Source organism: Herpailurus yagouaroundi, unplaced genomic scaffold, assembly GCF_014898765.1.
Source record: "Herpailurus yagouaroundi ecotype Mexico unplaced genomic scaffold, PumYag 28, whole genome shotgun sequence".
NCBI classification, from domain to species: domain Eukaryota; kingdom Metazoa; phylum Chordata; class Mammalia; order Carnivora; family Felidae; genus Herpailurus; species Herpailurus yagouaroundi.
In genome coordinates, this window is record NW_024412376.1 from 75,113,168 (window position 1) to 75,257,346 (window position 144,179).

The 144,179-nt window shown below is 39.0% G+C and overlaps 1 protein-coding gene and 2 long non-coding RNA genes across 3 annotated transcripts; 1 reads left to right on the forward strand and 2 right to left on the reverse strand.

The window, feature by feature from the left end:
* Positions 1 to 10,644: 10,644 nt before the first annotated feature.
* Positions 10,645 to 100,215, reverse strand: ENPEP (glutamyl aminopeptidase). Its single transcript, XM_040476061.1, has 20 exons — positions 99,319 to 100,215; positions 87,270 to 87,411; positions 84,852 to 84,983; positions 71,250 to 71,370; positions 68,662 to 68,816; positions 67,863 to 67,976; positions 64,383 to 64,517; positions 62,536 to 62,601; positions 56,972 to 57,037; positions 56,686 to 56,837; positions 40,763 to 40,842; positions 30,243 to 30,379; positions 30,057 to 30,112; positions 22,803 to 22,953; positions 21,728 to 21,801; positions 21,517 to 21,621; positions 21,258 to 21,428; positions 19,476 to 19,616; positions 14,207 to 14,285; positions 10,645 to 12,572 (listed from the first exon to the last, which is right to left on the reverse strand). The coding sequence occupies exons 1-20, from the start codon at positions 99,945 to 99,947 to the stop codon at positions 12,420 to 12,422; spliced, it is 2,859 nt and encodes a 952-aa protein (XP_040331995.1). The 5' UTR covers positions 99,948 to 100,215; the 3' UTR covers positions 10,645 to 12,419.
* Positions 44,070 to 45,718, reverse strand: LOC121031000 (uncharacterized). The gene is made up of 2 exons (XR_005790506.1): positions 44,279 to 45,718; positions 44,070 to 44,233 (listed from the first exon to the last, which is right to left on the reverse strand). It is a non-coding gene; the product is annotated as an uncharacterized LOC121031000 (long non-coding RNA).
* Positions 100,216 to 104,102: 3,887 nt separating the features above from the next.
* Positions 104,103 to 105,167, forward strand: LOC121028789 (uncharacterized). The gene is made up of 2 exons (XR_005789446.1): positions 104,103 to 104,340; positions 104,934 to 105,167. It is a non-coding gene; the product is annotated as an uncharacterized LOC121028789 (long non-coding RNA).
* The last annotated feature ends 39,012 nt before the right edge of the window (positions 105,168 to 144,179 follow it).

Here is a 144,179-nt window from a genome sequence, read left to right on the forward strand (position 1 = left end):
GAGTCCCTGTCTGGGTCTTTTCCATGAATCTCTTTGAAGATAAAGCATTTTTGCTGGAACCCTTTTGCAAAAACATCAGAGTAAAACAATAACTGTATGTAAATGACAAAAGACTTAAATAGCCGTGGTTAAAGATATGGTGAGGGTTCACATACACATACACACAAAAAATGATGCAGTTGATAAGTAAATTTGGTTATTTTTGTGATATACAATATTTTAAGATGATTAGAATTATGACTGATAACATTTACCAAGACATATCAAATTTTTAAGAATTTCATGTAATTTCAGGGCGCCTGGGTGGCTCAGTCGGTTAAGCGTCCGACTTTGGCTCAGGTCACGATCTTGCGGTCCATGAGTTCGAGCCCCGCGTCAGGCTCTGGGCTGATGGCTCAGAGCCTGGAGCCTGCTTCCGGTTCTGTGTCTTCCTCTCTCTCTGCCCCTCCCCCATTCATGCTCTGTCTCTCTCTGTCCCCAAAATAAATAAACGTTAAAAAAATAAATAAATAAATAAAAAGAATTTCATGTAATTTCTAAAACATTTATATTAATGATATATACTTATGTTACTATAACCCACGAAAGTTAAACATTACTTTTTATTTGACAGTGTTTCCCATTCAATTTAACACATCAAATACACCTAAATAAACATTTCTGTTTCTACTTCATTCAGAATTTGATTTGGGGAAGTTAAAAACGTCAAAAGATTAAAAACACTTAGTCAAATAGGATATAAACAGGTCATCATGAAACAATACTAAGTAATCCATTCAACCAAAGTGACAATAAAAGATTTCAAAGGTAAGTGTAGAAAGCTACATAGTTGTAGAAAAGCATAGTTCTTTTAATAGAGAAGAATCAGTTATTTTTTTAAGTGATCACAGACTTGATAAAAACAATGTGAAGCACAGGAAATATTTTCATAAGACACAGAATCTTTGTTTCCTAGGCAGATTATATTAAAGGTAAAGAATTTCTTATTAACAGCAGACCAATAATCTAAAAGAACCTGTGATTTTAACAGAGAGAACACCAAATTCTAATTTTGCCCTAGTGTACTTTTAATATTAAAACTCTCCTTTTTTTTTTTTTAATTTTTTTTTTCAACGTTTATTCATTTTTGGGACAGAGAGAGACAGAGCATGAACAGGGGAGGGGCAGAGAGAGAGGGAGACACAGAATCGGAAACAGGCTCCAGGCTCTGAGCCATCAGCCCAGAGCCCGACGCGGGGCTCAAACTCACGGACTGCGAGATCGTGACCTGGCTGAAGTCGGACGCTTAACCAACTGCGCCACCCAGGCGCCCCAAAACTCTCCTTTTTAAAAAAAACTTAAATCTATTACAATTTTATTTAGCTTGACTACACATAAAGTTCCTTTTTCACAAACCATCTGCAAATTACTATGTCCATTCAGGTTTTGTCCTTTTTCTTTCTTCTTCTGGAACAACCATTTTACCTTTACCAAAACAAAAACAAACACAAAAACACCTGGAACAAAAAACTATGTCCTTCATACCTTTACTTATCCGAAAACACATTCTATTTTCCTGACCCATGTCTTTTATTCAGTTATTTTCTTTCACCCTTATTATTTTTGGTAGCTTTAATTACATTTATTAATTAGAATTTTTAACCCTTAGAATCCTTAATTCCTAATGAAAACTAAAAAATAAGAAACTGCAAACTGACAAATATATAAACATTTTATAATTTCTAAAAGTATACTCTTCCTCATAGTACATTTTCCAGTGTAGTACAAAACATGTTTAGTTATAGACCCAAATATCTTTTGTTTCTCTGAAAAAATTAAAAAGTCAGAAGTAGATAAACTTATGTTTAGCAATTAATGTTTATCTCATTTGGAAATGATTTAGTTATGCAATGAATATCCATTATTCAAAATCTTTATTTTATTTACATTTATTTAAATTACTTGTAGGGCACATGGGTGGCTCAGTGGGTTGAGCATCCCACTTCTGTTGGGGTCATAATCTCACAGTTGGTGGATTCAAGCCCCATGTAGTGCTCTGTGCTGACAGCTAGGAGCCTGGAGCCTGCTTCGGATTCTGTGTCTCTCTCTCTGCCCCTCTCCCACTCATGCTCAGTCTCTCTCTCAAAAATAAATAAACATTAGAAAACTTAAATTACTTGCTTTTAGCAATTATTCTTGGATTAGACATTAAACAGCTAATCATTATCTTAAATTATTTTTCTTGTTGACAAATTTTGAAGGTATAGAGACAGGATGAGCTTATTTGATTAGTAAACCTAGGTAGAAAAAGTTGTATGTGTGCATTACATTTTAATATTGACAACTTTAAACACATTCCTGTTCTTATTAAACCAACAAACTTATACTAGCTTTTATTTATCAAAGATTATCCCAGATCATGTAAACTTGAAAAACATTTGGGTTAGTTTCTATGTTTCTGAGACTATACTTGATTTATGTAAACGCTTAACTTTTCTTTAAGCCAATTAAGTAGAGCTCTTTACAAATTAATTTTGGCAATACTATTCAGAAGTAGAAAAATATCACATATCTGTAACATACATACATAGACATACATAAACATATAGACAAACAGAGATCTTATAGCTTTTGTTTTAAAAATTTCTAGCCATGTCTCAAGTACAAAACTCAAAAGAATAGTTGGATCCAAATTGTGTTTCTGGTGGATGGACTAAATAAGGTTATGCTCAGATGGCCAAAGAGTTTTTACTAAAGATTTTTTATTTGCATGCTGTAAGGATCCTTTTAGAGATGTTTTTTGAAATCATTTTGTTTTTTAGAAGCTTCTGCATACCAAAGAATGCATTCCATTGTCTCTGAGATGTTTGGTATCCTCTCTTTTAAGGGTGCCCTTTAAGGTGGACTTACCTAAGTTAAAGATTCCCCATAGCGGCCACTACAATTCCAAAAGTTCACCCATTTTCCAAAAAGGCCCAAGATCCTGGTCCATAGACCAGGTAGAATCCAACTTTGCCTTCAGATTCCCTAAGACCTTTTAACTATGAGTGGCTCTGTTTACCAACAACTGTTCTAAAACACATAGAATCACACGTTTTCCCCTCTTTTGAACAAAATAGGGGGACTTACCAAGAAGCTTCAACAAACAAAACATAGGCATGCATAATAAAGTTGGAATGCTCAAAATGCAGAGAGAACAGAGCTCAGATCCAAGAGAGATCCTCAGATTCCAGAGTCAGCGAGAAAGTAGTGAGAGTTCAGCAGCTCTGTGGGTACCAGCACTCTTTGCTCACTGGGCTTGGAGTCATTTGGGGTCTTCTTTGTATCTCACTTCTGATGCCATGAAATGTCCAAAATTCATAAGTAGCAGAAATAAAACCAATGAATTACTGAAGTAGCAATTAGTAAAAGTTTATTGTGCACACATCAATAAGACAATTTGTAAACCGGGAGCACTCAAATCAAAACATAGAATGAGACTTGGGTACAGTATTATAAAGCAGCTTACATAGAAAGCAGTAACTGTTTATTCTGCACAGTGATTAATTATAATATTAGAATTTTCTTAAGTGATAGGCAATTGGTCAATGGTTACCTCATATCAACTTTGGGAAGCAATTTAAATTTTACTTTTCATGATTTTCAGAGGCATAGGCAAGAAATGACCCAGGTCAAGTTAGTCTGGCAAAATAAGCTTTGTCTGACTAAATTGGTTTTGTCTGTTCACCGAATTTTCAAGGCTGGTCTTTGTTTTTTTTTTTTTTTTAATTTTTTAAAAATTTTAATAGTTTCGTTTATTACTGTTGTAATTTTTACTATTTCCTTTCCTCTAGTGGCTTTAGTTTACTCTCTTTTTCTAGTTTTTCAAAGTGGAAGCTTGAGTTATTGATTTGAGAGCTTTCTTGTTTTTAATATACATGTTCATAGTTATGAATTTCTCTCTGAAAACCTCCTATACTGCATCCCGTAAGTTTTAGTGTGTTGTGTTTTTGCTTTCATTCACCTCAAGGTATCTTTTAATTTCTTTTGTGATTTCTCTTTTGATCTATGTTATTTAGGACGTGTGCTGTATAATTTCCGCATACTTCTGAATTCCCCAAATTTCCTTTTGTTTTTGATTTCCAAGATAATTTCATTGTGATTGGAGAACACACTTTCTGTGATTTCAGTTCTTCTAGATTTATTGAAGCTTGTTTTATGTCCTCACATGTGGTCAGTCCTCGAGAATGTTGCCTATGCACTTATGAAGAATGTATATTAAACAGTAGTTGGGTGCAATGTTCTATCCATGTCTGCTAGGCGCATTCGTTTTTAATAACTACTGTTTTTGTTGTAGGACAGGAAGCTTTAGACTTTGAAAAATAAAGACAGCAGCTCTTTGGTTGAGAGGAACACTGACTATATTAAGTTACATGTATAGAAAATAAGAAAAGCATTATGAGTTACTCTCAAAAAAAATATGTTGCCTTCATTTCCATTTCTGGGCTTTATCCCTTCTTAGGGTATAGGATCACATTCTTTTAATTAGACAAGTAGGCAAGGATTCAAAGATACAGAACGACGCTTTGCAGTTGACAACTCTTTTCCTTCTTATGGAAAAATAACACACTATAAAATTAAAAAAATTAAATTGATATCTGTCATAAAAATTAAAATTCTCCCTAGGCATTTGAAAACATATAATATGAGGGGCACCTGGGTAGCTCAGTCGGTTAAATGCCCGACTTCAGTTCAGGTCATGATCTCACAGTTCCTGAGGTCAAGCCCCACTTCCAGCTTTGTGCTGACAGCTCAGAGCCTGGGACCTGTTTCAGATTCTGTCTCCGTGTCTCTCTGATGCTCCCCAGCTTGCGTGCACTCTCTCTCTCTCTCTCTCTCTCTCTCTCTCTCTCTCTCTTTCTCAAAAAATAAACATTAAAAAAATATTAAAAAAATAAAACACGTAACATGACACATGCTTGAATTAACAAACAAGTATCTTATAAGCTGTAGGCTTTATCCTGCTTCATTAAACAGTTTTTTTTTCCTTCTTCATGTATTTTTTTAGCTTTTTCCCTCAGTTTCTCCTTTCAGTTTATTTGCAGGAAGGGGAAGTGGTTATTTTACTTGTTTTTCTCATGACCTTGGAAGTTCAATGATTGATTGCTTTTGTTTTCATGATAATAAGTATAATATTGGTCTTAGTTAATAGGGCTGTTATTTAATTTTTCTAACTCTGAGTTTTCAAGTGGAGAAAAAAATCGTTATGGGAATATCAGAAAACAAATTAGAGACTTTCTTCCATTTACATGCTGATATGTGATGATAATTTATGACAGTTTTCTTACTTTCCCTTCCTTTTCAATTAAAGTGCTTCCTTCCTCTCTCTATATCTCCCTTCTTCCCTTAATTTTGCCTCCCTCCTTCCCTTCCTTCTTTCCTTGCTTTCTTCCATCCGGTAACAATTGTTGACCCTTTCTATTCGGCTTAACAGTGTTTATTTCCTTAACATTCTCTTGTAGCTATATAACTTTTCTTGAGAGAATGTGAGGGAACTCTTTTCATTGAAAGTAAGAGAAACTCAATTTAAACTAGTTCAAATGTAGGGAAAATTTATAGGTTAATTTTTTCTTCAAAGAACTAGGGGATGCCTAAATACAGACAGATTCAGAGGCTCAAATAATGTAGGCAGGATTCTGTCTCTTTCCTCTCCTGCTCTGCTATTTCTGCTTGGCTTCTCTCCATGTGGTAGCAAGATGGCCAAGAATGGCCAGGAATCTTCTGGCTTGGAAACCCCAGCAGAAAGAGGACCTCTCTGATATTCATGTATCATAACTCCAGAATATGTTAATCTGCTCTGCTTTGGTCAAGTGGCCACTCCTGAGCTTACCATTGATCATTGGGATGGGGCACCAAGGTGGGAAGGGTGGGAGGTGGGGGAAATGAGGCACTGTGATTTTTAGTTCTGTCAAGATCACATGGAATCCTGATGATGAAAAATGCAACTTAAGAACCAGCTTCATCTTTGAATGAAAATATAAGGATCTTTTGGAATTAATGATGCAAATTCTTGAATCTGGAAATAGAAGCAATTTTAAGGAGACAAAAGCACTTGGTGGAATGAGCATTGTCAGTATCCATTGCAGAGAATATAGGACTTTCTCATGAGCCAGTACTACTGTTTAGTGAGTTTACTGAAGCTCCAAAAAGGGAAGACAACTTTTTTGGTAAAGCATTATTGAGATATAATTCATATATCATAAAATTCAACCTTGTAAATAGTATTACAATTCAGTGGTTTTCAGTATATTCACAGACTTGGGCATCCATCACTTTATCTAATTCTATTTATTTTAAATTTTTAAGTAGGTTCCACACCCTACGTGGGACTTGACCCTGAGACTGAGTCCCATGCTCTGTCGATGAGCTAGCCAGGTGCCCCACCATTATCTAATTTTGGAACATCCTCATCATCTCAAAACAAACAAACAAACAACAACAACAGAAAACCATTACCAATCACTTCCCATGTCCTCCTCCTGAGCCCCTGGCAACTACTTATCTACTTTCTGTCTCTACAGATTTACCTATTTAGGACATTTCATAAAAATAGAATTATACAACATGTGGCATTTTGTGACTAGCTTCTCTCATTTAGCATAAAGTTTTCAAGTTTCATCCTTGTTAAGGTATATATCATAATACTTCATCCCTCCTTGTGGTATAGTCACACCACCTTTTGTTTATCCATTCGTTATGAATGATTCTGTGAATATTCACATATCAGTTTTTGTGTGGACATACATCGTCAATGCTCTTGGGGATGTTATTAGTAGTGGAATTGTTGGAACATTTGGTAACTCTGTTTAACATTTGAGGAACTGGGGAGGTCAAGTTTGATGCTTTCTCAGTGATGCATTCTAATATGCCTATGTATCCCAACACAAAAGGAAAATACACTGCTCCAATTTTTCCCCCTTTATTACAGATATGAATCTGTTTCAAATACTGCCTATCATGATTTTTTCCATGTTCTAAAACTCATCAAGGCTAGAGTGGTCTCTTACAGGGTCAATCCAGTCCACTAGTCTGTGTCAAACAAAGGACCCAGCTTGGAGCTTTTTATATATGAAGGACAGTGGGCAGAAAAAAGAACACTGGGTAAAATGGAAATACAAACCAAAACAAAATCTGTAGTCCACTTGTATCACTCAGGGCTCAGTTCAGAAAGCAGAAAAAGATTGAATACAAAGAATTAGACACTCATACATCACTAAAAGGGCAGGAGGAATAGAAGTTAGAGGGTCAGTGCTAGGCTTCTGGTTTCAGGGTTGCATATCACCACCTCTCTGACCCAGAGATCAGAAACTGCTAGTATCACCCAGAAGTGAGAAAACTATGAATGTCTCATCAGTGCTTCCCTGCATCACAGCGATGGTAAATACACAGGGACATGGAGTTCAGAAGCTGCCAACTCACATCTACCCCAGAAACTTCTTTCCCCTGCACTCTCTTGGAAACAGCCTCTTCTCTCTTTTCCTTCCAAGTCTCATAGAAGTGTATATCACTGGCAGAACGTAAATCATGCAGAAGCCAGGGAAGTACAATTTTTGGCATCCCAGCTTGGTAATAGAGGGGGATGAGGACGGAAAAGATGATAGAAATGAAGGCACAGTGACAATAGACAATGTCTTTTTCTTCCAGTTGTCTTCTAAATCCATTCCTGAACCTACGACAACCAGTACCTAAAACAAGGCTTCTCATACAATAGATATTTTATAATTAGTTATTTTTTTTTAATTTTTTTTCAACGTTTATTTATTTTTGGGACAGAGAGAGACAGAGCACGAACGGGGGAGGGGCAGAGAGAGAGGGAGACACAGAATAGGAAACAGGCTCCAGGCTCTGAGCCATCAGCCCAGAGCCTGACGCGGGGCTCGAACTCACGGACCGCGAGATCGTGACCTGGCTGAAGTCGGACGCTTAACCGACTGCGCCACCCAGGCGCCCCTAATTAGTTATTTTTTAAATGTTTTTATTTATTTTTGAGAGAGAGAAACAGAGTATGAGTGGGGGAGGGGCAGAGAGAGAGAGAGGGAGACACAGAATTGGAAGCAAGCTTCAGGCTCCCAGCTGTCAGCACAGAGCCTGACGTGGGGCTTGAACCCATGAACTGCGAGATCATGACCAGAATCGAAGCTTGATGCTTAACCAACTGAGCCACCCAGGCGCCCCTAAATATTAGTTATTTGAATGAATATATGAATGAATGAATACTTTATTCAGCCTTCTCTTCATCATCAAGCTTTTCCTCTTAACGGTCTTTGAATGTCTGTAGTCTCCTTACCTGTCATTTAAGGTGGCTAAATAATGCCCATAGCATTTATTCGCAAGTTTAATGTTGGGCAGTAATTGTCAACTGGGGAGATCTGGCCTCCTACAGGACATTTGGTCATGTCTAGAGACATGTGGGCTTGGGGGATACACTACTGGCAACTAGAGGCTAAAGGCCAGGGATGCTGCTAAACATTTCACGGAGTACAGATCGCCCTCTGCAACAAAGTATTAACAGGCTCAAAAAGGCAATAGTGCTAGTGTTGAGAAACACTGGGTTGGAGTACAGAATAGAGGGGAGAAAGGGGGAAAATAATTGAATGCAAAAGGAGGGAAGAACTAAATATAAGATTAGGGGCCAGCAAACTTTTTTGGTAAGGGACACAGAGGTAACTATTTTAGGCTTTTTGTGGGCCATAAGATCTCTGGTGGCAACCACTCAGCACTGCGGTTGCAACAGGAAAGCAGCCATACTCAATATGTAAATGAATGCCTGAACTTGTGTTTCAATAAAACTTTAAGGGCACTGACATTTAAACTTCATACAATGTTCACATACCACAAACTATTATTTGTATTTTTCCCAACCATTTAAAAATGTAAAAACCATTTTTAACTGTAAGTCTTACAAAGATGAAAAGGCAGAAGTTTTCTAACCCCTGATAGAGGAAGGACAAGGTGAGAGAACTGGAACAAAAATAACTATGGGAGAGTATCACATTAGTTTAGTGTTCATACTAGACAGATTAGGCTGGCTTATGCTGAGGTACAGACAACCTCAAAATCTTAATGGTTTACAATAACAAAGGGCATTTCTCACTCACAATGCAGGTGCACTGTGTGCTGGCTACATTCTGCTCCGTGTTGTTTTCATTCTGGAATTCAGACTAATAGAGGTGCCTTTATCTGGGACATCACTGGATCTGGTGGCAGAAGAGAAATGGAGGAGGTGGGAAACCATGTGCCAGCTTTGGACATTTTTGACTAAAATCAACATCGTTCTTACTCATATTTCAGCCAAAGTAGGTCACACACCCATGCTGGACCATGCTAGAGATAATGAGATCCTCTTTAGGGAGGGGCAGTGACTGTGAACGACAGCATAGTTTGACACACTGCGTCTCCTTAGTGCCTTCAGTTGCTTAGGTTTGGTTATTTTTGAACCCAAGTTGACTGTGTTATGCAAACTAGTGTCTTAAGTGGGGACTAGGAGATACCAAAATAATGACAATAAAAGTGTCTAGTGTTTGTTTATCCAGTGATTATTTCCCATACGTTCATCCTTTACATGCATTTTTGCATTTAATCCTCACAATAACCCGTTGAGATAGTCATTATTTTTATCCCTTTATAGATGAGGAAACTGAGCAATAGAGAGATTGAAGGTACTTGACTACCAAGTAGCTGAAATTCAAATCCAGAGCACTCCAGTTATAAAGCACATGTTGCTTTTCTAACACTGGGGTTGAGGACAAAGGTTCTGATGATAAATTGGCAAGATTCAAATTCTGGCTGGTGCCAGACACTACTTTAATGACTTGAGCAAGTTCTCCAACTTCTCTTAGTGTTTCCGTCTATAACATAGGACATTAACAGTATCTACCTCATGGGGTTTTTATAAATTTAAATATAGAAATTAATATATGTGGAGTGCCAGTATTTAAAACAGTGCTTGGTTAAAAGAAAAACTTTGCTACTGTTATTAGTAATGTTTTGAAAAGCTCCACTGGTCATTCTATTCCCCTACTTCTGTTCCCTCCTTATTCTCAATTTCCTTTGAGAATTGTGGCACTGAATTTTTGTTGCCACCTTATGTTTATTTTTCTACTTACACTTTACCAACATGGAGGGTAAACTATAGGAATACCATTGCCATCAACCTAGCTGTATACCTCTGCTTCCCAGACCTTCTCCATCTATCACTTTTATGTTTATTATTTGAATTCCTAGTTTATATTCACGTGGGTACATAGCAGTGATCTGGGATACAGTAGACTGCCTAGGTCAAAGGTACTAATACCGGCCCTGCTCCTTGCTACATGACCTTGCCGATCACTTCTTCCAGTTAATTTTTTTAAAGTTGATGGTTTACTGTGTTTTAATTTTGGAAACATACTAATTTTCCTCCCTTGTGAAAATCATGACAAACCAAGCAAGCAGAGTAGTAAATTGTTCTTGGCATAGGTCTATCGGTCGTCAGCCTTTTAAAAACCAGATGCTTATTGGAAGGGCCCAAAGGGCTAGTGGAGTTATTATGACGGAGGTGTACACATTTCTTTTTCACGTGGGGTAAAGAAAGCTAAGCAATTGATTCTCCATTGTGGTGCATAAAGTGGAAGGACACAGAATAACTTCTAGGCAAGTTGGAATTTATTTACCATCGCCCTCAAACTTACATTTTTCTTTAAAAAATTATTTATTACATAAAGCAGGAGGATAAACCATTCCACTCCTTATTTGTCCACTTGAAACAATACATAGACTTGAACTGCTGGTTTTGATTATGATTAATCTGAAGTTAGGGTGTTAAGCCTCATGAGGAGAGTGGGACTTTCCTGATGATTTATGGTGTTAATGTGTCTTTTCTTCTTTTCTTCTTCTTTAAGTATTTTTAAAGTTCTGGTCTGGAAATTTCTTTTTTTTTTTTTTTAATCTTTTTTCCCCCAGTCCACATTTGAATTTGCCAGTTTAGCTGCGTAGATTGAGAAGCAATAATTATGAAAGAGCAGTAGGAAAGTTTACAAAATTTGGGAGTATTAATGGAGGCACATTATTATTATGTAAGTAAAGTCAAAGCTAAGATTTTCATTGTTCTTATATGCTTGAATTATCATCAGACCAATCTTAAATTATTTTATACTTCTGAAGGACCCAAATAAATTTAGATTTTCTAGATATAGCAGACTGGAACATAGTCATTTACCTTCTTTTCTGCCTATTGGACTTACATTGTGGGTCCACTAGGCACCAAGTGCCATATTAAACATATTCTTGCCACCGGCTTCTACAAAATCGATGTCTTTAATCAAGTCACGAACATAAATTTGATCGGTGCTATTCTGTATGGATTAGGATCTAAGGGCTTATACATAAAAGTTGTAAGAAGAAATATCCTCAGATATGCAGAGTCATGCTGGAGACATACATGGGTTTCCTCATTTTCACACTTAGATTGCTAGGTTAGATCAAAGCTAAATTCTAATTCCATTTAGTTTTATGGAATAATCAGCCTTCTCTCTTTCCTGACCAGTTTCCAATTATTTAGCCTTTTTCCTCTAAAATCCATGGAGCAAAGTTAAGCACTATCTTCCCTCTAATTTCATAGCATATTTGAAGGAGCTTTGTAGGGAATGGAACAGGATGACAGAGTACCAAGCATGAAAAAGGCTAGGTTCTTGAATCATATTTGCCTCATGCTAAATTATTTGGGGAACGCTACAGTCATTATTATTCGAGAGTAAAGTGACACTGGAAAACAATATATTTTTTCAAGTTAATCATTCAGATTTATTTTAGAAAGGCAAAGAGAGTTCACTTGTTGATTTTATAGTGAAGGCAAAAGCCATTTATTTGGCTAATTCATGCAATCCTTGAGTAAAATTTAAACCTGGGTTACTTTTTAGGATTTAAAGGAGTAGGACACATGTGAATATGATATTAGATATGTGTAATTCTGAATAATAAAATAAAGATTAAGATGGTAATTTTGGTCCCTCAAGTACTGGTATTTAAACTTTAAAAATCAATCAAGAGAGAAGATTAAGTGGTGTTTCTTTGGTACTAAAAATGTAAAGCTAAGACCAAATTGTTCTATTTTCACAGATTTAAGATATAAAGAATGATATTTAAAGACATTAAAATGGCTATTAAATTCTCTTCAGTTTGCAAAGAATCTCCTATGAAGTACACTTAGAAGAAATCCCTGAGTACATTAACTACCTATTAGTATCTTCCTTCATAAACAAAGGAGGACAATTTAAAAGTTTTGCAAGACATATAAACACACTACTTAGCAAAAGCAGTATCTGGGTATAAGACTCCCTCCATGGTGCTTCTAAATTAGGCCACCAAATGTTTAACAGGAAAAACAACAGATTCACAAAATTAAAACATGATATTTGAACACATTAACCATTCTTAGGTAAATCCAAAAACCATTGTCTTATGGTGTTTCTATTTTGTTTTAACCACTCAATATTGTTCTTCACTGTTTCCAGCACTTGCTGCCTAGGTTTTTCTCCTGCTCCAGCTTCTGGATATTTTTTGAAAAAGCTTTCCATCTAGAAAAGAAAGGGAAATAATGAAGAAAGTCATTTTAAGCCCAACTAGTCTTCAAGACTTTTACTTACAAACTGGATTGGTTTCTTTCTTCCCTGGAAATTCATTCTCATTGTACAACACCAAGGTACAGTCTTGGTGCATCGTTTAGATTAAGCCCATCTCTTACATTAGCAGTCATTACTGGACTTTTGGCACCATGTCAGCTCAAAGGAGGCTCTGCCATATTGGAGAAGGAGAAGCACACTAAATTGCTGGCATGGCCTGCTGTGCTTCTGGGGCTTTCTCTGCTTCCTATGCATTCCCCAGGCATTCCCTGGAAAACCTGGTCTGTGGAATGACGGCTTTCCTTATTAGCCTTTCACTTCAGGAGTCTGGAATATGTTAATACACTCTCAATTCACTTATTAAGGACTTCCAATAACATCTCTTTTATTAAAATTTTTTTTCAACGTTTTTATTTATTTTTGGGACAGAGAGAGACAGAGCATGAACGGGGGAGCGGCAGAGAGAGAGGGAGACACAGAATCCGAAACAGGCTCCAGGCTCTGAGCCATCAGCCCAGAGCCCGACGCGGGGCTCGAACTCACGGTCCGCGAGATCGTGACCTGGCTGAAGCCGGACGCTTAACCGACTGCGCCACCCAGGCGCCCCAATAACATCTCTTTTAACCTTCGTTCTATTTTCCCTCTTCCTTCCAAAGTCTTTCCCCAAATTCAATTATAGTGTTGTTTGCTACTTACAAAAATGAGAATTCTTTTGTTTCTTTCTAAATTAATTAATTAATTAATTAATTAGTTTTTGAGGTGGGGAAGGTGCAGAGAGAGAGGGAGCAGGCTCTGCACTGGTCCATGAACCATGAGATCATGACCTAAGCTGAAATCAAGAGCTGGACACCCAACTGACTAAGCCATCCAGGTGCCTGAATTTTGTTTCTTAATACACAGAATATTATCATTCCAACATATAATATGCAGATACTGAAAATTCATACAATCTCTATCTGTCCAACATTAATAAATGTCTTTCCTTCTGGGAACTGAGATAATTTGAAACCTAAAAAGTCTTTAAACTCCAAAACTATAAAGGGGTGCCTGGGTGGCTCAGTCAGTTAAGTGTTGGACTTCAGCTCAGGTCATGATCTCATGGCTTGTGGCTTCAAGCCCCACGTTGGGCTCTGTGCTGACAGCCTGGAGCCTGCTTCAGGTTCTGTGTCTCCCTCTCTCTCTGGCCCTGCCCCACTCACACACATTCTCTCCCTCTCTAAAAAATAAATAAACATTTAAAAAAGTTTAATTCCAAAACTGTGAATTTTAAGAGGAATCAAATCTTGACCATCTTATTCCAGGCTACATTTACTAGGGGACACATACTATCCAAGCTTTGGTAAGCCAAAAGGTAGCCTTCTAAGCCTCCCAAGGTCTCAGCTTTCTCCACTTTTAAACTTTGTTTCTTGATTATTTGAATGCTTTTCAGTTTAGAAAAAAATAGGGTACACATTTAATTAGATATAAGAATTATTTCTTTCTCCCTGTCTTCTGAGACCCGAATAGAGAAAATGCCATTTCTGTTTGCAACAAAGAAAACAGTTAAATTCTTTATTCCTGGACAAGTCCAAAGGGATTTATGTTCATACCTGCCAGAGCTGCAGTTCGGTGTTGAATGGTTCTGCTATGGTGACAATTCTGCCAAGGTTTCTGTCATTGAGTGTGTATCTAAAGAGAAGTTTAAGGAAGTAAAAGGGAATATAAGTGCCTAGAACTTGAAATCATTTCTCTGGATGGAGACATCTGCTTTTGATTTGTGTGTGTGTGTGTGTGTGTGTGTGTGTGTGTGTGCGCGCGCACGCGCGCGTGCGTGTGTGTTAAAGTAATTTGCAGAGTAAGTAAAACATAGAAACACATTTAATTTAATATTTCTATTCAGGAAACATTCTTAGTAAATCCTTCACTTTTTTTTTGTAGACAGACCCACAACACTATCCCGGATGTGGGAGACTGCTTGCTGTATTCCCCAAATCTGTTCTTCTTTCCTGCACTGTGAGAACCCGGATAGAGATTACATTTGTCAGCCTCCCTCATAGCGAGGTGCGGATGGGTGGCTCAGTTCGTTATCAGTGGAACACGAGCAGAAGCGGTATGTTCAACCACTGCCTCCTTGCTTCGGTAAAGGAAAATCGCTTGCCTCGGACTTCTTTTTCTCCCCTCCCTCCCACCTTCAACCACACCAATCAGATAAGGTCCTATGTCTCACAGAGTAGAACTACTTCAACAACTTAGAATGCTCACTTCAGCAGACTAACGTGAGAAGTAATTACGCATATCCTTTAAGCTGCTGCATGTCTGTATTTTCGATACAGCAGGGTAGCCCTAGTCACCCTTATTCTGACAAATACTCCGTGCATCTTCCCGCAGGTGCAGAAATTTGAATATAAGCTATTTCTTCTTTCAAAAAGCTCTATTAGCTACTTGCATACCATATTGGTCTATATTAGCCTATATGATCTATATTAGACTAAGCAAAGACACTTACAGCTAAGTGCAAAGATGGGATTTTAGAGATGATACTCGATTCCTTTCCCTTTTGCACTTTTTCTCTTAAAGAGCAAGGATCAGAAATTTCCTTACAGACCGTAATATGAATAATTATGATACAGGTAAAAATCTCATCACAACTAGTCACAGTGTAAGAAAAACAACCACAAGAATTATGTATTAACTTTGAACCACTGGAATGCCAGAGAAGAATAAAAGAAGATATATCACTATATAGAGAGGTAAACAAATGGTAAGAGAAATTCTACACTTAAAAATTATCACATAACAGAAGCAGAAACCATGGAGATAAAAACTAAGATTGTTGCACACATCTTAAAAATTGTTTATACTAAAATTCAACCTCATAAAATTAAGTCAAAATTTGTTGTTTTGATGTGAAAAGAGCAAATATTTTCACTATGTAAATATTTCACTATACAGTTCTTCACTATACAAATACATTTCACTATATAAATTGGTAAAAGGGAGAAATATACCAACGTGAAATTATCAAGGAAATGAATCCACAGTTTGCAGAAGAAACATAAAGACAAAATATGCCAATGGGAAAAAACATGAAATGTTCTAATAACTAACCATTGTCAGTGTACCAGGTCCAGTGCCACCAGACCATCAGATCTTCCTTTTCCTTGCACTTATTTTCTTATATAGTTTTGATTCCTTGGTCTACCATTTTCAACAACATTTGTTTTCCTAAGCCCTAAACTCCCTTATAGTTTAATAATTTATTTCCAGCAGAAATCCAGCTTTGGAGAAAATCAACTGCCCATTTCCTCTGTGTTTGCACCAGGTGGCTAATCTGTCAAGGACGGTCACCCAACTTTCTTCATAATGTTTCACTAAAAATTCATGAATATCAATCTTAAATGGACCCTCCACATTGACAGTCCTCCTACATTACCCTGGTCAATTCATTCTCTTTATCCTTGAATTACTTTTTTCAAGTGTTGTCACTGTCTTCCAACCTCCAGACATTCTCCTGCTTTCCTCCCTCTCCAACAAAGATGACCTTGTCTTCTAATCCACAGAGAAAATGTATAGTAACTCCTACATCTTTTAGTTTGCAAATGTACAAAGATACCTAGTTTTCTTCTATCATCTGTGCATTGGCTCCGACTTCTCTCTACTTAAAAACTTTATTTTTGAAAGAATCTTTTCTGGGGGCGCAGAATCAGAAACAGGCTCCAGGCTCTGAGCCATCAGCCCAGAGCCTGACGCGGGGCTCGAACTCACGGACCGCAAGATCGTGACCTGGCTGAAGTCGGACGCTTAACTGACTGCGCCACCCAGGTGCCCCAATAAGGGTTATTTCTAAATGGTAGAATTATGAGTGATTTTTGCATCCTTATTTTTGCTTATCTGTATTTTGTGCAATAAAATACATACTCATTTTATAATAAGAAAATGGGGATTTAAAAAAGGAAAATCACACAAAAAATAAAAATGATAAAAATAAAAAAGGAGAATCGCACTAAGTTGCTGTAATGATATTCTATAGATTCAAAGAAAGTCTGTTAATTAGAGATAAGAACACAATTTTTCTCAGTGACTTTCTATAACTCCTATAATATTCCTCTTCTGCTTTGTTCCTAGTGACTATAAATTAAAGAATATTTTGGGGAACTAGCAATGGAGAGATTGAGTAAAGACTGAAACTACTTGTATAAATACTAAAAATGTCAGAACAAAATATGTTTATCCCAATAAACCAACATCACATAGCCTGTAGCATTTAAAGGGAAATATGCTGTATATTTATCCTATTAATTACTTTTAAAACTAAAATAAAGATTTATCTTAAATATTTTAAAAATAATATTATGTAACAATCCTCTTCTTGGATTTAATATTTACATAAGTTTTACCATATAATTCAAAAGAAATTATTTCATGTTCATAAAACTTTTAATTAAATTCTAATTATTTTTTTTTGTTTGAGGCAGTCTTTAAATAGTTACAATCATGTCTCTACTGACTTAATTTTCATCCATAGTCATAAATTAAAATCAAACTCTAACACACCACACTACTGACTTACTAAGTTCATTCCCCTTCACAGTTTCATCTAAGACCGTACTGGGATAAACAAAACCAAAGAATAATTGCTCAAGTATCCTTGGAACTTTTTGGTTAAGTCTCAAACTAGAAAGGGCATTAGTGATGTGGCCATCAGTTGTCATAAAAGTCATATGACAAACCCTTTATAAAAAAGCAGCTTATTTATTTTAGGATGACAATAAATTGTTCAGGATCTTAGGCAGGAAAACCACTCATTCGAATTCTGGAAAATATTCAAGTTTGAACATATTTGTATATAGCTTGCTCATTTTTGTTTAATTTATCCTATCCAATTTTAGTGGGAAAATTCTATTTATTCAAACTAACCATAATTAATATTGGGTGTTATTTTTGTATTCACCATGTGATTGTAATATAATTTTATGTTTGAGTCTATGTGAAATAATGCCTCATGAGAATTAGATCATTAGACTATGAAGAAATATTAAAAGCCCTGGGCAAGGGTTTTGGAAGTAGCACTGGAAATAGTTTATCATTTTTTTTTTAATTTCAGGATTAGGTCTAATTTACTTTAGGACCAGATGGTTATGACTTTTATGACAAAGTAACACCTGTTTTTTCTAGTTCTTAATTATTAAGAGGAATGACAATGAACTAATTTTTTAAATGAAATATGCATTATTTGAAATCAATCACACTAGAACTATTCAAATAGGCCTTGAGAAGTATTATATTTAATAAACAATAAGGGAATGGCCACTGTATTATGCAAAATGGAACATTATTTACTTATTTTTTTATAATAATTCAAAAGTAAGCACTCTTTATCTGCATAGGTTTCTTGCAGCAAATGCCAAAAAAAATGATTTATGGTCTTTTTGATTAAAACAAAAAACTCAGTACACGTCACTAGGCATATAGTAAGCAAATGGAAGGTACTAGCTTGCATAATATGAAGTGTTATCTCCAGATAACAACATGTTCAACATGTTCCCAATACGTAGATTTATTAATTCCATCATGCCTTTCATTGAAATGGTTATACACAGATGGACAGGCATCACACACACATACACACGCACACGCACATGCACACGCATCAGTCAAACTTCATAGAGATGGAGCAGTTTCATTCAATAATTACAAGAACAGAAAGGGGAAAAATTCATCACAAATAGGCAAAAGCAATGTAGGGTATTGGGGCTGAAACATACAGATACAATCTGGATCTCAGAAGGATAAGAAATGTGAAGGAACCTAATGGCAGTCTGATGAATGATGGGGTAAAAAAGAGAACAGAAAATTTTCTTCATAGTTAGTATCTCTGATAAGTCATTGTCAACTAGGTAGTGCTGATGGGAAAACAGGAGAGATTAGGAGAGGATAACAGCCCATTTCCCACCGTGGGGACTGCACACAGTAAAGGTCTTTTGGTCAATGTTTGCACATTTATTTGGGATCTAGTTTTTAATGGGAGTAAGCATTAAATTTAGAAGATTAGCACCAAGAATGGCAACATTTCTTCTACATGGGGCTGAAGAAAGAAATTTGGGAAAGCATCCCTTTAGTTTGACTTGTTCTCTTGTCCTTTCTATTTCCCATCTTAAGATTGCTATTGCCTGGGAAATATAGGTCCCTTTTTTTTTTTTTCAACGTTTATTTATTTTTGGGACAGGGAGAGACAGAGCATGAACGGGGGAGGGTCAGAGAGAGAGGGAGGCAGAGAATCGGAAACAGGCTCCAGGCTCTGAGCCATCAGCCCAGAGCCTGACGCGGGGCTCAAACTCACGGACCGCAAGATCGTGACCTGGCTGAAGTCGGACGCTTAACCGACTGCGCCACCCAGGCGCCCCAATATAGGTCCCTTTTTAAGAAGTTTTCAAAATACCTAAAGTTTAATTATCTGGTCATCCATATAAGCTCAGTAAGATATAGAGCTACAATGTGAACCTAGGTCCAGAAGTTCTCATTTCGTTTTCATTAAATATTAATCGAGAATAAATATGTGTCTGCAATTATACTAAGTGCTAACACAACAGGGAGATTTATATTAACTTATTTTAACCAAACTAAAAATAATACAATTTAGGCATCTCTCCAGATTTCAGAACTCTGTAGATCAGTTAAAACAATAACTTCCAGAAAAGGAATTAGGCCTAAAATTAACTAGTATATTGCTTCCTTAGGAGGAAACTACCATGATTCTTTACTTCTAATAATATGCCATTCCAGATAGTGTATAGATGTCAGAGAAAGCACAGCAAAAAGAAACAATATGTAGATGATATCAAACAAAGAGAACAACAGACCATTAGCTGATTATCCCACCTGTTGACTAGATAGTCCCAGTTGAGTTGAATCCAATTCCAGGCCATGGTCTTCCCATAGCTGTTATATGAGATATATCGGATGACTGTAAACACATCCTGAGTTTTAATAAGATTTGGGTCCTTGAGAAAATCCAAATATCTAAGAAAATCCAAAGAGAAAAACAATTCAAATTTTAGCTATTAACTTTTAAAAATTAACTGCATTTATTGAATAAAAGCACTTCACCCACTTTTTATCCCACTGGGGGAAAAAAAAGGGAGCCAGTAAATTAAGGGAAAGTATTTATACTTTTATTTTCTAGAGGATAATAGTCACATCTTATTTGTTCTTCCTTAGATTGTAGGAAACAACCTTTTAACGTAACCTATATGGTTAGATTAATTACCTATAATTATAGTATAATGCAAATAAGTCCAAGATAAATTAAGTGACCAAATCAATAGATTTTTTATTAACTTTATGCCATGGCTGTACCTAGAGGGCATACCTTGACATACTCTAGACCAGTGAACTTCCAGAAACTGCACTTTAGTGGTGGTCCTGAATTTTTGTGTAACTTATCTTTTATCCTCTAATTCATAAGAGTCTTAGTAAGGCATGTAAGCACTTGCTAATTTTCTCATCAGATAGAACAATGCCATCAAAATAATGGATCAATATCATGTTTTATGGACTGGCAAAACGATCAAGTTCTTGATAGACTATTTTAGGGCAGCGAGAAGGAGAATTGGCATCTACTTTGAGATAAGATGGTGAAAAAGTATTATTGGCTCTGCCAGGTGGATACAAGGCGTTGCCAATAGTCCTTACAAATTGGGTATTGCATTGTAATTTCCCATTTATACTGTGCCTCTCTCATGAGCTATAAGCTTCTCAAGGATATATATCACATCTTATTCATTTTTATTCCCACAGTTTATAGACCTATATATAGAAAGGACATCCTCAGTGTTGGTTAAATGAATGAAGTAAATAACTCAGAAACCATAACTATACAACAAATGAATGAAGACAGATGTTAGTTGATTTGGAGGCATAGGTGTAGTGGGAGAAGATTCATAGATGGTCTTCAAGCAGTCTTTCTGAGTGGAATATAAACGTATTTGTGTGTGTGTGTGTGTGTGTGTGTGTGTGTGTGTGTGCGCGCGCATATTGTGGCAGATACTCCTCTGCTGACAGAAACAATTTTGTTCTGAGCTTGGATCAAGGTATCCTTGATCCTAGGGAAGTAGGTAGGCTCCTACCCCAGCCTCAGAGTATGACGATGGCCCAAATCAGTCAAAGGAATTCAAGTTCTTCCTAGTCAGCAAATGATCAAGTGGTAGACCTAGAGTATAACCCAGAATGATCAAGTGTGATCCAGTTCTAGTTATGAGGGGAAGTGGAGATAATTCAACTTTAGCATAAAAGAAACTTGTGAGGAGAAACTCTTTGCTCTTGTTCTGCTTTCACTTAACATATTTGTGTGAAGACAAAATACTTGGAGCTCTAGACGTTATGAGACATCCAATATGTTGAGGATGGCAGAATAGAAAGAGAAACACCCCAGGTCCTGGATGAAAATATTGAACCACTGCTCACAACTAGAAACTGCCTACTTCCAGCATGTTTTCATGTGAGGTTACACTTGTTTATTCCACTCTCACATGGATATTTTGTTTCTTGCTGGGAAAATATGTTTTAATAGATGTTCTCGGAAATGTATCTTACTTTAATTAGCATCTTAAAGTGACACATAAGCCATCAAATGCCATTCATATAAGTGAAGAAAAAAGTTACCTGGACAGAAGAGTAACATTCTTCACTGATGCTAATCCATACAGTAGTTTTTCTTTTTCCTGAGCTAATGAAGTTTTCTGGTATTGATCAAGAGTATAGTTCCATGAAGTCTCATTACCAGAGTTCTGCATTCCATACCGATATACCAGAAGCCTGAGGTTTACAGGAAGCCTAGAAGAAGAAACAGTGTTTCAGAGGTTTAAAGTCTTCATTTCTAAGTTTGAAGGCCTCTAGAAATGAACACATGCTGGACAGTCACCTTACAGTCCCACTCAGCCACTGCTGAAATAATTGGGTAGCATTGTCCAAAGCTTCTCGATCTCCCATCTTGCACGCAAGCCCTAATACGGAAGCACGTAGTAACCTTAAAAAACAAACACACACAAAGCTGGGGCCTTGAGCACTTTTTAACATGTTTTAACATACACTGACAAATAATTAAGTGAAAATTTAAAAATGTAAGAAATAACTTTGTAAGGTGGTCTCCGATATCATTCCATCCCAGGAAATCTGCAATGGGCTTCACTTGACTCTGGAAGTATTCCTGAAATAAAAGCACCATGTACAGTGAGTAAGAATTTACTGTTTATCAAGTTTCTTAATAATTATAATATAAAGCCCCTGTTGTAATCTTCTTTCATACTAGTCCAGAGAACTTTGGGTCTCTCCTTAGGGAAGGGACATATTCAGTTCTATCACATTGCAAATTTGCTTCAGTCCTGAAGATAAGAACATCCTGGGTGATTCTCTAATGTTTTGTAAAACGTTGGGTAAGCCCCTTTTAAGCTCTACTTTTTAGTAAACATTTGTGATAAGTAGAGTAACACCTGACCTACCTACTGCACTAAGAAGATTAATCAAGTACTGATGACATTAAAATAGTGATAACTAATGTATGTATATTGCTTTTGGATTTACAAAGGGTTTTTATTTCATATGGTCTGCACTATCCCATTGCCATGGACAGTGAAGTGCTGACATTCCTATTGGATGAAGGAAATGAAGATTCATAAATATTAAAACATTTGTCCAAGTTATTGCATTTAGTAAGTAGAAGAGCTACAGATTTGAATCCAGAATTTCCTTAAAATCACACGTGACCTAGCAAAGTGTGTCAGAAATCACAAAACAAAGTAATCAGAATGACTAGCCCATCATAAACTCTCAACGTGGAAATAACAGCAGTAAGAATAAGGAAATATAATGTTATATTTTGGTAAGAATAAATTCATTTTAACATTGACAAGTCCATTAAAAATAAGATCTAGTTAGTATCGTGTCTATTTTAACTAAAATATTAATTCTTGTATTCTTTCCAACACTAAAATATATCATTATGTGGTATACTGAACCAGCAATACGGACATACTTCAAGTTGGAAAAAAACAGAGATAGCATCTCTTTGGTTTGACTAGTCATGTCATTGTACTTTCCTTTCATTTCACTTGGCAGGTCGATGTGCTTTGGAAGCTCCTTCTCTCAGAAATCTCCCTACTCTTCTAATTGCTACACATTTACTTTCATAAGATCTAGCATTAACATCACCTCAATCACAGGGTAAAGCTCTTTATCATCTTCAAACATGCTAATGATATAGGTTACGGCTGAAATTGCTCTCTGCCATGGTAAAAAATCTTCTTCCATTCTGAGATACTTGGTCAAGTTTAGAGCCATCTTATAATCTAGAAGTTGAGCTCTAAGGAAGAGAAAAAAAAACAGTTAATTTAAAACCATAGACTAGTACTCATTTGACTGAAAGTACTCATATGGAAATCACAGAATTCAACATTAATGAGAATCCTTCTATTAAACAATTAAGAAAATGGATTTATTTGGGGGGGGGCAAGTCAAAAAGGTTTGTTCACATGATGCATTAGTGCTTTCATACTTTCAGTAGTAAAGTGGAAGACAGAATATTGAAAAGTACATTTGAAAAATTGCTGAGGTAAAATTTTGGATAAAAGCCATTTAGCTATGGCTAATATTGATGGATAGACATAAGCTGATTGTAATATACATATGTACCGTGATAAATATATCTTATGGAAATTACATTTGATGTGAAGAAGCATGAATGACAACACTCATGAATTATGAATACTTAAAACATTCCAATTTAACTTATATTGCCCATTAAAACATCTTTTTCATATACTTCCAAGTAACACTAATAAATATAGATTTTGTTCTTCCACAAAATCTGAAGTTTCTATTGACATTTCAAAGTTTAAAGAATCCAATTTCTTCCTCCTTAAAAGGGATTCTAGAGCCTTTTGAAATACTGTTCTCAGAAATCTGTTATGCCTCACATTTTAGACTAGGTTTTAAAAAAGAACCTTAGATGGGAATCCTGTCTTTTCAAATTACATTTTGAAAGTTTAAGTTAAATAATAAATGTTAAATTATTGAATTAGTAATGTTGATGTGTTGGCAATTATTTTGTGAATGAATAAGACAGTAAATATATCTTGATTTCTTCCCAAGAGTTTGATTACAGGATGTACTAATATTGGACAGATAGAGAAGAATACAAATCTTTGATATCATTTGATTTACATAATGAGATATGATACACAGCTTGTTTTCAGTTCAGAGAGTTGATTTCCCCTATTTTCTCAGTTCCTGATCTTATTTAGAAGGAATTATATTTTGAAGCTTTCAACCTCCCTTAATAATAGTATAAATAATATGGAGAAATGGTGTGTTTTATTCAGAATGTTGGTTAAGTAAAAAAAAAAAAAATGTAGAATTTTGTGTTGATACTTGAAACTTGAGAATTTTCTAATTTTAATGATTCTCTATTTTCCCTGGTGGATAGAGCAACAACCATGTCCAGTTGGTGATTTTTTAAGGTGGTTATGAAGAATAGTTGTTGCTCTGAGGATCAATTTAGCGAAGAGGACAATGAAAGTTTAGGAAGGATGACAGATTGTTTGGTCAGAAGCCAAGTGGTCTGTACATTTCAGATAGGTGAAGATTGGAAGGAATGAGTCTTGGTTACTAAGGCCAGAAGAATTGGCTAATTAGGTAGCATAAGTAGAAGTAAGAAGGGAATACTATGTATTCAAATGTTGAAAATCAATATCCTATCCCATTGCCTTATATTTTCCAACATGCTTGATAGCTACGCAACAGTTCCATTTTGGTATCACTTGTTTTCTTTAAGTCTGAGTCATATGGTCAGAACACTGGACTGGGAGTGAATTTTTGATTATTATAGGGATGACATTTTGAGAAATTAGCCGATGCACCTTTCTTTTTCCACAAATTATGTTACTCCACAGCTCCTACTGGTATTTGATAACTCCAGAGGAAGAGCAGCATCACTTAACGTTTATTTATTTTTGAGAGACAGACTGAGACAGAGTGTGAGCGGGGGTAGGGCAGAGGGGGACACAGAATCCGAAGCAGGCTCCAGGCTCTGAGCTGTCAGCACAGAGTCCGACACAGGGCTTGAACTCATGAACCCCGAGATCATGACCTCAGCTGAAGTCGGACTCTTAACCTAGGTGCCCTGAAGAGCAGTATCATTTAGAACTATGATTCTCAAATTTGAGCATACATCAGCAACACCTGGAAAGTTCATTCAATCACATTCTCCTGATTTAGCAGGGGTTCTGATTTGGCAGATTTGGAGTAGAGCCTAAGAATCTGAATTTCTCACAAGCTCCTAGGTAGTATTGATACTGCTGGGACCACATGTGAAGACCTGCTTTTGAGAACAAAGTCATCTCTAGTGCCCTTCTCACATCCCCTTACAGTCCTGTGTTGGCTCACAGCTGCCACCTTCTTCAGAGACTAGCCCTTGGCCAAATACAGCCATCCTACCTAAAAGGTTATGCAATCCCCGCCCCTGGCCATTGATTTTAGGATTCAGGAATAAAATAAGCCAACTTGTTTCCCTCAAGTTGGACCCACTCTTCAGCACAATTCATAGCTTTCTAGTGGAATCTAGCAAAGCTCGACTCCATCTGAGACCATATTATGGCTTAGCTTTTTATCCCTGTCCCATTCTATTTCTCATACTCCCTATCTCATGAGAGTTCTCTCTCAATAAACTACACATACATTAACCCACATTTCATACTCTATTTCTAGAAAGGGAACTCAACCTAGGATATCATTCTTATGCAACTTTGAGTCTCAAATTCCATTAGTTAAATCCATAGACATACAGCATTTCTGAAAGCCAGATGTGGTTAAGAATTTTCTTTATTCAAAAATCATCCAGGGGCACCTGGGTGACTCAGTCAGTTGAATGTTTGATTCTTGATTTCGGCTCAGGTCATGATCCATGATCTCAGGTTCATGAGATGGAGCCATGCGTTGGGATTTGCACTGAAAGTGTGGAGCCTGCTTGGGATTCTCTCTCTCTCCCTCTCCCTCTGCCCCTCCTCTGCTCACATTCTCTCTCTCTCTCAAAATCAATAAACATTAAAAAAAAAAAATCTTCCATCAATCTAGCAGAAGCCTAGCTTGATGGACTTAAACTGTCCTATAATCCAGAGAAGAGGGAAGCTAAAACTTAAAGTTTCCACCAAACTCAATGGCCAAGAGGACAAGCAGGTCTAATGAGAGAATTCTTGCTCTCCTATATTTGGCGAGGGCAGCCAGGAAGTTTGGGGAATCCTGTAACAAAGGGTTTGTTTTTGCTTCCCTGGATGTGACCTGGAAAGACAGCATAGTCCTCAGAGAAGCTGAGGTAAGCATAGTGTCTTGCCAAACATTACTCTTTACTGGGACATTAGAAACAGTTCAGAGAGGTGCCTGGGTGGAAGGAACTGACCTCATGTGCTGATGTTCCCCCGCAAAGCCTTGGGTGGTGTGGAGAATTTCAAAAGTTCCCATGTGTCTGATTTCTCAGGGTTCACTTGCCAATTAAATTCTAATTTCTGGCTTAAAACAGTCTCTTTGCAAACAAATAGATCCTTTTTGGAGTCTTAGTTGATTACTTCTCCTTCTTTAAAAGGGAGTCCGTGGGCGGTGTTGGGGTGGGGGGGAGATTGGGAGGGTGAGGTTGCTTATCCAGGTTTGTGTTGTGCTCTGGTCACCTCTCAAACACCTATAAAATGGTAAAACTAGTGACCTAGAGATCTGTAACCTGGCATAGCTGATGTTCACTGGCTGTCTTTATTTGCTAACCTGCTCCTCACTTCGGATGTCACAGGAGCCACTGCTCTGTGAAGCCTGGCTGAAATTCTGTCCACATCATTAGCTTAGGATGGCCCTTTAAGCCATCCTTTCTGCCCTTCTTCACCTAGAGACCCCTGCTCCCGCCCACTGGCTAGCTAGCCAGTACTCTCTGCTTTCCCTTATGTTACTCTTCACCCCTCTCCTGGCTGTAGCACAGAGTGGGCCACAGAGCACAATATAAGCTACTGAAAAGGAAAAACCTACGGTAACAGGTGGACAAAAAAAAAAAAAAAAAAAAAAAAAAAAAAAAGGATTCTTTCTGTCTCAGTTGTGGCAAGGCCCTTGCCTCACCCCCCCTTGGCCTAAATCCCAAAGTAAGATTCAGGCCCACCAAATTGGAACTAACATGGTCAGGATAGATTTTTGTGATTCTTAGCTGATAACCCACCACTAGCCTATTACAGGCATTGGAGAGGCTAGGGGGAGAGAGGCATTTTAAAAGAAGCCTTTAGGGGGCCACCTAGGTGGCTCAGTCGATTAAGCATCCAACTTCAGCTCAGGTCATGATCTCACGGTGTGTGGGTTTGAGCCCCATGTCCGGCTCTGTGCTGACAGCTCAGAGCCTGGAGCCTGCTTCGGATTCTGTGTCTCCCTCTGTCTCTGTCCCACCCCCACCCACACTCTGTCTCTTTCTCTCTCTCTCTCTCAAAAATAAATAAACATTAAAAAAATTTTTTTAATAAAAATAAAAGAGGGCTTTTGGGAGCGCTGTCAGTGTCCTGTGAATGCTCTCCTTCCACAGGGGAAAGAGGGATACAAGAGGCTTTTCCCCTTATGTCAAGCTTAGGAAAAGAGGCTTTAATGAGACCACTTGATGAGTTTTACCTGTGTAACCCGGAGTTTGGAGGCACAGTGGCCTGGCGTCTGATACCCCAAGAAATCTAAAGGATAAGAGACTATGGTTGACTACTGCTCTGGCCTCACAGTGAAGAGATAAGACTGCATGGGGTGGCCCATCCTTCCAGACTATGCTGGGAGAAAAGATATATGAATACTTCCTGTGGAGCAGAGGTGGTTCTGAGGTTTTCACTTGCTCACCTCAAGGAACTGCAGGAGAAAGACTCTTAGCAATAAAAATGGGTGTGGATGGCAAACACCCGAAGAAAACAGCACACAAGGAAGAGAGTCAGTATTCAACATCTACGAAGTTCAGACAGCACCAAATGTGGACAGTAGGTCAGGCTCTTTCTTCCCTTCACCTGCTCTCCCTTCTGGCTCTCCTTGCCTTAGGTCTGGAGGAGGCAGAGGCAGCCCAGTAAGGGGGGGGAGAAGTAGAAGTTCCATGCCCAACAATGGGGAGGACATCAAGCACCTTGTTCCTGCTGTAGGTAGCCAGCCTACAACCTGCCTGAGTTGGGGGCAGGAAGGAACTTTAAAGGAAGTTGGTAACTTTGATGGTTTTACTGGACTGGCCATCTACTCAAACTGAGCCTGTCTGGGGGACTTGAAGCGTTGCAAGAATTTTTATTCCTTGTCTTAGATAAATGTACCCATCTGGATATTCATCCAGGGCAGTAAGAGTACTGGCTCCTCAAATTTGGGGACAGGGGAATCAAGAATGCATTTATTTTTAGATGTGCTCTTTTAGTCCTGCTTATGAAACATGATAGTTACATTTCTCTTTGAACAACCGAGCGGAACTGCATGAATTCTTATCCTACCCTAGGCACTTACCTGTGTAACTCCTTTTCTCTCCCTAAAGCTTCAGAGTGATCTGAATGTGTTGTGTGTGAATGTGATGTGTTTCTCCTTTTTTCTCCCTAAATCTTCAGAGTGATCTGTACCTGGCTGCAGTCAACACTAGTGGACTCTGTTTCCCTGAGTCTTGTTTTCCTCATGTGTTACAGAAAGAAATTGGGTGATAGCTCAATAGCCCAGGTGGTAGCTCAGGTATTTTCCAGATGGGTTGCTGTGTGACTCTACATACTTTTTGGTTTTCAGATTTGTTTCACTTTCTTCCTTTCCTTATCTCTTCAAAATTTTACGGGGCTGTGGCCGAGGAGCTGAGCAAATGCGAGAAAGTCTTTCAATTCCATGAGTTATTTGCTTTATACACAGTTCCCCAGAGAGAGCTGTTCAAGAGGCTTTCACTTCTTAAAGCAAAAAGAACTGTCTGCATTGTGTTGTGATGGGAATTAAACCATAAAGAAAGATACTGCCATTCTGTGTAATTTCTAACAGCCAAGAAGATGCCAAGCTTTGGAAACGGTCATGATGCATTCAGAGGAGAGTTTCCCCCAAAAAGAATTCTTAATGGTTCTATTATGTTTTAAAATATTATCTTCCTTTACCACTTAATTTCCCAGGCCTGTGCAGTGTCTGGGACAGTCAAGCGGTACGCTTTAATTAAGTACTTGCTACAGGCCAGACATGTTTGGGGCGCTTTATGCACATTATTTCATTTATTTCTTACAAGTCTCACCAGGTCACCTCCATTCTACTCAAGAGTCAGAGAGAGGTTAAGAAATTTACTTAAGGTTATACAGAACCAAGATTTTAATCTGGTTCCCCAGCTCCTTTTTTAGCCCTACTCATTCCCTCCTTTAAAACTGTTGAGAAGGTTTTCTGACTTCCAGTGTATTATCGAGGAAGTCTGTGTAAAATAGTTCTCTCATTCCTTTAATGCTGGCATACTATCCCTCAGGTATGTATTCAGCTCATATTTAATGAGCTTCTGCCATGGGCCAGTCACAGGAGCTGGGAATAAAATACACTGGGAACATGATCTGGGCTCCTACCCTCACTAACTTACAGTTTGGTAGCTTGGTAGGTGAGATGGACAATTAATAAGAAATGACCATATCATATCGTGGTGAAATACAGAGTCCGCAAAAGGGACACCCAACCCAGACAAAGGGGCCAGTGAAGGCTTTTTTTATGTCTAGGATGAGGCCACTACAAAGCCACGAAACCAGTGGCTGTGTCCCTAGCTCCTACAAGTATCAGAAATTCAACAAATACCAGTTGAATTAGTGGTGTTAGACTACTTGAAAACAAAACAAAACAAAACAAAACAAAACAACCCTCAAAGGTACTGTGGTTACTACTCCTCCATTTCCCTAATATATGTTGATGATTTTTTTTTCTAAGCGTACGTTACGTTCAAGCCATGGGGAAAAAAAAAAGTCAAATTTCTTAAAAGGTACCTTAGTTCTGATCAATCCTAGAGCACCATGTTTCATTCTTTTTACCTTGATTACTTCAAGATTTGACAACTCTGGCCATAAAATGATACAATGGGCTTAGTTAGGCTCATAGAACTAAGTTAATGAAATACATTGTAATTTTATTAAATCAAATTATGCAAGTGCGCTTTTGAGCATTTGCAAATGTCACTCCTAATTAGCTCAAGGGCTCTGGTATAGTCAAACCCTACTCAAAGGTGAGTTTTTGTGGGTCTGATAAGAGCTAATATCAGTATTTGGGCTATGAGGCTTATATGGGTTTTTAAAAAGAGAGTTAAGGAAAACAATAATGTTATAAATAGTGGCTTTGGATATTTTAAGCTATAACTAATACTTGAACATTGTTGCAACTCATTAAGAAAAGAGATTTGGGATACAATCCATAGTATTTTAAATAGTCTAAACTCATTCCAAAATTCACCTTGCCAAGGCAAAAGCATCATCGATAAGACTTGCGCGGTCAGCAGAAGAAAACCCCTGGGAAGAAGAAGAAAATGAGGTAAGAAGCACAATTTCTAAAACAAAGAATGTTGAAAAAAATTAATATCATTCAAGCTGTTGTTCTTAGAACAAAAATAAAACAATTCACAACCATTGCTACTCTTACCTTGTGGTTGAGGGAAAGATTGGTAGCTATCCATTCCCAAGTTGGTACTTCATAATTTACACGATAAAACCCAATATGATCTGGGTTTATTTTGAGAAAAACATTTCCAGCAGGATTAGAAGACTTCAAAGTGATTCCTGTGGTAGTAAATAAACACTAATGAGAAACATGTTTGCATATACTGTAAACACAGAGAAATTAGGCCCAGAGGGTCAGAAGAAAAGAAAAGAAATATCAGCTCAAGGAGTCAAGTTTGATTTGGATCCAAAGCCCCAAAGCCTAATTCTTATTTAGTTGCCTAATTTTAGAATGTCACTGTAGTACGTGAGCTGAAAAAGAATAACTTATGTAAATAAGCGTCCTGTGATTTGTGACTTAAACTTCTTACTGGTAGTAGCTTGCCAAAGGAGTGAAATAATTCTGTGCTTGTCAATCCTTCAATAAAAGTAAACAATGCCCAAAGACAGAGTGGTTCGTGCTTCTGGGGGTAGTCTGCATATTTCTAATCGTGATGGATGAATTACACAAAGAATATGCACTGGGCAGCCTGGGGAGGCGATAAAAATGTAAACATTTCAAAGAATACTTTATTTATTAAAATCAACATTCAAATTGATGGAAATGGCTATTGCCTAGCAGAACAATGATTTGAGCATCAGTAATGCTTTTAAAATGTCAAGAAGGCTCGCAATAGAACTGAAATCCAAATACAACATTCTTGATTTTGTAATCCATTTCATACTTGCTCTTCCAATTTTATTTATCTTTGTAAAGTCTTCTGTTTCCTTATTTCAGTTGATCACATCAATGCTTTTCAGCAATGGATTTGCCAAATGAACTCTCTTTCTAAAGTAGCATCGAGTATTTACAGAGGGCTCTAGTATATAGATTTTAGAAGCTCAGCATTGAAGGAACAGAGACTTAAGTGTAAGATAAAAAAAAATTCACTTAAAATAATAGCTGTGGGGCGCCTGGGTGGCGCAGTCGGTTAAGCGTCCGACTTCAGCCAGGTCACGATCTCGCGGTCCGTGAGTTCGAGCCCCGCGTCAGGCTCTGGGCTGATGGCTCAGAGCCTGCAGCCTGTTTCTGATTCTGTGTCTCCCTCTCTCTCTGCCCCTCCCCCGTTCATGCTCTGTCTCTCTCTGTCCCCAAAAAAATAAATAAACGTTGAAAAATAACAGTTGTGCTCTGACACGACCAGTATTTATTTGTTAGTGTTACTCCTATACTCTTTAATTCATACACTCTCTCGTTTGCATGGACAATATGCAGTGTAAGTAATGGTGTGAGAATAGTTAGTATATTTGAAAATTTTCAATTTTAATGTAGTGAGGATGTAGGATGTGATATCGGAAAATAGAAGATGAAGCTGGAAATAAAGTCTGGCTCTTCAAAGTACAAGAGCCACATGCCATGTGAAGGACTCCGTCTTCTGAGAGACAGAGAAGATTTTTAAGCAGGGAAATACCATGCTCACGTCTGCTTCATAGAAAGATACCTTTGCTAGTGGTGTGAGAGAGATATTGGGAGGAGATTTAGAGTCTCCTGTAATAACGTAGGGCAAGGGGGAATAAGGGCTTACTCTAATGTGGAGGCAACGAAAAAAGAAAAGGAAGTGATGCATTCAAGAGACACATCACAGGTTAAAAGCAACAGTTGGTTTTCTTGATGTGGAAAGTCAGAGGAGAGGAAAGTGGCTTGCATGATTGGATAAATAATGATGTTGCCATTACGGAGTAGAGGAAGATGAGTTAGTCTGGGAGGAAAGATGATTTAAATTTTGGAAGTGTTCACGAGGGTTGGAAGATCTCCAGGACGCAGTAGTTTTTCATAATACATGAGTAAGCTCTTCAGCAAGACAATACTTTTTTTTAGGAGCGTTCAGAGGAGGTACTTGACAAATTATAAACCTTTACCTCACTCACGTAGTATTTATCTTTCTTTGTCATTCTCCCATGGACAGGTTGTTGAAAGGAAGCTAATCTTTTGGCAACCGTACACTTTGGATGTTTGGATCTGGAGGAGAGCCTCTTGCTAAGCACAGAGACATATGTTACAGGAGAAAGAGCATGAACTTTCGAGTCTGACAGATCTAGGATAAAACCCTTGCTCTGTGACTGACTAGCTGTGTGATCTTGGCCAAATCACTTGACCTCTCTGTGTCCCCAGTTCACCATAAGGGAAATAGGGATAAAAATCCCTCACAGGACTGTTGTGAAGATTAAATAAGATAACATCAGTAAAGCGTTGGTCACACACTGATTTGTCCAACAGATGGTAGCTATCCTCATTATTATGAAAGGGGATATGGCACAGTTCTATAAATAGCAAGGCAAATATAAATAACATTGAGAAGTTCCTGGCAATCCATCTAAATACTGCAGTATTTTAGTGTGCTTTATATATACCTAGTTAAGCCTGTCTCGGGTTACTGTGATTTTTCTCACTTTATAGATGAGGAAGCTGAGATCCAGGAAGTCAGTAGTTATGGACTTTCCAAGTTCATGCTACCTTCAGAACAGTTGTCAACAGCAAAAGACTGTTGGGTTGTTTAGTTGCATAGTGAAGTAAGTAGGACTAAAAATACTGGTGGCCATTCCCTGCGGCACATGGAAGTCAGGGCATATGTTTCCTTTCCTTTCTCCACTTACCATTATTATTATTTTTTTTTTCTGATTTTAACGGTTGTATGTGTTCCTTACAGTTCCAAATATGTATTTGGAAGATAACAAAAAAAAGCATAATGAAGAATATAAAAATTACCCACCACTAGTTAATGTAATACTTCTTTCTACTGCATGTGTGTTGTCTATATATGTGCATAAACACGCACACAGTACACATAATGGAACTTTGCTGTTTTTAGGATTTGTAATCCTTTTCATTTAAAAGTATATTTAGGGGGCGTTTGGGTGGCTCAGTCTGTTAAGAAACCGACTCTTGATTTGGGCTCAGGTCATGATCTCTTGGTTCAGTTCATGAGTTCGAGCCCCGCATCGGGCTCTGCGCTGACAGCATGGAACCTGCTTGGGAGATTCTCTCTCTTCCTCCATCCTCCCTCTCTCTTTCTCCCTCTTTCTTTGCCCCTCCCTCACTCTTGCTTTCTCACTCTTTCAAAATAAATAAACTTTAAAAACAATGTATATTGTAAACACCTTGAAATTTTGTTTTCTATGCAGAGATCCCCCACTATCAGGGGGAAAGTAATGCATTCCTGCGAAACCTTTCATAAGCTGAAATGACATAGAAGAGTATCTCCCACTTTCTAAAAGTCTGTATAATACCACTTTGTTTCTACAAAGGATCTACGTTAGTACCTGTTTTTGCTAACCGAAAGAAATCCAAAGAGCACGTTCATTTTTATAAAAAAGTCATTACCATACCAATATAGGTCTTGTTTTAACATGAAATGGCAGAATATGAACTTTCAGAAATCACGGAATACCTGTATGTGAAATGGAAATTTAATGGCCACATAACAACCTGTCATTCAATTTATAAATTGTCTTATTCTGTTTCTTGCTAGTTTTATGTATAAAAGTGTTGCATGAATTCTTTCTAGGTAGGAGTTCTCTCTAGAAAATTCCCTTTTTCTTTTATTTGTCTGGATGGTGGAGAAGACGGATAATTCCTTTTTCACAATTTCATCCAGGGGCTAATTAATTTCAATCCAGATAACTTCAGTAACAGAACTCATGTAACAGTTCTTTAATACAGGCATACCTCACTTTATTGAAATTTGCTTCATTGTGCTTTGCAGATACTTTTTTTCTTTCTTTTTTTTTTTTTTTTACAGATTGAAGGTTTGTGGCAACCCTCCATGGAGTGAGTCCATTGGCATCATTTTTCCAAGAGCACTTGCTCACCTGTGTCTCTGTGTCACATTTGGGTAATCCTTGCAACATTTTAAACTTTTTCATTATTACTGTATTTGTTATGGTGATCTGTGCTCAGTGATTATGACTCACTGAAAGCTCAGATAATGGTTAGTAAATGTAGCAATAAAGTATTGTTTTGATTAAGGTATATCCATTGTTTTTTAGATATAATGCTATTGCACACTTAACAGACTACAGTATAGCGTAAATGTAACTTTTATGTTATGTAGTAGGAAACCAAAAGATCTGTTTGACTTCCCTTACTGCTATATTCACTCTGTTGTGGTAGTCTAGAGCCAAACCCACAGTATCTCTGAGATGTGCAGGTATACCGTTTTATATAAATAGTTATAACAAACTTTAGACAACTAGACTATCAAGCTTGTGAGAGTTTGATAATTGTAGAGAAAGAAACATTTTTCTTTAGTGATGTAAATGCTTTGTTGCATTGAACTTTTTAAAAAAAAATTTTTTAACGTTTATTTATTTTTGAGACAGAGAGAGACAGAGCATGAACAGGGGAGGGGCAGAGAGAGAGGGAGACACAGAATCTGAAACAGGCTCCAGGCTCTGAGCAGTCAGCATAGAGCCTGACGCGGGGCTCGAACTCACGGACCGCGAGATCATGACCTGAGCCGAAGTCGGACGCTTAACCAACCGAGCCACCCAGGCGCCCCTGTTGCATTGAACTTTTAAGCAAATTCTTTTTCAGCGTAAAACGACAGTTTGTGCATCACTTAATAGTAAAACAGCTGAAAAATACAAAAGTAGTAATTTTTGCCTAATGACACACAATTTACACTTGGGGAGCTAAAAATTTCTAGTAGGATGCAGTCAGAATTTAGAGTCAAGGAAGAAAGCTTTACTCTCTTAAACTAAGATTAACATGATCTATTATAAAATTGGTTGGTTATACATTTGTGGTAAAATTGTCAACAAATCACTTATTTAAGAAAATATTAATGATTGTGCTAGTAACAATTATAGAATCCCTCCTAATCTCAGCAAGTGGCTTAAAGAATCTCCCTAAAAAGAAAGGTGTAGTTTTAATATGTAATATATAATAAACGGGAATCTAGAAAATGCAACCTGGCTACCATGATGAAGGATTATCACTGGTGATGGTTTTGTTGCTTGGAAAAAAATAATTGCAAAGAAGAGTTGGGTAGTAAAGATCTGTCAGTGTGTCTCAGTCTGCCTAGGGAAGCAGGTACACCGTTGAGCTGGTACATGTGTTTCATATCTTTAACAGATTGCCTCCTATAGAGAACAGTGTATGTGGCAGAGGTCTATTGGTGATTTACCACACTCCTCTCTTCCTCCTGGGTATACAGCTAGAGTACATTTATTAGCCTCCCTTGCAGTTAGGTAGCAACATGGGACTGACATCTGGACACAAATTGTGCGCAGAAGTAATAGATGCACTTCTAGACTTGGTCCTTCCATTATCTTCCCCTGTCTTCTGGTCGATGCAAAGACCTAGCAGAGGAGTCGAAAGTTCAGGGGGTTGGTGGAGCCATAAGAAGGAGAAAGACAGGATTTCTAAGTTATTATTTGGGAGTGAGCCACCTAGAAGAGACGGTAGGTGAGGAATACCTCCATCGGACTGTTGCATGAATAAGAAACTTTTATTGCATCAAAATAGCCTCTAAATACAATAATTAGACTCCCCTGGTTAATGCAATATATAAAGCTATCACAGCTTGATGAAATCTCTAAAATAATTGATCTACCTTAACTCTCTCTTTACTCTTATTAAGTAAACTTTCTTCCTGGAAAGAGATACCTACTTAGCTGGCATGAGTATTCTGGTTCACCTTGGCCAGTATATTTTTATTTGTATAAATTAACAAATTAGCATTCTTATATGTTTGCTTTGTGTGAATAAATCTTTCAAGATTTGGTTGACCAGGGCTGAATTGATGAAACTGAGCTTTTGAATCTGCAAAACTGAATTCATAATGACTGAATCAAAATTCAAACATTCCAAGAGGCTCAGCTTGAAAGAATGAAGTCTCTCCTTCTTTCTCTTTGTGATTAAATTTTAAAAAATATACACCCATAATTATTTTGATATGAAATATACTTAAATATAACTACCATAAAATTCTAGTAATATTCTATTTATATGTAGTCAAAATTTGGCTATCTAAACCATCCAGAATGTATTCTCAGACCTGAAAGATTTATGAAAACGGCTAACACAAAGTCATTACCATCTCTTATGGCCTAGGAGAAACTTAGGCCATTACAAACACCTATCTTATTTTTTTTTTTTTAACGTTTATTTATTTTTGAGACAGAGAGAGACAGAGCATGGACGGGGGAGGGTCAGAGAGAGGGAGACACAGAATCGGAAACAGGCTCCAGGCTCTGAGCCGTCAGCACAGGGGCCCGATGTGGGGCTCGAACTCATGGACCGCGAGATCGTGACCTGAGCCGAAGTCGGCGCTCAACCGACTGAGCCACCCAGGCGCCCCCAAACACCTATCTTAAAATATTATGTTTTAGTAGGATTAGTTATCTGGCATCATGTGATGACCTTCAAGTCTTCTAAATGTTAGAAAGCAGCAGATTAAAAAGAAAAAAGGGGGTATACTACTAAATGTAGGTGCACTGACAAAATAGTAGGCAGTACTAAGGATAGAGGCATAATTAAAGTATACACATAATTAAATATACATAACTAAATATACACACGTATCCTCTAAAAGCACAGCAGTCTGAAGGCAAACGAGCCTTCATGAAGCAAGGGCTTACTAAACTCTTAGTAAGTCTTTTTTTTTTTTTTTTTAAATTTTTTTTTCAACGTTTATTTATTTTTGGGACAGAGAGAGACAGAGCATGAACGGGGGAGGGGCAGAGAGAGAGGGAGACACAGAATCAGAAACAGGCTCCAGGCTCTGAGCCATCAGCCCAGAGCCTGACGCGGGGCTCGAACTCACGGACCGCGAGATCGTGACCTGGCTGAAGTCGGACGCTTAACCGACTGCGCCACCCAGGCGCCCCGAAACTCTTAGTAAGTCTTAAGTTGTGCACAGAACCTCATTGGGAATAGGGTGGTTTCCTGACCTGTCATCAAGGAGTTTGATGTATAGATTGTATCTTTAAGGAGTTTATAATTTACTTAAAAAAGAAAAGACAGAGCATATGGATGTTAAATAATGATATTTAAAATATAAAGCAATAATAGTAGGAATAAGGAAGGATTGGTTAAACTGATTGCACAAGACATACTATAAACAGTGAGAAGAGAGATTATGCAGGGCAGGTTAGAAGAGCCTGAGAAGAGTCTGTGATAGAGGTCCTCTATAAATTACATGTTAAATTTTTTTCATGTTTAAAATATCATGTGCAACACAAATGTAAATAGAAGGCCTTGGGGGAAGTCCCAACATTGCCTGGGAAATCTCTAACTGATGAATCATCAGAGAAACCAAGAGGAGGGTGGTAGGGCTGGTAACCTGAGCTGATTGTCCATTCAGTGCACTTGGGACGTGTTTGTCATCTGTGCTCTGAGTTGAGAACTGAAGATGTCCTTAAACAGGAAACAGGAACTTATTGCATAGCCTAAAAATGGAGCAGGCACTTTGAAGTAGGAAGAGATGTCTAGTTTGCTTCTGGCTAAAGGAGCAGTCATGATTCTGAAATTTCAGATAAAGACATGTTTGTCTTCAAAGCCCTGTAAACATTAGAGCCTCTCCATTCATTCTTTCACTTATTCATTCAATAAACAATTACTGGGTACCTGCTGAATATATAGAACAACCACAACACCAAAACCCAATAAGCTCTATTTCCTTAAGAAATATTCTATGGGGAGGGGAAAGACAGCTAAATCAATAGTTATAGCCACACACAAAAAAATGTGTTCAATGTAAAGACAGAGGGATACAGTTGCTGGGAGAGCCTTCTGCCCTCACTTTCCCACTAGCATTCTCTGTCCAGAGCACAGTTCTTGTCTACACTTGGTCAATCCTATCATCCATTTAAACACTACTTCTACCACCCCTAACTCTCAGCCTAGATGTCCTTTTCTTTAGTAAACTTTCCTGAACCTCCAAATCTGGACTGGTGCTTCCTTCAGTGAGCCCCTGTGGCCACACCAGACACTTAGGACACATATTTGCCTGCTGACTCGTCTGCACCTCCCCAGACAGTAAGCACGGAGAGGGTAAGGATTTTTTTCCCCCTCAGCATTATCTCCATGCCTACCACTGTGTCTGGCACATAAGTGAGCTCTCAGTAAATACTTGCTTGAAAGAACTAATTAATTAATAAGGATTAAATTTATTATTCATATATTTTGTCTACTAAGTACATAATTCATGTAAAAAATGTTTATGGTTAACTCTTCAAGTTTATTTTACAAAACACCTGAGTAAGCTTAGTTATCTGGAAAATTCACTTTTACAGAAACCTCATTCCATGAAAATGCTGTTAGCATAGACAAATTATTCATGCTTTTAAACCTGTTAACAGCAAATCAAGAAGCTGCCAAAGCATTCCTCTATCCCTCAGTTAACCAATGGTAACCAATGGCAAATATATGTAGTAATATGTTAAACCAAATTCACTGAGAACTTTCCAATAGAATGGTAGCCTCATTTTGTGCTTTATCAGTGGTATTGCACATTTTAAAGTGTCTCTTTTGTCTTCTCCATTTTCCATTGACACATGCTTATGAGTAAGAAAATGGTCAAAAGGCAGATCACAAAAGATAGAGTTCAGTATTCAAGTAAACATAATCATATAAAAAATAGTAAGACAAAATGGCATTGATCTGGGAAGTCTAGAGGAATTCAGGAGGAATGTTGACCGTAACAATCAAAGTAATTGTTAGTATAAATCATCAAGAGAAAGTTTTATAGCAAAAGCAACAGAAAGGGTGCTTACCTTGACAGTAACAAAGCTGGTAGAATTTATAGTAAAAATTAAACCCACACACACACAAATTTATAATAAAAGTAAAAAACCCCAAAGGTGAAAAAAACCTACTGCATTCACAGAAAAATTTGTACACAAATGTTTACAGCGGCATTAACAGCTAAAAAGTAGAAATAATCCAAATGCCCATCAACTGATAAATAGATAAATGAGAGGTCGTATGTCGATACGATGTGAATATAATTCATCAGTAAAAAAGAATGAAGTATTGATACATGCTATGACATGGATGAACCTTGAAAACATTATTCTAAATGTAAAAAGCTAGCCATGAAATGCTACGTATATCATTTCATTATAGGAAATGTCCAAATAGGCAAATCTATACAGACAGCAGATCCATGGTTACTTAGGGCTGGGGTATAGAAGGATAGAGGGATTGAGAGCTAAAGGGCATGGAATTTATTTTTGAGGTGATTAAAGTATTGTACACTGGACTGTGGTGGTGGTTACACATACCTGTGAATGTAATAAAAAACACTTTAAATGGGTGAATTGCATAATATGTGAATTTTATCTCAATGAGGTTGTTTTAAAAAATCAACCTCCTGGAAATTGGGTGAAAATTTACTTGTTAGGGGAAATCATAATTAATATTTTACACTATTTTGTAGGAGCAAATATGTAAATAAAGGATAGATTATTTACTTTTATCCCTAAGAAGTCACAGGGAGAGTCCATGCCAAATGCTTTTCTGAAACAAAACCTGCATGGGATGGGGTGAAGAAGAGTATCATTTGTCTTCTAAAAGAAATGATTTTGAAAGGTAAAACAAGTACAATGGTAAAAGTATAAAAAGTAGCAATCTTCTAGGATGCCCTATTATTTTTTCAGCCATCTGAAGGAGAGAACATGAGATAAGGTCTCCTTGTTTTTATACTACTAAATTTTTTCAAGAAAGGAAAAGACAAACCACAGGGGATAGACTATAGAAACATATTTCCAGTTGATTTAAGTTAGCATAGTAGCCACAGCTGGATTTTAACACAGGTACATACCAAGTAATTCATTTAGGGGGATGGATGGATGGATGGATGGATGGATGGATGGATGGACGGATGGATGGATGGATGGACGGACAGATGGTTGGAAGGGAGGGAGGGAGGGAGGGAGGGAGGAAGGAAGGAAGGAAGGAAGGAAGGAAGGAAGGAAGGAAATAGATACAGATAGTGCTTTGAGCTATTGGTGACAATTTACAACTTAGAAAAGAATTTGGAGTCATTAAAAATTCTAATATTATACTGAATTGGAAAAATGATAGGTCTAATTTAATGACAGCATTTTAAGAAACCAGGCTTGGTTTTAAGAAATTCCATGACTTACTTCTCTGTTCTAAAGGAAAAATAGTAAAGTTGAAAAAGAAGGAAGAAAGGAAAGGAAGGAAGAAATGAGGAAGGGGGGAAGAAAGAAAGAAAACTTATGCATTAATCATCCAATGACTGGGTGCGTGACACTTCTCCTTTGGGCATGGGTATTTGTTATTAAGTCATGGTAAATCATTAAAAAGAATATCACAAGGTGGAAAATTTCTCATTATAGATAAGAGCTTGAATTCATTGATAAATTACTTAAGAGTTCTGTTTTAGCTGAAATTTACATTATAAGCTCCAGATTTATTGTTGCTTCTTTACACTTACATTAGTTTAATGTGGTATATTAATGCAAAAAAGAAATAAATCAATTGATGAAATTTACCTCCTGTTTCTGACCTGTTGTAGAATGTAATACTTGATACATTATCTTCAGTCCATTTAACTGGAATATTCCATCTGTAACTAAAGTGTTTTAAAAAGGAAAATTTAACTTTTATTACTAAAAAATAAAAACATTTCCCAAATAAAAATTAAAAAGCAATAGACAAGCATATTTTCCTCATAAATGAATATCCAGTGTATAGGATACAATTAAAGCAATTAATATAACACTCTTTAGAGATGAAGATAGGCTATATAACTGCTTCCAATTTCTATAAATCTCTAAAATTTGGAACTTTGTATCAACAAATTAGCTAAGCATGATGATTATTTCAATAAAATGTGTTGAGGCTTTGGAATAAAGATATTGCATAAATGTAACTCATTATATAATAACATTGACCATTCACACACATACTTACACATACCCTAATATGGTTTGTTTCTGTCAAGGAACACAAAGCATTTTTCAAATTCAGAAGACAATCTTAAAATGCCACAAAGGAAATAACACATTTTAGAAATTATGTTGAAATTCAAATTGTAGCACCACCATCATCCCTTAAAGATTCTCATGCTCTTCAAATATCTCCTATTTTACATATGAATCAGGTGTGCTGCAAAGGAAAAATTATCAGACAAACATGTTTCAGGGTTTCTTGGTGTTCTCTTTAGTTAATATTTTCTTGTGGAGCAGGGTGAAGAGGTTATTTTTGTCCTTTGGTTCTATATATACTTAACGTTTTATTTTATTTAAAAAAAATTTTTTTAATTTATTTTTGAGAGACAAAGTGAGGCAGAGCACAAGCAGGGGAAGGCCAGAGAGAGAAGGAGACACAGAATCTGAAGCAGGCTCCAGGCTCTGAGGAAGCGGTCAGCACAGAGCCTGATGCGGGGCTCAAACCCACAAACCGTGAGACCATGACCTGAACCGAAGTCGGTCACTTAACCAACTGAGCCACCCAGGCGCCCCTATACATAACATTTTATTATTGAAATCTCATAAAAGAGGTCTTAAGGTTTTTTGATTGTTCTCATATCATGTACCATCAATCAGAAAATACAACAGATCTAGAAAGAAAATGAATGTGTTTGGATTTGGTTACCAACTCAAAGTTCACCTTGTTTTTCTACATCTGTGATCATTCAAGTCTCTAACAGAGAATGGGGAACGATACTTCTTTTCAATTTATAATAAAATTTATGTAATTCAGGGAGAACACATTTTGCCATCTCCATGAAAGAAGTAATCCTTTGTTTTATAACTGTTGAAATGTTTTATGGGATTGAGTTGTCACTAGCTTTCCTTGAGGATTTTATGGCTGTGGAATGTTTTGGGTTAGAAGTTCCATAGAACCCACGCATAAATTGTTTCTTGGGTCGTGTAGCAAAGATTGTCCCCTTGAATCCCTTTGTCATTTTTGTACACCCTAGATTCCAATGTGCTCTCCTAGCCAACAGCCAAGCACCTGGGGCTGTCTGTCAGAGAACTGCCCTCTAGCTGCCACAAGGTCTTTGAAATTTACATTTGTGGATGCAGCCCTTCGCCAATGATGGATGGCAGGAGAATCTTCTTCGCCCCATCTGTCAGGACCCCTCTATAACAGTATCGCCACAACTTCCCCATAGGGTAGCTATCCTCTACAGCACCTGCTTGATATTTCACTTTTGCTGCTAGACCTCTCACTGCCCACTCATTTCCCAGTCTTTCCTAGAAACACTTCCTGAGGAGTCACTTTCACTTGAATCATCACCTCAGCATCTGTTTTTAGGGAAGTCAACCTAAAAGTGATCCCTTGTAGCTTCTCAACAGATAGACAAAGAAGCATTTGGTAAAAATCACACTCTAGGGGCGCCTGGGTGGCGCAGTCGGTTGAGCGTCCGACTTCAGCCAGGTCACGATCTCGCGGTCCGTGAGTTCGAGCCCCGCGTCAGGCTCTGGGCTGATGGCTCAGAGCCTGGAGCCTGTTTCCGATTCTGTGTCTCCCTCTCTCTCTGCCCCTCCCCCGTTCATGCTCTGTCTCTCTCTGTCCCAAAAATAAATAAATGTTGAAAAAAAAAATTAAAAAAAAAATCACACTCTACCTACATGTTTCGCCCTTCCACCACTCTTCTGTTTTGGTGTTGCCACATAAACGAACATTTCTTTCCCTCCCTTTCCCCATTGCCGACCTGACTGAAAGAACAGAGTGCGCAAGTGTCTGGATGCCCTGTGTGCACAGTCAAGACTTCACATTTTGACTACCTCCTGTAAAACATGGTCTCTGAGATGACACTGTGCCCAAAAGTGGGCATAAAATACACTACTAAGTTATGTACAAACGTTGCTCTGAAGTCTGTAAGAGAATCATAAGACTAAAAGGATTGAGGGTTGAGGCTTTATGATTTTACAGTTTTAGAATCACCTACAGGATCTAATGCAATCTGAGTAAAATAACAGATTTGAGTACAAAATGTCAAGAAATGAAAATTACATAAACAGAATAATGGGAGTCTCCTACAGGACATCTAAAATTTAGGAGGATCAGATTTCATTTTGAAAGGTACAATTTACTTTTTTGTATCTAACAAGATCTGGTAGTATTAAATATGGCCAATCTAATTTTCACTAAAGAAACTGACTTTGCCCCCAAATAACACACCTACTCCCATCTTCCCCCTGTTTAACGCTGAGTGGACTGCCAGAGACATGTAAGCTTGCCTGATGCTTGAGGCCGTAGTGTTAAAACAATAACTCACACATGTGTGTAAGTTTATAAAGATTATAAAGTTTCTCATAAAAATTCCCTCATCGTGAAATATTTAAGCAGTGAGAAAAGGGAGAGGGCCATTCAGTTTATAGTACAGCTTATTCAACCACATTTTTTACTGGACAGGAATATATCTGAACATAGAGTAAGGTGAACACTAGGGTTGGAGAAAGAGCTAATTACCTTCTGGGGGGATGAGGGCATATGTTATGATCTAGTTTTTTAACCAAGTGAAAAATCATGAAGGATCACTTTTGATAGAATGTCATTTTCTCTCCTATTTGTTCAGGAGCTATTATAGATTTTTAACAAATGTTCTCAACAGCATAGCACATAAGGTTTTTCCTATGCATATATAACTTTTTTTATTTACAAAAATGGATCAAGTAGATTGACTTTATAATAAGCGATCACTAAAAATCATGCATCTGTGAATCTAAATAAAAAACAGTATCTGAAGGTAGAAATTAAATACTAGAGAAAAGTGTGAATGTTAATATAGTTCCATGTTCTAAATCTTGATGAATACAATTTAAAGATTTATTATAACTCAAAAAGTGAAGACTTGATAAAATATTCATTTCATTTACTTGCTAATAAATTTTTGTGTTTGTGTGGAGAGAAATCCATAACCAAGGAGTAGTTTAAAAAATGCAATCCCACCGTTTTAAAAAGAGTGTTGGGTATGTCTTTGGTTTAACAAATCAGTAGATACATATCTACTGATCAGTAGATACAGAAGAGTAGATCTACAAATCAGTAGATACAGAAGAGAACAAGTCCTATGAAGCTTTCCTAGTGGAAGTTTGTTTCTCCAGAAAGAAAAAAAATTTTTTTTAAATTTTAATATACAAAAGCTATTAAATAGCATATTAAATATGGCCCATCTAATTTGCTAGAATATAAAACAGTAACTATAAAATAAACAGTTTATAGTTAACAGAATGATCACAAGTCATTATGTTGATTTTTGTAACTGAATTATCACCTAAGTCAGATCTAGGTTTCAATTCATTCATATATTATGAAGAGGAAAGAGTGAAAACAAAGCTTTTCTAGCCTAATCTTTCCTTTCCAAAATAAAGAAAAGATAAAGAAGTTTATACTGACACTCTCTGACTGATCTCACTTGGTCTAGGAACTCAAATTTCCTTTGTTTTGGCATGAACTATTAATTTTCCGCATTTGCATACAGCAAGATACCCAGTCACTCTGAATTTCATTTATTGTGACTATCTGACTATCTGACATTTCCAGAAGCAGAGTCTGATAATGGGCCTCAACAAGGTGAGCACCACTGGCTTTCTTGATATTCTTCCAGTTCAGGTGCCAGCCAAGATCTTCAAAGTAGTTACTTTATTTTTTAATTTTTTTTTCAAAGTAGTTAGTTTAATAATACTGGGTGCTCTTCATTTTCTGATGCCTTGTACAGAAAGTCCAATTTGAATTTTGGCACTTTGAATTTCTGGAAACACCCGAGTGTGTTATTTATTAGTGTGACTTAATTTTCAAAGCCCTGAATCGGAAGCCAGAAAATAGGTTCTGTTACCTACCATATACAGTACGTGTCATAAGTGTGTCTCTACAGATCTTTCAGTTCTCTAGAAATTTGGTTAGACCACTGTAGAACAAGATGAGAACAGTATTCTAAAATGGGATTGTTACCTGTAAATTCATCCAATTCGGTTCCCTGCATAGTGTTTACTCTTTAATGAGAAATTGTAGCTCAACCCAATCTTTGGAACATTTGCCACACCCCTCCAGCCCATGCCCACTCTGCTAATGCAGACCCCATCTTCTGAATCATCTCCCACGTGAGTCACTTGCTACAATTATCATAGTAACTGGCCTTCCTGCTTCCACTCTTGCCCTGCTCTGATCTATTCTCTATAACGCAGCCAAAGGGGAATTTTGAAAAACGTAGAGGCCATCCTACCAATTCTCTCTCTCTGAGGTCCTTAAATTTGCACACTATTGTTCAAAATCTTCAGTGTGGTCTGCGTGCCTGGCCCCTGCTTCTCTCACCACTGTGCCCAGTGCCTGTCTGCTGTTCAGTTTCTTGGAGCCAGACTGCCCATGTTCAAACCAGAGTTCCATCACTTATACTCTTTGCACCCTTGAATAGGTTATCTAATAAGTTTCAGTCATTTGTCAATTTCCCCACCTGTTATAACAATAAAATACTCTAAAGTGCTTAAGGTAGTGCCAGCTACGAGGAAGGAGGGAAGATGGCGGCGTAGGAGGACACTGGGCTCACCGCGCGTCCTGCTGATCACTTAGATTCCACCTACACCTGCCTAAATAACCCAGAAAACCGCCAGAGGATTAGCAGAACGGAGTCGCCGGAGCCAAGCGCAGACGAGAGGCCCACGGAAGAGGGTAGGAAGGGCGGCGAGGCGGTGCGCGCTCCACGGACTGGCGGGAGGGAGCCGGGGCGGAGGGGCGGCTCGCCGGCCAAGCAGAGCCCCCGAGTCTGGCTTGCAAAAAGCGGAGGGGCCTGACGGACTGTGTTCCAACAGCAAGCGCGACTTAGCATCTGGGAGGTCATAAGTTAACAGCTCTGCTCAGAAAGCGGGAAGGCTGGAGGACAAAGGGAAGGAGAGCTGCTGAGCCCCCTGACGACAGAGCTCAGTTTGGTGGGGAACAAAGGTGCTCGCCAGCACCATCTCCCCCACCCATCCCCCAGCCAAAATCCCAAAGGGAACCAGTTCCTGCCAGGGAACTTGCTCGCTCCGCGCAAACGCCCAACTCTGTGCTTCTGCGGAGCAAAACCTCCGGCAGCGGATCTGACTCCCTCCTGCTGCCACAGGGCCCCTCCTGAAGTGGATCACCTAAGGAGAGGCGAGCTAAGCCTGCCCCTCCTGCCCCTGTGCACCTTGCCTACCCACCCCAGCTAATACGCCAGATCCCCAGCATCACAAGCCTGGCAGTGTGCAAGTAGCCCAGACGGGCCACGCCACCCCACAGTGAATCCCGCCCCTAGGAGAGGGGAAGAGAAGGCACACACCAGTCTGACTGTGGCCCCAGCAGTGGGCTGGGGGCAGACATCAGGTTGGACTGCGGCCCCGCCTACCAACTCCAGTTATACACCACAGCACAGGGGAAGTGCCCTGCAGGTCCTCACCATGCCAGGGACTATCCAAAATGACCAAGCGGAAGAATTCCCCTCAGAAGAATCTCCAGGAAATAACAACAGCTAATGAGCTGATCAAAAAGGATTTAAATAATATAACAGAAAGTGAATTTAGAATAATAGTCATAAAATTAATCGCTGGGCTTGAAAACAGTATAGCTGACAGCAGAGAATCTCTTGCTACAGAGATCAAGGGACTAAGGAACAGTCACGAGGAGCTGAAAAACGCTTTAAACTAAATGCATAACAAAATGGAAACCACCACAGCTCGGATTGAAGAGGCAGAGGAGAGAATAGGTGAACTAGAAGATAAAGTTATGGAAAAAGAGGAAGCTGAAAGAAAGAGAGATAAAAAAAATCCAGGAGTATGAGGGGAAAATTAGAGAACTAAGTGATACACTAAAAAGAAATAATATACGCATAATTGGTATCCCAGAGGAGGAAGAGAGAGGGAAAGGTGCTGAAGGGGTACTTGAAGAAATCATAGCTGAGAACTTCCCTGAACTGGGGAAGGAAAAAGGCATTGAAATCCAAGAGGCACAGAGAACTCCCTTCAGATGTAACTTGAATCGATCTTCTGCACGACATATCATAGTGAAACTGGCAAAATACAAGGATAAAGAGAAAATTCTGAAAGCAGCAAGGGGTAAACGTGCCCTCACATATAAAGGGAGACCTATAAGACTCGTGACTGATCTCTCTTTTGAAACTTGGCAGGCCAGAAAGAATTGGCACGAGATTTTCAGTGTGCTAGACAGAAAAAAATATGCAGCCGAGAATCCTTTATCCAGCAAGTCTGTCATTTAGAATAGAAGGAGAGATAAAGGTCTTCCCAAACAAACAAAAACGGAAGGAATTTGTCACCACTAAACCAGTGCTACAAGAGATCCTAAGGGGGACTCTGTGAGACAAAGTACCAGAGACATCACTACAAGCATAAAACATACAGACATCACAATGACTCTAAACCCATATCTTTCTATAATAACACTGAATGTAAATGGATTAAATGCGCCAACCAAAAGACATAGGGTATCAGAATGGATAAAAAAACAAGACCCATCTATTTGCTGTCTACAAGAGACTCATTTTAGACCTGAGGACACCTTTCGATTGAGAGTGAGGGGATGGAGAACTATTTATCATGCTACTGGAAGCCAAAAGAAAGCTGGAGTAGCCATACTTATATCAGACAAACTAGACTTTAAATTAAAGGCTGTAACAAGAGATGAAGAAGGACATTATATAATAGTTACAGGGTCTATCCATCAGGAAGAGCTAACAATTATAAATGTCTATGCACCGAATACCGGAGCGCCCAAATATATAAAACAATTACTCATAAACATAAGCAACCTTATTGAGAAGAATGTGGTAATTGCAGGGGACTTTAACACCCCACTTACAGAAATGGATAGATCATCTAGACACACGGTCAATAAAGAAACAAGGGCCCTGAATGAGACATTGGATCAGATGGACTTGACAGATCTATTTAGAACTATGCATCCCAAAGCAACAGAATATACTTTCTTCTCGAGTGCACATGGAACATTCTCCAAGATAGATCATATACTGGGTCACAAAACAGCCCTTCATAAGTTTACAAGAATTGAAATTATACCATGCATACTTTCAGACCACAATGCTATGAAGCTTGAAATCAACCACAGAAAAAGTCTGGAAAACCTCCAAAAACATGGAGGTTAAAGAACACCCTACTAACGAATGAGTGGGTCAACCAGGCAATTTGAGAAGAAATTAAAAAATATATGGAAACAAACGAAAATGAAAATACAACAATCCAAACGCTTTGGGATGCAGCGAAGGCAGTCCTGAGAGGAAAATACATTGCAATCCAGGCCTATCTCAAGAAACAAGAAAAATCCCAAATACAAAATCTAACAGCACACCTAAAGGAAATAGAAGCAGAACAGCAAAGGCAGCCTAAACCCAGCAGAAGAAGAGAAATAATAGAGATCAGAGCAGAAATAAACAATATAGAATCGAAAAAAACTGTAGAGCAGATCAATGAAACCAAGAGTTGGTTTTTTGAAAAAATAAACAAAATTGACAAACCTCTAGCCAGGCTTCTCAAAAAGAAAAGGGAGATGACCCAAATAGATAAAATCATGAATGAAAATGGAATTATTACAACCAATCCCTCAGAGATACAAACAATTATCAGGGAATACTATGAAAAATTATATGCCAACAAATTGGACAACCTGGAAGAAATGGACAAATTCCTGAACACCCACACTCTTCCAAAACTCAATCAGGAGGAAATAGAAAGCTTGAACAGACCCATAACCAGTGAAGAAATTGAATTGGTTATCAAAAATCTCCCAACAAATAAGAGTCCAGGACCAGATGGCTTCCCAGGGGAGTTCTACCAGACGTTTAAAGCAGAGATAATACCTATCCTTCTCAAGCTATTCCAAGAAATACAAAGGGAAGGAAAACTTCCAGACTCATTCTATGAAGCCAGTATTACTTTGATTCCTAAACCAGACAGAGACCCAGTAAAAAAAGAGGACTACAGGCCAATATCCCTGATGAATATGGATGGAAAAATTCTCAATAAGATACTAGCAAATCGAATTCAACGGCATATAAAAAGAATTATTCACCATGATCAAGTGGGATTCATTCCTGGGATGCAGGGCTGGTTCAACATTCGCAAATCAATCAACGTGATACATCACATTAACAACAAAAAAAAAAGAACCATATGATCCTGTCAATCGATGCAGAAAAGGCCTTTGACAAAATCTAGCACCCTTTCTTAATAAAAACCCTTGAGAAAGTCAGGATAGAAGGAACATACTTAAAGATCATAAAAGCCATTTATGAAAAGCCCACATCTAACATCATCCTCAACGGGGAAAAAGTGAGAGCTTTTTCCCTGAGATCAGGAACACGACAGGGATGCCCACTCTCACCGCTGTTGTTTAACATAGTGCTGGAAGTTCTAGCATCAGCAATCAGACAACAAAAGGAAATCAAAGGCATCAAAATTGGCAAAGATGAAGTCAAGCTTTTGCTTTTTGCAGATGACATGATATTATACATGGAAAATCCGACAGACTCCACCAAAAGTCTGCTAGAACTGATACATGAATTCAGCAAAGTTGCAGGATATAAAATCAAGGTACAGAAATCAGTTGCATTCTTATACACTAACAATGAAGCAACAGAAAGACAAATAAGGAAACTGATCCCATTCACAATTGCACCAAGAAGCATAAAATACCTAGGAATAAATCTAACCAAAGATGTAAAGGATCTGTATGCTGAAAACTATAGAAAGCTTATGAAGGAAATTGAAGAAGATTTAAAGAAATGGAAAGACATTCCCTGCTCATGGATTGGAAGAATAAATATTGTCAAAAATGTCAATACTATCCAAAGCTATCTACACATTCAATGCAATCCCAATCAAAATTGCACCAGCATGCTTCTCAAAACTAGAACAAGCATTCCTAAAATTCATATGGAACCACAAAAGGCCCCGAATAGCCAAAGTAATTTTGAAGAAGAAGACCAAAGCAGGAGGCATCACAATCCCAGACTTTAGCCTCTACTACAAAGCTGTCATCATCAAGACAGCATGGTATTGGCACAAAAACAGACACATAGACCAATGGAATAGAATAGAAACCCCAGAACGAGACCCACAAACGTATGGCCAACTCATCTTTGACAAAGCAGGAAAGAACATCCAATGGAAAAAAGACAGTCTCTTTAACAAATGGTGCTGGGAGAACTGGACAGCAACATGCAGAAGGTTGAAACTAGACCACTTTCTCACACCATTCACAAAAATAAACTCAAAATGGATCAAGGACCTGAATGTGAGACAGGAAACCATCAAAACCTTAGAGGAGAAAGCAGGAAAAGACCTCTCTGACCTCAGCCGAAGCAATCTCTTACTCGCCACATCCCCAAAGGCAAGGGCATTAAAAGCAAAAGTGAATTACTGGGACCTTATGAAGATAAAAAGCTTCTGCACAGCAAAGGAAACAACCAACAAAACTAAAAGGCAACCAACGGAATGGGAAAAGATATTTGCAAATGACATATCGGACAAAGGGCTAGTATCCAAAATCTCTAAAGAGCTCACCAAACTCCACGCCCGAAAAGCAAATAACCCAGTGAAGAAATGGGCAGAAAACATGAATAGACACTTCTCTAAAGAAGACATCCGGATGGCCAACAGGCACATGAAAAGATGTTCAGCGTCGCTCCTTATCAGGGAAATACAAATCAAAACCACACTCAGGTATCACCTCACGCCAGTCAGAGTGGCCAAAATGAACAAATCAGGAGACTATAGATGCTGGAGAGGATGTGGAGAAACGGGAACCCTCTTGCACTGTTGGTGGGAATGCAAATTGGTGCAGCCGCTCTGGAAAGCAGTGTGGAGGTTCCTCAGAAAATTAAAAATAGACCTACCCTATGACCCAGCAATAGCACTGCTAGGAATTTATCCAAGGGACACAGGAGTACTGATGCATAGGGGCACTTGTACCCCAATGTTCATAGCAGCACTCTCAACAATAGCCAAATTATGGAAAGAGCCTAAATGTCCATCAACTGATGAATGGATAAAGAAATTGTGGTTTATATACACAATGGAATACTACGTGGCGATGAGAAAAAATGAAATATGGCCTTTTGTAGCAACGTGGATGGAACTGGAGAGTGTGATGCTAAGTGAAATAAGCCATACAGAGAAAGACAGATACTATATGGTCACTCTTATGTGGATCCTGAGAAACTTAACAGGAACCCATGGGGGAGCGGAAGTTAAAAAAAAAAAAAAGAGGTTAGAGTGGGAGAGAGCCAAAGCATAACAGAATGTTAGAAACTGAGAACAAACTTAGGGTTGATGGGGGGGGGGGGTGAGAGGGAGGAGAGGGTGGGTGATGGGTATTGAGGTGGGCACCTTTTGGGATGAGCACTGGGTGTTGTATGGAAACCAATTTGACAATAAATTTCATATAAAAAAAATAAAAATGTTAAGCATGAAAAAAATAAATAAATAAATTAAAAAAAAAAAAAAAGTAGTGCCAGCTACTTAGTAAATACTTAGTAAGCATTGCGTATTATATGTGTAATGCTACTCCCCGCCCCCGCCCCCTCCCCGGCCCAGGGCCTTCCTACATGTTGTAGTTTCTCTTCCGAACATCCCCCATGGTCATCCCCTCATATCAATTTACTTAGCTTAAATATCACTTCTTCAAGAAAGTCTTCTGTGCCCTTGCCTATTCAAGCACACCTCCTGACCCATTAATTCAGGCTCAGTCTATCCATGGACACACATGACAGGAGACAGTAGTTACTCCCCAATGGAAGCTTGTTTCACAAGAGAGAAATATTTTTTTAAGTTTTCATATCTAAATAGTCTCTAGCAGTATTAAATGTGGCCAGTATAATTTATTAGAACATAAAACAGTAACTGTAAAAGAACCAGCTTGTAGTTATTCTGGGACACCTTTGTCACACCCTACAATTCTCCTTCCTCATGTTATCTTAATTGCTACTGAATAATTGCTCTTGTGATGATTTATATATAAGTAACTTTTTGTGTATAAGATCAATGAGACTATTAAAGAGGAGATAAAGAGGGCAAAGGGCCTTTTCGGTGGAAATTGGGCACTGAAGATTAGAGACCAGCTGAAAGTGACCGTGGGTGCAAAAGTCTCTCTACCCAAACCAAGTATTCAGAAGTTGAAAGATGGGACAATAAAAATTGGCAGGGGCGATGAACCTGTTGTGGTCATCGTTTCACAATACACATAAATCAAGCCATCATGTTGTACATCTTAAACTGATATATGACATCTGTCAATTGTTTGTCAATGATATTGGGGGAAAAACTGGCAAGGGTGACATTGGAATGATTTCCAGGGAACTAGTGCTACACAGTGTTGTTCCCATTTATCAGGATGCTGTCTAGGAGCAGGCTTTTCTGGGTAATGGGGGGCTGAGATGATATCCCCAAAGTGGTAAACCCAGGTTTTTGTGGCCAGCCCCATACCAGAGCTCCTGAGATCCTGATTCCACTCTCTTCTGTTGGGAGAGATTGGCATCCCAGAAATGTATACAAAAACAACCAAGTATACAGAAATGGACATAATATTAAGATTTTTTTATACAAGCTATATTCATATAAGTGTGGTAAGTGTGAAATATTTGGCTGTTTGCACATTTTGTCAGCTTGTACAATATTTGTAGAATCATTCCAATTTCACCCTTGCCAATTTCTAAAAGTCTGGCAAAGTGAAGAGAAATAACATATTGTATTTATAATTTTAACTGAAATTCTTAGGATACCTTAACTCAGTAGTCATGTTTAAACGTCTTGAAAACTCTGAGTTTGTAAAGTCAAAGGTTTGATTCTTAATATGTTGAAAATGCCCAATAAATTTGGTATACAGTATGAATTTTCATTACATTCATAAAAAAACATATAGGTATGTTTTTTAAATTTGATTTATAAATCTGTGTCTTTAGCTGTTTGTATTTTGAAATTATAAATGAGATTTAGTAAAATTTTAAGTAGTGATGTTCATAAGTTACTTATAAATGATATATGCAAGAGAATTTGATTGAGTTTATAATTGCTGTTTAAATATTCAGGAGAACTTCATTTGTGCAGTTTGTAAATAAAAAACATTCTTAGCAAAAACTGGAAGAACTGCTATTGGAACCCAGTCTCCTTTTCCACCCTTCCCACAGCCCAGCCCCTCTTGGAAACATCCCCTTTTAAAAATGCTTCTGGGGTCCCTGGGGGCTCAGTCGGTTGAGAGTCCGACTTCAGCTCAGGTCACGATCTCGCGGTCCGTGAGTTCGAGCCCCTCTGGGCTGATGGCTCAGAGCCTGGAGCCTGCTTCCGATTCTGTGTCTCCCTCTTTCTCTGCCCTCCCCCATTCATGCTCTGTCTCTCTCTGTCTCAAAAATAAATAAATGTTAAAAAAAGAATGTAAAAAAAAATGCTTCTGGGGTGCCTGGGTGGCTCAGTCAGTTAAGCGTCCAGCTCTTGATGTGGCTCAGGTCATAATCTCATGGTTCATGGGTTTGAGCTCCGCATCAGGCTCTGCACCGACAATGCAGGGCCTGCTTGGGATTCTCTCTCCCTCTCTCTCTGCCCCTCCTCTGCTCACGTTCTCCCTCTCTTTTTCTCTCTCTCAAACAAATAAATAAAACTTAAAACAAATTTAAAATGCTTCTGGATTTAATTCTTCTGACGTCTAATTCTATAACTCTAGCTTTTTAAATTTTTTTTCAGATAGTATTTATTAACTCATCCATGCGAGAGGGTGATTTAGTTTACTTATACTGCTTTCTCTTCCATTTGCCCTTTAACAGTCAAAATTTAGGGAAGTAAAATTATTAGACTTTCTCTAGGTTATAACTGTTCCTTTACAGTAGTGGAATCATGTTGCCATTTCCTGTTTCATAAATTTCAGTGTTGCTACTCTCTCCCAACTGTAAAATAGGAGCAAAATCTCCTACTTTACAATGAGGAGAAACTGTAGGATATCCTATGGAGTTCTGGTAAACAAACAACTGGCTCTTGGCGGACCGGGGGAGCAGAATGCAGTATTTGCTAGTTTCCATTAATTCAGTGATGGATTTTAAGCTACCAGCATAATGGTGCTGAGTTGGGATTCGAGTCAGCACCAGCCCACCACTGAATTACTATCCTGACACTTTCTGCCACCTTTCCTTCCTCTTCCACCTCATTTTCTCTGCCAGCCTTTTTTTTTTCTTGTTACAATGTTAAGACTGTTTATATTTACAATCTACTCTGCCACTGTAACACAAGTTTTACATGTTGTTCATTGTTGATTATAAAAGTTAAAAGCCAACAAGTAACATTTACGAAATTATACTGTTGTATACGTATGGTTGTCCAAGAGGTGGGTTGGAGTTACATTTCTTTCTCTATGGGCTGATATCTTGGCCCCCTGAGTCACTTAAATAAAAATTTACCCTAACAGCCTGACATAAGAGTCAAAAGGACTCCTTTTTATTGTATGGATTGTCAGTGGCATAAAATTATTCTACTGGTTTACATTCTTGGATCACAATTTTTACATACAGCCTTGATTTGGTTTCTCTAGTTTTCTTCTTTACAGTTGCCCAACTGATGGGCATTCACAAACTCCTAATCTCACCGTTTTCTCAACCATACTTGCTTTCTCATGGCAATCACCTACCTGAACCCAGCATCCTGCTCTTATGCATGGCACTGCGAGCCCCCTGGGTCGCTATTGGCCAGCATTTCCTTTCATGACTTTCCTCTGTTGGATACAATGTTTCCTGGATGTGTTTCTTCTCTTTCTGATTTTTCGTATTTTTTCTCTTCTTCCTCCCCTGGGATGTACGTAGCCTTAGTAACTTTCTAAAAAGTGCTGTGTAGAAAGCATTTTCCGGAGTTGCATGTCTGAAAATGTCTTTGCTGTTCATTTGCATTTGGTTTAGTTTGGGAAGAGAATTAGAAGTTGAAGATATTTTTTGCTGCAACCATTTTAGATGATTGTTCCATTTTCTTCTTGCATTCAAGGTTGCTGTGGACAGGTCTAATGTCACTCTAACTCATGTATCCTTGTTTTCTGGAATTTCATGAGAATGTAGCTAGGTTTTTTTTTTTTTTTCCTTTTTGTACTGTGACCTCAACGGGGCTTTGTAATCAGAATACTTGTGTCCTTTATTATTTGCCCCTCAAGTTTCTCTGTCTCCTTTTTTGAGAGACGTCTGTTAGTTGGGTGCTGGACATTCAATATTTGTCTTCTCTTTCATATTTGTCAGTTCTCTGCGTTTGCCCTATAGAGAATTCCCCAAATTTCTTGCCACTTGGTCTATTAATTCTTTGACAACCACAAATTTAATCTTTCAGAGCAATTCTATATTCCAAGTTTGTTTTTTCAAAGATACTCTGCTCTGAGCTAATGAGTGTTAATAGCTTCTTTGATCTCTGAATGTATTTCATAAATTTATTTTCTATTTCCTCAATTTTGTTCTTACAGTGACAGGTTTTTGTTTGTTCAACCTTTTATGCTTTTAGAATTTTTTATGTGTCTTGTGATCTTAATTGCCCTTTCATATTTCGGGAAGAAGGACTAAATTAATTATTCTTAGTGTCCTGTATGTAACCCCTCTGCTTTTGAGGGGGAAGGTATATTTTTGAAACAGCCTTTTCCTCTGGACAGAAGTCTGACTGGGAGCTCTGAGCATGTATGCAGGGAGCTGGCAGTTCCAGCCCACCCATCCTACAAATGCCATGAGAAGGAAAGCTGTATTCTGGGCATCCTAACCAAGTGGAAATCTTTAGTTCTCCTCCACTGTTTTAGTCCATTTATTTGCGGGGGTTGGGGGGGTGGGGAGGTGGGGCAGGGGGTAGAGTCTTTGGATTTTTGCCTTGGGTCATTGCCAGACTTTTGGCAGACTTCTAAGCGCTCCAAACAGAGGAAAGGTTGTTAGTAGATGACGGGAAAGTGGAGTGGGGGTGTGTCTGACTGGCACAATTGTCCTGAGTCTCGACTTCAAATTAATTGTCCTATTTTCAGCCTCACTTCTCACTCCTGTGCTCCACTCTTCATGCTGACAGTCAGCCCGGAGCCTGTCTAGGGATAGGGAAGATGTTTCCACCTCTACAGCAAGTCTCTTTTTATCTGGCTTCATCTTCTTCAGTTTGTTTGTTTTCTATCAATATTTCTCCTTCTGGCTTTCCTTCTAGAATCTATATAGCCCCTCCTCTTTCTTTCTCTTATGAGTTTATTTCTTTTAGCACTTCTTTATTCGGTGATTTCTGGGAAGAACAGGACTTGGAGGCATGTGTTCAGTCCACCATCTTGAACCTGGAGACCATGGACCTATGTTTGAATGCTTTTGGTTCCCTAAAGACATTGTGCTTTAATATTATCATCTATCAATCACGTACTGGAGACTAAGATCTAAGCAAGTGGCCAGTATTTCCATCAAATTTCTGCTTTTTTCTTCAAATGCCCTAAAGAAAATGATCCTTACCCAAGAGCTGAATGTGGCTCAGAAGAATTCGCTTTTGAGTCCAACAGAAAACGTTTCTGCGTGATGTTCCTCATATCTTTCACATTAAGTACAGGATAACCCATCTGTTTGGTCCATGTATCCATTACTTCTTTCACTGGTAAATTACTTGCCTGATATTAAAAAAAAAACAAAAACGAGGAATAATTAACAAATTAGGGAAAATAAAAGGATAGAATAATCAGATCAAGAACTGATTGATAAATCATATGTTAATCAAAGAAATACTTGGGGATAGTCTCCATACCTCTTCAAGTGCTCTCCAAAAATGCTCAGTTTTTGCATTCCCAAATTTGTGTTTTTTCAAGTAAATCTGTATGTGAAAGATAACAAGTATTTTAGAAATCAATGTATGCTTTTCTCATACTTCCACACATGAGCTGAATCCATCAACATATTTCACTCTAATGTATAATATGGCAAGTGTACCTGCAATAAAAATCAAATGACACACGGCATGCAAAACATTTTGTAACCTATAAGAACGTCAAATAATTTATTTGTAAAGCACAAGGAATATTTTTCCTTATTAATGATGTAGCTTGGTTTTTAAATTTTTTTTTCATTTTTTATTTTAGAGAAACATAGAGTGTGCAAGCAGAGGAGAGGGACAAAAGGAGAGGCAGAGAGAGAGAGAGACAGAGAGAGAGAGACAGAGGAAGAGGGAGAGGGAGAGGGTCTTAAGTAGGCTCAACGCTGAGTGTGGAGCCAGATGCAGGGCTTAATCCCATGACCCTGGGATCATGACCTGAGCCGAAATCAAAAGTCGGATGCTCACCCGACTGAGCCACCCAGGAACCCCTAGCTTGTTCTTTTTTAATAGTCTAATGGGCTTGTGCACAGGAAAGGAAAAGCTTAATTTTTTTTCAGGACAAGAAATATGAGATACTTAAGGGCAGTCAAGTGTTCAGTAAATAGTCAACAGTCCATAACATTTGTGATCCAGTATGAAGAAAGACCCATAATTCTATGATCTTAAGTTAGAGCTGTCAACCTGTCACCACTGGCTACATCCCTTACCTTCATTTATTAGTGATGTTTTCTCATCTCAGACACTAGATGACCCCACCACACATGAATGACTGAGGCAATATGCAAAATACGCAAAGATAAGACAGGTGAGCTTGTCTCTAAGCCAGGGCTCAGCAAAAAAAAAAAAAAAACTTTTTTTGTAAAAAGCTATATAGTAAAGATTTTAAGGTTTGTGGGCTCTATAATGCCTGTCACGACTACTCAACTCTGCCTCTGTAGCACAAAAGTATCCATAGATAATGTATAAATGAATAACCAATAAAACATTATTTATGCATTCTGATATTTGAATTTCATGTAACTTTCATGTGGCATAAAATATTGTTATTCTTGTGATTTTTCAACAGTTCAAAGTTGTAGAAATGATTTTGTTTGCAGACCTTAGCAAAATGAGTGGTGGGCCAGATTTGGCCTGCAAGTCGCTGTTGGTAGACTCCTGCTTTAAGGAAATGGATATACAACCTTTTGAACAGTAAGAATGATAATGATGATCCTGATCATGAATAAATTTGGGAAATTATTCGCTTTAAAGAATGTCTTTACTCTTCAAATGGCTTTAAAATATGAATTATTTTTAACTAGAACGCTCTCCCCTTTAACGATTTTGTTCACAGAATCTCTCTATACGTGAGTTTTCAGATCCAATGTGGTAGGTCCCTAAAGAAAATCCCCACTTTTCTCCTAGTCTCATAATTGGGTGCCACTTACGCCACTTCTCCTCTGTTGCTGTCAGGAATTGTCCCATGTAATAGGGACATCTTTGGGGCACCTGGGTGGCTCAGTCGGCTGAGCATCTGACTCTTGATTTCAGCTCAGGTCATGATCTCATGGCTGTGGGATGGAGACCTGCATTGGACTCTATGCTGGCTGTGCAGAGCCTGCTTGGGATTCTCTCTCTCCCTCTCCCTCTGCCCCCCCCCCCCCCCCGCTCACGTCACTCTCTTTCAAAAAATAAAATAAAATAAAATAACATCACTTTCTTAAGTGTTTCTTGAGCCTTCAAGGAATAACAAGTGGTTGACTTCGCACATGACATTTTCACTCAAAGGGACTATAATTTTCAGGAGGTACTGTGCCTAAGTCACATTATCTTCTAAATTCCTTTCTTTTCAGGCATAGACAGATAAAACAATATTAGCAGCCAGCTCCAGGAAGCCTGGACTAGGGTTGCGACCAGTTAGGAATGCTGCCTTTGTTTTTGTTCTTTCGATTAGTTCACTGCTCAGCACTACCACTGGAGGGCAGGCAAGGGAAGGGAGAAGAAACGAAAGGCACTCACTGGATATCAGTTTTAAGCATTTGTTCCAGAGCTTTGCACAAATCATTCATTCTAAATAAAATAAATGGATACTTGAGTATTAGTAATGAATTGTAACCATAGCTACCTGTTAATGAAAATTTCTAGTGAGTAGGAGCTTTTTAAAATTAATTTAGAGGCGTTTATTTGTATACTCACAATGCCTTGAGCTTAGAAACATGCCATCTTGGAATTAGAAGGGACTTTAAGTATTATTTAATACAACTCACATTTTGGGGGGTGAAGGAAACTGGTGCCTAGAGAGGCGATGAGATTTTTCTAAGGTAACTTTGAAGGAATTCTGAATCCTTCACCAGTCTGTGTGGTTTCTGTCAGTGGTGTCGTTATTGTTACTGCTTTTTAAACTGCAGTCTCTTGCTTCTTCCGAACTATAGGCTACATAGACATTTATATAAACAGTATATTAAAAGACATCAATTTTGAGGTGCCTGGGTGGCTCAGTCAGTTAAGTGTCCCACTCTTGATTTTAGCAGCTCAGGATCTCACCCTCGTGAGACGAAGCCCCAAGCTCCATGTAAAGCTCCGTGCTGAGTATGAAGCTTGCTTAAGATTTTCCCTCCCCCTCTTGTTCTCCCCTCCCCTGCTTGTGTGCACGCGCGCGCGCGCTCTCTCTCTTTCAAAAACGAAGACATCAATTTTATTTTGTCTAGGTTAGTGCATTTCTGAATACTCTATATTGAGAAATTTCTTTCTTCACCTTGAGTAGTCACAATGCAGTCGTTCCACTCAAAATTTCATGATGACCTACATCCCCCAATAATAGTCCCTCATTAGTTGGGTTTGGTGTGGTAAGCACAAAAGGAAAAGAAGACTCTTTCTGTTACTAGTATCCCAGGAAGGGAAAGGACAAGTTGCAGCTGAGCCATTGCTGTCCCATCAGGGCTATTTCTTATACTAGGAGAAAAAGAAAGGATGGATCTATTTCTCAGCTTGATTTCACGACCATATACTGTTACAAATCCCCCATTACCTGTTATCATTTCTTATGCACAAGCACAGCCTTAAAGATTTTCCAGGTGATGGCTTTGATCTTATTCCCCTTCACTACTACCTACTTTGAGGTCTGAGATAGGGTTTGGGGGAAGGTGATGAGCTTGAAAGAGAATAGACAAGCTGGCCATCCCCAGATTTAGTACCACACTTTGGTCAGCTAATGAAGAGTCACTTTGGTCAGAAAGTATTTGCTAGGGAAAGATCTTGAGCAATATCACAGATTGTGGAATTTAGGGGCAGCAAACATAGAGTGATGCTAATTCAGGTAAAGACACTATTCAGATACTTGAATGAAGTAAAAGAATGTTCCAATTGGCTTGAGAGCTTATTGAGTGTGGTCTATACTGATCATATGCTGTTTTCAGATATTAGCTAGTGTTTGAAGATTGTAGGGGAAAAGTGAGTGTTTTAGTGGCTAGTGGGTTGTGTGTGTGTGTGTGTGTGTGTGTGTGTGTGTGTGTGTTAATTTATTCCACAGCACTATGATGGCATGGAAAAATTAATATCTATTCATTCTAGTTTGGTTTCTAGCTCCATCTGTAGTCACAGGGTAGAGGAAGACATATTTCACTTGAGAAATATGAGTTTTAGATAGGACTAGATTTTTAATTAATTATACCGTAGATACCAGGCTAAAGGAAATATGAGAGTATTACTGAATTATTAGAATAGCTATTCCCTTTTAAAGGCTCCTGGTACATCTCTAGGAGTTGCTTTAAAAATCATTTAATTTGAAGTCAGCTTTGAAAATTCCAAGAATGTGTTACCCATCAGTTTCATTTAGAATGAAACTATGCAAATGGAATTTTAACTTAATTTTTAAAAAATGAATTGTCTTTGTTTTTTTCTCTGTGTTGTTTCTTACAGACCATTCATTCATTTAAGAAGTGCTGTTTGGATTGTCTATCATGTGTAATGCAGTCTACTAGGGACCGGAATATATACAAAGATACAGAAGACAGAGTTCCCCACTAAAGGTGCTCACAGCGAGAGAAGATACGATGAAATGTGACTTTGAAGCTGGTGGAAAAGTTACAAGGTGTTCTAATGTACACATAAGAACAGGCACATGGCTTCTCCCTTTCTTCCAGTGTCCACAGAGAGTATTTTATTAGTAGACAAGAGGAGTAAAATGCATTGATGTACCCCCTGAATATCTCCTAAGTCTTGGTCTTGCGTCTCACGTAAATAGTCACCTAGGAACTTTGCCGTTGGGCAAAGAGACTGTTTCTTTTTGGGGTGGCATAGAGACCGCTAGATGCCACATAAGAAGGCTCGGTGGTGGTAAGAGCTGAAGGAATAGTGAGAGGACATTGTCCTGGGGAATCACATCCAAAAGGAGTACTGGTACCCTTTGGGAAGGCTGGCAGGACGCTGCTCTGACCTGTTTTCTATGTTCTGGACCGGCAACCTCAGCACCACTGCTCTGCCTAACCACCCGGGGCCTCACAGTGGGGAGGATGGAGGAGAATGGGAAGAAGCAGGAAGACAGTTCCGACTCCAGGCTGCGATGGGCCAACCTACAGACAGGACAGTTACAGGGACAGAGTGTAGCCACGCTGATGCCATTAAAACCCTGAGAGATTTGGCTTAGGTTTTCTAGAAAAACAAAAAAGAAGCTGAAATACCCACTGGGGCAGTATGCCTAAGGGGGATGTGTGCAATGCTCTTGAAAATGTATTGCCATTTCTGCTTCCAAAAGGAAGCAGGCCCTCTTTATTCCTTGACTCTACACATTCCTTGAATGTGTGTATTTGCCACTTTGAAGTCCAATAATAAGGAAAAAGTCCTTGCACGAACTATAAAGGAAGACTTTTATAGATACACTTAGATCTTTATGTCATGTCACTATGGACTGAGTTGTGTTCCCCAAAATTCATACATTGAAGCTTCATCTCTAATGCGATTGTGTTGGCAGATGGGGTCTTTGGGAGGTATTTAGGTTTAGATGAAGTCATGAGGGTGGGACCCTCATGATGGGATCCATGCTTGATGATAATAAGAGGCACCAGAAAGCTCTCTCCCTCGGCTATGTGAGGACACGGGGAAAGGCAGCCATCTGCAAGCCAGGCACACAGCCCTCTCTAAAACAGGAATCTGCGGTGCCTTGGTCGAGACATCTCAGCCCCCAGAACGGTGAGAAAATAAATTTCTGTTGTTTAAACGACTCAGTCGATGTATTTATTATGGCAGCCTAAGCCAATACACATGTAAAGGATATCAAAAATAACTAAGGACTCCGTGTAACTTCTCCATGAAATTTCTGCTAAATGGTAATTAGAGGTAACAGTGTGGGCATTTCGCTGGATGTGAAGTCACCTTTCTGTATTTTGCTGTTTAATCTGTCCCTGCGTAAGGAGAGGAAAAAGTAAAAGAGGAGTAGTTCCTTGATTAATCACATACCGACATTCATCAGCCACGGACCGATGTGCCTCACGCGTAAAACTATTAAAAGTCATAAATCATACCTGACATCCTTTTTGAAACTTCTCTGGGGTTATCCAGTCTTCAAGCATCCTCAGAATGGAAACGCCCTATGGTGGAAAAGAATAGCAAATTGAACTAGTAAAGGATATCAGTGACCACTGTCGTGACTAGTATTTCATGATCATATGTGTGAGATTATCTCTTCAATATGACTCCACTAAATTACTTGGCTATAGCTCCATGGTTTTAAAATAAAAATAGCATTTGGCACACCTCCTGTATCTATGCTTCTAAAATAACAAAAGGTCAAGAGTAGTTGATAAAGGGGCCATCATTTCAGAGACTTGGGGGGTTAAATAATTATTGCACTTCATCAAATGAACCAGCAGATGGAGCTTTTCTGATGAAAGAGAACCGTTAGAAAGACTTAGAAAACTCTTATTTTTCAGTGAATAAGGAAAGTAATTCCATGATAAAATTCTGGCTACTTCTTAAATTTATTTCAATACTTTTCAAAATACTACATTTTGTGGAAAGAGTTGAGGAATTATCTGGTCAAATAGTTTAATATAGATATATCATTTAGGTATAAAATCCTTTTCAAAAGTAGTTCATCTCATTTGGTTTTATTTTGTCTGAAGAATCTAATGAATACTTCTGCTCTCTACTTTCTCTGCACATGTGATAAGATTAATACTAAAATGCACTATTGATAAATTTTTATATCCATTTTCAAGTAACTTGCCGGAAGAACATGTGCTTCTCCCCATCTGTTAGCAATTTTTACTGCAATTTATTAAGTATAAATTATTTTTGCACAGAGAAGACTAAAGGCTTAGAACATTTATTTCTGACCTAGTATCTTAAACCCATGGAATATCTAGGACTCGGAAAGAAACCGATTTAATAAAATATAAACATCTCCATGTGAGTAATTAGAATATCCTGTAAGTGGCCTAGAAATGTTCACTTTAACAGAAATATAAAAGAATCGTTAGCAATATGAAAGAAAAATGAGAACAGAAGCCTAAAAAGATGCTGTGGGAATGACAGGGAAAGCCAAAATTATGATGCTATAAATTTGAAGTAGCCATCTATGGAAGGCTTTTCTCACGTAAGCCATTTTATCTAGTATTCATTTTAGTAATTAAAATATTTTGTCTTAAACAAAACTAGGCATTATCCAGAATAACCAACTGTATTCATTTCCAGTGGCTTTTGAGCAACTTAGCATAGTGGGTAAGCCTTGAGCAGCAAAAGGGAAATAGCTACATCATGCTGCATGCAGGCATGAATACATTTGGAGGAGGAGCTGTAGGAAGGAAACACTGTGGGAGAAAATGGGTCGCTGCAGACCTTCAGTAGTTCTGCAAAAAAAAATTTCTTGGATAAAAATGCCCCATCTGCAACATGCTAATAACGTCATCTTTATGTCTTATATAAAAATGGATAAAAGGAATTCCTTCCAACTGAGTTGGGTTTCAGTTCTTCCTGGAAGCACTAAAGGATTCTATAGAAAAGATGTCCCCATATATGGCGTTTTCCAAAGACCACATAGCAGAAAAAGAAGATTCACTCTTTTAAAAAATCAGATAAAAGAATTTTAAATTTGAAGCTTAAGGTGTACATGTTCAGTTAGAATGAGAGAGGCTATAAACAAAAGTGAAGGGAGAAATCTTTCAAAGTCTGATTCAAAGTCTTGTGACAATGACCAGCATTGATCGTTTTGACCGAAAAGTCCCAACTACTGAATATTCAGCATCCAGAAATAAGTCCCACACTGTTTCCTAAAGCCCATGAGCATTGTCTAACCTTCTTACCGTTTTTAGGCATTTACTAAAAGTCACTAAACAGGAAGATGCTCACAACAATGTCCTATCTTCCCCACCTTGCTATAGGATATTCCATCGAAGACAGACGTTATTTCAGCAGGAGTTGTCACAGTGACAACAATTGGGTGCGAAGACGTCAAAGAATCGTCCTCTTGTACAGGTAACACGTCTTCAAGTAACATCTGATCTCTCTGAAACGACACAACGCACCAAAGAAATACAGCACTTCCTCTATAATGGTCCATATTTCAAAATATCAGTGATATAAAATTGGGGGAGAATAAATATAAATTGCTCAAATTACTTAAGACAAGCGTTAGGTGTCCAAATGAATCACATGTTGCACTGATTCATCTGCATGGATTCCATTCCCTTCTTCTAGTATAATTCCTTTGACTCCGCCCCTATGTGACAGGCCAAGAAGACACAAGCATCTGTGAATTCTGTCTCTGCCACTTCTGTGTGACTTTCGGACATGTGCCAAGCTTTTCAAGCCCTATTTCCGCACCTGTGCAATGGGCATGTTATCGCCTCACACCTTTGTTCTCCGAATTAAGTGAGGATACATGTTGATCTGCCAAAAACTAATGTTCGGGATTTCTTTTTTTCAGTCAACTAATCATTAGAATTTGGATGATTCATAATTAATCAAAGAAAATATTAGCTTTTGCCATAGTTCATCATCTTCTCATTCCAATACTATGTTTTCTTGGCAAAATACAGTGGTTGAGAGGTCTAGCCATCTAGTCAGACTTCCACAGCTCATAACTCAATTTTTGCCATTTCCTAGATACGTAGGTTTAAGCAAGCTCCCGCACCCATCAAATAGCGATAATAATGGCATCTACTTTTTGGAATTGTTAGAGAATTCAATGAGATAATGCATGGTAAGCATTTGGCATAGTCTCTGGTGGAGTGAAACCCAACACATTAGCTGCTATTATTATTTTGATTCATAATCAATTAGATTCTGAAATCTCATTCTGTTAAATCATTACTTAAAGAAAAATCAAAAGCCTTATTGGTCTTCTTTTATTAAAAATATTCCCCAAAGAGGAGCATACTATATTTACATTTTCCAATTTTGTGATTTCCATTTATAATAGACAAGGTACTATTGTCAAGTGATGACTGCCAATCAAGGTAATTTTGATCTGAATTTAAAACTTTGTGCACCTTTTATTTTATTTTTTTTCCAATATATGAAATTTATTGTCAAATTGGTTTCCATACAACACCCAGTGCTCATCCCAAAAGGTGCCCTCCTCAATACCCATCACCCACCCTCCCCTCCCTCCCACCCCCCAACAACCCTCAGTTTGTTCTCAGTTTTTAAGAGTCTCTTATGCTTTGGCTCTCTCCCACTCTAACCTCTTTTTTTTTTTTTCCTTCCCCTCCTCCATGGGTTTCTGTTAAGTTTCTCAGGATCCACATAAGAGTGAAAACATATGGTATCTGTCTTTCTCTGTATGGCTTATTTCACTTAGCATCACACTCTCCAGTTCCATCCACGTTGCTACAAAGGGCCGTATTTCGTTCTTTCTCATTGCCATGTAGTACTCCATTGCTTTGTACACCTTTTAGATGCAGAACGCATTCAGGTCTCAGGGTCAGGAAATTTGACTCTAGTCTTAGTTGTGCTACCAATTTTCTATGTGAGATTGGAAAGTTAGATTACCTCCTGGGCATCAGAGTTTTCACCTGTAAAGTGAAGCTCCACTATTATGGTACTTATCAGGCTCTCTTACAGTCTGTCTTTTTATTTATCTGTCCCCTCTACCCACCATACCCTTAACTGGGAGCTCCTTGAGGGCAAGAACTATGTTTTGTTCAGTTTTGGATACTCTGTAGTGTTCACTAAAGATAGAAGACTGAATGAGTGGATAAAGAATGAATGAATGGGGGCAACTTGGGTGGCTGAGTTGGTCAAGTGTCCTATTCTTGGTTTCGGCTCGGGTCAGGATCTCACAGATCGTGATTTTGAGCCCCACATCAGGCTCCATGCTGACAATGCGGAGCTTGCTTGGGATTCACTCTCTTTCCCTCTCTCTCTGCCCTTCCCCTGCTCATGCTCTCTCTCTCTCTCTCTCTCTCTCTCTCTCTCTCTCTCTCTCTCTCAAAATAAATAAATAAACTTAAAAAAAAAAGGAATGAATGAATGATGATGAATGGGTGAATAAATGAGTTGGACCATGTGATTAAATTTCACTTAAGAACTGCATACTAAATTCTTTTGAAATTTCATTGGTGTTTTGAAATACTGAATTGGAATATTAAAATGTTATATATATATATAAATAAAATATATATATATATATGACAACAATTTAAAATGTTATACTTTCTTGTGATACCTTGATATAAGTATGGCATCAGGATATTTTATACAAAATAAAGGACAACATATTTTTTCATTTATATAGTTTAGTTTCAATAAATTACAAAATCAACAATTTTCAACATATATGAGTGATTCCCAACTAGTGGAAAGTTTGTCCCCCAGGGAACATCTGGAAACATGTGGACACATTTTTGGTTTTACAACTGGGGAGGGAGGGTTACTTGTATCTCTATATGGGCCAGGGATGCTCTTAAATATCCTACAATACACAGGACAGCCTCCACCATTATCAAGCACTCCTGAATTATCTGGGCCAAATGTCAGTAGTTCCGTGGTTGGAAAACCCTGATGTAGATTAAAAGTTCTAAAGCAGGAATTGTTGCAAGTTAACTTCTTCATTTTTTAAGATAGCTTGTAGAATCGGCCAAAGGCTTCAAGTTTGTCTTTTTATTTTTTCCAGTAGAGGGCGGTAGTCTTATAGTACACAACTTTCTGTAATTCTCTACTTTTACACATCTACACATTTACACTTTCATATATACTAACAGACAGGCATACCTACACCATCTAAATAGAGATAAAGACAGATTTAGCTTTTCAGAAAAAAATCTTTAGGGTTCACAGACGCCTTTGTTCCAGGCCCCTCAGGGACATAAGGTAGGATAATGGTAGTTACATGTATTTTTAGGAGCTTTTAAGCTTACAAGAGAGAGAACAATGTTCTTCTTTTATAGAGGAGAGAACCAACTCAGGATACGTCACTTGCTCAAAGTCACATTCTCTGTAACACTAAGTTTATGCTCTTATTTCTTTACCACACTATTTCACCATAAGGTAAGTGGTTTGCAAAATGAGAGATTTTTCAAAGGACTAGCACTACAGACACTTAAATATAGAGCTGCATTGCCTAAGCTCACTATTTTTTTTTTCTTACTTTGACACATGTTATTAAGGGACTCTATCAAGGATATCCTCAGACTGGGCTGGTCAATTGCTCTCCGAGACCTCGGCACTCACCCTAAGCCAGATAGAGTTCAGTGGAGCTGACCGATTCTACTCCATACACACAATGGGCTTGGCCCCCCAGTTCACCATTGCACCAGGCCCCTGACTCGGGGACATTGTCATTGTGTACAGGTCTCAGTCACTTTCATGAGGAAAATAGACATTTGGAGCTTATGTGTTTAGGGCTCACCATTTGCCACTCTTTTTCTGCTTGGTCTACTCCCAGGAACTCAAAGAAGGAAGCAAAGCCTTCATTCAGCCACAAGTCTTCCCACCATTCCATGGTCACAATATTTCCAAACCACTGGAATTATAAGCAATAAAGAGATGGTTAAATTTTTATGCTTGTGGTAGAGAGGCCTAGACAATTTCAATACATTTATTTGTCCATGAAAATGTCACTTGACACAGAAGTGGCAGGCATTGTACTTAATTAGCATTTATTTCCTGCATTATTTCTCCTGATTTTTTTCCACTTCTCCTGATTTTTAAATGATCTTAAATTCTCTTTCGTTTATTGCCTTTATTTTAGTATCACCGGGACTATTTAAAGTCATAGCAAAGACTCCTGTATACTTACTACAAGCAAAACAATGTGTCTTAAAAGGTTTTTATGGTAAAATATTTAGTAGCACTAAGAAAGACTTTCAAGCAGGATTTTCTGGTTGGCCATTTTTTATTTGTCAAGTTATAATTAATTTCAGTTATTCCTATGGTCTTAAGCTACTTTAAAAAAACAAGTGAAAATTTGAGGGGCATCTGGGTGGCTCAGTCGGTCAAGGGTCTGACTCTTGATTTTGGCTCAGGTCAAGATATTGTAGTTCGTGGGTTTGAGACCCGCATCAGGCTCTGCACTGACAGAGCCTGTCTCCCCCTCCCCTGCTTGTGTGTGCACTCATGCTTTCCCTCTCTCTCTCTCTCTCTCTCAAAAAAAAAAAAAAAAGAAAAGAAAAGAAAAAAAAAGCTGATTTGATGCTAAGATTCTATACCTGATGCACAAGTTCATGGGCAACCACACTGGCCACCCTCTGCCGGTTTGATGAAGCTGATTCCTGAGGGTCATAAAGCAAATTTGTTTCTCTGTAAGTGATGAGTCCCCAGTTCTCCATAGCCCCGGTGCCAAAGTCTGGAATAGCGATTTCATCTATGGAAAAAGAAACAGTCCCATGAAAAATACTTCTTTGCATTTGTTTATAACATTTCTTGCCAAATTAAGTTCTTTGGATGAATGTGGTTTTTTTCATTAAATTTTTTTTCAACGTTTATTTATTTTTTGGGGGACAGAGAGAGACAGAGCATGAACGGGGGAGGGGCAGAGAGAGGGGGAGACACAGAATCGGAAACAGGCTCCAGGCTCTGAGCCATCAGCCCAGAGCCTGACGCGGGGCTCGAACTCACGGACCGCGAGATCGTGACCTGGCTGAAGTCGGACGCTTAACCGACTGCGCCATCCAGGCGCCCCTGGATGAATGTGTTTTAAAAAGGCTAAAAATAATTTCTTAGAATAAAAAACAATAATCTATTTGTGTGAACTATTCAATCTTCATGCACTCAAACTTTCCATGGAATGTTTCCTGTTGACTCCAGATATCAATGTGTCTTCTATTTTTCAAAGAAGGATACTAATGGCAATGCTCTTTTCAGTCCTCTATAATTTTATGTCTTTGTCTCTGTCTGTACTTCATTTTTATTAGAAGTGCAGGGCTTCGAAGTACACAGAGATATATTTCTATCCAGGGATGCAGAATATTAGAGAATATAAAATTCCACTTTTCCCTATTTCTGTACAATTTATCAGCTCGATTCCCTACTAATTGAATAGGGTCCCATCCATTTGTGTGCACTAAAGAAGTTGGGTCAACACGAAATAAACTGTATTCTTTCTCAATTCTCTTCCAGACCTACCATGTCGGGTTCTACCAGGACTTTCTATTCTTTATTTTTGTTTGGGCCCATAATCTTAGATATAATGATAGGAAGAAGCGGTGCTGATCAGTTCCATGTCAAATCGCAAAACGGAAAATGTTGAGCTTGATTAGTGGACAGGATGCAATTTCTTCAGTTAATGAACTATGATAAAAAAATGTAATTTCTCTATTAGCACCCAGAATTTCAATGATTCTAGTTAAAATAAGGATTCCTAAACCTTTTTATAAAGAATGAAAAATGGGTATATTATCTTCAATAAAAATCAAGATTACAGCAGTAGTTTTCTTTTTGTGTCATCGTCATTCTTAGGTTTGGCTATTTTGTCACAAGAACACCCACTTAAAGGGTGAAGAACTACTCCCTCCAAGGACCAATATTTTCTATAACATTATGGAGTATAATTTGTACCTAATCTTTGAACAAAAGGACTTTTTTTGTGACCTGGTTTCTCTAGTGAGTATTAACGTTATAATTAATGAACTCTAGTGTAGTGTTTAATAAACACTACACTAGAGATCAGGAGGGAACAAATGCAGAAGTCATCTGTAAAAAAAAAGTCTAGGAAACAGTTAATTCTGAAAGGGTTGAAATGCATTTTAAAGTATAAAGAAGGAGTAAGGGAGAATGAGGAAGAGAAAAGGAGCAGAGAGAATAAATTTCTAAGAGCTCCACTTCCCACTTTATCCTGGGTGGTACAAGTGAGATAAAGAGAGAAGAGACTTTTAAATTGATGTGCTTAACATTTTATTAAATATTATTCTGATTTTGATGAAAAGTTGTTTCTCTTCCTTTCTCTCTGTAATAGTTGGGAGCTGATGCCATTGAAGAGAAAACGGACCATCTACAAAGGTGCTCAGAGCCACAGCTATTCCCACTCAGAGAACCTGGTTTCCCAGTCACTTTGCACTGCTAATTTGTTAAAGTACAGGCATAAATTGAAATGGAGAAATAAATTTTGGATTGGTTGGCGTTCTTGTTGCCTCCATTTTATCCCTACAGACATCTATATGGATGTTTCATTTAAAGTCTTTGCAAATACCACGCAAGCTTACTAATAAAGCATTTTTGCTGTTGGTAGAAGTGTCATATCCATTTCGATTATAGCCTTACTTTTATTTTAAAAAGAAAACGTTCCCCCCCATTAGAAAAAAAAAAATATATATATATATATATATATTTTCATTCTAACTGCTGGAGAATCTAGAATTAGTCTTGTCCAATGGAAGGACGGGAAGAACATAGGACTCCGATAGCATCATTTATCTCTTTTAGTTATGAACTCATTGATGGGAGAGCAGCAATGTAAGCTCTTGGAACAGTAATGACTTTGAAATCAACTAATCTAGGTTGCTATTTCTGGCTCCATTATTATCAGCGTCTGCAGTTCCACACAATACTTTAATCTTTATTTGGAAGTAAAAGTCTTTGCATTTAACAGGTAAGAACAGAGTAAGTATGGACATTACTCTTGGAGGAATCCAAAATGCGTCTTTCAGGGTCTAGTAAATATTAGACACATATTTTAGGCATATAATAAAAAGACTAAGGGGTGACTATTAACTGAAAATGCTAAACCTGGAGGAAATGATTTAACTTAGGTGAAAGCAAAGGCAATATTAAAAATAAGAAAATAAAAAATGAGTCTCACCTAATTTAGGAAGAGCATAATCCATAGCAAAGTATTCTTCAAAATAATCAAACACAATTTTAGTTATGGTTGCAGCATATTCAGCTGTGTGCTTTTGCTCTGGCTGGACATATATAGTGAGCTATTAAACAAAACACAAAAATTCAGTGAAAATTATTCTTTGTTTGATAAAACACAAAAACTATGACATATAACATAGTGGAGAGAAGGTGAGCTTTGGGGCCAGGTAGAGACTTGTTTGAATCCCAGGTCTTTATGGTTTTGGACAAATCACTTCACATCTCTGAGACTGATGTGTAAAGGAAATTATGCTGTATAACACTCTGAGTAATTTCAATAACTAGAAATTATGTAAGTCGCAACAGTTGGCATAGTGTCCAATATATTTTTTAAATATTACTTTTTTCTATTTAGAACATATATTCTTAATATCTATGTGTACCTATTTTTCTATCAATTTCTTTCTCTTTCTCTCTGTGTGTGTGTGTGTGTGTGTGTGTGTGTGTGTGTAATCTGCCTTTGAGGAAATGAGTCATGTGATTTTCTCATCTAAAGAGCCCTTAGATACATTTTTTTTTTGCTTGCACTATTCATTACTGTCCAAATTACCCTTTTGATATTTTAACTATTTTACTCCCAGAGTCTAAAATATAGTGATTCAAAATTTTCTGAGAGGGAGGCATCTTGACAAATTACATCAATTCTCTATTTGTGTGCCTATGACATGATTTACAAATCAAATCCAAGTATAAACTTTTTACCCCCCAATTTCAAGCATGTATGACCCAGAATAGCCAACACAATATTGAGGGAGAAAAACTAAGTTGGAAGATTGATACTACCTGACTTAAAGACTTACTATAAAGCTATACTAATCAAGACAATGTGGTATTAGCAAAAGAATAGACAAATAGATCAGTACAACACAGTAGAGGGCCCAGAAATAGACCCAATAAAAATAGTCAAATGATCCTTGACAAGGAAGCAAAGGCAATACAATGGAATACAGATCATGTTTTTAACCAATGGTGCTGGAACAACTGAACTTCCACATGCAAAAAAATGAATTTAGATACTGACCTTACACCCTTCACAAAAATTAACTTAAAATGGATTGCAGACCTAAATGTAAAAGGCAAAACTGTAAAATTCCTAGAAGATAACATGGGAGAAAACTTAGATGACCTTGGGTATGAAGATAACTTCTTGCAACACCATGAAAGAAATAATTGATGATTTGGACTTCATTAAAAACTTCTGGTCTGTGAAAGACAATGTCAAGAGAATGAGAAGACAAACCACAGACTGGGAGAAAATATTTGCAAGAGACATATCTGATAAAAGACTGCTACCCCAAATATACAAAGAGCTCTTAAAATTCAACAAGAAGAAAACAAACAAGCTGATTAAAACATGGGCCAAAGACCTTAACAAACACCTCATCAGTGAAGATACAGAGTTTGCAAATACGTTACACAAAAAGATGCTCCCCATCATATGTCATCAAGGAGATGCAACAGTAAGGTACGACTGCACACCCACTAGAATGCCAAAATCTGGAACACTGACAACAACAAATGCTAGCAAGGACATGGAGTTCCCATACACTGCTGCTGGGAATGCAAAATGCTATAGCCGCCTTGGAAGACAATTTGGAAGTTTCTGACAAAACTAAACATACCCTTACTATATGATGCAGTAATTGTGCTCCTTTGTATTTACCTAAAGATTTTAAAACATGTCCAACAAATACTTGCACATAAATGTTTATAGCGGCTTCACTCACAATTCCCAACACTTGGAAGCAACCAAGATGTCCTTCAATAGATAAATAAACTGTGGCCCATCCAGACAATGGAATATTACTCTGTGCTAAAAAGAAATGAGCTATCAAGCCATGAAAAGACAGGGAGAAACCTTAAATACATATTACTAACTGAAAGAGGCCAGTCTGAAAAGGCCTCGTACTGTATCACTCCAACTATATTATTTTGGAAGAGGCAAAACTATGGAGACAATAAGGAGATCAGTAGTCGCTAGGGGTTAGGAGGTGGAGGAAAAAGGAAATATGAATAAATGGACCACAAAGGATTTTTAGGGCAGTGAAAGCAATCTGTAGGATATAACAATGATACAAAAATAACATTATACATTTGTCCAAATCCATAGAATGTACAATGCCAAGAGCGAACCCTATGGTAAACTATGGATTTTGGATATTATGATGTGTCAATGTAGGTTCATCTTTGGTAAAAAAAAAAAAAAAATGTACTATTTGGAGGAGTGATAGTGATAATGGGGTATGGGATGCATATGTGGGGGCAGGAGGTATATGTAAAATCTTCATACCTTCCCTTCAATTTAATTGTACACTTAAAACTTCCCTAAAAAAAGTCTTTTAAAAATAACTTTGAGGAATTCAAGTGAAGCGTACTTGCTAAACTTATGGCCAGATTCAAAACCCTCAAGTAAAGCAAAATATGCAGTCATTTGGTAAATCCAATCCCATCTACCTAATGGCACAGGTGACCCATAATTTTAAAAAAGGAAAAAAGAAAGAGAAATTATGCCTACTTTCTTCCTTTATTATGCCAAAACCATTGCTAATTTTGGTATTCTTATAGGCACGGATCTTGAGCCATTTTTTCTCAGCTGTGAACAACAGTGGAAAGATCCAATAATTTAATGGACAAATACCAGAATGCCTGGGTGGCTCAGTCAGTAAAGCATCTGGCTCTTAATTTCGGCTCAGGTCATGATCTCATGGTTAGTGGGATCGAGTCTCAAGTCAGGCTCTGTGCTGACAACTCAGAGCCTGCTTGGGATTCTCTCTCCCCATCTCGTTCCACCCCTCCCCCACTCATGTGCACGCGCGCGTGCACGCACACACACTCTCATTTTCAAAATAAGTAAACATTTTGTAAAAAGCAAATAAAGGACAAGTACTGAAAGAGCATCCCTGAAATTACCAGTGCTGGTTCACTGTTCCCACATCCACTGGGTCATTGACATTCTTGCTTTATTTGCAAAAGTAAAGATGTGTTCATCTTCATCTCTAAAGGCAACACTATTCACACAACTGTCATCGCAACATCCTTTGAGGTTTTTTTTTGTTTTTTTTCAGCTGTCAGGATAGATGATACATTTTCTCACTGTCTTCTCTTTCTATGGAAACAATGACATGCATTTTCCAAGAAGTTCAATGAAACTAAGGATCCAGTCGGTGGCCACTGTACAGAGAAGAGGTAGTTGCCCCCTGTGAAATCAAAACTATCATGACTAGACAGGATGGCTCCATTAGATGCAGAAATTCTGAGAATTTTTCATCTGTGAATTAATTAGGATGTCAAAGCTCCCTCAGAATTTCTACTACATCTATTCTCATTAAAAAACTTCAGGAAGGTAGTTCCACCATGACTTCCTCCACTGTTATTGACACCCTACTTCTGTGCCACACATAATGTTTGAACAATGAAACGTTGAGAAAGAGGGAGAAAGAGATAGACCTACCCTATGACCCAGCAATAGCACTGCTAGGAATTTATCCAAGGGACACAGGAGTACTGATGCATAGGGGCACTTGTACCCCAATGTTCATAGCAGCACTCTCAACAATAGCCAAATTATGGAAAGAGCCTAAATGTCCATCAACTGATGAATGGATAAAGAAATTGTGGTTTATATACACTATGGAATACTACGTGGCAATGAGAAAAAATGAAATATGGCCTTTTGTAGCAACGTGGATGGAACTGGAGAGTGTGATGCTAAGTGAAATAAGCCATACAGAGAAAGACAGATACCATATGGTTTCACTCTTATGTGGATCCTGAGAAACTTAACAGGAACCCATGGGGGAGGGGAAGGAAAAAAAAAAAAAAGAGGTTAGAGTGGGAGAGAGCCAAAGCATAAGAGACTGTTGAGAACTGAGAACGAACTAAGGGTTGATGGGGGGTGGGAGGGAGGAGAGGGTGGGTGATGGGTATTGAGGAGGGCACCTTTTGGGATGAGCACTGGGTGTTGTATGGAAACCAATTTGACAATAAATTTCATATATAAATAAAAAAAAAAAAGAGGGAGAAAGAGGAAGAAGCGATAACAGTGAGTCCCTAGACTCACCATTGAGAGTTAAGAGGAAGAAGAGATAACAGTGGGAACCCCAGGTGGAAAATGGGGAAGAGAAACTGTGCTCTTTGTACCAGATCTTCTTTCCCATGCTAGTGGATCAACTCCCTTTAAGCACAATGCTTCTGAGACAACATATTCTGTTTTTTCTCACTCTCTAGACTTCTGTTGGTAGATTGATATCAATGTGGATTCAATGAATGAAAGTAGTCCTTTCTTCTTTTGTTTCTGAGAAACTCAAGCCCCCAGAGCTATGTTCTGTCTTCATAGTCTAACCAGTCTGAAGATCACATGGGATCCATGACCCTTATTTTGAAGGGTCATCGATCATATTTTATGACCATTGCTCTGATTAACTGAGCTAAGCAATCACAGAATATACAGATTCAGACATTAATCTGGTAACATAACCAGCCAAAGTTTATCTACAAGCGTGTCCTATCTGCTATATATAAAAAAACCATATTCTTAAAGACGGCCAACTGCCAACATGGTGTGCCATTTGAAGCTTCAAAATCCTCTCATGTGGCATCCATTTCATAGCAGGTCATCTGTGATGTTCAGATTTGCTGATTCAAGTGTTCTTCCCTCTGCTGCTGCCTTCACTCGTCCTCTGCTCAGCCCTTCCTGCTCTCTGACCTCATCTTCAACTCATGCTCCATCTGTATCTCCCGCTCCTTTCTGTGGGCTTTAGTAAAGGTGGCTAGCCTTCCTCCACCATCAGCCACCATCTGTCCATGACAGAGTTCAGGAAATTACCCCGAATTGTCATCACTTTGAAATAATTGCCATATTTCTTGTTTATGTGTTTGCTTTACTGTGATGATTTTTTTTAAGTATATGACTGGCAATATTGAAACAGCTTGGAATGAGAAAGAAGAGATACGTGCATATTCTTTCTTCTTGCCTTCTGAGTCATATATCTTTTATTATTCAAGGACTCTATTAAAGGTCAAATATCAAGTTTATATATAAGCTTTACAACCTTATATATAAATACAAAGTTTGTAAGGCTCTAAGAACCTAATTTGTATGCATATATTTAGTTTGCAGAGGCAGCAAGTTCCCCAAGTAAATGAAATGACCAAGGTATACCACTGTTGGATACCATGAGTCATATCTCAAAGTACTGAATCTATGGGGCTAGTGTCCAATTTAAAGTCTGTGCCTTCTAATGCATATATTCAGCTGATTATTCTTTTGGGAAGAGTGATACATCTGAGTTTTCGTTGTTGTTGTTACTTTTCTCTGATCATATGGGAACTGCCTGTAAAGAAGGCTTGCAGAGTTCTTAATATTGTCCCTTTCATTCAAGGGTCTCCAGGAATTTGAGAGGAGGAATTTACGTCCATGAGAATTAGGAACCTGATTGGTTGCTGCCATTTCCTTTATGTGTCATCATTATGATTAATCATTAGTCCCACGGAGTACTTTAAAATTTCCAGGTAATGGAAGAAGCACTTTCCATGAAATGTGTCACTCTATGCATCAATTCTGTGAATCTGAGACTATTAACAGTAATAGAATATAATATTTTGCATCACTGACAAGTTTCACTACTCCAGTTTTCACAATGATAAAATCCAAAGAGTTCTGAAAATATAAAGCTTTTTATGTGTTCAGAGCAAACTAATTTTGCAGACTCATCTGACCTGAACAAATGATAGTTTTTTCTAATCTTTATTTTTTCTCACCACAAAAACAGTGCTGCAGAAATTAGTATTTCTCTTTGACTGTAAGGTGCTGCCCCAGATCCTGCTGTAGTTATTCAAAACTATGTAGTATTTGTACCATTTGACCTTCACAAATCAGAGAATTGCTGAATTTTAACATGCAACTAGCCACATGGTTTTAGAGAAGAATTGTAGAACTCTACATCAGACTTTACAGTTTGAAGGGTTTTAAAAAGAAACTTCCTCGTGTGTACATGAGACCAATGAAGACTAGGGTGAAACTGACTAGGATTCAGCCCAAAGTTTGGTCTTTACTGTATCATACTGCCTCTTTTCTCTACCCTAAGAATGAAACCTGACTTTTCCTAGCTGCAAAATAGGAATAACAGCACCTATCTTGTGTGGTTGTGAACATAAAATAAGCTAGTATATGAAGCAGTGTCTGACACGTGAGAGTTTTATGCATCCTATCGAGAAGACTAGTATCATTGCAGGTAATGTACTGAATTATTCACCTCTGTGATTTCCTTTGTCTGCACTTCCTTATAGGTGAGCGATATCCACATTACCAGTAGAACATTAAGAGAATACAAGGGGGAAAAAAGTGGAGTTTTTCACTTCCAAAATAGGCGTTTCATGCCCACACAATAAACTTGAAAGCCAAAAGCTTTTGACTTGCAAAAGTCTCATTAGAAAGGCTTTTAGGGACTGCTGGGTGGCTCAGGTGGTTAAGGTTAAGTGTCTGACTCTTGATTTTAGCTCAGGTCACCATCTCACTGGGAGATCGAGCCTGGCATCAGGCTCTGTACTGACAGCACAGAACCTACTTGGGATTCTTTCTCTCCCTCCCTCTCTCTCTGCCCTTCCCCTGCTCATACTCTCTAAATAGACAGTCAGACAGACAGACAGGCATAGAAAGCAAGCAAGCAAGAAAACAGCTTTTTAGAAAAAAAGCAGAAGGCCAAGAAAAAAAGCAAACCATAGAACTTATGCTGTAACAATGGACTGGAACGAGAACGGAGGAAGGTCCAGACAGCTTTCCCTCAAAAAATTACAAGAGAGTTACTTGTGCCAGTTCATTTGAGTCAAAATTTAAGTTGTTTGGTGCCTGATGATTACAACTGCTGCAGAATTTTCTTAGAACAAAAACCAAACATTAAAGAAGTCTAACTTACCTCATAGAATTTTATATTTTAAATTAGTATTATGTTTATCTTTTTGTAAACTTAAATAAAGAATATGAATCATTAGCAATCTTCTATGGCTTCCTGGATTGAATACATGCTTTGGGGGAAGATTAAGAGCCATTAATTTCGAATAGCCCTTCCAATAAAGGAAGGCATCTTTTTAAAAAACTCATAAAAATGTTATTGAAATTAAACTCATTCCGAAAACTTTACAAAGCCACAGCAAACATGTCTTTTTAAAATAATAAAATAAACCTATGTCAAAAACAGCTCTGAGGCAGAAAATTGTCATTAGAAGGAGAACTGCTACAGGTAAGATCCACTGGCGAATACGACAATGAGTTGTCAAAGTTTTAAGGAGAAATAGGATACGTACATAACCTTTAATTATCTCTCCCTGCGTATACTTATTAATTGCTGGGGTGGCTATAATATATATCCATAAATTCTTTGATAGTCCTCCCTCCAGGAAGTGGAGTTTAATCCCTTTCCTCTTGGGAATGGGCTATACTTAGTGATCACTTGTAACAGATAGAATATGGAAAAGAAAAATAGTAATTTATACTAGGGAAACATGGCAGATACCACCTGAACCAAATGACCAAAGTTAGCATCACCAACAATAAGTTGTGTTGATAGCATGTGTCCCCTGATATGATCTAATGAGAAGTGTACCTTTTCTCTGAGGTATTTTCCCTCCAAATCCAAAACCCCACTCTAATCATGAGAAAACTTCAGGGATATTGAGGGATATTGTACAAAATATCTGACCAGTCCTCTTCAACAATATCCAGATTATTAAAAACAAGGAAAGATGGAGAAAATGTCATAGACTAGACAAAATTAAGGAGACATCATGACTAAATACGATGTAGTATCATCTATTAGATCCTGGAACAGAAAAAACACATTAGTGGAAAAACTGGTAAAATTAAAATAAAGTCTGTAGTCTAGTTAATAGTTTTGTACAAATGCTAATATCTTAGTTTTGATGAATGTATGATAAATCGTTTTGTAAGACGTTAACTTTGGAGGAAGCTGAGTAAATGTTACATGGGAATTCTTTTGTATCTTTGCAACACCTGTACATCTAAAATTATTTCAAAATAAGAAGTTTAAAAATATATGAGTACGAAAACAATAAAACTTATTTCTAAGAAGACTATTTCCATGTAGGAGAATGCATAAATTAAAATCCATGGCATAAAACCAAAAACTGCTCTAAAATATAAAGTTCATTTTAAAAAGCCCCATGATATACATATTCCCTGCCCTCAATCTTTCCAATCCAGACAAATGGACCAAGCCAGAAGCAAGTAAGAAGACACAGGCAGTAGGAAGGATTCATTCAAAGGTATAATTCTATTCAGGAATCATCCTATAACATTTTGGAAGCAGGCACAATACAACCTCTTCCACTGAGTCAATCAAATTAATATGGTTATAGTATAAAACTAATTAAATGGACAATACCAGCCTCTCTTAGTGAGTAGTCCCCCTCAACTTCCTCCGTCTGATCATGAAAGCCAAGGAATTTGACTACAGTTGAATTAATCTCTAGCAAAGTAACTGCTCCTTTTTTGCACATCCCTCTTTACAAAAGACGGAGGTCAAAAGCCCAAAGAAACCCAAGTCCTAATTAGAACTTACTCTTTCTCAGGAATGGGGTCACTCTTACCATTTAATTTGTCCTGAATTTGGTTCCTGGAAGACTAGTGCCAAGCTAAAAAGTCTAGCAAAGTTATTGAGGTCATAGGTCAAATGTACTTCAGATGGCATCACAAAACTAACTTAGAATGATTTTTATATATGGTAATATAGGCAATTTTCCTTTTTCCTTTTTTTTTTTTTTAACATTTATTTGTTATTGAGAGACAGAGGCAAAGCATGAGCATGGGAGGGGCAGAGAGAGTGGGAGACACAGAATCCGAAGCAGGCTCCAGGCTCTGAGCTGTCAGCACAGAGCTTGATGCGGGGCTTGAACTCACAAACTGTGAGATCATGACCTGAACTGAACACGGACACTCAACTGAATGAGCCACCCAGGTGCCCCTAATTTTCCTTTTTTCTACTTGCTTTTTTCCAGCCACATTTTCTATAATGTATGCGTATTAAACCTATAACTTAAAAATATATTCATAATCCACGTTGTTGTGGATTTGAAAATGGAATGCAATACAGCCCAATAGAAGACTTTGAACTAACTTAAGAGGTTAATGACATGTTAATCAAGGATATTGCTTCCCAAAATTTGACTCCTATATAAACAATAGAAGTACATTTTATTGATAGTTTGGGAGTTAATTCAAAAGTCATATAATCTCTACATTTTGTACTAACTGTTTTTCTAGAGTAGAATCCAGTGATTTCATTTATTTTGTTTTTTCATCCCCCATAAATTATTTATTTTATAACTGGAAGTTTGTACCTTGTGACCCCCTTCACCCATTATATGTACCTCCCACCCCCTCCTCTGGCAACAACCAATATATTCCCTGTAACTACAAGCCTGTTTTCTTGGTTTGTTTTTATTTTTGTTTTTTAGCTTCCACATGTAAGTGAAATCATACAGTGTTTGTCTTTCTCTGACTTATTTCACTTAGCATAATGCCCTCGAGATCCACCTATGTTGTAACAGGTGGCAAGACTTCTTTAATGGCTGAATAATATTTCTGAGCGTGTGTGTGTGTGTGTGTGTGTATTTATACACTTGTCCATCAACAGACACTTAAGTTGTTCACATATCTTGGCTATTGTAAATAATGCTACAATGCAATGGAAAAAAGACAGTCTCTTCAGCCAGTGGTGTTGGGAAAACTGGACAGCAACATGCAGAACAATGAACCTGGACCACTTTCTTACACAATACACAAAAATAAACTCAAAATGGATGAAAGACCTAAATGTAATACAGGAAACCATCAAAATCCTGGAGGAGAAAACAGGTAACAACCTCTTTGACCCTGGCCATAGCAACTTCTTACTACACATGTCTCTGGAGGCAAGGAAAACAAAAGCAAAAGTGAACTATTGAACTTCATCAAGATAAAAAGCTTCTGCACAGCGAAGGGAAGAATCAACAAAACTAAAAGGCAGCCTACAGAATGGGAGAAGATATTTGCAAATGACATATCAGATAAAGGGTTAGTATCCAAAAATCTATAAAGGACTTATCAAACTCTACACCCTCCAAAAAACAAATAATCCAGTGAAGAAATGGGAAGAAGACATGAATAAACATTTTTCCAAAGAAGGCCTCCAGATGGCTAACAGACACATGAAAAGATGTTCAACATCCCTCATCATCAGGGAAATACAAATCAAAACCACAATGAGATACCCCCTCACACCTGTCAGAATAGCTAAAATTAACAACTCAGGAAACAACAGATGTTGGCAAGGATGCAAAGAAAGGGGAACACTTTGCACTGTTGGTGAGAATGCAAACTGGTGCAATCACTCTGGAAAACGGTATGGAGGTTCCTCAAAAAATTCAAAATAGAACTACCCCACAACCCAGCAATCATACTACTAGGTATTTTTCCAAAGGATACAGATGTGCTTATTTGAAGGGTCACATGCACCCCAATGCTTACAGAAGCACTATCAATAATAGCTAAATTATGGAAGGATCCCAAATGTCCATCAACTGATAAATGGATAAAGATGTGGAATATTACTCGGCCATCAAAAAGAATGAAATCTTGCCATTTACAACAATGCAGATGGAACTAGAATGTATTATGCTAAGCAAAAAAAGTCAGAGAAGGACAAATACTATTTGATTTCACTCATATGTGGAATTTAAGAAATAAAACATATGAACATAGGGAAGGAGACAAACCATAAGAAACCCTTAAATACAGAGAACAAACTGAGGGTTGCTGGAGGGGAGGTGGGTGGGGGGAATGGGCTGAATGGGTACTAAGGAAGACATTTGTTGGGATGAGCACTAGGTGTTATACATAACTGAAACCATTATTACACTTGGATTGAAATCAACTTGGATTGAAATAAAATTTAAAAATAAAAATAAATAAAATATAGTAAATTTTAAAAATAATGCAGCAATGAACGCAGGGGTGCATATATCTGTTCAAGTTAGTATTTTCATTTTCTTTGGATAAATACCTGAAGATATTACTTAAAGATTTTACTGACTTTAAAACCCTGAAACAATCAACTAAACCTGAAAAACGTCCTCAGGAGATTTCTTACCAACAGAGTTATAAAAAGTCTTTCCATCAAAGGCTAGCCTCAATTATTGCTAAATTTTATTTTTCAGGACTGAATCAAAATGCATTGCAAATAATATTCAATAAAGGAAATATACAAAGTTAAAAGTCTTTTGAGCTACCTTCCAAACTCAGTTACCTTTCTTCTTAACAGTTTTTTTTGGGATAAATCCTCAATTCCAATTTTTTCTCATGAGCAGCAAGGACATTTTAAGCATAATGAATGGTTCAACTACTAATACCTGCTGTGTAAATAATACCTGCTAGTAAACAATTCAGAAGAATATAGGTCTGGATTCTATGTTTATTTATATAAAGGAACTTTTGCCAGAATAGTGAACATACCCAAGGGTTTAATCAGGGTACTACTGATTGTTGATTGCACAATATAATCTGATTATGAATAGCAAGTGATTAATGTACCAAAATAACACTGTCAGAAGCAAAGTATCTTTTGATTCATGAAATTTCTACTAAAAGTATCGCATTACACAAAAGCTACCTCGTTCCATTTTTTTAAAAACTGAAATAGAAGTATAGGGACTTTGGGTCAAGATGGTACAGTAAATTAAAAATTTGATGTACCCCCACATACTGAAATGATAGATGCAATGGAAAAATGGAAAACCCACAAGACATATCAGGACTTTAAACAACACAAATATCTCCATGAACTTGATAAAAATACAAAGCAGATGGCAGGACTGAAGCCATAAGCTTATTGGTAATTAGTAACGGGTTACTGGGGATCAGAGCCAGATTATGCTTTGGAAATCATGTTTTATTTTAAACTTGAACTACTGATTTCTGATTGTTTTCTCATAGCTTTCTATTTTATGGTGATCATATCTTCTTGAATCTGAGAGTAATAATTAAAGGTTGTACAGGTGAGAAAGTTTAATTTTTTATGGCTTTTTTTGGAATTCTCTTTAGTTTCCCCAATCATTACTATTGGCCCCCAGAGTGTTTTTTTTGTTTATTTGCCTTGGATTTTCTTTTATGTTGTTTGTTTTCCTCAGATGCCTGTTTATCTTAAGTTGTCTGTTCAGCTCTAAGAATGTAGTACTGAGGCTGGTTTGCATTTCCATTGATGTCACATTTAAGTATATTTAAGTAGGTCGGTTTCCCTTTAATTTTTTCTAGAATGGGAGATTGTACTGGGGTACCTGTGCTTGAGTGTTAACTGTTAGGTTTCAATTTAGAGTGAGTGGGTAGGAAAAGCCAGGCAGGGAACCTCTCAAATGCCAATGAGGCAGAATTTACCATAAATTGGCATTCATACTAGATGCCTTGCAAGTTCTCTAGTAAGGGTTCTGTCTACCTTTTGTAGAAAACAGCCCTACCAGATTTTGCATGAGGGAAAAATCTGGTTGCCTGTCTTCTGTAGATGGGGTGGAAGGGAAGGGCCCCTACTTTGTTTAGCTCCATGTTTCACTTTCACTGAATTCTCCCAACCCAGAGTCTCTGGGAAGTGTCCAAAGAGATTATAGCATTCTGTTTCCCTTTTACCAAATAGATCATCAGAAAGCAATATATTATGACAATATTCATTTCCCACCCAAATGGTGAAAACTTAACCAAATTTACAACAGAATAGTATGCAGTCAGCTTTGATATTTAAGAAATATTTACCACTCAAAGATACCATTGGGATCTTCTGCCAAATTGTATTTTCCATTATGTCATCTAAAACCTTTATACAAAATCCACCATTACAGCTCAGCTAACTAACTGGTATGGGCTCTGATGACTCATCCAGCCACTATCACACCTTACAAATAAATATCCTTGGTCAGAGGACCAGGTGCATTGGAAATGCAAACTCACGTCACTATAGGAAATAACTCCAAGTACGCTGTCGGTTGCTGATGAGTTGACTGCATTTTCTTTTTCTTTTTCTTTTATTATTATTATTTTTTTAAATGATTATTTATTTTTGAGGGAAAGAGAGCATGAGTGGGGGAGGGGCAGAGAGAGGGGGACAGAGGATCTGAAGCAGGCTCTGTGCTGACAGCACACAGCTGGAGTTCATGAACCATGAGTTCATGACCTGAGCCGAAGTCAGACGCTTACCCAAGTGAGCCACCCAGGTGCCCCTACATTTTCTTTTTATGCAATTACATCATCACTAGTGAATTGTTTAAGCCTTCTGCTTTGCCTTGTCATTTCCACCTGGGTGGCTCAGTCAGGTAAGGCTCAGGTCATGATCTCATGGTTCATGGGTGCAAGCCCCCCATTGGGCTCTGTGCTGATGCTGTGGAGCCTGCTTGGGATTCTCTCTCTCTCCCTCTCTCTCTGCCCTTCCTCTGCTCTCTCGCTCTCTCTCTCTCTTGAAATAAATACATAAACTTAAAAAAATAAAAAATATATAATGGGACTCACAGGTACTCCCCTTTTAGATATTCTGTCAACGCGGTCAAATTGATGTACAGCAAAGCACACCAGATAGGTGCTCATAGGGACGGACTTCTTGAAAGTTGTTCTATTCCATTTATGGTCCAGTGACTCTTCTTTCTATTGAAAACAAAAGATAATCTTTTATTTATCAAAAGATCAGTAACAGACAAGACAAACAAATGATTCCTCCAAACCTGGAGTTTTAGTCAGAAGTCCTTTGTCAAAGCTTAGGGGTAAAACTTCCTCTTACCCATGAATGGTGATATTGAAAAAGACTAACGGAAATGGCACTTAATTTTTAGACCTGTGAAAGAGTGATTGAACTATACACTGTACGAGGTTTCTCAGGGAAAACACAACTTTGACTAGGATATAGGAATTCGTTTGTCTTTCTACATTAAATATACAATCCCAACCATGATATTTGAGGGGATAGCAGATCTGTCAATGAAGAAAAGGCTAGTGCCCAATGCCTCACACAAAGGAAGAACTAAGCAAATGTTTGTTCAGGGAGGGCAATTGCTGTACCAGGCATAGCAGGATGTTGGGTTCTCTTTTCCATCTCTGATGCCTACATCAAAGACCCAAGGTATCATCACTAAAGTCACTGTCTTGATTATCACGGACAGAAGAATTTCATTACTGATGCCACTACTGACTCCCATCTGTCTGGTTTTCTGCCCATGCCGGCTTTGCCTTCCTCTTCCCCAATCACCAGGCCTAATATTCCATCCACATATACTTGCCCAATTCGTGCTACCCACTGTTTAAATATTTCCATGTGCCTTGTAGTCACACAGTAAGTCACCGCAGTGGGAAGCTTTCAAAGGGGCTTAAGTGAGGAAGGTTGGACTAGAATCGATGCCTCATTGACAAGCAAGCATGGATGTGCAAGTGCTTGTAGAGAAGTATCTGAACGCCAGCAAAGTTACTCTAGTAACCACTACTAGTGAGAACTCCTAATGACCCAATATCCTTCTTCTTCCAGGACTATTGTCTGGAACTAGTAAGAGGTGAAGAATATATTCTGCAAAATGAAAAGGTCCTCTGAGAGGGCTTAAGCAGAAGGTGGTAAGGTTTGCATCCTTTCTCCTCCCACCTGCCCTTCCCATCCCGACCAAACATTGAAAGGATCTTTTACCCTGGCCCAGCCTTTTGGGTCAGTGTGCCAGACTCTTTTAGTTTATCCTTTTCTCTTTCTTCTCCAGTCAGAGCTCAACTGCTCAGGTGCCTGACACCAGAATAAAACAAATTGATCAACTAATTCACATTGCAAGGCATGGCTAGCTGACAATTTACTTTTGAACCCTCTTAAAGCTTTTGTTGGTTTTACTTTGTTCTTGCTTTTCTGAGGAATACTGGTCATTAAGAGGGATGAATTTCAATGATGACATTTCAGACAGTGGATCAGAACAATGGCAGATATAATTTAAGCAGGGTTTTTTTCTGGTATCAGTTAGAGGACAATTATATATAAGGATGAGACTGACCCTTTTACGTGTCAATATATGTGCATTTATTCTATGTATAAGGTACAATAATCCCCAACTTTAGTTGCATTACTCTTTCTGTGGTTGAGGGGCAGTAATGGAGGAAAAAGTCTTATGTCAGTAATTACACAGACAGAACTTACTGGAGCCTACTTTTTTTTTTTTTTTTTTAATGCTTTAAATTTTTTTTTTCAACGTTTATTTATTTTTGGGACAGAGAGAGACAGAGCATGAACGGGGGAGGGGCAGAGAGAGAGGGAGACACAGAATCGGAAACAGGCTCCAGGCTCTGAGCCATCAGCCGAGAGCCTGACGCGGGGCTCGAACTCACGGACCGCGAGATCGTGACCTGGCTGAAGTCGGACGCTTAACCGACTGCGCCACCCAGGCGCCCCCTTTTTTTTTTTTTTTTAACATTTCATGATCACTATTTGTTCACTAGAAAATCTTTGGGCATGAGTTTCCTTGGAGTTGGCTTCTTTACTCCAATATTTAAGTGATGGTTTTCTGCAGCAGGTCAATCTTAAACACTGGGCTTCTATTTATCTGAAAATCAAGACTAGGCACTGGGCCCAAGAATATTTTTAAGTCTCTAATTCCATGAGTTTGCCATTAGTCTGTCATGACTAGGGGGTTGTTTCAGTTAAGCAGAGGCCAGCCGATGAGGGTCAACTGTATTCACTCTTGCTTGGAACCCAACCATGGCTTTTTGACTAGACTAGCATATGTCAGGTTAAAGACTTCTAGGACTCCAAGAAAAGAGATTGTCAAAATGAATTTTCAAGCCTCTAATGAACTATGAGGGCACATTTAATTTTAGAATTCATTGGGTTCTCTCATAGTAAATAAGATAATTTACCTGCTATTTTAAACAGATGATCTGCAGAAACAAAAAATTTTTTAAAGGACTTACCTCCACTGGCATATTTGAAATTGCCCTATATTCTTTGAGGTGGGTGATGGATATCGTATAGGTTGCCTTTTTGTTGGGCTCATCAAAACAAGGGAAGGATTTCCTGGCATCTGTTGGTTCATGATCAGTGGCTGCTATGCTCCTTAGAAACAAACACACAAACAAAATACATGTCACCTCTTCTCACAGTCCCTGTGTTTCTATTCCTATAGAAAAAGTCAACTATGTAATTACAGCTGCATGAATTTATAACTACTATGTAATTATATTGCAGGTCTTAAAATGACCTTCTATCCAGAAAACTATCAAATAGTTGTCAAAGCCTTTCTTGGAATTTTTAGGTCAACAAATAAATGAAAATCTGGAAGTTTCCAGATTTAGATATTTTATATGAATAGTTTGATATTTTGGTGCCATAACTAAAAATCTGTGAGCTGTAGATAAGCAGAAATAAATCCAATTATGAACTGTCACTTTTTCCACTCAAAAGCCATCAAGCAACAAGTAGATAAACAACAAAGCCAAACTCAAGGAGTTGTTTCTAACTGTCCTTCTGAGAGTGAACAGCTGTGTCCTGTCACAGAGCAGAGGAGTATCTTCCAGAGTCCCCAGCTCCTGTCCTTAATGGCACATTCTTTCTTATTTATGTTGCACCGGGAACAGACTCCAATTTCATTTCTATGCAAAGGCAGTGCTCTGAGTAATCTCCCAGGTGAAATAGCCTTTGACCAGGTGGAAAACCTGCTTTTGAAAAAAGAGCATTTTGAAAAGCAGGAAAACCCACTTTTGAGAAGAGCATTTTTTATGGCTCTAACTAGGCAAATGCCGTTGTAAATTAAAATGTTAATGTTTAATATTTCCATCATTTCAAAGTGGAAATAACATTTTTTTCTGAGTAACTGCTCAAAAAATCAATGAATATATACTTTCTAAAGGTAGTTATATCACAGTAAAATATTGCACACTTGCTCATTAGAAGAGTAAGCAAAGTAAAAAGCATAAAAGAAAGGGGGAGTACAGAAATGTTGACATATTTGTTACTAATTTGGCTAAGAAAAATATTTTGTCCTTCAGGCATATCATAAAGAATATGAAGCTAAAGTATTAGATCATTCATTCATCCAATATTTATCAAACCCTTTCCTTCCACACTCCTTACCCACCCACCCCATCCCTTTCCCTGCCGTACACACACAAACACATTTGCCAGGCATTATTCTAGGTGCTGAGGGAACAACAAAGACTAAATAAGCACATAGGAGAGTGATAAGAGGTATACGGAAAATAAAACAGGGGAAGTGACAGAGAAAAACCTAGGAAAAGTTGTGGGCACCGTTAGGTAAAATAGTCAGGGACAATCTCTTGGAGTAGGTCATGGTTTACTGAGGTCTGAATGATGAGAAAAAGCCAGACAGGGGAAGCATAAGAAAATTGTATCCTAGCAGAGAGAACAGGAAAGTGCACAGTCTCTAGAGTGGAAAAGAACTTCATGTGGTTGAGGACCTGAATGGTGTCCAGTGTGGCTGAAAGGTGTCCGCTGAACTAGAGGGACTGGGGCCAAAGAAGTTTGGTCAGCAGAGGCCATGCTAAGAGTCTGCATTTCATTTTGGCTTAAGGATGTATTATATACATTAATTTATCCAAAAGATAATATGCCATAGTCAACATCCACATAAAAGAAATATTTTTTTAATTTCTTAAAAAAAAAAAACCTCTCTAGATATAATAATTTCCTGTTAAAAACTCAGCCAAGGGGCGCCTGGGTGGCTCAGTCAGTTAGGCGGCTGACTTCGGCTCAGGTCATGATCTTGCAGTCCGTGAGTTCGAGCCCCGCGTCGGGCTCTGTGCTGACAGCTCAGAGCCTGGAGCCTGTTTCAGATTCTGTGTCTCCCTCTCTCTGCCCCTCCCCCGTTCATGCTCTGTCTCTCTGTCTCAAAAATAAATAAAAACATTAAAAAAAAAACTCAGCCAAGAAAACTAATCTGTAAAAAGTAAAACCAGAAAAGTGGCTGTCTTTTGGGAGACTGTTGCCTGAGGGAGGGAACTTTCTTGGATGACTGAAAAAAATTTCTATCTTATTAGAGATATGGGTAACAAAGATGTGTGCATTTGTCAAAATGCATTGAACTGTGTCCATTAGATTTGTGTGTTTAACATATGAACATTTTCCCTAAAAATAATTCTAAGTGAATACTCAGTTCCAGTAAGTAAGTTTGTGTTTTCTAGTGGTATGTGTTAGCAATTCAGAAACAACATTCTCTGTGTCCTAATGGCTTGAGCAAATGAAAATAAATAAATAAATAAATAAATAAATAAATAAATAAATAAATAAATAAAAGAGGATAATGGAAAGCAGGTTTCTCACTGTTGGGGAAGAGAGTTATAAATCTGGAAAGGGGAAAGACTAGAATGTCTCTCCATATTCAATTATAATTGCAGGTTTGGTGTAAATTCAATGATTTTTGTGTGTAGATATAGGTAGGTGGATATAAAAATACAAACTGAGTTCTCTCTGCTGAGCAGGAGTAGCAGCACTGACAAGCTTGGAGCAAATGAGCAAAGCTAGTTAGTTCCCAGATGATGAGTTCTAAATACCACTCCCCACTAAAAGGAACCAGGACTCCTTAGAGAAATGGCCAATTCCAGTGATGAGTCAGCAAGAGTCCAAGATGATCCTGGAACGTCTTTGCTTTGCCCAAAAGTAAGGAAGTTCTCAAAGAACCATGGGAACGAGTCAAAAGGACACAGCGGCCCACTTGAGTGGACTACCACGGTTGAATCTGGGAGAATTAGAATGTCAAAATTAATAATGAAATTATAACCCATTGACTAAAATAAGAATCCATGAATCCTTACTCTGATATAGATACAGATATAGATATTTATGGGTGGTGAGGAGAAGGGAAAGTTGTGGTTTTTTTCCACACATAGATTGCCTATTAGTGATTTTAGGAGGAATGATGGCCTTAGAAAATTGTCAGTGGATGCCAAAACATGCGTGACAGTTTGATGAGGAAAGGTGTATCTGAATGGTTTCAAAGAATCTCTGGAAATTACTTACAAAGAGATAAATTGTAACTTTACAGTGGAGGAAGTATTAGGTACCACCTTAAGCAAGTGATCAGTGACAGCATCACTAATAATGGTCAAACCAATGGAATCTGTCTCCTGATAGGATTTCCTGAGAGGGACACAGCACCACTTTTGTGAAATGCCTGACCCAAAAAAAAAAAAAAAAAAAAAAAAAAAAAAAAAAAAAAAAAAAAAATGCTTAACCTGCATTTTTAAATCATGAGGAAAGTCAGATAAACTAAAACTGGGGGACATTCTCAAAATAACTGTACTCTCCAAAAATATCAAGGTTATGAAAGACAAAGAGAGGCTAAGGGACTGTTCCAGTTTGAAGGAATCTAACAAGGCATAACATTAAATGTAATGCATGCATTCAGACTGGATACAGGATTGAGAAAAATAGCTCAGAAGGACATTTTAGGTTAATTGATGAAGGTTGATTATGACTGTGGATTGGATAATCATATTATATCAATGTTAAATTTTCTGATTTTGATAACTGCACTGTAGTTATGTTAGAGAATGTCCCTTAAGAAATATATACCGAATGTTAAAATGTAAAGGGAAATAATGTATCAAAATACGCTAACGGGAAAGGGGGGGCATGAGTGGGAGGGGGGGTAGGACAAAATGTTAACATTGGTGAATCTGAGTAGAATGTTTCTAGGAGATCTTTGTACTATTCTTGCAATTTTTCTGTAAGTTTGAAATTCGTTCAAAATAATAGTTATCCTAAAAAGCTTCAAGAATGTATTCTTCTTCAACAGAGGTAATTCCTGATTAGTTTTGTGATGATAATAGCTTAGTCAATTGAAGTTTCTAATACAGTTCAGACAGTAGAGAATTACAAACACATCAGGATATAAAGAAACCTGCACACTTTCCCAGGGTGCTAAGGTTTTATAATCAGCTCCACCAAGCCCCAGCCCCATGTTTAGTCAGCTGCCTTTTCTTCTGAATTCTTCGGGCTTCTGATTTCTTCCAGAGGCAGAAGAAAAAGAAAAATCACTCTCTGCAAGAATGTTGCAGTTTAGTCGCACCTCAGAAATAAGCAAATTAACTAATTTGGGAATAGGAGTGGGTTGGGGGGGGGTGGGGCGGGGGGGGCGGGGAGAGAGAGAGAGAAAAAAAAAAAGAAAGAAGGGGAGAGGGTACAGGGGCAGGGTGAGGAGGGAGGAGGGAGTGGGATTCCACTGCCCTAAGCAATAGCCATTGGTAGATTTTTAAATGCTCTGTTTCAGTTTCTGCTCTGGGCAAGAGCACATACACCCCCCCCACCCCCACCCCAAGCACCCACAGAGAGGACTTTCAGTTGTTCCTCACCTTCTCTCTTTAAAAGAGGCTGTGCTTGATTGGATGCAAAAAAATCCTTCCCTAAATTAGGGTATCTCAGACTTGCCTTTGGAAATGGAACAGAACGGTGTTGATGGTGTCACTGGGTGCTGTGTTTGGTCTATCTCGGTGGCCCTATCAGTGAACGTTAATCACACCAAGTGTAGCTCAATTCTAGTGACCTGTACTTACGCTGATGTAAGGTAAAGTAACACTCAACAAGCAGAAGGGCTACAAAATGCGTATTGTTTTCTGGCTTATTCCCCATGATTTCATGGGGAAAACCCTCTTCTAAGAGTAAAAATTCCTAGATTCCAATCCTACTTCAGCCCTTTAAAGTGCGATCTTGTGCCAGTCACAAAACATACTGATTCTTAGTGTCCCGATCTATAAAGCCTGGTAACCAAAGCACATCTGTCCCCATCACAGGGTTATGTGGGGGTAATAAGGGATAGATCACGTGTAGTAATATATTTGAAATTCCCTTCCTATTTACATAATGGGATTAGGATACACCTCACCCTATTTCCTTTAACTCTAGAAGGCTAACTATGCTGTATGTTAATGCACCTTCCACAATGAACAGACTTCAAAATTCATTCATTAAACAAGAGTATCTGTCCTGGAACAAAAGTACTTGGTATATAAATACTGTAGGCAACATAACAATATTTTTCAATGGTAACTTGTTATTTTTTCTCATGAACTCCTATAGAACTCAAAAGCCCCTATTTATATCTGCTAAATGTCATCCAACGTTACTGAAGTTTTCTAAATACATGCAAATTTTAAACAAGGTATAGAAGATGCAAAACAATTTTAGGCCATACCTTCTTGGGGGAGGTTTTACTCGGTGATTAAAACCTCTTCTTTTTAGAATCAGTTGTGTTGTGCTGCAAATTAATGGGGAAAGCCTGGCTAAGTGCACGATGTGTTCAGGAGTGACTCGTGAGCATGTCCTGAATAATTATAATGCCAGGCAAATGTGCTGAGCTAAACCATTTTTCCGTAGGGGGCTCTCTCTGTGTCATGTTAATAAGTCACTTACTAGACCAGCACATTAAAAATACAATTCTGTGTAGCTTATTAATTCACAAAAGGGAAGAAATCCCTCTGACTTCTCAGAGTACATCAGATCAAGGTGACTTTAGAGAAAGCTGGAGGAAGAGGAGGTGAGATGCAAGTCACAGACCAGTTCACTCTGAATCTACTTAAAAAAAATTTTCCTTGATTACCTCATATATCATCTGGCATCTCCAATGAAGACTCTCAGGCTATGTTCAGCAATTTAGTAACTTAAACCAGCAAAATAAATGGCAAGATCTGTGTGAAAACCTTCAACAAAGGCCTTCTGATGGAGACGAGGCAGCCACAATTGCTAAGAGGCTGTGCAGACTAAGGAGAGGACTGCAGAATTAAATAGGGGAGCTGATTAGCGCCAAGACAACCCATCTAGATTATTCAGACTCCAACATATTTTCATGGTGGTTTGAACGAACCAGTATTTTTTAAATGTGTCATGGTTTAGCTTTGCTTTCTTATTTATTTATTTATTTAGTTTTGAGAGAGAGAGAGGCAGGGAGAGAGAGAGCGAGCACACAAGTGAGGGAGAGGCCGAGAGAGAGAGAGACAGAGACACAGAATTTGAAGCAGGCTCCAGGCTCTGAGCTGTCAGAGCAAACACCGATGCGGGGCTCGAACTCGTGAACCATGAGATCATGACCTGAGTCTAAGTCAGATACTTAACCAACTGAGCCACCCCAGACACCGCACCAGTTAATTATTTAAATGTATTTTCCAGTTGCTTTTTTTCTATGTAGAAGACATTCAAGGTCAAGTAAAATTTGTTTCCTTGCTTCCAAAATAAAGGAAATTACCATGCCTCCTGCAACAGGCAACAAGACCAAAAATAGATATATTGTTTATTGATAATAGGTATACTGATAGCTCAACATATCAGTCTAAGAATATAATGAACAAACTGACCTACAACTAAAACTTCAAGATTAAACCTACAAATGAGTACACATTTCCATGCATGTGCAAATATATCATACACACACACACACACACACAAACACTTAACTAGAACCATCTCACTGGTTTCTTTTCTTTTTTTTTTTTTTTTTTAATGTTTACTCACTTTTGAAAGATAGAGACAGAGCACGAGCAGGGGAGAGGCAGAGAGAGAGGGAGACACAGAATTTGAAGCAGTCTCCAGGCTCTGAGCTGTCAGCACAGAGCCTGACGCGGGGCTCGAACCCATGAACCATAAGATCATGACCTGAGCCGAAGTCGGACACTCAACCGACTGAGCCACACAGGCACCCTCACTGGTTTCTGTTTTGCCATGTTTTCACATTAATTCCTAATTTTTCTTATAAGCCCTAACCTTGTGCTTCAGACTTATGTATCCAAATGCCTATTGGACATGTCTTCCTAGATGTCTGATAGGCATCTGACAACAAAGTCATGACCTTCCCCCCCAAACCAGGTTCTACCATTCTATTTCCAGTATCAGTTAAAGGTGTGAGCTATCACACCTGTGATATATTGTGGCATATTGTACACATAACTAACTCACCTCTTTCTCACAGTCAAGCAGTCTTCAAAGCCTGACCATGTCACCTCCAAACGATTTTCTCCACTGTGTTCTCTTCTGTCTGTCCTGAAATCACTGTTCTACCTGATCCCCATCTTCTCTCTCCTGGATCACTGCAAGATCTCCCATGTGCCCCCACAGGGACTTAACTCTTTCCCTCACCATCCACCTAAATAGCTGCTAGTTAATTTTTCCTACATGCCTGCCATTAGCTAGCCTTTCTTTCCCATGCCCCGCAATGAAATTTCCAGAGTTATCTCCAGCTCACCTCTTCATCTAAACCTCTCCTACAAGCTAATTTCTTTTCCTCACTCTGCTTTTCTCACTTGTGCCTTTCCTTTTTTATCTGCTTTTATGTTCTTGCTTGCCTCTGCCTTTTGACATCCCACCATTATATCAGAATTCAGCTTCAATCCTAGCAATGCTGTGAATACCCAGAAAACCCAAACTAGCCTCCATCTGTCCCTCGTGTAAATTCTAATTGTAATTCCTGCTAATTCCAATGATTCTCAGTCCTTGAAATATGAAGACTGCAGTCCTAAGTTAAAATTTTTTTTTTTACCAATTCCTCTTCCTTTTGAGGAGATGGGGAGAAAAGGAACCCAGAAAAAATATCCGTCCTGACTGAGTGGGAAGACAGAGAGGTTACTGGTAGACGTTGGACTGCATAACGGGAAAAGGCTCTGGCTACGCAGCATGTCCCAGCATGTGCCAGAGGACAATAGTCATGTGAGAGCCTACATAAAAATGCTTCTTTATATTCATTCAGTAATATCGAAGTACACTGTGTGCTAGACAGTGAACAAGAGAGGGACAGCCCTGCTCTCAGGGACCCACAGAAGATTTCACAGCCTCACACAGTTGGGAAACTGCATACTCCAGAGATTCATGGCAGTCTCTAGAGATTCATAATGTATATTATTCTATAAAAGTCTCTCAGAAGTTCCATCATTAAAAAAAAAAAAAAGGAAACACATTTTTTTTTGTATTTAGTATTATTGCCCAAACTAATTTGGCCACTTCAGCCAGGTCACGATCTCGCGGTCGGTGGGTTCGAGCCCCGCGTCAGGCTCTGGGCTGATGGCTTGGAGCCTGGAGCCTGTTTCCGATTCTGTGTCTCCCTCTCTCTCTGCCCCTCCCCCGTTCATGCTCTGTCTCTCTCTGTCCCAAAAATAAATAAAAAACGTTGAAAAAAAAATTAAAAAAAAAAAAAAAAGAGTAGCTCAAACACCAAGAAGGAAATGCTGACCCTTAGAGAGAAGAAAACAGTATACACTTTGGAGACAAGAGGAGAAGGCAACTCTGTTTGGGAACGGAACCACTGGAAATGCTTGCTACACAACACAGTGAGAGGGTGGCGGGTATTAGCGGTATGCACAGAAAAACATTCCAAAGGTTCTGACCCTTTTAAAAGTAGTTTCTTCCGATCACAAGGAACAGACCAGAAAGTAGGAAAAAGTGACTTTTAAGTTTCTCAAACTTTCTTCTCCTAAGCCTCACTATAGCTCTGTCCCCAGCAAGATGACAGGTGGGTATTAATGCCAGGGAACTCTAAACTGACTCTACCTTCTTCTCCAACTCTCCTCTTGCCTCTGAATCTGAGGGAAAGCAGCCCAGACGGTTGGTTCCTCTCTGTGACATTCAAGTTCAAGTCCTGGTTGTATATGCAGAAATCAGGAAATGTTGGTTGCTACTGAGCACACTCGTGTTGAGTTTGCGTTGTGGTGGCAACGATAATATCCCAATGATAATATGCAACAGCCAGTACTCAGTCCTGGAGTTTAATTTTAAAATAAGACAGAAGAGGCAGAAAATATCATTGGACTGTATACTTAAAAAGCGTACTGCTATGATGGTATTTTAAATTGCATGTGCATCAAATATCACGCAGCTCGCTCTATAATATGAAAGAAAGGTGCTGCTCCCAATGAACTCACTCCTGCGTCCTTATATGGACACTGTGGATGAGAACCCCTATAGGCCTGCATTGTCAAAATGTTATGTAGAGGCTGGAATAAAAAAATGTATGGACTTTCCTCATACACTTGAAATATTTCAAAGCAAGATAAACAAAAAGGGGTCCATTTAGCCTAACTAAAGGCTCCTGAGTACGTGCCAGGACTGTTCCCAAACCATGTATGCAGTGAAGAACTGGCAGCATCCTGTGTAATGTGATAGCGTCAACTACTACTGATAAAAGCAGACAACCTTGGGCTCCCAATCCTCCACGAGAACCTGAGCCCCCCTATCTCGCCAATCTTGCTGTAACTTAGATTTGCTGAACAACAATCACAGACAGCTGAGTTTCAGAATAGCGGCTCTCGGGTGTATATATCTTACGGTAAAATTACCTGGCCAGTAAAACAATCCAGAGTTGAATGAATACTATATATGTTCGCACATAGTGCTTTTTTAAACTTGTGAAATACATAACAGAAATTTATTAATGGAATCTTGTTCCATCTTTGTTGGCCTTCTGTCGTGCACAGAATTTTTATAATATTTTGCTGGCTTTACTCAGATGAAATCTCTATTGTTTTCTCAACCCAAGAAACAATTTTAACGTCTTAGCAACCATCACTTAAAAGTTTTGACTTGTTTTCACTTTAACTAATGAATTTTTAGAATCTCTTGAAAGTGAGTATTCTTCCAAATACTAGGCCTTTCCCCCCCCCCCCCCAAATTGGAAAGTCTAAAAACTCATTTAATCACTAGCGAAGGTCAGAGAAATAGACACTGTTACTCATCATTTGTGGAAAGGAAATCTGGGACAGATCTTTCAAATTCAGTTTGGAGACACATGCACACACATGCACATGCCTTATATATATGCATATGTGTGTATACGTACACACCTGCATACATACATATGTACTTTGTAGTTTGGGCCAATTTCCTAGGAAGTTTCCTATAGAAATATTAGAAAGCGTTACACATATTTTTGTAAGGATGTTATTACATTTTCATGGGTATTTATTAAAAAAGGTAAAAGAGTAGGAGAAACGTCAATGCCCAAATTTAATGGAAAAGTTGATTATATTCATATAATCAATGATCATGTATCTATTAAACCATCTACAAATCACGTAAAGGGGGGATATATTCTAAAAGCTTGTTACATGATACTATGTACAACATAAGGCCATGTTTATCTGTGCTCAGAAAAAATACTAGAAGAATACCTACTTAAATATTAACAATGACTATACCTGAGTGAGAGCAATTTTCTCTGGTTCAAGTGTTCTGCAGTGAAGGTGTGTCATTTATGAAATAAGCAAAATAAATGTTACAAGTTTCTCAATATATTTGTCCTCTTTGACCCAGCAATTAATTCTATTTTATAGGATATCTCCTAACATAAGGAAATAAACAGATATATACTTAAAGGCTTACTTACAACTATGGTCTTTTCTGATTTGTTTATTGTAATACTGAAAGCAACTTAAATGTCCAGTATTAGGAAACAGGGGTTAAATAATAATGCACTATTATTAGTGCATTGCTAATATTTAATTTAGCGCATGCTGAGTCTTTAAAATCAGATTCTTGAAAATATAGAAGAATGAGAGGAAATGCTTATATGAAGTTAAAAAGGTATGTAGATACATAGACATAATATGATTACAATTTGATTGCCTAAAAAATATTCATTAACATGTTACCAAAGTTACCACTGGATGTGAAAATTCTCTTTATTTTTTTTTTATTTTCCATCTTTATAATTTTCCATGCTTTCATTATTTTTAATTTTTGTAAGGAGAAAAAAATGTCAGCCAAAAAGAAGCTTGTTTTATTACTAACGATATTAAGATATCGTATCTAAATGAGCGTGCTCTCCAAATATTTTCTCAAATTATCATTTCTGCTCAATTTACTAGTGTACCTCACAGTAAGACAGAGATACTTAAACATTTCATTTTAGTCCCTGGGTCTCTCTGACAAACAGTAGGAGGAATTTTGACCAAAAGGCTTACTTTGCTCCAATGGTTTCCAAGATGCTTAAAACAACATAGGGCAGGGATATTCAGTGGGCTGGCCCGGACTCACATTTGTGAATGGTGACACTTAATCATTTACTTGTCACGAATCCATGTAAGCAAGGTCAAAGCAGTTTCAAGTTCAGTGATACCTCAGTACAGCTTTCCTTCCTGATGCAAGGGCCACACCCACAGAGTGAAGGGGTTTTTTTAATTCATTGAGAGAGTTTATGCCTTTAACATAGTTCTGGTAATAGCATCTGATTGATTGTCAAGGCAAGTAACCATCTTTGCTAAACACGGAAATGTACAAATACGTATACTAATTACTTAATATATTTTTATGTCTTTAATTACCTAATATATCTTTTATATTGCAATATATCGTTTATGGAGCATTACCATTGCATACTGCATGATGGACAATAAGCCCAAAGATTTATCCATGTGCTGCCACTAATGGGTGGACTCAGTGAGTGTTTATTAAAAATTTATCAGTGAAACATGGTTCTGGCCATTATAAAACAAAGACATAATCCTGCCTTCCTTCCTAGATACAGCCACAGAGACAATTCCACGGATTCTACATACTCTTTCAACATCTTTTCTCCAAAAAAAATACTCAAGATTATAATTGACATTCACTGACTTTCACTTGAATTTAGTGTAATACATTTTTTAAAGTTCAGTTTAAAATCACTGTCCTACAGCCCAAGACTAATGGCAGTGAAATTTGCCAAACACGTGTAGTTTAAAAATCTGAGGTAGTTTCTGCATTCCGACAGGATGCAGTACATTATGATTTCTCCCGATGAAATAAAAGAGTTACACTGATTTTTTTGAACTCCATGCAGCTCACTCAATACTTTCAAGTTTTAGGACAGGCTTGGAAAATACAGCAGGGCATGGGTTTTTGTCTCCCAGGCGAACAGGCAGAATTGAAACCAAGTTTAGAAAACAGTCAGACCAACGAAACAATTAAAAAGTGGGACGTGAAAAGGAAAGGAAAAGAAATGAAAAACAAGTAGGCGAGCCGAGGGTAAAGGAAGCAAAAGTCAATATTTACTTGATCTGTCCGTTCTCCACGTAAGTCGTTCTGTAAAACCCCACGAGCGAGCCGTTCAGCCAGCCGGCGAACTCCATGGTCAGGAGATAGACATCCTGGCCACTGCTGGGTGCAAGCTCCTCTCCCGCCTCCACCACCACGTACTCCTGCTTTTTGTACTCGAAGCACCGCCTGACTTGCACCTGCTCCCCCGAGGGCCTCCTCAGCTGCGGGAGCCGGCTGAGCCTGGTCTCCCGCAGGTGCAGCCACAGGTGCCGGGTGGGCGCGCTCACGTTGATGGAGATGGTCACGCTGCCTGTGTACGTGTCCTCCTCCAGCAGGGGCTTCACCTGCAGGTCGTAGTGCACTGGGTTGATGAAGTCCGGCAGCCTGAAGTTTTTCCAGTCTCCACTTTCATCTTCGCTGGCAGGGCAGACCCCCTGGTCCTGCGGAGGGCTCTCGGTGGAAGGAGAGTGGGAAGGAGCCGGAGCTGTGCCCTGCCCTGCGTCCCCGCTGGAGTGATTCGACCTGGTCAAGCCCACGGAAAGTCCTACTATTAATCCTACCGCCACCACCACCGCACAGATAATAGCCACATGTTTCGTTTTAATGCAGTATCTCTTGGAGGCCTCTCCCTCCGCAAAGTTCATTTTTGTTTCCAAAGTCAAATATTGCACATAAAAGGATGTTAAATTTAACTAACTAACGTCAGCTGACTTCCTTTTTAAATTGTTAGGAATTCCCTGGCTTGGCAGCCTGTGTTCCTTTTTCCCACGCCCCTCTCTGACAGCCTTGCGTCTTTCCTCTCCCCTCACGTTCCCCACCGGCCACTGAAGGATGAAGGCGGAAACCAGGGGGTGGGATAAGGGCTCCAGAAGACAGGCTGAGCTGGAGGAAGAGGACTGCCGAGAAGACTGTCACAGCTCCCCTTATAAACGAGGCATCCCCACCCCACCCCTCCTGCTCAGGAGTGAGTTAAATATAAAGTAGGGCTTAGCTTATCAGGGAACGGGAGGATGAGTCTTTGCCAAAGCTCTGTCAGCAGCTTTCAGAGAGAGGGCGTATGGAAAAAGAAGTGTGCTTGCGACAGGAAAACTCAACCTTTGCTACTGGGTCTATGGCTTCTTCCTGTTGTGCTCACAGTCTCTCTCTCCTCACCAGAGGGCTTCTTGAATTTCAGCTCTTTAATCAGGTAGCTTGCCAAAGAAGCTGTTTTCTTTTCGGTTCCCCCCCCCCCCCATGTTAGGAAAACATTCAGACTCTGCCTTTACCGGAGTCATATCCTGGGCTTGCATGTTCAAAGCGATACCTAAATTCAAGGACCACTTAGGTGCTCAGTAACTATTTGTTAAATTGCTGGGTTAACAAAGCATAGCCAAGTTACCTGAAATCGGTTCAGTATGATGCTGGATAGAAGGAGGGAGGGGAACACAAAATCAGCCAAAGCAGTACTGCAGCTGAAAAGCATAACAAGAAGTAAGTAAAAATAATAATAATAATAGTAAATAAAATAAAAAGGAAAGGATTGAAAGGACAGAATGACAAGGGAGATAAACTTGTTAAGTTAGATAGCTAAACTGGTGTAGATAAACTCCTCTCTGCAGTTTGCCTGTGAGTGAGATTGGCTTCATTAGACTTCAAAGTGTAGATCATGTTTGGAGCAGATTCCAGATGTGAAAGCTGGCTTGTTGGGAGATCCATTATCTGTGCAAATCTATCGCCTCTGAATGATAAGGTCAAGACGGAAATCACGGCAGAGACCTGAATGTTTATGAGTAGCTAAGGTGTAGACCCCAAGCCACCTCTAATAATAACAATACAATAATAATTATCAAAAATTTGAGAGCTTTCTATGTGCCAAGCACTCTGCTAAGTACATTATCGAAGCTATTAGTGAAGTCTTCCGACAACTCTGTAAGGTTGGTACTATTTTGATGGCCATCTTAGAGATGGGAAAACTGACATTTAAAGAGGTTAAGGCACTTGCTCAAGGTCACACAATCAGTAAATAGCAGACTTGGAGCTTGTACCCAAGTTGTCTGAGTCCAAAGTCCACACATCTAACTACACTGTTCTTTTACTACCTTCTATTCTCTCAGAGCCTCCAGATGGTAACATACATTGTAAATCTCCAGACAGGATATTACTATTGAATAATTTCTACATTTAACTGGTGATGAACATTTTTAGTGAGGTAACTTTTCTGGGACTTGTGCTCCGTGGAACTCCCTGAGAAATGGTACTTTATACTGTTCCAAAGTACCAACTAAACAAAAGGGCGGGGGGGGGGGGAGACTTTAAAAGCAAGAGAGTCCATTTTGCTCTGTACATTTCTATTGTTTTCTTATAAAATAGTAGTAAAAATAGAATTAAAGGGAAAAGGGATATATTTTTCTAGATTACAAGTTCATCTTGTGTTTGTTAACTTCATACTCTGAAACAATCCTAGACTTTTTAAATCATAGTGTGTTTAATTTTGAAAAATCAAATCCCTGTGTTTTAGCCCTTAAGAGACCCCCTTTTTATTGGAAAGATCACCTGACATTTCATTAGATGAAAGGGAAAATGTGGATCATATTTATCTCAACATCATGACTAAAATTAAAAGTATTTGAAGAATGTACATAAAATTGTGTTAAACTGGAAGCATTTCTAAAAAGTCTCAGCTGAGGCAAACACACCTGAAGCTCTTAAATTCAACCTCATCTAGAAAGACAGCAATGTTACCACCGGGCCCTATGCTTGTGGCTAGATTGAACAAAGTAGATAATAGACTTTTGGGATAAAGTGAATTTAAGGGGGATTAAGAATGGTCAACTGCTGGGGCGCCTGGGTGGCTCGGTTGGTTGAGCATCCGACTTCGGCTCAGGTCATGGTCTCGCAGTCTGTGAGTTCGAGCCCCGCGTCGGGCTCTGTGCTGACAGCTCAGAGCCTGGAGCCTGTGTCAGATTCTGTGTCTTCCTCTCTCTCTGCCCCTCCCCCACTCATGCCCTGTCTCTCTCTCTCTCTCTCTCTCTCTCTCTCTCTGTCAAAAATAAATGAACATTAAAAAAAAAAAGAATGGTCAACTGATATAAAACTCTCCCCCGTTCTGCCCAAAATTCCGCCACATGGGACCCATTATTTAAATGTAGTATTTTTGATAGAGGAAATGAAATACCTTAAACCCATGTATGTAGTGTGTGTGCATACCCACACGCACCCATTTGTGTAAATTTTGAGTCTCAGCCCCAGTTCTTACCACAGCATCTTGGTATCAACCCGTAAGGGCTGCCTAGACCCCATGAAGGGCACTGCATCTTATCAGTATCACATGTTAGAGGGTTGCCTGATGTTGTAGATGTAAAACATCCAGCCAGCTACGTGGGGATAGCAGAGCCAGCATGTGCACTGAACACATCTAGGAACAAATTATTAGGGGTTACTAAATACAAAGCCCCTAGCTCTCATAATTTGATGACACTGCACTTCATTGCAGTAGCACTTGCTATCCTTCCTCTCCTTGACACTGAAGTATCGAGTCTGTGGCAGGAGCCTCTTGATCTTGAAAGCCAAATCTAATCCACAGCAACGGTCAAGGGCAGCCACTGATGGAGGAGAGAGAGAGACAAAGAGAATCTATTCCTACAAGGAGACCAATCAACCATCATAGGCACTCACCTAGATTAAACAGTTTATACTGATGAATCTTGTGTTGAAAAATCTGCATTAGACATAGGTAACTTGAAAAGGCTACCTCTGGTCAGTTTCCACTTAGCAGATTCAAGCCAGTGGAGTGAATGCAAAGCCATTCATTATGGATCGTAGACCACACTCCCCCTGCCCATACCTTTTGACAATGTGTGTTATCATTTTGTACCCAGGGAAGTAAGTCCAATATCTGTCCCCTATAGAGCATAAGTGTTCATTGTTTGCTTATCGAATAAACAAATAGATAAATAGAATGTAGGGTAGAGAACACCAAGGATCCAGAATGGGAAGCATTCATGGACATAATATGCCAGAAATGTTGAGATAAAATAAACTCAGTTCAAATTTCAAGAACGGTCAGAAAGAAATTCCCTAGAGGTGAGGACATGGAAATCATACCTGGTCTTGAGTAGGTAAGGGACTTCCTGGCTAATTCCTTTCCAGAGCAGGTAGATTGATGCAAGAGACCCACTATAATACTGAATAGACGATGTGTACCTCCCTTTTACACTTGGAGCTTTAATTTAAAGATTTTTGTTAGGTCCCAGGAATTACATGTACTCCAGAGACTACTGGCACTTGTATGGACATAGGATGCTGCCAACTCACCAGAGAACTAGGAACAACTCCAAAAATGTCAGTAATTAATACAACAGTGTGACTATTTGTCTAGCTCTTTACTCCTATTAGTTGATCAGAGCTGAACTCCATGGTTTAGCAGAATAACAGGCAATAATGACAAGCTAGAGTCATGACGGAGGAAGCAGAATCTGCAAGTCGGGCTGTATAACATAGGGAACAGGGAGGAGGGGAACCCGTTGGTCTTCGCCTTGCCACAGGGTCACTCTTATCAGGCATGTCAATTCTATAAACCCATGGTCAATCCAGGCATTTCCAAACGGTAAAGGTTTCACTAGAGTCGAAAAAGGAGAGTGACATTGCATATGACTTAGCTGATCGGGAAGGCTAAACCCATGCTGGTGATGTTCACTGTGACCTTGGTCAGTGATATTATATTTCCTATTCTTCATATTTCATTTGGCCTCAGCAAAAGTTATAAGGGGTTCAATTGGTTTTCAGATTAAGTGATCTCAACTATCTTTTTCCAACACCTGAAAATAGCTGCACATATCAGGACAGAAAATGTTCAGCATGCCACACCGAACTTGGGTTGGCCGGTCATAATGAATTTGTCCAATGACTGGCACAATATGGAGAACTACACTGCAGTGAAGATGAGGAAGAGGAGAGTGAAAAAGACGGTCAAGAGGCAAGGAAGAAGAGAGGGAGAGAGGAAGAAGAAGGATGTTTCAAAGATAATGATGAGAAGAAACCTCCAACACGTATCCAAATGTAATTCAATATAAATATTGAATTTATTCCATTTATTTGATATTTTAATAATTTTTAATAATTTTATTTTAATAATTTTAAATAAATTTTTATATTTTAAATATTTAAATATTTTTAATTAATTATATTTAATTAAATATATTTAATTAAATATATTTAAATTTTTTTTCCAACGTTTATTTATTTTTGGGACAGAGAGAGACAAAGCATGAACGGGGGAGGGGCAGAGAGAGAGGGAGACACAGAATCCGAAACAGGCTCCAGGCTCCGAGCTGTCAGCCTAGAGCCTGACGCGGGGCTCGAACTCACGGACCGTGAGATCGTGACCTGGCTGAAGTCGGACGCTTAACCGACTGAGCCACCCAGGCGCCCCTAAATATATTTAAATTTTTAAATATTAAAATTTAAAAATTTAAAAATTTAAAATATTTAAATAATTTTAACAATTATCAATTTATGCAATATAAATATTGAATTGAATTCAATATAAATCCAAATGTAATTCAATATAAGATAAAAATCAATGAAACAACAGGCTTGTGTCCTCTCTATTCCGTGTTGTTTCCGGACTGATTCTGAGTGGCCTTCTGCAGGTTTTTCTGGGATACACAGATCGTGTTCATGAAGTCCCCACCCACGTGACCCACGGGCACCAGGGTTTCGTGAGTCACAAGCAACAATCTTTTTGTTTCTTTTACTCGTTTGGATCGCCCCGGAAAAAATCAGTTCACTTTACCCACCTCTCAAAAAGTGTCTGCAGGCCACTATTCAGTCATTCAACAAATATATATTGACTCAATAAATATTTAAAATTTTTTTCTTTTTTATTTATTTATGTATTTATTATTATTATTTTAGAGAGAGAGAGCATGTGAGTGGGGGAGAGAAGCAGAGGGAGGGAGAGAATCTTAAGCAGTCTCCACACTCAGTCCACACTGGGATCAATCCCATTAAACCAGGATCATGACCTGAGCTGAAATCAGGAGTTGGACGCTCAACTGACTGAGCCACCTGGGCACCCCAATAAATATTTAATTTTTAACAAAAAATTTACTGGACAAGGAATTCTAGAATAAATTTTAAAAAGATGGACTTTTTTTTTTTTAATGGTTATTCTTGAGAGAGAGAGAGATAGACAGAGCACGAGCAGGGGGGAGGGGCAGAGATAGAGGGAGACACAGAATCCCAAGCAGGTCCCAGGCTCTTCGCTGTCAGCACAGAGCCCAACACGAGGCTCGAACTCACGGACCAGGAGATCATGACCTGAGCTGAAGTCAGAGGCTTAACTGGCTGAGCCACCCAGGTACCCCAAAATATGGACATTTAAAAAAATTTTTAGTATATACTTCTAAAAGCATGTGTTTACACCCCTGCTTTGTTCTTAGAATGTAGAGATTTTGAAAATATTCAGAAAAGCAAAGAAAATAAACAAAAAGGATTTATTATTTCTGTAATTTTAAACTACTTTTATATTGGGTTCCCTAATGTGCAGTAATACACTGGGCGACTGTGGTAGGATAGAGAAGCAACAAAAGAAAAATAATAGTGATAATATAGGCTAGATTTCTGTTGTTCTAAGAATTTCAAAATTATCTTTATAAATTTTCTCAGTGCACTAAGCAATGGCTGTATATTCTGAGTGTTAAAACCTCCTAGAGTTCTTTTTTTTTTTTAATTTTTTTTTCAACGTTTATTTATTTTTGGGACAGAGAGAGACAGAGCATGAATGGGGGAGGGGCAGAGAGAGAGGGAGACACAGAATCCGAAACAGGCTCCAGGCTCTGAGCCATAAGCCCAGAGCCTGACGCGGGGCAAAACCTCCTAGAGTTCTTAATTCACTCAACATTCCCTTCCAGTCCTTGTAGTGTCAAAATTCTTGGCAATATTTTCTCTGTTCCTTCTCTCCTATCTGCAGAAGTCTGCAAAAAATCATGTTAATGTAGGGAAAACATCTCACCCAATGTTCTTTCAGTCTATGAGAGGGCCAAGTGAATTATACTAGCAATGATGATTTGGGAGCCTGTTTCCCAGAAAAATCCTAGTAGATCCATTCTTCATCTTCAGGAATATCACTTATTTCTTTCAGAGGAAAGGACTATAATTTTCCAATTTTTATTTATTAACACTGGTTTGAAGATCTCTTTATTAATTACCACATTAATTTTATCAAATAAAGTTGTCTTTAATTGTTGTTTCCTTTGGGAGTAAAGACTTGAGCTGCATTAAAATGATCAAAGTCATCCTTGGGGGAACAGGGATGTTGTTTCTCCTTTTGGTGCTCTTTTCTTTTTTTTTTTAAATTTTTTTTTCAACGTTTTTTATTTATTTTTGGGACAGAGAGAGACAGAGCATGAACGGGGGAGGGGCAGAGAGAGAGGGAGACACAGAATCGGAAACAGGCTCCAGGCTCTGAGCCATCAGCCCAGAGCCCGATGCGGGGCTCGAACTCCCGGACCGCGAGATCGTGACCTGGCTGAAGTCGGACGCTTAACCGACTGCGCCACCCAGGCGCCCCTGGTGCTCTGTTTTCTTAGCCATGTCTTCTGGTTTTTGTTTATCACTCTTTTCAGTATGCTTTTGTCTTAAGCATTACTCTTGCTCACAAGAGTTACTGAAGCATTACTCTGGCTCACTGGCCAGAAATAGTCACATGACTCCCTTTAAAAGCCAAGAGGCTGGGACAGGCAGGCAGCCAACAACCCTACCCTTCAGGAGAGGGGCGTGCATCTTTGGGGGTCAGCTAGCCATGTCTGCCCTATGCTGTCCTCCCCTCATTGTAGGATTTATTTTGCTGCAGTATATTTCACTGCAGTAACTCAGAAGAAGAAAAAAGGCCATCCATAGATGAAAAATACTGTGCCAATTGCTGTCAACATTTTTATAAAGACCTGAAGGCCATAGCCAAGGCAAGGTGCCTTCTCTCTTCACGTTCTTATAAAGATTATTCAGCTGCGTGCTGATAGTTTATGCTTATTTTTCATCATCACTGCTCTGTATGTCTATTTCAACTTGATTGTTTTCTGAACAGACTTGTACTGGGAGGGGAATATATTTTTATTTTGCTTTCCAAAGGTCATTTTATTTGCACTTCAGACTAATGTAGAAACAAATGTAAGTAAATGTAATTGCATTCAAGTGGAAGGAAAGAAGAAGAAAATGGAATGACCCGGAACCAACCTTCATGGTACATACTTGGGACCAGATGTCTTTTATTTGCTGTCTTTTTAATGAATCCAGCAGTTCTGTGAGTTAGTTATTATGAGCCCCAGCTGCTACTTACCACACCGTGCTGCCTCCAAATGTAACAGAAGGAATTTAATACTATTTGTGGGTTAGTCCAGACTCCTCCCTGAATAATTTTGTATTTTGGTTACATTGAGACTGTGTAGATCTTGCAACCAGCCTGGGCAACAAATCACAATATTGTTTCTAAGAAGCAATGTACTACAAGGTCCAATATATAAGGTATGCTTATTTATCTGGTCTTCCAACCTATCAGGTCATCGGGAGTGCCCCTTCCTGAACATGTGGGGTGGCTCTTGCATTACTTTGTGCCCTCTAATGCCCTGAGGGTGCTCCTCCCTCCCTGGGGTGCTGAGAAATTGGTTTGGTGATCTACGTAGTATAGGTACCGTCTAGCTTATTAGTTAAATGATGAGAAATATTAGCCTAGTGAAAGAACAAAAAATAAGCATGAGAGGTGTGCCACACTAATGCTGTTTAATGCAAACTATTTGTTATTCTATGTTTCAAATAAGTCATGGATTTGAGAAGCTGAGTGAGTTATCACCTCAGAAGATTTTAATGAAGCTGTTTCATTTTCCTGATGATGGATGGATCCTGTGTCTCAATTCCAGCATGACAGACATGAAGTAACTATACCCGGATCCATATCCAGAAAGTCAGCCATGTGACTTTCCCGAGGTAACCCTGGCTGTCAGTTCAAGTTCCCATCCAATCTGTGATTTCAGTCATAACATTTAACATTCCATCCTGCATCTCTCTGAAGGGCAGCATTGCTCATTTGTCCTAAGCGCTTATAAAACCATTTGCATGATGAGTGTGCGTTGTTCAGTATAGAAACCCCAATTCGTTTTGTTGCTTTCCTTTAACAACTGAAACTCAAGACTGCCAACCCTAAAGCAACAGTGTCCATACATGGCAATAAGACACGTGGAGATTTAGCTAACAATTTTATCAAGTTGACTGTTGTAGATATTCAAATCTGATAATAAGGACAAAGTTACATTTGAGATCTAAGGTAATTGTGGTTTATTGGCAGTGACTGGCTAATTGCTCATAAAGCACATTTCCCTTTCCTTCTGGGTTCACAGTGGCGCCAACACTTTTAAGCCTTCTTTGCTGTGGAAATGGAATGCCACGTTAGCAAATAGAATGTGGAAAGGAATGGTAGTATTCTCTTCAGACCTGGTCCGTGAATACCACCTGTGTGACCCCACACTCTCTCTTCCTTGGCCTGCCAGCTAAATGTTGACACCCAGGGAAGTCTGAAGTCATATATTGAAAATGGAAGAGTCACAAGATGGAAAGAATCTCAACTTCCCAATGATCACATACCCCTTCCCAACTCCATACTACCAATGGACCCTCCTACGAATAAGAAGTTAAATTCTATTTATTAAGATATCAAAAGTTGAAGGACATATCCTCCAGCATGATTTTAACTAGTATTCTTTACCATACATAATCATTTTAATTGCTGAATTTTTACTTCAGGCTGGTAGTTGTCAACCATGAACCATTTTGCCCTCCCCTCAGGGCACATCTGGCAATATCTGGCAACATCTTTGATTGCCAAGACTCAGGGAGGGAAAGTGAGGGGATTTCTATTAGCACCTAGGGGGTAGAGGCCTTGGATGCTGCTAAAGAGCCTACAAAGCACAGGACAGCCTCCTCGTGCATTAGCCAGTCCGACTGTCAATGGTGCTGGGGTTTGGCACCTGCTTTATACTATATCTACACGCCAAACATAAATATAATTAAATATTTTATTAACTTCATTATATGCCTTATTCAGTATTCCTCTCATGCTGTTTTGATTCGTTTCTGTTCTTGTGTTGGTTCTGTGATACACTGATAGCTTTGTCGACTCAATGTCATTTGTGCAAAGCTTTAGAATCTATTTGTCTCTCCACCGTCATAGCCTCCTCACCCAGTCCTCCCTCCCTCTACACTATACTATTTTCACCACCAATGTGTATTGCCATGTCTCCAGCAAGCCTCACAGTATCTGGCATAGAGTAGGCGTTTATTAAATGTTTGGTGAATGAAGACTGAAGGCGTATAAATAAAAGCACCGGAGGAAAAAGAATGAACCATTCCGTGCCCTCAACCCTTCTCTCCCTCAGCATCAATGACACTACATTGCTTTGGTTTTTGTCTCCCTATTCTGTCTTCTTAAGGTTCTCTCCTCTTTTCCCCTAAATGTAGTTCTTCCACAAGTCACACATTTTTCTTTCTTTCTCTTCCCCCTTGTATTATTCAGTCACCACATCTGTTCAGAAAACTCCCAAATTTCATCGCCAGTCCCAATTTTCTCCTGAGATTCAAGGTCAAAGCTATGCCAGTCTGTGTGCACTTGGCTATCCCACCATCACCTGTAATAATTTGTCTAAAGCTAAGTATCATCACTCGCCACAAAAACATTGTACCTCCTCCTTCCTTTCCGTGTTTGATTGGTTTATGAGAATGGCAATTCTTTTTTTTTTTTTAATTTTTTTTTTCAACGTTTATTTATTTTTGGGACAGAGAGAGACAGAGCATGAACGGGGGAGGGGCAGAGAGAGAGGGAGACACAGAATCAGAAACAGGCTCCAGGCTCTGAGCCATCAGCCCAGAGCCTGATACGAGCCTGACGCGGGGCTCGAACTCACGGACCGCGAGATCGTGACCTGGCTGAAGTCGGACGCTTAACCGACTGCGCCACCCAGGCGCCCTGAGAATGACAATTCTTTATTGGTATTAGCCAAGGCTCTTCCCTCCCCCTCACATACTGCTGAATGGATTGTAGCTGCCCGACAGCCTCAGCTTCTCTTTCCTGGCTTCCTGCATTTGGCAGAGCTCGTCTTGTGTGGCTTCAACTCGCCATTTTCTTGTTCAGATTTTAAAAGTCCAGAGCAGCACTGATTAATAGAAGGCATGATGTGAGCCACAGATGTAGTTTTCCATTTTCTAGTGGCCACCTTAAAAAATGAAAAAGAAACCAGCAACACTAACTTTAGTAATATATTGAGTTCACGCAATAGGTCCGAGCACTATCATTTCATGTACTCAAAATTTAAAACTGAACTCAATATAAAAAAAATTAAGGACCCATTTTACATTTTCTTCACGCTATCAAACTCCAGTGTATTTCAGGTTGGCAACACACCTTAATTTGGACTAGCCACATTTGGGGGCTCTGTACGTACATGTAGCTAGTGGCTACTCCAGTGGACAGCACAACTCTAGAACTTCAGGATTGTATCTCTTGCTGTTTTGGGTTCATAGTATCTGGTACAATGTCTGGCACATGTGTTCAACTAAAGAAACTAATTTTTCTTTCATGGAAATTGCTTTTCTTTACTCTAAAGTGCTGTGGAATGTGTACAGCACTGTCTTTTTAAAAATTTTTTACATTTAAATTTAAATTTTTTAAATGTTGTCCATTCCCTCCCAATCTTCTCTCCCACATCCCACCACCCTGCCCATCCTGGGCTCTCTTTTGGGCATCATTTAACGTTACTCCTTCCCTAGGAGATTGTTTCTTACAACGTGGGTCACAGGGCAGTACATAGCAAATGTGCCTTATTAAGCCTTTATTGACGACATCTGACAGGCAGATACACATGCAGATAGAGTGAATGTTTCACATTTTAAATCTGATTTTTCTTTTTTATTAAAGAAAAGCTTTATGAAATTTTTCTGTGTAAAATTTATTTTTTCCTTTCTCAATCCCACACAATACAAAATACACAGCAGCCGGAGTAATGTTTTTAAAAGGCAAGTACTCGGGGCGCCTAGGTGGCTCAGTCGGTTAAGCGTCCGACTTCAGCTCAGGTCATGATCTCGCGGCGCGGTCCGTGAGTTCGAGCCCCGCGTCGGGCTCTGGGCTGATGGCTCAGAGCCTGGAGCCTGTTTCAGATTCTGTGTCTCCCTCTCTCTCTGCCCCTCCCCGGTTCATGCTCTGTCTCTCTCTCTCTCTCTCTCAAAAATAAACATTAAAAAAAAATTAAAAGGCAAGTACTATTACTTCTTCCTTAAAACTCTCAATGAATTCCCAATGCAATTGAAACAACGCTGAAACTCTTTTTCCATAGCCCGCAAGTACCACAAGTTGTCTTTTCATCCCCTGGGGTTCCATCGTCTAGAGCTTTCTTTCTGTTCCTTTTTTTTTTTTTTTTAAAGTTTATATATTTATTTTTAGAGAGAGAGAGAGAGGGGGTGCGAACAGGGGAAAGGGCAGAAAGAGAGAGAGACACAGAATCTGACGCAGTCTCCAGGCTCTGAGCTGTCAGCACAGAACGCAGAGCCCAAGCAAGCGAGGCTCAAACCCAGGAACTGGGAGATCAGGACCTGAGCGGAAGTCGAAGTCGGAGGCTTAACCCAGGAGCCACCCAGGCGCCCCAGGGCTTTCTTTCTGTTTCTGTTTCCTGAGCACTCCAGAGTCCCATTTCTGGGCTATTTCTTTAAAAACGCATTTCCCCAACACCTTTGCAAGTCTGCCTCCTTCTTGCCACTCATGCGTCATCTCGAACGGCACTTGCGCAGAGGCACTTTGCTGATTACCTTAGTGTCATTATTCCTGCCATTCTCCCTCCTTCCTCACACTTTCTATCCCATTATGCTGTTTCCTAGATTCCACAACCTTCTCTGGACCTGGAGCTGTTCCACTTAGTTATGCATTCATGTGTATTGTCTGTCTCCCCAACTAGAATGTAAGCTCCACCAAGCGGGGACTTTTCCTTGTACCCCCATTGCTAGAAGTGTGCCAGGTACACAGAAGGCACAACATAAATATCTCCTGTTTGGGGATCTAAACAAAAATTGGCTTTGAACAATGCACAGTACCTGTGCCTTGTTTTCTCCCTCAAATGGTCACAAGATCGACTCCACATAGCATAGGAGCGCACCTTCCATCTCTACATAGAGAAAGCCTTTTCTGCCGGTTTCCTCAGCGTCTCACTGTCACCATTCTCAAACTGTCGGCACCTTGCCAGGTAGCCACCAAAAGGGCAATTATCCTGACTCCACTTTCCCTTTCTGCCTTTCACCAAGTTCCTTGAGAGACTTCCTTATTAGTTTCTATAATGGAATATCAACTTGAATCAATGAATCTCAGTGTTGTCCTTTGGTCTACAAAGGTGAAATCATGGTGCTATCTTTGTAGGGCTTGAGTTTGTGGTTGAATTGCCACTTATCTGTCACACCCACGCCCTAAACTTGAATCAGAGCCCTTGTCTGCAAAGCTGGTGTGAGTCTGTTTAGGTCAAAATGGAAATTATGAGCCTGGTTTCATTAGCATCAGAGCCTACCCATTTTTTTTTTCTAGTTTGTCCTAAAACTTTATCCAACCATAACTTATTTAAAAATAAAGGCGAATATGTTTTTCATAAGAATATGGCAACTTAGGCTGCAAAGCAATTTTACATATAATCTCACTTACCGATAAGGAAACTAAAATCAAGGTGAGATTTAGTAACCTTCCAAAGGTCACTAAGCCGGATGAGGAAAGAGCCACATCTAGACATCCAGCCCAAGGTTCTTCCCACTACATTTAATAAAATTCCGTGTTTATTATTATAAGATTAACCATTTTGCAATATTTAATAATTTCTTCTCTGTCACAGTACCTGGCACATAGAAGGTTATTGATAAATTTGGCAATACATGAATGAACAGTTAACATGAAGGTTTAAAAACATTTTTGTGTTTACGAATTGGCTTCAAATAAATATTGTTAAAATGTCCATACTACCCAAAGCAATCTCCACATTCAATTCAATCCCAATCAAATTGCACCAGCAGTCTTCTTGAAGCTATAACAAGCAATCCTAAAATTTGTATGGAACCACAAAAGACCCCGAATAGCCAAAGTAATATTGAAAAGAAAACCAAATAGGAGGCATCACAATCCCAGACTTTAGTCTCTACTACAAAGCTGTAATTATCAGGAAAGCATGGTACTGGCACAAAAACAGACACACAGACCAATGGAATAGAATAGAGTCTCCAGAATTGGACCCGCAAATGTATGGCCAACTAATCTTTGACAAAGCAGGAAAGAAAATCCAATGGAAAGAAGACAGTCTCTTTAACAAATGGTGCTGGGAGAACTGGACAGCAACATGCAGAAGAATGAAACTACACCACTTTCTTACACCATTCACAAAAATAAACTCAAAACAGATGAAGGACCTGAATGTGAGACAGGAAACCATCAAAACCCTAGAAGAGAAAACAGGAAAAAACCTCTCTGACCTCAGCCGCAGCAACTTCTTACTTGACACATCTCCAAAGGCAAGGGAATTAAAAGCAAAAATGAACTATTGGGACCTCATCAAGATAAAAACTGCACAGCAAAGGAAACAATCAACAAAACTAAAAGGCAACCAACAGAATGGGAAAAGATATTTGCAAATGATATATCGGATAAAGGCCTAGTATCCAAAATCTGTAAAGAACTCACCAAACTCCACACTTGAAAAACAAATAATCCAGTGAAGAAATGGGCAGAAAACATGAATAGACACTTTTCTAAAGAAGACATCCAGATGGCCAACAGGCACATGAAAAGCTGCTCAACGTCACTCCTCATCAGGGAAATACAAATCAAAACCACACTGAGAAACCACCTCACACCAGTGAGAGTGCCTAAAATGAACAAATCAGGAGGCTATCGATGCTGGCAAGGATGTGGAGAAATGGGAACCCTCTTGCACTGTTGGTGGGAATGTAAACTGGTGCAGCCACTCTGGAAAACAGTGTGGAGGTTCCTCAAAAAATTAAATATAGATCTACCCTATGACCCAACAATAGCACTGCTAGGTATTTACCCAAGGGATACAGGAGTGCTGATGCATAGGGGCACTTGTACCCCAATGTTTATAGCAGCACTCTCAACAATAGCCAAATTATGGAAAGAGCCTAAATGTCCATCAACTGACAAATGGATAAAGATGTGGTTTACATATACAGTGGAATACTACTTGGCAATGAGAAAGAATGAAATCTGGCCATTTGCAGCAACGTGGATGGAACTGGAGGGTATTATGCTAAGTGAAATAATTCAGGCAGAGAAAGACAGATACCATATGTTTTCACTCATATGTGGATCCTGAGAAACTTAACAGAAGACCATGGGGGAGGGAAAGGGGGAAAAAAGTTACAGAGAGGGAGGGAGGCAAACCATAACAGACTCTTGGATACTGTGAACAAACTGAGGGTTGATGGGGAGTGGGGGAGAGGGGAAAGTGGGTGTTGGGTATTGAGGAGGGCATCTATTGGGATGAGCACTGGGAGTTGTATGGAAACCAATGTGACAATAAATTATATTTAATTTAAAAAAAAGGAATTGGCTTCAGTTTGGAATAGTGGTTATAATGTCTTGGTGTTTTTCATTTATCTGCATTACTGCATTCCTTTAGCAGTAAAGCATAAGTTGACTGTTACACACAACAATTTAAACAATATTAACTTATATGATTATCTGTCTCTCACATGCTTCATTTTGCAATCACTTCTGCCTGATGAACACCCTATGTGATATGTCTCCATCTTAATATTAATAATGGAACATATAAAAATCCACTTCTGATGTGAACAGTAATGTTACTTCATTTACTTACTGGTACTTAGTTCTAAAAGGGGAATAAATTACAATGGGATTGCCAGATTTAATTATCAATACTTACTTTTCACATAGAAATGGTTTTAAAATATTCAGGCACTGGAATAATAAAAACAAAGATTTGGCATTATATCTTTGAATGCTCTCTTCCCGTACTCACGGTATTTGAAAATTTACATGATAAATGTGAGAAAAAATTTTAAGTTGACATTAAATGTTGGATGTTGTAGGAAGTGGAAAATAAAATAAAGACTTCCTGAAATTTCAATCTGAAGAGTAATTATAATGGTGACGATAACTCTATGGAATAAAATGCCAATCTTTGTTTAAGATGTTTTGAAGCTTATGCTCTAAATTTTTAATGACACAGTCGAGCCAACTCCAGAGACGGTCTCATAATCTGATCACTTATAAATAAGCCCTGCAGTGGGTGAGCGCTTCCCTCCTGCTCCAATTGGAATACCCACCCTGCACTCCTCACCAGCTGTGAGGTCCAACTTGCCCCAATTTGCCTTTGCACACAGCATTGTCCTTTCCTTCCCCATGGGCTTAATTGTCTTTATTTCTTCAATTCCATGTGTCTTCATTTTCTCTAGCTCTATTAAAATTCCTCTTGGTACGTGCAGAACATTTTTGCTCTTCTGTGTCCCGGGCGGGGGAGGGGAGGAGTAAGCAGCATCCTCTCTCTGCTTCACTGGCAAGCAGTCCCGCGTTCAGCAGTTTTCCAAGCATCCAGTCTAGAAGATACTTCCACAGACAGCAGAAAAATGATGCTACCAGTCTGGCCTGAACATACACAGCAGTTCTGGAACAGCTTTGGGTCTTGTCCGTCAGTCGTGTTCACTGACTCGGGTAATGATCAGAATGATGGGTGATTCCTCGCACTATTTCCTACTCAGTGAAACGGTTCCCACCTTGTGAATGATGGCTCTCCTTCCTCGCCTTGGTGGAGGTTAAGAGTCTGCAAGCAGTTTTGTGGGACTGCCACAGCTTGAGAACCAGGAGCATCTGGGACTCACCTGTCTCTAGGACTTAATGTTTTACCGTTTCGACTGTGAGAAATGCAGAATGTCATAATGGTTGCCGCTCTCCCTTTCTTGAAACTCTCCTTTACCTCTGAAGGTGATCTGGTGAAATGCAAGTTCTATGGAAATGACTCAGAATGGGCTCTTGGGGAGGGTGTAGCGGGGGGATTCAAAATCTGTTCATTGAAATCCTCTCAAGCTCAGCATAAGCCTCATTTTTTTCCACGAGGCCTTTTTAAGCCATGCCAGCTAGTGACTGCACAGCCTTTTGAGCTGAAAAACGTTTTTTTTTCCCTCTACCACATATTTGATTACCTTTGACATTTCTTCTATTGCCACGTGATATTGTTATTGACCTCTCCTTCTCTCATGCTACTTTTAATAAATATGTGACTTATTTCCCTCCTAGATCACAGGCACTTTCATGTCAGACACTTCTATATTTCTCACAGCATGTAAAGCCGCCGTTCTTGTGAACTTTCTTGAAAATTTAAAGATGCATTTATTTTTTTTAAGTCTATTCATTTAAATTCAAGTTATTTAACATACAGTGTAGTATGGGCTTCAAGAGTAAAACCCAGTGATTCATCATTTGCATATGACACCCAGTGCTCATCCCAACAAGTGCCCTCCTTAATGCCTATCACCCATTTAACTCATCCCACACCTACCTCCCCTCCAGCAACCCTCAGTTTGTTCTCTGTATTTAACAGTCTCTTACGGTTTGCTTCCCTCTCTGTTTTTATCTTATTTTTTTCTTCCCTTCCCCCATGGTCATCTGTTGAGTGTCTCTAATTCCACATATGCGTGAAATCATATGGTATTTGTCTTTCTCCGACTGACTTATTTTGCTTAGCATAATATATGATAGTTCCATCCACATTGTTGCAAATGCCAAGATTTCATCCTTTTTGATCACCGAGTGATATTCCACATTATACATATGCCACATCTTCTTTCTCCATTCTTCAGTAGATGGACATTTGGACTTTTCCCATACTTTGGATATTGTTAATAGTGCTGCTATAAACATTGGGGTGCAGGTGGCCCTTCAAATCAGCACATCTGTACCCTTTGGATAAATACCTACTAGTGCAATTGTTGGGTCATGGGGTAGCTCTATTTTGAATTTCTTGAGGAACCTCCATACTGTTCTCCAGAGTGCCTGCACCAGTTTGTATTCTCACCAACAGTGCAAAAGTGTTCCTGTTTCTCCACATCCTCACTAACATCTGTTGTTTCCCGAGTTGTTAAGTTTACCCATTCTGACCAGTGTGAGGTGATATCTCATTGTGGTTTTGATTTGTATTTCCCTGATGATGAGTGATGTTGAGCATCTTTTCATATGTCTGTTGACCATCTGTTATGTCTTCTTTGGAAAAGTGTCTGTTCATGTCTTCTTCCCATTTCTTCACTGGATTATTTGTTTTGGGGGGTATAGAGTTTGATAAGTTCTTTATAGATTTTGGATACTAACCTTCTATCTGATACATCATTTGCAAATATCTTCTCCCATTCTGTAGGCTGCCTTTTAGTTTTGCTGATTGTTTCCTTCACTGTGCAGAAGCTTTTTTATCTTTCTAATTTTTTTTTTAATTTTTTTTCAACATTTATTTAATTTTTTAGGGACAGAGAGAGACAGAGCATGAACGGGGGAGGGGCAGAGAGAGAGGGAGACACAGAATCGGAAACAGGCTCCAGGCTCTGAGCCATCAGCCCAGAGCCTGACGCGGGGCTCGAACTCACGGACCGCGAGATCGTGACCTGGCTGAAGTCGGACGCTTAACCGACTGCGCCACCCAGGTGCCCCAGAAGCTTTTTTATCTTGATGAGGTCTGAATAGTTCATGTTTGCTTTTGTTTCCCTTGCCTCCAGCAACTTGTCTAGTAAGAAGTTACTATGGCTGAGGTCAAAGAGGTTGCTGCCTATTTTCTCCTGTAGGATTTTGATCATTTCCTGTCTCATATTTAGGTCTTTCAGCCATTTTGGATTTATTTTTCTGTATGGTTTCCACACCATTTATTGAAGCTACTGTCTTTTTTCCCATTGGATATTCTTTCCTGCTTTGTTTAAGATTAGGTGACCACATTGGGGCGCCTGGGTGGCGCAGTCGGTTAAGCGTCCGACTTCAGCCAGGTCACGATCTTGCGGTCCGTGAGTTCAAGCCCCGCGTCGGGCTCTGGGCTGATGGCTCAGAGCCTGGAGCCTGTTTCCGATTCTGTGTCTCCCTCTCTCTCTGCCCCTCGCCCGTTCATGCTCTGTCTCTCTCTGTCCCAAAAATAAATAAACGGTGAAAAAAAAGATTAGGTGACCACATAGTTGTGGCTCTGTTTCTGGGTTCTCTATTCTCTTCCATTCATCTATGTATCTGTTTTTGTGCCAATATCATACTGTCCCGATGACTACAGTTTTGTAATGCAGCTTGAAGTCCAGGATTGTGATGCCTCCCGCTTTGGTTTTCTTTTTCAACATTTGGCTATTTCTGGCTATTTCTGGCTATTTCCTTTGGCTATTTCTGGCTCCAAAATGTATTTATTTCCATGTGGGTGAGTCTGTGGGTTCTTGCAAAATATGGTGTCTGCTTTAGAGGTGCCAGAAACTGTAGCTTTTGTAAGAACTCAGGTGGAAAGCAGGTGTTTCTTTTTTTTTAACGTTTATTTATTTTTGAGACAGAGAGAGACAGAGCATGAACAGGGGAGGGGCAGAGAGAGAGGGAGACACAGAATCTGAAGCAGGCTCCAGGCTCCAAGTTGTCAGCACAGAGCTGGATGCAGGGCTCGAACTCGTGAACCGTGAGATCATGACCTGAGCTTAAGTCGGACGCTTCACTGAGCCACCCAGGCGCCCCATGGCAGGTGTTTCTTAAATCGGTGTGTCCTCATGCGTGGAAGGAAAAATAAATTCTCTGTCTTCCTCTGATGGTCCCTACAACTCTACTCTGGAGAATTACCCAGGCTTCATAAAGGCACAGGCTGGGCTGCTTTATCGCCACATAAAATATGGATAGTGCAATAAATCTGGCAAATGTAACCAATATTTTCAGCAAGAGTATGCTTGTTGGCTTCATTCCACTCCTGAGGTACCTCACACTGTGTTCCCTTTTGCACTGCATCCCAAATACAGAACTAATAAGCCAGTCTATGCAAAGTTCCAAGGCAGAAGGACCTGATATATTTATTACATTCTACCAAGTATTGTCCTCTCCACGGGTGAAGTTGTTGAGAAGGGGTGGGTACAATTTTAATTTTGTGTGGGCGAAACTTTTCAAATATGATGTCTGTTATGGAGGAAAGATTTCATAAGAATCCCATGGACTTATTGGTGGAACAAACATTAAGACCCCAACCCAATGGCAGCACCAAGAGTAGGGTTAGCCACCCCCCCCCCACAATCTCCCTCATTCTTTGATAGAATGTGAGTTTTTTTCAGTCTTATGTAAAATACTATGTAAACACAGCTTTAGGTCTTTTCTTCTAATAAGATTGCTATCTCTCTTATTCAGACAATCTCAAAACATCACTCCTTCAGATCTTCCTTTCCAAGATGGAAGATTTTTGAAGTCTGCCTGATATTCAAAATTGGGTGGATTTACACTTTCATCCAAGACTGACTAACAGGCACTGGATTTATGCTTCCATCTGAAACTATAAAAAATGGGGAGAAAGGAAATACATGATTTTCAGGACAGCAGACATCAGGCAACTTAGGATAGTTACCCTTGCAAGAGAGGAAACAAGTTAGATGAGCCCATTTTTTCCCCAGAAAAAGTGAGTTTCCAGGCCGTGGTTCAGAGAAGGGGAACACAGGAGGAGCCTAACAGATTCCAGGTGTTGAAAAGATGGAGCTAAGAATCCAGGAAGCCAAGGCAACTAGAGGTCACAGGGCAGGGTACCAAAGAGGAGTGGGAAACCCATAGTTCTACAGTGTGCCCCCCTGACTGTGTGACACAATACTCAGTGTATCTACGTAAGGAAACTGTTAGAGACAAGGGAAAGAACCAAAGAGGATAATACAAGCACACATAGGCTGGGTATAGTTCCTGAGTGTCAGTCAAATGGAAAATCTCTATGTGCACAGGGCATTGGATAGATTGAAGGGTTTAGTCAGAGCCATGGGAAATAATTAGCCAAAGACTAAACATGGCTTTGGTCTCACCTGATAAATCTTAAAAACAAGACCCAGAGGATCGAAGTGTTTTCCTACTATCTTAACTATATCCCAGAACAAAGCTCAAAAATATTGATAGGAATACAAAAATATCCATCACTCAACATGATTTACAACACCTGGCATCCAGTCAAAGATTGCTAGGCATGCAGAGGAGTGGGAAACAGGAACGTTAGATGGATGAAAAATCTATCAATTAAAACCAGAACTGACATACATGTTAGAAATAGCAGACAAGGGGCACCTGGGTGGCTCAATTGGTAAAGCGTCCAACTTCGGTTCAGGTCATGATCTCACAGTTTGTGAGTTCAAGCCCCGCATCGGACTCTGTGCTGAGCTCAGAGCCTGGAGCCTGCTTCAGATTCTGTGTCTCCCTCTCTCTCTCTCTCTGCTCCTCCCCCACTTGCTCTCTCTCTCTCAAGAATACACAAACATTAAAAAATTTTAAAAAAGAAATAGACAAAAACAGTAAAACAATTATTATAACTATATTCTGTATGTTCAAAAAGTTAAGTAGATGTGGAAGAAGTAAAAATAGCCAAATTGAACTTCCAGAGATGAAAACTACAATGTCTGAATTCAGAAATACACTGGACAGGATTAATGGTAGCTCACACATTGCAGCAGAAAAGATTAGTGAATTTGAAGGCATGACAGTAGAAACTGTCCAAAATTAATGGATCCATGTGCTCTGACTAGGTCAGGGAAGGGCATGGAAGGTCCTAGGGAAAAAAGTTTCTATGAAGGTAGAAAGAGAATTGGTGAGCTGATCTGTGCTCCAACTGTGTAGTCAGGGGGAGCTGTAGGTTTGGGTTTATGGCTGGAAGACATTAGTACCGCTCCCAGATTAGTCATCCATTTCCATGGGGTGGGAGTGTGGGACTTTCATATCTAAAGGGCGGTAGTCTGAGTGACATTAAGAACCGTCACATTTGAAGCTCAGACCAGTGTTAATGCTAATACTTGTGGCTTGATGATGGCTATCCTTTCTTGGCACCTTGAAGAACGACTCTGGTGATTGCAGCAACCACCATGAAGGCACCAGTAACATGATCCAATGCTGGCTAGGATTAATGGAGAATTTCCTTAGACTATACAGGTTTTAACTCCATTAACATGTAGAAACAGCATAGCCCGTTTTAGACACCCAGCTTCTCACAGCATTTGTGGAGCTTGTCATTCTCAGAGACAGAACAATCTGACTTCTGATTCTAGCAGCAAGCCAAAGGCAAATATGGCTGGTCTTTCATAGTAAGTAAGCATCCTGTGAAATTCTGGAATATATCAAGGAAGGCAGAACCTAGCATAGAAGAGAATTGATCTTCTTGTTAACGTGAGCGTGAGTGTTATGTTTTTGAATGCTCCTGGGAGTAGTTATTATGTGTGCAATTGAAACTCAGACCCTCCAATTGCAGAGGAGAAGTCAAAGATGTGTCTGTTATCTCTTTATCTGCTAAAGCATTATTAGAGATATGTACCCAAATAAGACAAGAACAAATAGTCCTGGAATAGATATTTTGGGGAAATCTGCCCCATTTAAAATTACTTACTTGCAGATTTCACGTGATGAAACGTTATTTGTACTTTCTTTTGCGAAACCTTACAGTTCAAGCACATAAACATGCTTACAATTGCATATAATGATTTAGGACCTATTACACAAAGGTGGTTGTAACTATGTAAAGCCATGCAAAAACATTAGATCTAGAAAAATGCTTTCCCCTAAAGTGTACATAAAATAAATGAGACTAAGAGGGAGTGGTAGGAAGAGATTGCACTAATTTGAACAGAACTGCCCATGCACACAAATCCCAAGAATTCCAACAGTTTGTTATTTTCAGGTAAATCTCCTTCCAAATATGTAGTCTCCTCTGCTCATTACAATGGAAATTGTATCCAACCATTTTGTAAATTAAAAAAAAAAATATCCCCTAATTATGATTTATATAATTATATATAGTTCTATAGTCCAAAGCAAAAATGTCAACTATACCTTCGTTTTACTATTTTAAAAAATACCATTCTTAATATTTCTTTTGTACTCAAAGAATAGCTTTCTAAGTGAATAATTTTAAGACCATGAGAACTAAAAAGACATTAACTTAGCAAATATACTATGTTTGAGAATTCATGGGTCTTGGTTCTTTGTGGGTTGTATTTTTAAAAGAAATACCTTTTCAGTGAGTGTTCTTGAATTATGACACTTTCAAACCAAATCATAAAACACTGCAGAATTGGAAATAACTTTTTAAAATATGTTAACTCAAAAAAATAAAATTCTCAGGTAATTATATACTTTACCTATGGCTAGTATTTCCACATATACAGATTATGTTTAAAAAATCAGACAAATGACCACCCTACACTTGTCAGAATGGCTAACATTAACAACTCAGGCAACAACAGATGTTGGCGAGGATGCGGAGAAAGAGGATCTCTTTTGCATTGTTGGTGGGAATGCAAGCTGGTGTAGCCACTCTGGAAAACAGTATGGAGGTTCCTCAAAAAACTAAAAATAGAACTACCCTACGACCCAGTAATTGCACTACTAGGCATTTATCCAAGGGAGACAGGTGTGCTGTTTCAAAGGGACACATGCACCCCCATGTTTATAGCAGCACTATCAACAATAGCCAAAGTATGGAAAGAGCCCAAATGTCCATGGATGGATGAATGGATAAAGAAGATGTGGTATATATATACAATGGAGTATTACTCAGCAATCAAAAAGAATGCCATCTTGCCATTTGCAACTACATGGATGGAACTGGAGAGTATTATGCTAAGTGAAATTAGTGAGTCAGAGAAAGACAAAACTCATATGACTTCACTCATATGAGGACTTTAAGAGACAAAACAGATGAACATAAGGGAAAGGAAACAAAAATAATATAAAAACAAGAAGGGGTACAAAACAGAAGAGACTCATAAATATGGAGAACAAACAGGGTTGCTGGAAGGGTTGTGGGAGGGGAGATGGGCTAAATGGGTAAGGGGCATTAAGGAATCTACTCCTGAAATCCTTGTTGCACTATGTGCTAACTAATTGGATGTAAATTGTAAAAAAATAAAATAAAAAATAAAAGTAGAAATAAAAAAATTTAAACATAAAAAAAATCAGACAAATGAGCATTTCAGATTTAAAGGAAAACTAAGTACTCAATTTTCCATGCTTTTCTTGTCATCCTCAATAGGGTGAGAGCCTACTCATTAGTAAATTTCTTAATAGGTAAAAATAAATAATGACATGAAGTATATTCAATTCTTTTGGCCACTTATAGGAAAAATAAAAATAAAAAGCTAAGGGAAACAGCTTTGATTCACTCATGGGAATATGACCAAGAAACCAAAACAAAAATCATAATTATACTTGTTAATTTGCTTTACTTTAAAATGTTAATACAAACTATTCCAAGAGATTATGCCTTACTGCTCCAGAAAAAATAGCATCCTGAAAATCATACAGAAGCAGGAAATTGTACTAAACAGGCAGCTCTCCCTAATGAAGTATTCCAAGCTTCAATACCAACATAAACTTTTTTAGAGTACCAAGGTGAAAGTCAGCCCACGATTTCTTGTGAAAGCCATTCTTTCCCCTGTATATGAAAATACCATTTATCAGAATCAGAACCACCAGAAAAATACTTTTCAAGTCTGTTGTTATTCATGTAATATGGATAATAGTGCTAGTTACATGAGTTTGATGTCAATGTATTGCCCAGTCTACATAGCCACTTCTAGGGACCAGTGCCAAACAGCACTCGGTTCTTAACAATTTTGGGGGCGCCTGGGTGGCTCAGTCGGTTAAGCGGCCGACTTCAGCTCAGGTCATGATCTCACAGTTCGTGGGTTCGAGCCCCGCATCGGGCTCTGTGCTGACAGCTCAGAGCCTGAAGCCTGTTTCAGATTCTGTGTCACCCTCTCTCTGACCCTCCCCCGTTCATGCTCTGTCTCTCTCTGTCTCAAAAATAAATAAACGTTAAAAAAATTTTTTTTTAATAAAATAAGATAACATTTTTGTGGGGATCTCAGCTTACATTTAACAGAACTTAAGGGAATTTCTCAAACTTATCTCAATAAGTCAAGAGACTGAGGACTGGTGATGCAGAGACACCAAGAGTCTATTTACATCTGGACTGAATGACCTCTTTTAAAACATTTTTCTTGGGGCGCCTGGGTGGCGCAGTCTGTTAAGCGTCCGACTTCAGCCAGGTCACGATCTCGCGGTCCGTGAGTTCGAGCCCCGCGTCGGGCTCTGGGCTGATGGCTCAGAGCCTGGAGCCTGTTTCCGATTCTGTGTCTCCCTCTCTCTCTGCCCCTCCCCCGTTCATGCTCTGTCTCTCTCTGTCCCAAAAATAAATAAACGTTGAAAAAAAAATTAAAAAAAAAACATTTTTCTTAATGCTTATTTATTTTTGAGAGAGACAGAGACAGAGTGTGAGCAGGGGAGGGGCAGAGAGAAAGCAAAACAGAATCCGAAGCAGGCTCCAGGCTCTGAGCTGTCAGCACAGAGCCCGACGCAGGGCTCTGTGCGAGATCATAACCTGAGCCAAAGTCAGACACTTAACCAACTGAGCTACCCAGGCGCCCCTGGATTGAATGACCTCTTGAAGCAAAAGTCATCGTAAGGGAAGAGAGAGACCTCAAGTATATTCTAGCCCAGTACTCCACATCAAGAGAAGGGTGATTTCTGAAGACGGCTGTTTGTTGTTTGACTCAGGTTGCCCACCTTGACTTTTGGCTGAGGCCATGCAGTGACAGAGAGACAGAGAGGCCTGACCCGGTTCAGCACTCTTGCTGACAGGGTGGGACGTCTGCCAGCAACAGAAGATTTTGCCAGGGATGGCGGCACCGACCCCGCTGGGTGTTAGTGGCTGTACCTGCAACTGGGCATAAGGACCAATGGCATGAGAGGGTCAGCAGTAGACTACTACACATCAACAGCCAGTGCCTTCCTGAGGCTTGGCTGATTGAGGGGCCATAACCATGGGGACCAGAACAGAGCAGGAATGTTAGAGAAAATGGTGGCTATGGCGCAGCAGCTGAAAGTCTTATCTGCACGGGTCACATGCTTGCAAATTCCTAGATATAACTAGAGGACTTTGAATGGGCCTGAGGGAATCCAAAGAGTGGGTTGTGGGAAAATACTGTTTGGAATGCGGCACAGACTGTAGAAACAGGCTGTCTGGGTTTAAATCTTGCTTCCGCTGCTTGTCAGCTATGTCAGCAAATTAATGAGTTGGTTTTCTCATTAGTAGTACTTACCTACCCCATCAGGCTGTTATGAGGGAGAATGAAATAGATTCTGTCTGCACAGGAAACTTTCACAATTTTGCCTCATTAGGACTGTGATACAGCCAACTGTGCTGGTGAATCAGAATATGAACTTTTGGTGATTGATGTCCCTTCACAAGCACACATTATTTTTTTCTCAAGCTGTTTTATTTAAATTTACTTTAATTTGGGCATTGCGAAGACTTTCATTGTAAACTAGATCTAAAATAGAGGTTTTGCTTTCAATGACTCCTTTTATTTCTGTTTCTTGTTTAGCATGCCTTTTGCTTCTCACAATGCATTTAGGTAAGGATAAGGAAGTTATAATGATATAATGATATAATGTTTAAATCCATATCTGTAGCCATATACACATCTCTGCTTCTCTCTCTCTCTATTTTCAGTCTATATCTTTTCACACTGTGAGCGATTGCTCGCAAGATGATTGCAACAGTTGTCCTGTACCTCTATGCTTGCCTATTAGCGTTGCAACTTTGTGTCAGATTTCCCATCAAGAGGTAGGGCTTATGTTTCCAACTTCTTAACATGGCTGGCCTTGTGATTCACCTTGACCAATAGAATGAGGCAGAAGTGATGCTGTGTGGCTTTAAGGAAGTCCTTGCAGAGGACTTCCAGAATGGCCAGAAAGAAGATTCTCTCCTCTCAGAGACAAGCTTAGCACATACTTGCCTCAAAGAGTAATGTTAAAAACTAGATACAATTTTTCAAAAATAATGATTTCAAAACTATGGAAATTCACCACAGTTATATAACAATTTGAGAAGCATAGATTCAACAAAAATTACTAAACCACTGTACCAGCAGCGGGAATTTGTGAAGTTTTAGGCTGAGGCTGCATCCTTTCTGTATCCTATGTCCCATCAGCTTCGTGGCACAGAGTTCTACCAGGGCAGAACAGGCTGTGAAGATGGGCAGCCTCAGTGCCTGAGCAGACTGATTGATCTGAAACAGAATGCAGAAAAACACATGCCCACTGGTGTTGATGATAATAATAATGATCTCTGGCAAATATGCAGGGAAGCCAACATTGCAGTTAGCCTGAGATCACACTAGTTGGAACAAGTAACAGATTAGCAGAACAGCAAGAAATTTAACAAGGAGATCTGGAAAATGAGATAGAATAGTGGGTCTTGGTAAGCTCCCATGTATTTCTAGGGCTCAGGAAGATTGCATTCATACACAAGGACATGCTTACACACTAGAAAGACTGGAGAAGGCTATCTGTCATTGGCTGAACATGGGGCCTTGTGCACGCAGAAAGTGAAATCTGGGGCAGACTTGTAAACTGCCTGTAGTTTCAAAGCATTCCCCAAGCCACATATAGAGCCAATGGCAAAGAGTAGAAGCCTCAAAGCAAACCTCTGACCTGTTATAGGCTGAGAGTTATGCTGATCCAGGGGAAATTCTAGGAAGCCAGATCTAAAAATAAAAAAAATTAAAACAAACAAACAACTAGTCAGAGACATCAATTTCCTGGGGGGGGGGGGGCGGGCAGGGGGAGGGCTGTTCAAAAGCAAATATGAGCGGGCAGAGAAAAAGAATCAGGAAATTTGGAGATAGATCAATAGAAATGATCCAATCTGAAGAAAGGTTAGAAAAAAGAATAAAGAAAAATGACAGAGCCTCTGAGACCTGTGAACATATTAAACATACCCCCATGTGTGTAATGGGAGTCCCAGAAGGAGAGAAGAGAGGAAAAAAACCCAAAATTTTGGAGGAAATAATAGCCAAAAATTTCTCAGATTTGATGCAAATCATTCCATATCCAAGAAGCCTGAAGAACTCAAATGGGATAAACAGAAAGATATCCACATCTAGAGATATCATAATCAAGTTGTCGAAGCCAAAGGCAAGGAGAAAACCTTGAAAACAGCAAGAGGAAAACAACTAATTATGTACAAGGAAACCACATTGATAGTAACAGTTGACTTCTCATTAGAAATAGTGGTGACCAAAAGGCAGTGGCATTACATATTTAAATTTCTAGGAGTCAAAAATCTGTGCCAGCAGGTGCCATGCCAAACTATATGGGAGCCTGAGGCGAAATGAAAAATCCATAATACTCATCTTGCTTTTGTTTGAAATTTTGACGTTTTGCCCATCGTGGATTTTACTGCACCAATTTTGGTTCTAAAATATTGCATCAGAATATTTTTCTTGATTACTGAGATTTTTGGTTTCCCTTAAATTTTGTGCCCAACGTGAGTGACGCACTTGCCTCACCTTAATCCCAGTCCTAACCAGCAAAACCGTGTTTCAAAAATGAAGGTGAAATAATGCATTCCCAGATGAACAAAGACTGAGCAAACTTTTTGCTAGCAGACCCACATTACAAGAAATTCTAAGTCCTTCAGACTGAAAGGAGTAACACCATATAGTCAATCAAATCCATATGTACAAAGAACACTGGTAATTACATAGGTAAATATAAAGGGCAGTATAAATATTCATTTTTTCTCTTCTTTTAATGATTAAAAGATTATTGGATAAGCCAATAATTATAAAAATGACATAAAGACCAAATATTGTGACAATCGTAGCAGAAAAAAATGAGAGTGGGCACTGGAGATATATTGGAGCAAGGAAATGAGATCAGACAGTTAACTAAAATCCACAGGCAGGGGGCGCCTGGGTGGCGCAGTCGGTTAAGCGTCCGACTTCAGCCAGGTCACGATCTCGCGGTCCGGGAGTTCGAGCCCCGCGTCGGGCTCTGGGCTGATGGCTCAGAGCCTGGAGCCTGTTTCCGATTCTGTGTCTCCCTCTCTCTCTGCCCCTCCCCCGTTCATGCTCTGTCTCTCTCTGTCCTAAAAATAAATAAACGTTGGAAAAAAAAATTAAAAAAAAAATCCACAGGCAGAAGTGAGCATCAGAAATGGTAAATATGTGGATTAATATAAAAGACTCTATGTCTGTCCTTTATTCTCTTCTTTAAAAGACATAAAATGTACAAAGAAATAATTATGACCTATAAGACAATAATAGCACAGAAGAGAAGAGAGAGAACCCAGTTCTCTTGGAACAAAGTTTATATCTTTTATTTTCACACTCATGGAACACTGCCCATGACCATGATGACAGAGAACAATAAAGCTTTGGAGAATTTACACTACCTAATTTCCGGATTGTTATCAAGCTACAGTAACGACAAAGGTGAGGTATTGATATAAGAAAAGAGTGGTGCCGGGGTGGCTCAGTTGGTTAAGCATTCAGCTCTTGGTTTGGGCTCAGGTAATGATCTTGCAGTTTCATGGGTTCCAGCCCCACAGTGGGCTCTATGCTGACAGTGGGATTCTCTCTCTCTTCTCTCTCTGCCCTTCCCCCTCTCGCACTGTCTCTCTCTCAAAATAAATTAAAAAAAAAAAAACTAAAACACAAAACAAAACAGAATAGATACACAGAACAATAAAAGAGAATAAGGAGACTAGAGCTGCATCCACAAACATATGGACAATTAATTTTTCACAAAGATACCAAAGTAATCCATTAGGAAGGAACAGTGTTTTGTTTTGGTTTGGCATTTGAACACATAATACTAAAATAACTGGATGAAAGATGCCAGCCGTATTGAAGAAAATGAATTTTTATTTGTAATACTTTGCCACACCCCAAAAACTTAACTTGAATTGATCAGAAACCTAATGAAAAGTAAAAACTACAAAACTCCTAGAAGAAAATATTCGGGACACGCAAAGATTTCTTAGGACACAAAAAAGAATTAAATTAAGAGCATTAAAGAATTGATTAATCGGACTTTACTCAAAACCTCTGGTCTTTAAAATATACCACAGAGAATATGATAAAGCACACTAGAGACTAAGAGAAACAAGATTGAAACAATCTGATCTTGTTTAGTAAATTTGAGGATTTGCATGTCCTGTGATCCAGCAGGTCCATTCTTAGGAGAAACTCTTATATGCTTTAGGCATAGAAATTGCATATGGGATCTGGGGGAGAGAGAGATGGGTTTATTTCCATCTTAAAATCTCATTGTGTCCCCACCCCCATCTCCCCACCCCCCACTTTTCTGCCACCGAGAAACAAAACAAAACAAAACAACCACGAAACACAAAACTTTGTTAATAGGGTCCTCCTATAGCTTTCTAGTCCTTTTTTCAGAGCCAATGACCCACTCCACCTCCTTACACTTGTGCCTTCTAATCTCCAGAGGTCTTGAACTATGTTCTATTGTTCAAAATCCTATAGGCAGGTGTGTGTATGTGTGTATGTGTGTAACTTTTTTCAAAGCATACACAAAACCTCCCTCCATGACATTTCCTCCTCTCTTTCTAATTTCCAGTCATAATATTCATGACTCAACTAAGCTTTGAAAGGAAAAAAAAAAAGTGAAACAAGCTAACGGCCTAACAATGCTCTAGTTTCCAAGCGTGTCACCTTTGCTGCCCACAACCAGCTAATGTGGGAGACCCTGAAGGCCCTGTCCGTGACAACTCCTGACCTGAGCTCCAGGCCAATGTGGATTTTTGTGACTGCCACTGCCACGGCAGGGTACCTTGTGCCATCCCTGCTGCTAGATGGTGCTGTCAGAAGATGAAACTTGGGGGCGCCTGAGGGGCTCAGTCGGTTGAGCAGCCAACTTCGGCTCAGGTCATGATCTCACAGTTCATGAGTTCGAGCCCCACGTCAGGCTCTGTGCTGACAGCTCAGAGCCTGGAGCCTGATTCAGATTCTGTGTCTCCCTCTGTCTCTGCCCCTCCCCTGCTCGTAATTTGTCTCTCTCTCTCAGAAATAAACATTTTTTTTAATTAGAAGAAGAAGAAGAAGAAGAAGGAGAAGGAGAAACGTTGCTTGAAGAGCAAGTTCACCCAATCTAAAGCCATGGAAATATTTTCTTGTGTCAGTACTTCTCAGGGCAAGACAATCTGGGTTTTCCTGTTGTGTAAACCTACCCATGTTTAACTTAGGAAGTACTTGAAGCCACGGGTATGTCTCTGGTAACGCACCCTACACCTTACTGAGAAGGAAACTCCCCCTAGTTTAGTTCTGCTGTGGAATATGATCTCTCCTGTCATCAATTCTCTTGAAGCAATGCAGTTCATTAGGGGTAAGTTTACATAAGAAGTTAACTGAGAAGCCCAGTAAAACCAGATTTAAGAACATTTCACCATATGATGCACTGAGAATGTTGCAAACACTGTTTTTTCTTTACCATCCCTCCCCATTACTGTTGTGAGTAGTGTATATATAATTTAAATATATTAATGTAATTCATACATGTTAAATAAGTGTAATATATTAAACTAATACACTCTATTGTTTTAAACAGTTTAGGTTTAGAGAAAAATGAGGAGAAAGTACATAGAGTCCCCATATGCCCCCTTATTCTCTTCCATTTTTCCCCAATTATTAACATTTTGCATCAGTTTGGTACATTTGCTACAACTGAGGAGCCAATACTGATTCATCATTATTCACTAACATCTATAGTTTACGTGAGGGTTTATTCTTTGTGTAAATTCTATGGATTTTGGCAAATGTATAATGAAATATACCCACCATTAAATTACAGTGTAATACAGAATGGCCTCACTGTCCTAAAAATCCTGTGTTTCACCTATTCATTCCTCCCTCTCACTTCCTCCCTCTCACTTACTTGTTTTACAGAGAAGGTTTTCCTTCTCTGTAAAACAAGTAGGTGACGTGTGCCCTACTTATTTCTCAGGAGTTTTATTAGATGATGTAAATTAAGTGTGTGACACTCAGCATTGTCCTAGGTGCTATGGGTAAGGAGATCAATAAAACAAGGTCCTCCTCCTCCCTGAGTTTATCCAGAGGAAGGAAATAACCATAACAATATTAATGTGCAGTGAAGTATCAGAGATGCTCTCTGATGGACGTTAGTACAGGGCACACCTTGGGCACCAAGGAGAGAGACTGTGTCCACCTGGGATTAATGAGGAAGGCTCCCTAAACGCAGTAACACTCAGCCTGATGTGTGAATGTTATCAACTTACCTCAGGGTGAATCACTGAAATGCACTGAGTACTGAGGATCCCGGGTACTTTTGGATGCCATCATCTACCTTTGAACTTGGAGAGACTAGTTGAGCAGCTGGGATTAGAATTTCAGGGGTACTAAGGCCTGGCGGTGGCATTTTTATCATTTTGTTTAGTTTTGTGGGTTTTTTTATTTTTTAATGTTTATTTCTTTTTGACAGAGAGAGAGAGAGAGAGAAAAACAGAGCATGAGCGGGGGAGGGGCAGAGAGAGAGGGAGACACAGAATCTGAAGCAGGCTCCAGGCTCCGATCTGTCAGCACAGAGCCCGACTCGGGGCTCGAACCCAAGAACCGTGAGATCATGACCTGAGCCGAAGTCGGATGCTCAACTGACTGAGCCACCCAGGCACCCTGTCATTTTGTTTAGTTGTTAAAATTTTGTCATTTATTTATAAAGAACACTTCATCTACTAGTAAATACAGGACTGGTAGAATATGAAAAATTATCATTTTGTAACCCAAAATGTAATGATCATCAAGAATAGATTTTTAAACAATAATTTAAAGGTTCTTAGGGCACAGGAGAGTCTCTCAGTTTTAAAGTATCCACCCACAGATGACTTCTTGATTACAAAGGACAAAATTTGCTTTTATAATGGAGAGATCACCACATTAACCAAGTGTTCAAGCTTGGCAATGCCACTAGTGGGGTGGCCTGATGTCCTGCCTCCTGATATGTGGCAGGAGACATTTCGCATCACCTGCAGTGTGTTCATGCCAGAAATGTCCAACCTGAACCTTAACACAAGGAAACAGACAAATCTGGAATATGGAGTGTTCTTCAGAACTCTTCCAAGGATTTAATATTATACACAGAGGAAGCACTGGTCCAGATGAAAACTGGGGGAGTCTGAATGAACAGACATAAGAGCCAAATCAGTATATCAACGCTGATTGGATCCTGGATTGAAAAAAAAGAACAACTAGTAAAAAAAGGATATGATGAAACAATTTAGGAAGTTTGGATATGAACTGCATGTTGGATGTGGTTATCAAACTAATAGTGATTTTCTTAGGTGTGGAGTAGTGGTATAGTTGTGTAGCAGAATCCCCTGTTCTTTTTTTTTTTTAATTTTTTTTAATGTTTATTTATTTTTGAGAGAGAGACAGAGACAGAGCATGAGCGGGGGAGGGGCAGAGAGAGAGGGAAACACATAATCCGAAGCAGGCTCCAGGCTCCCAGCTGTCAGCCCAGAGCCCAACTCGGGGCTGGAACACACGAACTGTGAGATCATGACCTGAGCCGAAGTTGGAGGCTCAACCGACTCAGCCACCCAGGCGCCCCATTCCCCTGTTCTTAAGAACTGTTTTTAGGGGTAAAGTGTCCTCATGTATGTAGCCTAATATTTGGATGGCTGAGTAAAAGGAGTGTGTGTGTGTGTGTGTGTGTGTAGACAGAAAGAGGAAAAGAGAGAGAGAAAGAGAGAGAGAGAAGGAGATCAAGTGTGGCAAAATATCATTTGATGAATCTAGGTGAGGCTATATGAGCATTTGTTGTATTGTTCTGTGACATCTTTCAATATAAGATAAAACATACTTCTTATTTAGTTTTAAATGTTTTAGCGTTTTAATATCATGTTTATAATGTATATCAGTATACATATAGGCATGTATAACTTAACAATACAAATCATTTGCTTTGTATGTTTTTAATCCAATGGAAAATTTACCTTCTAGGCTTGTTAATACTAATATCCAACATTAGCATGGCACATCACTTGGAACAAAGTTAAAAACTATATGAATGCAAATAACTGAATGAAAGTATGATTCTGGAGGTTACTTAAAGTAGTAATCATGCATTAGTATGAGTGTATATCTATATTCAATTTTATATCACTTATGCAGTAAAACTAAAAATGTATGATTTATACCAAGAGCACTTACACTTGCATATATGTATGTGTGTATACCTAGATGCATACACAATCACGATATATAAGTTTTGCCTGGGTGGCTCAGTTGGTTAAGTGTCCAACTCTTGATTTTGGCTCAGGTCATGATCTCACGGTTCCTAAATTTGAGCCATGTGTGGGACTCCACACTTTCAAGGAAGAGTCCTGCTAGGAATCCTCTCTCTCTCTCTCTCTCTCTCTCTCTCTCTCTCTCTCTCTCTCTCCTCTCTCTACCCCTCCCCCACTCACCTCAGGGCACCAGGTACCTCCTGTGTTCTCTCCCTCAGATTATGCAGATTGTTCTGTTAATCCTCCGATGGATTTCCGAGGAGTTCTAAACGCTTTGTTGTTCCTGTAGCTGTGTTCAAGGGACAAGACAAGCCCATCTTAACTCTGCCACCTTAACTTCCCTTTCAAGATCTCCTGTATTGTTAAACGGACAGAAGGAGAGCCTACTTTTTATATCTCTCTTTGTCCCTAGATCACACTGTACAATGCTCTGCATAAAATGGGCATAACATAGGATTAGGAGGAGGAGGAGGAATGATAGTGAATATGGGAAGCCATTATTCATACTCAAAAAATATGAGAGTGGTTCAGTAAATCATTTTAACTTCCAATTTAACAGATGATGCTTTGCACATGGTCGACACTGGAAATATTTGTTTAATAAGAATTATTTAAATTATCTGCTTTATGACTCAAATTTAAATTGATTTGGTCAATAAGAAACACTTGTTGAACACGTTCTGGGTGCCGGGTGCTATATGTGGCTACAGGGAAAAAAAATGAATAAAAGGTCCCTATCTCTGAGTAGATCCCACAATACAGAACAGGGTACAAGTATAGAAGTATACATCATGCAGTACAATGTGGCAAGGGTTGCCAGGTTTTAGTGGTTTCATGTAAATGCCAAAAGCAGTCTCTACCCATGTAGACAGTGCTCGCCTTCATTTTCGAAAATCCCCTCCAATGGATGAGCAGTTTTTATCTTTCAGCACGATTATTAAGATGATGCTTTACTGTGGTAACACGATTTCTGAAAAAGTCGCTGTCTCTCTTCTCTGCTCTACTTTGTAAGGTAATAAATTTTCCCCCTCTGGTTGCCTTAAAGTCTTTCTCTGTATTTTTGGTTTTTAGCAGTTTGACTATGATGTTCCTGTGTGTGTGTGTGTGTGTGTGTGTGTGTGTGTGTGTGTTTATCCTGCTCAGAGTTCAGAATTCTCTGTGCTTTTCAGGCATTGTGGTTTGTTGTCTTTCAATAATTTCAGAAAGCTTGAGCCATTGTCTCTTTAAATGATTCTTTTTCCTTGATATGTCTCTCCCTCCCTCCCTCTCTCTCTCTCCCTCTCTCCCACCCTCTCTCCCTCTCTCCTCTCCTTCTGGATATGTATTTACACCTAATGTCAGAGTGTTCGATGTTGTTTCACAGATCTTGAATGCTCTCCTGTTTTATCACTCTTTTTGGTCTGTGTTGAATTTTGGATGATTTCCATTTTCCTACCTTAAAGTCATTGGCACTTCCTCAGCTGTGCTTATCAGCTCCACCCTCCCTCTTGGGTGTGTGGCAAATCTTGAAAGGATACCATAAGGCAGGCAGCTACCTGATTCAGGCTATAGTACGGTCAGGCTCTCCTCTTGGTAAGGAGTGACTCTCTCTGGCATGTTCCCCATTCTCTCTGTCCCCAGTCTTGGGGTGGGGTGATGAACACAAGTTTCAGAAACATCAAAATTAACTCCTAAACAGGAAAGGCTGGGAGACCCCCGGGCAGACTGATCAATACATTTTGCCAAAGTTATGTTATTTTAAGCCAAACCTCCAGGCAGGCCATGAGAGAAAGAGGCAAAGCTGCAAACAGTGACAGATCCTGCCAAGAATGACCAAGCAAGGAACAAACCATGAAGAGCCTGCTGTAAGTCACAAGGCAGATCCCATAGCCTCGTGTGTGCACCTGCTCAATCAGCAAGAAGTTCTGAATATGGAAGATCATGATACCGGTATCCAGAGAGGACAGGGTACACAAAGATACCAAACCCTCCATCAATGGATATATGCACTCCCTCTGGATAGAATTACCATCTTCCCTCTCAGCCAGTCTAATTCTTCTATCACAGAACTGTTTTAAGCAATGGCTGTGAGAATGTGTTCTGGAAATACTTGAAATAGGACGACAGAGTATGTGATACAATGGAACCATGTCCATATTTATTTTGTATACGTCTATTGAATCTTCCAGCGAACATTTTGTATAATATCTGTGTAGTGAAGAAATGTTTCGGGGAAGCTGGGTAGCTCAGTTGGTTGAGCGTCCAACTTCGGCTCAGGTCATGATCTCACAGTTTGTGAGTTTGAGCCCCGGATGGGGCTCTGTGCTGACAGCTCAGTCTGGAGCCTGCTTCAGATTCTGTGTCCCTCTCCTTCTCTCTGCCCCTACCCCATTCAGGCTCTGTCTCTCCATCTCTCTCAAAGATAAATAAACATTAAAAAATTATTTTTAAAAAAGAAAAATGTTTCTTTATCTGTACAAACACTACATAGAATACAGTGGTTCTTAATTCCCGTTGTGCATCAGACTCACCTGCTGTCATGGATGGATGCTTGTATTCCCCCCAAATTCCTATTTTGAAACCCTACCCCCACACACAATATGATCAGAATTGCTGACTCTGGAACCAAACTGCCTGTCTTCGATTCCTGGCCTGTCAAGTATCAACTGTGATGTTAAGCCAGTTCGTTAACCTCTCTGGGCCTCAGATTCTCATCTGTAAAATAGGAACAATAAGAGTACCTCCCTTATTGGATTGTTATGAATATCCAAAGCATTGTTCAGTCAGGTGTTCAGACCAGAGTCCGGCACATAATACAGTGCTATATTAAGTATTGACTATTTTTGTAATTTATTCATTACAAGAACTCGTGATATACTGCTGACAAAGGAAGTGGGGGCCATTTTAATCAGGCTCTCGGGTAAGAAATTTAAGACAGATGTGCTAATTCCTTAGTGCGTTTGGCCTTGGCTATGACAAACAAGCAGCCACGTTCTATTTCTGTTGTACAGAACTCTGCTTCAAACTGTTATGCCGACACGCTGAAGTCCTTTATTTCTTACTAATAACTCCTCTGTTTCAACTAGCACCCCAGCTCTGAGTATAGGAACACCATGAGGATGCTGCAGTGTCTCAGGTGTTAGGACTGGGGTCATTACATCTCTGAGCCTAAAAAGGAAGAGCACTGCCTTAAAAGCTGTGATCTTTGGGGCGCCTGGGTGGCTCAGTCGGTTGAGTGTTTGATTTCGGCTCAGGTCATGCTCTCACGGTTCGTGAGTTGGAGCCCCAGGTCAGGATCTGTGCTGACAGCTCAGAGCCTGGAGCCTGCTTCTGATTCTGTGTCTCCCTCTCTCTCTGCCCCTCCCCCACTCATTCTCTCTCTCTCTCTCTCTCTCTCTCTCTCTCTCTCAAAAATAAATAAACATAAAAAAAAAAAGCTGTGACTTTTGATACAGGGAAGGACCTCTCATAGCCACTGGGAGAAATCTGGAGAATGAATGCCCCAACCTTACCTTTCTCCCTGCCTCCTTCTCTTTGGCCAAACCTAACGCGTCAGCTTCCCGGGACACCGAACAGGTGGAGAAAGGTGGAGAGGGCAAACACACTACCAAGCACAATAAATCTTTATTGAACACTTGCTGCTTGAAGGCACTCTGCTAAATAATGGGAAGGCTATTCAAGATCAATTCAACTCAGGCCCTGCCCTCCCGAACCTTGCAGACCAGTGGGTCAGAGACACTATATGCATCTGTCAGAGTGATTTTGGTTATGTAAATAACCAAAATGTAAATATACATCTCCCAGAGTGATGTAGGTTAAATGCTATGGGAGTATTAGAGAAAGGAGGGTTCAGAGGGGTGATAGTGGCATTGGATGAACAAAGATTTCATGGGGAAAACAGAACTTCTGTTGGGACTTAAAGGATGAGTAGGATGCAATCATGCAGAGATGGAACATTTTGGGTAGAGAAACTTAGCAGAGCAGTGACACATCCTGGGGCCTAGAGTCAGAAAAGCCAAGGTATGAGGAGGGAAATAATCATACATAGGGTCAGAAATGTTTTGGGTCACAGTTTCACGGTGTAAACTTCTGCGAAACAGAAGGTGGGTTCATCTTGAACATGGTGACGGTATTGTAATGCTTATATAAAGACTCATTCGTTCTTAAAATTAGTTAGGTAATACACTAAACAGACTGAAAGACATGGACTGAAAGTACCAGCATTACCAGAGCATTTGTGGAATAGGTTTTTTGGTCACTGTATTGAGTGAAGAGTAACTTTCAGGGGTGCCTGGGTGGCTCAGTCAGTTGGGCACCTGACAATTGATTTCGGTCAGGTCGTGATCTCGCAGTTCGTGGAATCGAGCCCCACATCAGGCTCTGCACTGAGAGCGCAGAGCCTGCTTGGGTTTCTCTCTCTCCTTCTCTCTCTGCCCTCCCCCACCTCAAAATAAATAAATAAACACTTAAAAAATGAAGAATAACTTTCAGGATCTCCTCTTTTGTGATGTAAAGCACAATATTTATGCTGTAATATGTGGCTATGAGAAAACCTGAGTTGTAAGTATGATCTTTAGCTGGAGCGCATTTTATACCCTCTTGTTATTTCTCAGGATTTCAGAATAAGATCTAGACAGTTGGCAAAAGGGAGCAGAAAACTCAAAGTTTTCTTGTTGTTAGAGATTTTGGGGGGTATTTTTTTTTTTGGTGGGACTGCAGTGGGGAGAGAGTATTAGAGCAAGTTATGTGGAAACAATTTTAATTCTGTAATCAAGATCCACAACCCTGAAATTTCATCAGCTGCATAGACTTGAGCAGTCCTAAAACCTTTCTGAACCCCAATTTCTTCTACTGACCTATGCGGTGGGGGATCCCCAGGGCTCGTACCTATGGTAGTACACACTGAATCTGGCACATGTCTGGGGAGGCGGTGCGCATCATGGTCTAGCCAGGTCCTGACAGATTCTTACCTGTGGAACAGAGTGGTGGCAAGGCTTCATCCTCATCCTCCTGGAGCAATCTAATCATGACACTCTCAAAATTTTCAATTCCTCCCTATTTCCTATTAACGATTTCAAAGTCTATTTGGCAATGGTGTCCACTGATAGAACAAAAACCACTTTCTGGGATTTCCCCGCCATTTTGTTCCTTTTCAAGAACACTTTTCTCCCACTTCATAAAATCACTTCGTGTTCCCAATGCTCACTGCAATCTTTTCTATTTCTATGACTCTCTTCGTATCATTTTCATGCCCCTGAATTCCCTGTTTTTCCACGTTTGTTAATACCCCAAATGTTCTGGTTCTTCAAAGCTCAATCTAAAGTCCACCTATTCCTTGAAGTCATCCCTGACATCTCTCCAGCAGCACCATTTATTTCTCTAAATTTCCTGGCATTGTCCCTGCATCTGCCTCTAGCCCAGTCTTCCACCTTGAACCACTTTATGCACGAGTCTTGTCACCTCTGCCAGACTGGTAGAAGGATGACAAGATCCACACATGAATCATTATTGTGTTCTCCACAGCACTGAGCACTGAACCTTGCAACTTAGTAGGTGCGTTGGATGATCTGAAATCAACTTGGCATCACTGCCACCCCCTCAGCTCTCCATTACAGAAGAAGCTGAGAACTACATTTCCCAGAATCCTGTGGTAACGAAAGGCACCAGCACAATGTTTAGAAGAGAAGGGGACCATTATTTTCTGCAGACAGATGACCAAGCAGATGTGAGGTTCTAAGAAGCTTCTATGCCAGATTCCTGAGAATCATCTGCATCAGTCCAACAGGCTGAGGGGTCAGTGGAGTTCTAGACATTCAGGGAGTCTTTTGTGCCAGCAGCTGAGAATCTTGTGGTGCTACAGGCTGAGATTGTCACTGACAGCCTCCCTGACCTTAGTTTCCCTACCCTTCCAACCACTGTGTAAGCCTCTAATTCCTTGCATTAAAAATATTCACGGTTGGAATACAAAACGACATCTGTTTTCATGCCCAAACCCTGATTGGTTTATTTAATAAATATTTGCAGAAGGAAGGAAATACAATTCTATCACACGGACAAGTCTGCAGATATTCCACTTATGTTTATTGTTCAAAGGGAAAGAAAGTAACATCTATGGTGAGTTGATTATGGGACCAGCAATTTCCCATGCAATATTTACTACCTCCCAATAATTCTGAAAAGTCAGTGTCATTGTTCCCATTTTATACATGAGGATGTGGAATGAAGATAATTAAACAGATACCTGACTCCCAAAGAAGTACATTTTCCACTCTCTGATGTTACTTTAGTGTATGTTACTTTAATGTATTTAGTGTATGTCAGCTTAGTGTATGCTTTTGTGGATAATCACAATTTCAGGAACCATTGGAACCCAATATCAGCCAAATGTTCAGAACAGTTTTTTCTGCCCAAACTATTAAGTCTTGAGTTTCCCCTCAGTGATGTCGCTGAATAGACTACCTATAACTAATGGATTTGATTAAAATATTTGAGTCGACTTTTCTTCAATTATTGAGAGACCACATGCTTCCAGGCTGCTAAGAATGAGTCCTTCTTATGGTGGATGAAATGACAAAATTAGAATTTTTTTAAATATCTGAAATTTGAGGTAAAGTGGGTTTACATATTCAAAATTAGAAAGACATTGTAAATAAAAGACTAAGCAACATTACCTTTTCTATTACCCTTTAATTACCTACCAATATCTGTTGAGAGCCCTTGGAGCTTATCCAATAACTACTTCTTCTTGACCTTAGGGAAATGCTGAAGACTTTGACCCTAAATACAATGACCTGAAATGCTTTTGAAAGATTTACTGTTCATTGCAAATTATGCAGAATGTTCTAGATAATGCAATTTTATATGTGCTTATAAACATTATAGTCATGCCATAAATAGTTTTCTATGTTGAGCAATGATGTTGGTTTATGTGTTTGATTTAAAACATGAACAGAGGGGTGCGACTCTTGATTTCAGCTCCTGTCATGATCCCAGAGTTGTGGGATCAAGCCTCCCATCAGGCTCCATGCTGACAGTATGAAGCCTGGTTGGGATTCTCTCCCTCCCTCTCTCTCTGCCCCTGCCCCATTCATGCTCGCTCTCTCTCTCTCTCTCTCTCTCTCAAAAACAAATAAATAAGTTTTTAAATAAAAAATTAAACATGAACAGATAAAATTACCAAAAATATGTAGGAATACAATACATTTCAGAAAAACTTTATTCAAAAGAAGAACTATGTTTATGAGTTAACACAACATTTTTTTTTAGAAACTTGGCAATTTAGAAAATTGGCTATTCCACAAGGGATTTTTGTTGTGGTTTGCCCTTGGTTATTTATTCTCTTTGTACTAGCTCTGGATAGGTAAAGTGCACTTCTTGAAATAAGAAAAAGAAGCTGGCTTTACTTCAAATGACAGAGTTCTTCTATTTGCTGAGCAATTATGACTTGGATTGGGTATGTGATTTTTTAATTTCTAATTCTGTCAAAATTAGGTGTTTGCGGAGACACAGAAATGTCAATTTAAATTTCCAGAGAAATGACAGGTTGTTGTTCAAAAGCATATCTTATTTTGTGATGATGACTCCAAATCTATTTTGAATGTTCATTTACTTCCATTTTTTTCAGGGTGATGTGACATTGCAGTAAATGTTGGGTAGATAAAACAGTCTCACGTTGATAAACAATATAATCAATTAAAATAACTTATCAGCAAAACACATTACATTTCAGAATTAAAATCTTCAGAGGACGGGCAAATCACCTTGCCTTATCAGATTTTTTTAGAGTAGTGACATTTATAAAATGAACACCGGGGCGCCTGGGTGGCTCAGTCGGTTAAGCGGCCGACTTCGGCTCAGGTCACGATCTCACACTCCGTGAGTTCGAGCCCCGCGTCGGGCTCTGTGCTGACAGCTCAGAGCCTGGAGCCTGTTTCAGATTCTGTGTCTCCCTCTCTCTGACCCTCCCCCATTCATGCTCTGTCTCTCTCTGTCTCAAAAATAAATAAACGTTAAAAAAATTAAAAAAAAAATGAACACCAATTTTCCTTGCCTGTACTAGAGTGAGATAAGTTCAAAAATCCCTCAATTATTACGTTCAGTTAACCAAACATTAACTTGGCCCGGAGTTTGCTGTGACATGCATCTTGAGGGCCTTGTAAGTTTTGTCACCTCGGACTGAATCACTGCTGACTGTTTATCAAACACATAACCTTCAGGGAGCTGAATAAAGCTGCCTTCCCTAGAAGACCCTGTATAACTTAATTAAATAATCACATTCAGGCTTATAGATGAGGCAAAGAGCATCATTTACTTAGAAAGGGAAATCTTATTCCTTTCTGGTGGAGAAAAAGAAACATCAAATAGAAAAGAAAATGACTAATAAAAAAAAAGCCACTTACGCTAGTTTGCTCATGAAAAAGAAGTCTAACTGTGAAGACGAACAAGCTAGAAACACAGCAGACTAGAGTGGAGGAAGGAGAATGCTGGAAAATAAAAGTTTATTTTCCCTGCCCTCTGTTTATAAGTTAGTCTGTTTATCCTTTAAGGCCCCTCTTCCAAAAGCACAGACTTTACAATATATTTCCATGCTAGGCTCAATCACAAGTTGCTCTTCTCTTATAAGAACGTTATACGTTCATTGCTAAAAAAAGAAAAAAGGAAAAAAAAGCAACCGCAGACAAGCAAAAAGCAAAAACTAGAAAACGTCCATCACTGTCTTTAATTTGGTGCACCCACTTCTCACGCCCGCTCTTTCCTTTACTGTTTCATAAAAAAAAATTTTAATTTCAAAATGCATATGTAAATATTCACTTTCACAAAAACATGACCATATGAAACATAATTTTTTGTCAAATATTTCCTTCCACGTTAATTATTATGTGCAGGCAGCAGAATGTCAAGAGAGGCAGGTAGTGTGGGGTGAAGCCCACAGACTCTAGAGACAGACTACCCAGTGTTGCGTCCTGGCTCTACTGGGAAATAGCTGTGTGATCCAGCTAACTGTGTTAACTGCTCTGTGCCTCAGCTTTGTCATCTATAAAATGGGGTAACAACATTATTATATTATAGTAATATTTGATACTATATTACATGACATAATGTTATGAGGATTAAACAGCATTGCTTTTGAAGTGTTTAGAACAGGGTACCTAATAAGTGTATACAGTTTAATCAAAATCTTGGTAGACTTTTTTTAAATTTTTAATGTTTATTTATTTTTGAGAGAGAGAGAGACAGATTGTGACTAGGGGAGGAGCAGAGAGAGAGGGAGACACAGAATTCAAAGCAGGCTCCAGGCTCTGCACTGTCAGCACAGAGCCAGACACAGGGCTCGAACTCATGAACTGTGAGATCATGAACTGAGCTGAAGTCGGATGCTTAGCCAGCTGAGCCACCCAGGCGTGTCCCTCTTGGTAGATATTTAAATTATTGCCACTATTCTATTAAAATAGACAATGTTGTAATGAAGATAGTTTTTTACATGTCTTTACACATTTGTCCAATTTTTTTGAGATAAATCCCTAGAAATAAAATCGTTGTGTCAAAGGATATGCTCATTTTAAATTCTGGTGAAAAAATATTTGTAGGAAAAAATTGGCACGTCATAGAGGGTATGCCCATTTTCACTCCCTCGGAGCAGTGCTAAATCTACATGTGGTTGTAGGTTTTGAAATCTAGTTCTCAGACTTTAGTTTTTGAAAGAATCACCGGGGAGCTCAAAATTCACCCACAGAGATTTAGTAGATGCAGGGGGAATTCTTGGAGTCTGCATTTCTTTTAAAATAAGCTTAGTTCATTCTGATGTAGGTAGCCAATGGATTAGAAATATTGCATCTTCTCTGACCCTCTGCTGGCACAGATAGCTACAAGTCTACTGACGTTATAGTCAGATTCAGCAAAGACAATTCTGCCAGGAGCTGGGCAGGAAATACCATATTTCACAAGCCAACTAGCGATACATGTGGGGTCTTTTCCATTATATGGAACCAAAAAGTGACTTCTATATAAAGCTTGTCCTCACAATTTCAACAGCCAAAGCAGATTTTGATATTTTGGCAATTTGCATGTTACCATTAAAGACAAAATGGTTGGGTTGTATCTCCAAATTTTCTACATAATTTTCCTAAGGTAGATGTCATTGTTCCAACTGTAGTTTTTATTCCATGAATATGTCAAACTTCTATATGTATGCCAAAGTATAAAACAAAGCAAAACAAAACCAATTTTCCAAGTGTGAGAGAAGGTCTGAGGTTAGCAGTTTTCAATGGTTTAGGCAGGCCCAAACATTTGACTCTTGTGCATGTAGGCAGGCCTTTCTGGCGTGGGTGTGTACCACAATTTGTATTTTCATAACCTACCAGTCTAATTAGTTTGTTAGCTCCCCCTCTTCATAAAGGTTGGATGCAGAAGGTTGAGAAGGAGTCACAGAGTGCCACCAACAGAAGCAGCTGTTGAGAAAAACAAAGCTTTCTAGGCATTGTTACAACTAGCTGAAAAAAGAGAAAAATTGGGTGTGGGGTGGGTGGGAGGCCATTTATTCAAATT

Bases quoted from the DNA above. Each gene is read 5' to 3' on its own strand.
- ENPEP (XM_040476061.1), bottom strand. From the start codon at position 99,947: ATGAACTTTGCGGAGGGAGAGGCCTCCAAGAGATACTGCATTAAAACG. The intron at 84,984-87,269 runs GTAAGTCCTTTA...TGTTTTCAATAG, and splicing joins TTTCAAATATGCCAGTGGAG to AAAGAAGAGTCACTGGACCA. The intron at 30,380-40,762 runs GTAAATTTCATC...TTACTACCACAG, and splicing joins CAACAGGTCAGAAACAGGAG to GAATCACTTTGAAGTCTTCT.